Genomic DNA, 144,179 nt, shown 5'->3' with positions numbered 1-144,179 from the left:
TCTGGGTCCTAGAGTGAAAAGTGTAACAATTTCTTTGTGTTAAATGGTATCTGCTAACCATAGCAAAATTAGGACCATTTTGTCATAGGACAGATGGACTATATTGATTAAGTGGTGGACAGAGATTTGTGTTCGTGTACGTGTGTTTGCATTTTGCTTTGTTTTGAATGTACGAAAATGATTGAAGAGTCTTCGACTTTAAATTTTGTGAATACATCTATATCCAAAATACCAATGTTCTCCTTCCCTCCTGTATTACTTTCCTATTCCTGCTGTAGTAAGTTACTACGAACTTAGTGATTTAAAGCAATACAAATTTATTCTCTTACAGTGCAGGGAGTCAGAAATCTGAAATCAAGGTGTCACCAGGGCTGTGTTTCTTCCAAAGTTTTCAGGGGGAGAATCCGTTTCCTTGCCTCCCCCAGCTTCTAGTGGTCACCTGCTTTCCTAGGCTTGCGGTCCCTTCCCTCCACGTTCCAAACACATCACTCCAACCTCTGCTTCTGTTCTCGCTGCTTTTTCTGACTCTGACCCTCTACCCGTCCCCCTTCCAGGCAACCTTGTGATTCCTTTGGGCCTGCCCAAATAATCCAGGGTAATCTCCCATCTCAAGATCCTTAATTTAATCACACCTGCAAAGCCCCCTTTACCATGTAAAGTAGCATATTCCCAAATCCCGGGGATTAGAACACCAGGCATCTTTGAAGGGGCATTATCCAGCCTACCACACCCACTTTCGCAAGTATTTCCAAACCAGGGAGCTGGAAGTCGGGCTTCCAGAAAGATAGCTGAGATGCAGATGAAAAGCTGTTTACACCCCCGGAGCGACACTCCAGGAGATAGCTTTCCTGTCCGCCCTGGACCCAAAGCCTTCTCGGCAACAGGTCATGGCTGCTCTCTGCGGGGTGGCCAAAAAGGCATTGGACTTGGTGGGGCTTTACACAAGACTCTTTAACCTCTCTGAGCGCAGTTTCTTCATGTATCCAAGGGAAATAACAACATACACTTCTCACGGTCTCAAGGGGTGAATGGGGCTGGTGCTAAAAGTGCGTCAGAAACTATAGGACTTTGTAAGCAGTTACTCCAGCAGGACTCATTTTAAGGTATAAATACTATAACCAAGAGGTCGTTAGAGGAAAAAGAGGCTTGAGATCCGGCGTTTCAAACCTTCATGACAGATATGACAGCTGGGGCTCGTGTGGCTTCATCAGTCACACAGCTGGTCACCCAGGCAGCCCTCAACTTTCTCCTTTTAGTGTTAGCATGGTATATATTTTTGCATACTTTTAATTTATTGTATATTTATATTTAAAGCGGGTTTCTTATAGCCAACATCTATAAATAAAAGTTGCCTTTTATTCAGTCTGGTAGTCTCTGACTTTTAATTGCGATGTGTAGGGGTTTTCCTATATTTACATGTCAGACATTTAAAGTAGCTCTTTTGCCTGAAAGAAGGAATACCAATATACCATATATTGAGCAGAAGGGCTGGCCTTAAGTGGTACAAAAAAAATAAAGGGGCACCTGGGTGGCTCAGTTTTTAAGCGTCTGCCTTTGGCTCAGGTCATGATCCCAGGGTCCTGGGATCAGGCCCCACAATGTGCTTCCTGTTCCACGGGAAGCCTGTTCTCCCTCTCCCACTCCCCCTGCTTGTGTTCCCTCTCTCGCTGTGTCTCTCTCTGTCAAAAACAAATAAATAAATAAAATCTTTAAAAAATAAATTTAAAAAAATAAATAAATAAACAAAATGTTTTCAAGAGCCATGTTTCATTCTTGGTGTATTTATTTCCTTGCATTTGTTCTTAAACTTAAATCAATGCAAAAACCACCAGGGTTTTTTTTTTTTTTTTATGATTTTATTTATTTATTTGAGAGAGAGAGAGAGAGGGAGAAGCAGACTCCCTGCTGAGCAAGGAGCCCAACATGAGGCTCGATCCCAGGACCCTGGGATCATGACGTGAGCTGAAGGCAGTCGCTTAACCAACTGAGCCACCCAGGCGCCCCAACCACCAGGTTTTTAAATTTAGGTTCCTGGGCCCCACTCCCAAAGAGTCTGATTTGGGTCTGGGTCTGGTCCTGGAGCCTGTGCTTCATGACTCAAACTGCCCTGCTCTCTCTCTGCCATCGCCACGGTAACACCACCAAAGCAGGCATTGGACTCAGATCACAGCTGGAGGAATACTGTATGGAATTCAGCCAGACTCACTGGATGTACCATTCTTCTTTTTTGGGGGGGGGGATTATCAAAAATAGTGAACGATTGATTATGTTGGGGTTTGCCTTCCCATTCCCAGCTGTGGGAAAGCATGAGACAATTTCCTTTTAACTCAAGCCAATTTCCATTGACATAAGTTGAGCCCTTTAGGGAGGCAAATTAAGGAACCCCTGAGGACAGGGCTAGATCTCCATCCTTTAGCAGAACCTGTGTTACCCAGAAATGAAAGAGAAGAAGGCAGCTACTCAAATGAAATCTGAGTTATATGAAGACAAAAGGTTTTGATGATTTATTTAATTGCAACAATAAGAGCATATATATATCATGGAAGAGTCTCCTGCATTTGCCAGTCATCTATTTTGAAATCTTCTGTTGTTGTTGTTGTTGCTGCTGCTGCTGCTGGTGTTGGTGTTAGAGATTTTTTTGCTCCTGCTGATTTTCCCCTCTGGAGTGTTCCTTCCCACCTCTCCCCTATCATGGCTCACCTGAATCTTGCCCATTCTTCAGGTCCAGACCAAATAAGTCCTTTCCTACAATTCTGCCTCTTAGACTTACTATCAAGCTAGAGCTGATTATGCAGATTGGTCCTTTGGTAAACTGATTTCCAGCCTCTTGGTCTGCTGGGCCCATGACATTACAACAAATCCACTTTGGAAACCAGATGTCAAATGAGGTCCATAAATTAGGGAAAGAAAGCATTGGTTCCCTGGATGCTGGGATGGATCAGAGCAGGTGCGGAGAAGGAGCAACAGGTATGAGGGGAGAGTACCACCGAATGCAGAGCACTAAAGAGTAGAATTTTTTTCCCTGTGCTAGTAAACATGTATGTAAAGAAATTCAATATGCTTTTATCTAACATTCTAGCAGCAAAGAGTCATTTAGCCTCTCCCGTACCAGAAGGTCTCTAACCTAGTCTCCGCCGATTTGGCAGAGGAGTCAGGCACGTGAGCGGACCTTGCTGTGAAAATCTGGGGCACCCAGAGGAGGCTTCTAGGGAAGGTGGCATAGGAGCTGGGTGCCCTCTAAAGGAAGAAGGGGCATTTTGGACGGGGATTTTTGTGGGGATGGATGGAAGCGGCAGAGGAGGTTGCAAAGGTGGGAGGTTGGGTTGGGACCAGACCAAGAAGGTCCTTAGATGTCAGAAGTCTGAGAGTCATAAGAAGCCAGGATCTTTCAGGTTGACAGTGGGACCGCATCAACTCATCCTGGGCCTTAGGGAACGGTCCAGAGACACAGACGCAATCTCTGGTATTGTATAGCAATTACAATTGCAGTTGATTTCTGTTGCTGTTGTTTTAATGCTCGTCGAGGTTCCTAGGCCATCTCGCCAATGATGGGCAGTGATCCGTGCACAAACCGAGCAGCGCAAGAAGATAGATCACCCAGAGGAGGGGCTCTGTTTATCCACAAACACCTTGACAACTCGCCGTGATGGAAAAGGAGACACAGGCAAAATGCCAGGTAGACTAGGCAACAGTCAAATTGGCAAATGCTTCCCTTACCTCTCTCAACTTTGTTCTTTCCCTGGCTGTGTTTCTGCATTCTACCCAAATGATTCCAGTGCAGAGATGTTTTCCAAGTATTGCTTTCTGCATGTGTTTATGTGCTATCGAATATGATCTAGGCCCCAAGTGCCATCTAAAACAACGCCTGAGTCCTTTTCCATCCTCATGTAACTCCTATGTCTTAGAAATAATATAGTTGCTCAATATTCAATAGTAAAGGACTTCTTGTGGTGGTTGTTTGAATCTATGCCTGATGTTAGGATACTTCTCATGAAAATATAAAATAAGAAAGATTATGGAAGAGAAAACTAGCAGAATCGGTGTGTATTTTAAATATTGCACATTTTAAATATTGCTTGCATGTTTTAAACATTGGTTCAGATGATCAGTGAATTGCTTCTGATGATGATGATGATGATGATGATGATGATTTTAAGTAGACTCCACACCAAACATGGAGCTCAAACCCACGACCCTGTGATCAAGAGTTGCGTGCTCTACCAACTGAGCCAGCCAGGCGCCCCTGAATTATTTCTTTCAAAATAAAGTTGATAAATGAAGTATCATAAACTAACACAAGTACAGTATAGAAAACTTAGGAAATACTCAAATGTTGAAAGAAAAGAAATAATACATAGTTCCACCAATCTGATACATCTGTTGTTAACGTTTTCCTGATTTCCTTTCAGACTTTTTTTTTTTACACACAGTTTTGACATCTTTCTTAAATAAGAAAATAAGCTTCTGTCAAAAGTGTCAGGGGAGCCCCTGGAATTTCTGAGAATTACTTTTTATTTTTTTTATTTTTTATTTTTTAAGATTTTATTTATTCATTTGAGACAGAGAGAGCATGAGCAGGGGGAGAGGTAGAGGGAGAGGGAGAAGCAGACTCCCCGCCAAGCAGGAGCCCAATGCGGGACTCGATCCCAGGACCCTGAGATCATGACCCGAGCCGAAGGCAGACACTTAACCGTCTGAGCCACCCAGGTGCCCTGAGAATTACTTTTTAAATGAGAGAAACACCCTTAGCCTGATGTCACCCAACTTCGGGATAGGCCAATAGAAACATTTTGATATTCGAAGGCTTAAGATAAAAATGAATTTAGGCTGTTATTTCCTTAGCCAACACTGAGTCTGCACGGTGTTAGGAGCAAGGTAAGTTAAAAACTACCAAATTCTCCAGCTGTCTGGGTGTAGAAGACAAGAAGGTGTGCTGAGTCAAAGCTCATGAGCGCTGGAATTCAGAAGTGTTAATTAGTTAAAGCCGCTAGTTGACAGAGGATTTGAGTGAGAACAGGGACAATGACCAAATCTGGAAGACAAATGAATATTTTCAACTTAAAAAAAAAAAAAACCGAGTATGTGGTTAATGCTCAAAGATCTAACAGGATTACATGCTGTAAGGACAGGACCAAATTGCCCCTTCAGGTAAACTTCCTTCAGCTTCTGGATAAAGTGAGGGGCAGGAGGATGTCTTAGGGGGGAGCAAACTGCCTTCAGAGGAACTCTGTTGCTTCTCGTGAAGAGGGAACAGTGTGGAGACAACGCAGCCCCATGATATGTCATCAACTTTACTTCTCCCCCCAGCTACCCTGGACACGAATAATATCGCTCGTATTTATTAATGACAGCTGAAGTCCAGAGAGGTCCAGGAACGCCTGCGAGCCCACAGCCCAGAAAAGGTTGAAGCCGGGATTCAAACAGTCCTTTCTACTCTTGAAAAAAAAAAGAAATGCCTCGTCTCTTTGAGTAAAGGGCTTGCACTGTTGGCCGGGCAGGAGAACGTACCAATCACACTATCAGGTTCCCAAAAAAGCCCGTATCTACAAATCAAAGAGCAATATCGCCACGTCTTAGTCAGCTACATCTACAGTGAGTAGCTAATCAGTGTCACCTTCAGATCACAATGGCAAATATTTTATTTCATGATTGCCCAAGATAAGAAACAGAAACCTCGCGTTCTAGAGAGCCAGTGTCTTTGTCTACAGGCACCTGCTTCTGAAGGATACTAGCGACCCCTCTGCTCATTTCCAGGATGTCTGATGTAGAAGATCAGGATAAAAGTACTTTGGGGCTTAGGCAAATTGGGGGAAAGATTCCTAGCATAGTAGCTCTGGTTCCACAGTGGTTTATCTCCGCCCTGGCTGATCACTTTGAAATTAATGGGGCCTCGGGGCCTTGCAGTTGGGGGGTGCCATAAAGATCCACAAAGAGAGAATTTCAAATTTTACTGCATTGCCAATGAATGGTATGAAGTCATAGGAGGGAAACAACAAAAAAAGATAAGAAGCTTTAAGACGAGAAAAATCATTGGAGATCTTTAGGAGCCTTTCCCTGAGCCTCCCAAGTCAGATAAAAAGCCCTCTTTTGCATAACTGTGCTTATCTGTAGGAACTTCAATTTGTGGTAATATTCTTGGAATAAGGGACAAAGGGGCGGGCCGTAATAGAAGGGTTAAACAAAATGCCGTTCCTTTTAATTAATATTATGATCATTATTTTCAATAGTACGGAGACATTGCATTTAGATTCTGGTACCAAAAAATTGAACCACATTTTAAAAAATTCAGAGAAGCCTCCAAAAAACCCCACAACATGCTTCAGAGCGCACAGATCTCATGATATTTCAGAAAGCACTGACTTCATCTTGAGCCTCTTAAAGTCTTGGGAAGAGCAGCTGACAATTCCAGGGCAGGCTCATTAAGGAACACAGAGGGTAGATTTTCAGGAGAGAGGAAGTGAGACGGGATGTCTGGGGAAAAGCAAACACTTCACACTTCAAGGTGGACTGAAATTTCTCTCTTGCCCTACCCCTCTTCTCCCATGACCCTTAAGATGCTTGATGCACCTTAGCTGAAGTACAGATCAAAGGGAGTCGGTGACTCTTGACACAAACTGAAACCATCCAGTTGTTTAATTATCTCTTGATGCAAAAGGCCGGGGCTTGCTTTGCTTGTCCATCAAGGTAGGCAGGTGGTTGGTTAGTACCAAGGCATTTATTTTCCAGGAGAGGTTTATGTTACCTAACAGTACAAAAGTGGGCCAATAATAGAAAATCGTGGATTTAATTATACATTTTGGAACGATTGAATTAATGACTCATTTTGGAACCAACAAAATATTTTTAAGCATATGAAATGTAGGCATTACACTTTTTAAAAAAAAAGATTTTATTTATGTATTGAACAGAGAGAGAGAGCACAAGCAGGGGAGCGGCAAGCAGAGGGAGAGGGAGAAGCAGGCTCCCCGCCGAGCAGAGAGCCTGACATGGGGCTCAATCCCAGGACCCTGGGATCGTGACCTGAGCTAGAGGACCTGAATAGACATTTTTCTAGAGAAGACATGCAGATGGCCAACAGACACATGAAAAAATGCTCAACATCACTCATCATCAGGGAGATGCAAATTAAAACCACAATGAGATATCAGAATGGCTAAAACTAAAAAAGAAAAACAATAAATAACAAGTGTTGGCAAGGATGTGGAGAAAAAGGAACCCTCCTGCACCGTTGGTGGGAATGGGAACTGGCGCAGCCACTCTGGAAAACAGTATGGAGATTGCTCAAAAAATTAAAAATAGAGCTACCATATGATCCAGTCATTCCACTACTGGGTATTTACCCAAAGAAAATGAAAACACTAATTCAAAAAGGTATATGCTCCCCAAGGTTTATTGCAGCATTATTTACAATAGCCAAGATAGGACCAAGTGTCCATCCATAGATGAGTGGATAAAGAAGAGATGGTATATATACAATGGAATATTATGCAGTCATAAAAAGAATGGAATCTTGCCATTTTCAACAACATGGATGGATCTAGAGGGTATGATGCTAAGTGAAAGAAATCAGTCAGAGAAAGACAAACACCATATGATTTCACTCATGTGTGGAATTTAAAAAACAAAACAAATGAACAAAGAAAAAAAGACAAACAAAAAACCAGACTCTTAAATATACAGAACACACTGGTGGTCACCAGAAGGAAGGGTGGGGAATGGTTGAAATAGGTAAAGGGGATGAAGAGTACACTGATTTTTTTTTTTTTTTTAGATTTTATTTATTTATTTGACAGAGAGAGACAGACACAGCGAGAGAGGGAACACAAGCAGGAGGAGTGGGAGAGGGAGAAGCAGGCTTCCCGCCGAGCAGGGAGCCCGATGCAGGGCTCGATCCCAGAACCCCGGGATCATGGCCTGAGCCGAAGGCAGATGCTTAACGACTGAGCCACCCAGGCGCCCCAAGAGTACACTGATCTTGATGAACATTGAGAAATGTATAGAACTGTTGAATCGTTATATTGTGCACTTGAAACTAAATATAACACTATGTTAATTATACTTGAATTAAAAAATTTACTGAGAAAAAAATAGAATCTGAGGCTAACTGAATGTTTAGGCTTAAAAAAAAGGTCTACAATTAAATTGTCAAATTCCTTACTTACTCTAATATGAAACTAGAATATTCTCTGCTAGTTCTGCTTAAGCATCCCCTTTCCCTCTGTCAGCTTCAAGTTTTAGGAACATGAGGAGTTTCAGTATAGGCAGCCCTGTTTAAGGATAAAGTGAACATTTCCACTTGCAAGGGCGGGGAGGGTACTTTATAAACATGGCTCCAGGTCCAAATTGAGGCTAAAAAGGCAATGTGATAGCTGAAAAAGAGCGGACAGGCTACTTTCCAGCTGTGTGATCTTGGGTTTCAGTTTCCTTATCTGTAAAATTGGTGTTCTGATATATTCCGGGATTGTTGTGAGGATTAGTGATAAGACACATGGAGTAGGAAGCACATGATCACTTTCTTTTTTTTTTTTAAGATTTTTATTTATTTATTTGATAGAGAGAGACACAGCGAGAGAGGGAACACAAGCAGGGGGAGTGGGAGAGGGAGAAGCAGGCTTCCCGCCGAGCAGGGAGCCCGATGCGGGGCTCGATCCCAGGACCCCGGGACCATGACCCGAGCTGAAGGCAGACGCCCAATGACTGAGCCACCCAGGTGCCCCACATGATCACTTTCTAAGTGACCTTGGGTAAATATTATAACAATGGTATATTAAAGTAGTGCCATATTATACCATATTATGGTTCACCAATTAGTATCCTAATTTTAAAATGCAAGTCCAGTAAATTAGAGAATCACAAGAGTTATGCTATCACATCAAATTTTGACCCACTAATGAGATATTATGCCAGAAGTGAAGTGTGTATGAAGCACTTTTAAATCCAAAGTCCCCTGCAAATAGTAACCAGAAGAAATGACTGCATTGCCAACAGTTTGTACTTCTCTTAGAAAAATAGGTGTATAACCCCTCCCAACTGCCCCCTCCAGTGGATCTGGTTTTTATAACCCTGGGACTGTAGCAATACTGAAAGTGTACTGCAGGAAATCTGCAAATCAGGTCAAAGGCAAGTTCAGATTGAAAATTAAAGGTCTTTACATTAGCTGCGGCATCGGTTCAGCCAAATGACGCAGCTACAATTTTGTTTATATTTTGTGAGATTGAAGAGTTTGTTATAATAACATTTGTTTGAAACGTAGAATATAAAGAAAAAAAACTGCTCTGTGATTTAAAAAAAAAAAAAAGTTGATGGTGCCAGCTCACGAGACAATATACCGCGATATGTGTGTCTGGAGAGGGAGAGACAGAGAGAGCAGAGAGAGGCCAATAGTTATAAAATGCAAGTCAGAGGAAGAACATGTGCTTCACAAAGGATCCTCCATTTGTAAATCCAAAAAGCAACTTATCACTGGAGTCAGTGGATGGGCCTCCAGGGCTTTGGAAACTCCTAAAAGGTGCAGGTATGAGTTCTTGCATGTAAATATCCACGTTTCTGGAGAAAGTGTCCATGGCTTTCATCTGATTATTAAAAAATAATAATAATAAAGAAATGTGGAGGGTAGGCAGTAACGGTTGTTTTAAATATTGAAACTTTATTTTTTATTTTTTTAAAGATTATAAAGATTTTATTTATTTGACAGAGAGAGAGATAGGGAGAGCAGGAACAGAAGCAGGGGGAGTGGGAGAGGGAGAAGCAGGTTTCCCGCGGAGCAGGGAGCCCGATGGGGGGCTCGATCCCAGGACCCTGGGATCATGACCTGAGCCTAAGGCAGACGCTTAATGACTGAGCCACCCAGGCACCCCTATTTTTTTAAAAGATTAAAAAAAAATTTTTTTTAAGTAATCTCTACACCCAACATGGGGCTTGAACTCACAACCCTGAGATCAAGAGTCACACGCTCTATCAACTGAGCCAGCCAGGCGCCCCTCAATATTGAAATCTTAAAAACATTTGAAGCGAGTTTTGTTACCTATTTATGGGAAAGGTTAAAACTGACTATAAATAGTCCTTGTATTATGGTTCATCAACAAACACCTTAATTTTAAATGCAAGTCAAGGGAATTTGGGGACCATAAGAGTTGTGATTTCATATCAAATTTGACCCACCCATTGGATATAATGCTGTAAGTGAAAAAGAGAAAAATAACAAAAATAATGTAATAATGGTTTCCATTACTGCTGATGATCCATAAGATGCTATATGCAGAACAAACACACTTTTCTCGGGCAGTGATACGGTAAAGTGATCAAGACCTAAAGAGCTGAGATGAAATCCTGCCTCTGTTACCGTTGTGATTCTGGACAGTGACTTGACCTTGCTAGGATAAGGGTTGCTGCTTTTCCTGGGAGAGTACTGTGAGGATTAAATAGGCATGCAGATGGATTCTTAGAACAGTTTCTGGCTCAGAGAAAATACTCACGATGTCTGCTGTGGTCCTGTAAAGCATCAGACAGGAAAAACCTCATGAGGACATCTCCCAGAGAAACAACGGGGCATTTTCCTATTAATATCCCCCATGAGCATCTGGGTCTGTGAAGCTGGGCCTTATTAGTTGTTTTAGGTTGAACAAATAAAATTCACTAAGTGGTATGTAAAATATAAATGTCCCTGCCTGAGTGGGTACCCCCATCAGCAGTCTTGGAAATGTGCCTCTCGGCTGCATTACACCGGCTCCTGACCAACCAGCACAGAGCTGCTTATCGACGGCAGCTAGCAGAACCCCGTAATGGAACTGAATTCCACAGTGGTGTTGGAGGCCACAAAGCAGAGGGAAGTCAACTGAGTTTGACACTCAGTGTGACACTTCATTACCTTTGTAACTTAGGGCAACTTTCTTAACTCTTTGGGCCTCAATGTCCTCATCTGTAGGATGGGCGTGATAATGGGAGCTCTCCCCCTTAGTGCTGTCATGAGGGTGAAAGGAGGTAAGCCTTACAGGGTGTTTTGCACAGCGTCTGGCACCTACTACATAGTGAATATTAAGTTGTGTGCGGTAAAAAGTGCTTACTGCATGTCTGGCCCCATGCTGAATTTTTAAATCTGAATTAGCTCTTGTAAAGTATCTCTGAGGTAGGTGCTAGTAATATCCCTATTTTATAGATGAGGAATCTGGGCATTAAGTGTTTGAAAAAGTTGCCCAAGATCAAGTGGCTAGGGAAGGAGGAAGGCAGATTCGTCTCCAAGGATCCCCACCATACCCACTGCCCTCTCGGGCAGGTCTTTGTTAGATCAGGAATCCTCCGTGCTTGCCACTGGCCTTGAGCTTCCCAGTCCCTCCATGCTCAAGGTGGTGGGAAAGGAGAAGGGGGAGCAAATCCCTTGACCCGGAAAGCTGTCCCTAGATCACTCAGATCCCACAAAATGTACCAAATGGACACAAAACAGTGATGTCTTGGGTTTGTCTAGCATCTTCTATACGCGGGCACATAAAAATCTGTGCATAAGGTCTTTGCGTGTTGGAGGAACCTGGAGGAATGCAATGCTTTAAGCAGTGGTGGTGGGGGCGTGGCTGGAGAGGGGTCTGAGCGCTCAGAGAAAAAGAATCACCTGCAGCCTTTAGGGGCGGGCCTCTCTTCAAGGTATGGTTTGCCTAAGGCAGGGTCTGAAGGAAGTTTTAAAGTTGCCTCATAATTGCAGGATGACTCCCCACCCTGTTCTGCAGCCACAGAGGCTCTGCTTTGTCTTTTTGGCCCAATCAGTGTCCTCGGCGTTAACAGTAGGGGGTGTGGCCTTTGTGACACTCCCCAGCCCAGCGATCCTATCTCTCCGGCCATTAGAGGCGGTATCAGCGTAAATGCCTTCCTTCCAGGGAGCCCTTCCTTGGGCCACCTGCGTGGGCCTTGTCATTTTAATGAGATCGAGGCCCAGGTTGAAACAGCATTCCATTTTAGCTGTTCACAGCTCCCCGTCTTGAGAACTAGAAGAACATATACTTCTGCTGAGGGCGCCTGGCTGGCTCATTTGGTTAAGCGACTGCCTTCGGCTCAGGTCATGATCCTGGAGTCCCTGGATCGAGTCCCGCATCGGGCTCCCTGCTCAGCGGGGAGTCTGCTTCTTCCTCTGGCCCTCCCCCCTCTCATGTGCTTGCTCTCTCTCATTCTCTCTCTCTCAAATAAATAAATAAAAAATCTTTAAAACAAAACAAAACAAAAAAACATATACTTCTGCTGAGATAGATGTTCTGCACACCCACTGATGGCTTGAATCATGTTCAAGTTATTTTTCTGGAAATACGTATGGCAATAAACTTGATATTTCAGACTTCACAAGGGGTCAAAGGAAGCAAAGGGAATAGCAAGCAGAAAGGACATCGGTGCAGCAAGAAGGTGGTAAAGTCTTCTTCAAATATTGGTAATATCGAAGTGTATATAATGGTGTCGTGGCTGTCTCTCCTTCCAGCCTCAGGGAGGGATTGGCTTTAAAGGATGTGAAGAACTGGCTGTATTCAAAAGCTGCCTAAGGTGTTAGAAGGAATTTTAGAAATCTTTGAATTCGAACGTTCACTCGGGCATGTCACGCCATGTTAGACTGACCCTGGCCAATGCATGCTTGGGGAATAAACTAGAAAGAAAGTCAAGGTGGCAATATGCTAAAATCAGGGTATCAAATCAAATCAAGGTATCAGTTACCTCAGTGGGGAGGGATATTTGTGATCAGGAAGAACCTTGGAAGACTGGGTGATTTGCAGGGTTCTATTTCTTGACCTGGGTAGAGGTTATATCCATACAATGTGTTCAAATAATTCATTAGACAGTATGTATATCTCTTAAGCATTTTTCTTTATGTGGACTTTTTTACAATGACCAAAAAAGGAAGATGTGACTCACACAAGCCTAGGCCTCCCTCTAGTCTCTACCATTTCAGTAATCCTTGGCAGCACCATTGAAGATCTAAGACCTGAGCATTATTCTTCACTCGCTTTCCTTGCCTTTCCTTCTACGCCTCCATCCATCCCATCAGCAGCCCAGAAAATTCTCTCCTCGTTCCAGGCCTCAGCACCTCCACTTCTCCCACACTGTCCAACTCCGCCAAGCCTTGCATGGATAGCTGGTCTCTTCTCATCCACTCATCCTCCCCATACAGGCAGTGAACTTATAAAAATACCTTCTATTTGAAATGATTATAGATTTACAGGAAGTTGTGAACACAGTAGAGAGGTCTCATGTGTGTCCGATTGTCCCCAGTATTAACGTCTTCAGTAACTATATTGTACCATTAACACCAGGAAGGTGATATGGGTGTAATCCACGGAGTTTATTTGGATTTTACCAGTCTTTTTTTTTTTTTTTTTTTTAAGATTTTATTTATTTATTTACTTGACAGAGAAAGAGAGAGAGAACACAAGCAGGGGGAGCGGCAGGCAGAGGGAGAAGCAGGCTCCCTGCTAAGCAGGGAGCCCAATGTGGGGCTCGATTCCAGGACCCTGGGATCATGACCTGAGCTGAAGGCAGACGCTTAACAACTGAGCCACCCAGGTGCCCCTGGATTTTACCAGCCTTGCTCTCATCTGTGTGTGGAGTATGCGTGTGTGAGTGGGCAGGTGGGTCTCTGTCCATGTAACTGTATCACGAGTGTAGAATCATGTAACCACACCACAATCAAGATACAGAACTGACCCGTCACCACAGACATCTTCCCCATGCTTTCCCCTAAAGTTCTGCCCAGGCTTCTCCCCTTCACCTAGTGCCTAAGCCGTGGCAACCACGACTCTCTTCTCCATCTCTAGGATTTTGTCATTTTGAGAATGTCGTATGCATGGAATCATGCAGTATGTCACCTTCGAGACTGGCGTTTCTTTTTCACTCCGCATAATGCCCTGGAGATCCATTCGTGTCGCTCTGTGTATCGGTAGCTGGCTCCTTTCCATCGCTGAGTAGTATTCTATGATACGAATGTAGAGTAATTTTTTTAAAAACAAAACCTGTGACTTCTGTGTTCAAATGGGGCCTTCCCATTGCACCGGGGCCAAACTCCACACTCCCTGCCCGGCGGGCCTGCTGCCTTGTCTCTGTCTTCTCTTGCTACCCTGCCCCTGCCCCTCACACACGCTGGCCTTCGGGCCCTCCTAAAACCCATCCAGCTTGTTTCTTCGTGCCCCCCCCTCCTCGGGTGACCTCCCCTACCTTCCTTGTCCTCCTGGTCCCTGCTGTGTGTCACCCCCTCACACAGGCCCTCCCAGCACTATCCTGTATAAATGCTGCCATCCCCACCTTGTCTCGCTTACTTCTTCCTTTGCACTAATTATACCTGGTAACATTTTTTTTCCTTGTCTACTTGTCTAATGTTTGTCACCCTGCTAGGAGAGTGGCCACAGTGTAACAAACACTCACAAGGGAATGAACTGAATCAAGGAGTTGATTGGTCTCTGAAAGACAATGCTGATGATTAGTAATGTACTTGGCCTCAGACCCAATGGGAGTCCTGACAAGGGATACACCCCACGCAGAGAAGACAGCCAGGTGTGAACACTAGGCAGCCAGAGGGGGGAGTTACGCTGCCACAAGGAACATCCAGGGACACCAGAAGGTGGAAGAGTAAAGGAAGGGTTCGCCCCTCGAGCCTTCAGAAGAGGGAGCGTGGCCCTGCAGACATCTTGCTTTTGGACTTCTAGCCTCTGGAACTGTGAGTGAGTACATTTCTGCTGTGTTAAGCCAACAAGTTCGTGGCAATTTGTTCTGGTGGGCTTAGGAAACTGTAAGACAGGGGACTGCCCACTGAAGGGAGTTTTAACTGCTCAGGCAACCGCCACCATATGTAGAAAGCTGGTTATGGCCAGAGGAATAAATTTGGCAGAGAGCTCCGAGAGAGAGGGTGGCCAGCTTAGGGGAGGGACAGAGGGTGACAGCACATGTCATGTATCCACCCATTAATAAGTGAAGCGGGCAGCCTCATTCTGCAAAGCTTATTGGAGAAAAGTAAAATTCTCTATGGAAATCAGGTGACTCGGGGCGTCTGGGTGGCTCAGTCGTTAAGCGTCTGCCTTCGGCTCAGGTCATGGTCCCAGGGTCCTGGGATCGAGCCCTGCATCGGGCTCCCTGCTCGGCGGGAAGCCTGCTTCTCCCTCTCCCACTCCCCCTGCTTGTGTTCCCTCTCTCACTGTGTCTCTCTCTGTCAAATAAATAAAATCTTTAAAAAAAAAAAAAAAGAAATCAGGTGACTCATTACTAAAAATGGACTCAGTGTTTGTGAGGCAGTGGCCTAAGGTGGGCGTCATCAGGGCCTGAAGGAAGCCAGACACGGTTCAGCCCAGGGCAGGTGGAATGGGACCACCCGGCAGAGGTGGGCCCACGCCAGCCGCGGGACTGCTCCCTCACCACACGGTTAAGGTTATCGCTGGGTCCTGCTGTGAGAAGAGAATGACGGACATGTCTTTACTGAGCACCTACTTAGAGGCAGGCTTGGGGGCAGCATGGACTATTGCGGAGACAAATGCTGTTCTCACCATCACAGAGCTGATAATGTATCAGGTAAGATTTCGGTTGCAGATAACAGAAAACTCAACATACATTGATTGAAGCAACAAAAGAGACTAACTCCAGGAACTAGAAAGTCCAGGGATCTGAGGCTTCCAGCCATCATTCAGCCAGGCCTCTACATTATTTCTCTATGATTCTCCCAGGGCCTTCCCGCTTCTGTGTATTACTTCCAGCCTGGGGTTGACTTCTCTTCTGTTCAAAAGAGCACAGTCTTGGGGCACCTGGGTGGCTCAGTCGGTGAAGCAGCCGACTCTGGATTTCGGCTCAGGTCATGATCTTGGAGTTGTGAGATCGAGCCCCATGTTGGGCTCCGTACTGGGCGAGGAGCCTGCTTGGGATTCTCTCTCCCTTTCCTGCCCTTCCCCCACCTCTTAAAAAAAGGAAAAAAAGAGCACAGGCTTGCGTGATTGCAGGATTCCTACCAGTAGTATCTGCGGCCACTGGCTTTACATTCAGGGAGAGAGAGTGCAGCTCTCCCGCACACACTGGACCGTCATAAGCCCGTGTGCCCGACCCTGGTCAGTTATAAGGCAAGGGGAATAAGATACTCTGATTGGCTTAGACCACTGCTTCTCCAAGTGCGGTCTTTGGGCCAGCAGCATGAGGATTTGCCCCAAAATGCAAACCCTTGGGATCAGAATCTGAATTTAAGAACTGTGGGGGTGTGGTCCAGCACTCTGCACATCACAAGCCCTCTGGGTAATCCTGATGCTCGCTGAAGTTCGAGAACTGTGCTTGGAATTATCAGATCACATCTGTGGAGCTGGGGATGGAGGTTAGTCTGTCCATACTGCGTAACTGTTATGCAGTGGCAGGAGGATGGGAGGGGTAATGGGGAGGCAACCCTAGTGGCCCCTACCTCTAGTGGTTACGACAACTATCAAGATAGCCCGCTTTTACTGAATATTCATTATATGCCAGGTCCCTGTGCTGAACACATTACGTGCATGATCTCATTTGATCCTCACCACAACCCCGGAAGGTAGGTCCTATTATTATCTGTGACGGTTGAGGAAACTGAGGCCCTGTGCCAGTGAGTAGGGTTATTTAGGGCTTCACAGCTGAGTATCAGGGCTGGAGTTGGAGGCTGTGTGCTAATAAATTGCCAGCGGCATGATGTGTGGTAAACATCACGACAGAGGAAGTTCAGGTGTGTTAGGAACACAGTGGAGGCACCTAACATGCTCTAGTAGGAGTCACGGAGGGCTTCCTGAAGGAAGTGACAAGCTGGAGAGGAGTTTGCTAGCTGGGTAAAGAGGAGGAGGGAGAGTGTACAGAGACCTGGAGCCCAGAGATGGCTTGCCATGCCCGAGGGACCGGCTTCAGTGCGATGTTGGAGGTGGGAGGCAGGGAGGGGTGACAGAGAGGTGGGCAGAGGCTACACCTAGAAGGACCCTGTGGACCAAGTGAAGAGGTTCAGCTTTATCCTAAGGGTAGTATGGAACACAGGGAGTTCTAATCCCGGGGCAAGGGTATGGAGAAAAATTTGAGGACTTGGTGATTAACTGGGTGGCTGTTGATTGTCTGGCTTGGCTGAAGTGTGACCTTCACAAAGATGAGAAAGAGAAGGTTTTGGGGGAGTGAAGCTCAATTTTTGACCTGATAAATTTAACAAGAATTTCAATTAATTGTATATGTAGGGTTTTTATTATTATTATTCAGTATAATTAACATAGAGTGTTATATTAGTTTCAGGTGCACAATATAATGATTCAACAATTCTATACATTTCTCAGTGTTCATCAAGATCAGTGTACTCTTCATCCCCTTTATCTATTTCACCCATCCCCCACCCACACCCCTCTCTGGCAACCCCCAGTTTGTTCTGTATATTTAAGAGTCTGGTTTTTTGTCTCTTTTTTTTCTTTGTTTGTTCATTTGTTTTGTTTTTTAAATTCCACACAAGTGAAATCATATGGTATTTGTCTTTCTCTGACTGACTGCTTTCACTTAGCATTATACCCTCTAGATCCATCCATGTTGTTGCAAATGGCAAGATTTCATTCCTTTTATGACTGCATAATATTCCATTATACATATATACCATCTCTTCTTTATCCACTCATCTATGGGTGGACACTTGGTCCTATCTTGGCTATTGTAAATAATGCTGCAATAAACCTTGGGGAGCATATACTTTTTTTTTTTTAAGATTTTATTTTATTTATTTGACAGAGAGAGACACAGCAAGAGAAGGAACACAAGCAGGGGGAGTGGGAGAGGGAGAAGCAGGCTTCCCGCGGAGCAGGGAGCCCTATGCGGGGCTCGATCCCAGGATCCCGGGACCATGGCCTGAGTTGAAGGCAGATGCCTAACGACTGAGCCAGCCAGGTGCCCCAGCATATACTTTTTTGAATTAGTGTTTTCATTTTCTTTGGGTAAATACTTGGTAGTGAAATTACTAACATCATATGGTGATTTTATTTTTAATTTTTTGAGGGACGTACACACTTTTCCACAGCGGCTGTGCCAGTTTGCATTCCTACCAACAGTGCAAGAGGGTTCCTTTTTCTCCACATCCTTGCCAGCACTTTTTCTTTATCATGATTTTGATTTTAGCCATTCTGACAGGTGTAAAGTGATATCTCATTGTGGTTTTACTTTGCATCTCCCTGATGATTAGTGATGCTGAACATTTTTTCATGTGTCTGTTGGCCATCTGCAAGTCTTCTTTGGGAAAATGGCTATTGAGGTCCTCTGTCCATTTTTAATCAGATTATTTGTCTTTATATATTTTGGATATTAATCCTGTATCAGATATATCACTTGCAGATACCCTTGGTGAAAAAAATTGTAGATGACACAAACAAATGGAAAGATATTCTATGCTCATGGATTGGAAAAACCAATGTTGTTAAAATGTCCATACTACCCAAAGCAATCTACAGTTGTAATGCAATCTCTATCAAAATACCAACAGCATTTTTTACAGAACCAGAACAAATAATCTTAACATTCAAATGGAACCACAGAAGGCCCTGAATAGCTAAAGCAATCTTGAAAAAGAACAAAGCTGTAGGTATCACAATCCCAGATTTCAAGATATACTATAAAGCTGGTACTGGCACAAAAATACACATATAGATCAATGGAACAGAATAAATAACCCAGAAATAAACCCAGATTACATGGTCAATCAATCTTCTACAAAGGAGGCAAGAATATGCAATGGGAAAAAGTCTCTTCAAAAAATGGTGTTGGGAAAACTGGACAGCAACATGCAAAAGAATGAGACTAGACCACTTTCTTACACCATACACAAAAATAAACTCAAAATGGATTAAAGACCTAAATGTGAGGCATGAAACCATAAAAGTCCTAGAAGAGAACATAGGCAGGAATTTCTTTGATATTGCCATAGAAACATTTTTCTAGATATGTCTCCTCTGGCAAGAGAAACAAAAGCAAAATATGTAGGTTTTTTTTTTAAATTCAATTAGCCAACATATAGTCCATCGTTAACTTCAGATGTAGAGTTCAATAATTCATCAGTTGTGTATAACACCCAGTGCTCATCACATCCTGCTTTCAGGATTTTCTCTTTTTTTTTTTTTTTAAAGATTTTATTTATTTATTTGAGACAGAGAGAATGAGAGAGAGAGCATGAGAGGGGGGAGGGTCAGAGGGAGAAGCAGACTCCCTGCCGAGCAGGGAGCCCGATGCAGGACTCGATCCAGGGACTCCAGGATCATGACCTGAGCCGAAGGCAGTCGCTTAACCAACTGAGCCACCCAGGCGCCCAGGATTTTCTCTTTATCTCTGAAATTTGCAAGCTTCACTATAATATGTCGGGGTGTCATAGCTTTAAAGATATTGATGTATGGTCCCTCCATCCCTACACTGTGGAGAGTTTTAATCAAGAAAGGATGCTGAATTTTGTCACATGCTCTTTCTGCATTAATTGAGAGGATCATATGGTTCTTGTCCTTTCTTTTATTGATGTGATGTATCACATTGATTGATTTGCAAATGTTGAACCACCCTTGCATCCCAGGAATAAATCCCACTTGGTCGTAGTGAATAATCCTTTGAATGTACTGTTGGATCCTACTGGCTAGTATCTTAGTGAGAATTTTGGCATCCATGTTCATCAGGGATATTGGTCTGTAATTCTCCTTTTTGGTGGGGTCTTTGTCTGGTTTTGGGATCAAGGTAATGCTGGCCTCATAGAACGAGTTTGGGAGTTTTCCTTCCCTTTCTATTTTTTGAAACAGCTTCAGAAGAATAGGTATTAGTTCTTTAAATGTTTGGTAGAATTCCCCTGGAAAGCCATCCTAACCCTGGACTCTTGTTTGTTGGAAGATTTTTGATTACTGCTTCAATTTCCTTGCTGGTTATGGGTCTGCTCAGGTTTTCTATTTCTTCCTGTTTCAGTTTTGGTAGTTTACAAGTTTCCAGGAAGGCATCCATTTCTTCCAGATTGCCTAATTTGTTGGAATATAGTTGCTTATAATATGTTCTTAAAATTGTATTTCCTTGGTGTTGGTCATGATCTCTCCTCTTTCATTCATGATTTCATTAATTTGGGTCCTTTCTCTTTTATTTATTTATTTATTTATTTATTTATTTATTTATTTATTTATTTAGATAAATCTGGCTAGGGGCTGATTGATCTTACTAATTCTTTCAAAGAACCAGCTTCTAGTTTCATTGACCTGTTCTACTGTTCTTTTGGTTTCTATTTCATTGGTTTCTGCTCTAATCTTTTTTCTCTTCTCCTGCTTGGTTTAGGCTTTATTTGCTGTTCTTTCTCCAGCTCCTTTAGATGTAAGGTTAGCTTGCCAACTATTGAAAGATATGAATTTAGTGCCATTGAATTACCTGTAAAGTCCCTGTTTCTGTAGATTGTTCTGTTTCTTTCTGGTCTATGTTACTTTTGGGCCTCTCTTCACTTACAGGATCCCCTTTAATATTTCTCCTAGGGCTGGTTTAGTGATAACAAATTCTTTTACTTTTTTTTTGTCCTGGAAGCTCTTTATCTCTCCTTCCATTCTGAATGACAGCCTTGATGGACAAAGTATTCTTGGCTGCATGTTTTTCTCATTTAGTACCCTGAATATATCATGCCAGTCCTTTCTGGCCTGCCAGGTTTCTGTGGATAGGCCTGCTGCCAGTCTAATGTTTCTACCATTGTAGATTAAGGAGCTCTTGCCTTGAGCTGCTTTCAGGATTTTCTCTTTATCTCTGAAATTTGGAAATTTCACTATTATATGTCAGGGTGTTGACCTATTTTTATTGATTTTGGGGGGGTTGTCTCTACCTCTTTCACTTGAATACCTGTTTCCTTCCCCAGATTAGGGCAGTTCTCAGTTATGATTTGCTCCAATATACCTTCTGCCCCTCTCTCTTTCTTCTTCCTCTGGGACCCCAATTATTCTAATACTGATTCACTTTATGGTATCACTGATTTCTCAAAGCCTCCCTTCATGGTCCATTAGTTGTTTTTCTCTCTTTTCCTCGGCTTCTTTCCTTTCCATCATCTTGTCTTCTATGTCACTGACTCTCTCTTCTTCCTCATTTACCCTACCTGTTAGAGCATCCAATTTAGACTGCATCTCAGTTAAGGCATTTTTTTTTTTTTAAGATTTTTTAATTATTTATTTGACAGAGAGAGATACAGTGAGAGAGGGAACACAAGCAGGGGGAGTGGGAGAGGGAGAAGCAGGCTTCCCGCAGAGCAGGGAGCCTGACATGGGGCTCAATCCCAGGACCCTGGGATCATGACCTGAGCCGAAGGCAGACGCTCAACGACTGAGCCACTCAGGCCCCCCTCAGTTAAGGCATTTTTAATTCTGGTCTGATTAGATTTTATTTCTGCATTAAGAGATTCTCTAGTGTCTTTTATGCTTTTTTCAAGCCCAGACAGTAACTTTATAATTGTTATCCTGAATTCCAGCTCTGACATTTCTCTTATATCCAAATTGATTAGATCTGTGGCAGAGAGTATTACCTCTGGTTCTTTCCTTTGTTGTGAATTCCTCCTTCTAGTCATTTTGCCCAGAGAAGAATGGATTAATGAGAGAACAAAATCAAAAATATCAACCACAACCCAAGCAAAATATATACTGGACAAATCCAAAGAGGTCAGGAACCAAAAAAGAAAAGAAAAAGGGAAAAAAGAGAGAATATAATCTCCCAGGTTATAAACAGGGTGATCCACTTGGTCCTGGGTGTATTTTGGTCTGTTTATTAGAAGACACTAAATCCCAAAATTGTAAAGAAAGCAAAACTTATATATATACAAAAAGAATTGATTACAGTGAAAGGAAACCAAAAATGAAGAATACAATATATCTATAAAATGTAAATGTAAAAATGAAAGTTAAAAAAAGGCTTAAAAACAAAGAGTTGATAAAATAAGAAACCAGTTGAAAAAGAAAAAAGAAAAAAAAAGAAAAGGAAAGTTTTAAACTGAAAGATAAAAGAATTGTGAGAAAAAAACCTTGAATTCTATATACTATTTTCCCCTAGTGCTGGAGTTTTGCAGTCCTGTGTGCTCTGTAAACTTGGTGTTTGCCTGTTGTTCCGACTGGCCTGGGGAAGGGGCCTGCTGTGCTGATTCTCAGGTGTCTCTGCCTGGGTGGAGTTGCACCACCCCTTGCTAGGGGGCCAGCTCAGTGTAAGCTGTTTCTGGTTGCTCTGTGTGGCTTTTGTTCCCTGAAGGCTTTCCACACCACTTTAGTGGATGAAAATAAAAATGGCCGCACCCTGATCTCCAGCCCCAGAGCTGAAAGATCACAGCCCCCTCTCTTCAGTAAACCCTCAGAGAAGCACAGTCTTCACTTTTGTGTGTGCCAAACTCTGCAGACTCCTGTGATGCTTACCCATGCCAATCCTCCCAGGGGAAGGCAGAGGGTCACTGTGTTTCTGCCCTTTGCAGGACACCCGCACGGAGAGGGGTCACCTGATTGTGCTGTGGTTCACGATTTATGGCAAACCAAGCTGAAAGCCTACTCTGGAGCTCACTCACTGTAGCCAGTTTCACCACTCCTGGGAACTCTGCTGGCTCAGGCACCCCCAGTGCTTTCTGTGACCCCAGGAATCCTGAGACCACACTGTCCCACCTAGGATTCTGCCCTGCTTTGCCACCTGAGCACCTTTCAGGCAGGGATATCTCTCACTGGAGCAGATTCCTAAAAGTTTCAATTTTGCCCCCCAGGATATATCACTTTCTGGTAGCCGGCTTACAGAGGCTCCCTCCCGCGCTCCCTGTTTATCTTCCCATATATCCCCTCAGATTCACTTCTCCTCACCTTCTACCTTGCAGAAAGTGGTTGCTTTTCTATTTGTAGAATTCCAGCAATTCTTCTCTTACATCTCAGGTTGAATTCATAGGTGTTCAGAATGATTTGATAGTTACGTACCTAAATTCAAGGGACCAGATGAAGTGAGGTCTCCTACTCTTCCACCATCTTGCCTCCCTCAAAAATATGTAGTTTTAAAAAAAAAATACAGGGTTGGAGGTTTTTTTGGGGGGGGATGGCTATCAGTGATTGTACTTTTACTGTGTACCAGGTGCTATATATATATTATATATATAATATATATTTTTTTTCTAATGCATTCAACTACTCTATAAGGCAGGCATTCTTTTTTTAAAATTTTTTATTAAAATTCAATTTAATTAACATGTAGTGTATTATTAGTTTCAGAGGTAGAATTTAGCAATTCATCAGTTGTATATAACACCCAGAGCTCATTACATCAAGTGCCCTCCTTAATGCCCACCACCCAGTAACCCCATCCCCCACCCACCCCCCTTCCAGCAACCCTGTTTGTTTCCTATAGTTAAGAGTCTCTTATGGTTTGTCTCCCTCTCTGTTTTTGTCTTATTTTATTTTTCCTTCCCTTCACCTATGTTCATCTGTTTTATTTCTTAAATTCCACATGTGAGGGAAATCATATGGTATTTGTCTTTCTCTGACTGACTTATTTTATTTAACATAATACCCTCTAGTTCTATCCATGTCATTGCAAATGGCAAGATTTCATTCTTTTTGATGGCTGAGTAATATTCCATTGCGTATATACACCACATCTTCTTCATCCATTCATCTGTCAATGGACATCTGGGCTCTTTTCATAGTTTGGCTCTTGTGGACATTGCTGCTATAAACATTGGGGGGCATGTGCCCCTTTGAATCACTGTTTTTATCCTTTGGATAAATACCTAGTAGAGCGATTGCTGGGTTTAGGGTAGCTCTATTTTTAACTTTTTGAGGAACCTCCATACTGCTTTCCAGAGTGGTTGCACCAGTTAAGGCAGACATTCTTATCTTCATTTTCTGTAAGAGGTTGCAGAGCTAAACAGCCTGCCCAGGAATCACACGCAGAAATGGTGGGGCAGCTGAGTTGAACCTAAATCTTCATTCCGTGCAGGGAGTCATGCTGCTTCCCAAACCACAACCATCACTAGGCCTACTATGAATCAAGTGTGTTCATGAGTTATTTCTAATCATTTCTGTAGTTATACCTATGTGATTAGTTATGTCTATAAAACCCATCCCAGAAAGTAGAAAGGGTAGGGCATGTCCTTTGTTCACTAATACATGCCCAATGCCAGGCATATATCAGGTGCTCAATAAATATTTGTAGAAAGGAAAGAATGAAGAGAGGGAAGGAGGAAATAGTGAAGGTTCCAGGTATTGTTACACATAGGTGGTTAATTGGTTTTAACCAGTGAAACAGTCACATTCAAGGTTTTGGTAGAAAGAGTAGGGAAAAACAAAATTCTACCTGTATGTACTACATGTTACAAATGAATACAAATAGAAAATTTCTGGGAATTGAAGACAGGTTCTCTTTTTTCACCAAGTTTTAAAACTTTTTATTTTTTCGTTACAAATTTTTGTATATTGCTCTGAGCTGTTTAATGTTTGCTAATTAAGTGAATCAGTAAATGGCATGTATCTACACAATATGCCTTGAAGTCTTCTTATTTCTTGTCCTAATGTTGTTGTTTTTGGTGTTATGTCTCATATCACTGGAATATAACAGAGGTGCCCACTTAAATCAAGGTTAATTTATTTTTAATTATTCTCTATACCAGGGGAATGGAATAGATATAGGGTCACTTGACTACTTGCAAAAATGCTTCACACAAAGATATAGTCGGTCATAATGGGATCCCGAAATACTTGCCTATGGGCAAAATATCACTAAGGTCTTCCTCAGTTGTCCCCAAAGTTCAGGGTACAAAAGAATTCCCCGAGAGTGAGTTTCACATGCTGATTCCCATGCCTGACTCTAGTCCCCCATCAAATTCTGATTTGTAAGATAGGCAGTGAGGTCTTGTTCTTAGCAATCACTTCAGGAGGTCCGAGGACCACACTTTAAGATCCACTAACTTATCTAGAAAGTGTTTGTAACCAGACAAGTCTTTCTCAACCTCACAGTGCCAGGTTGCGTCATGAGGTGTGAAGGGGCTGACCTCAGATTGACTGGCCAATCTGTCAGCACGATTCCTAGGAAAGATGCTCCTCTCGGCACTTCATTCCAATGTGATGGCATGAAGGGAGATCCCCTTGCAGATTACGCTGCCAGTGCCAGGTCAGGCAGGGAGGGACAGAGGTGTGACTTACTGGTCACCTTGCCCTTTCAACATCTAAATGGCCCGACCCACCACTGACCCCAGACTCACGGCCCAAAAGGCATTTGAAAGAACTTAGGAAAGTTGACAGAGGTCCTAGGAGACAAAATAAGGGCTGCTAATATGTTGCTGTAACTGCTGGCAGAGTAAGGTCTCTAAAGGACAATATTCTTCTTCTAATTCTTTTGGGCAGAGAATCTTCACCATTACCATCTTCATCTTCATATCATCATCAACGATCACAATAACCAATAGTTACTGAGTACCCTTCTATAGAATGCATCTTAGATTTATGATGGGCAAGAGACCCTGGAGGTTATAAATTTCCATTCCATTTCCAGGCCTTTGGGTAAAAGCATTTTATCCAGCTATCTGCAAGGGTAACAAATCATTCTTTTGTATCTTCACAGAAATGGTTTCTCCTTCTCATGAACGTGGACATCCTTCCATTTCAGCTCATCTGAAGATCTATTTATTTTTCTTTAAAGACGTACTAGTATTTCATAGTGTGGGTGGACCCATATCTATTTAATCAGCTCCTGCTGATATAGATTTAGCTTGTTGCAGGTATTTGTTATTTCAAGCAACGCCATAGTGAACATGTCATGCCTATCTTTGCACACATGAGCGATCATTGATGTAAGGGCAACATCTAAAAGCGTAATTGCCAAAGGTCAAAAGGTACAGCCATTTAAATTTTTGGCAGGTACCTCCAATTGCCTTCAAAAAGATTATGGTAGCTTATACTCATAACAATAGTGAATGAGGAAGTGCCTGTTTTTCTCACACCAGGACTGGAAATTATATTTAAAACTTTTTTTGGCGCTCTGATAGATGGAAATTTCCTATGTTTGTTTGCATTCCTTTTGATTTGATTCCAATGATGTGTTTATTGGTCATTTGTGTGTTTTAATTCTGAGAAATACCTGATCATCTACTAAACATGTGAAAAATTTTAAAATTATTAAATAAGCTAATTTTTTTGAAATATGTCATTTTAAAAATAGTAAGCTTCATTTATTAAGAAAATGTATGATATGAGGCCACTGAGCACCTCATCCCTCACCTATATCACATATTTTGAGCCTTATTGTAATAAAATAGATAGAAGCTGATAATCTGGATGGATTTTTTAAAAAATGTTTTTGAGCACGACTGAAATAACAATACAATAAAACAAATTAAGAATTGTAGTTTGAGCTCTCTCCACCAGTCACCAGGCTAGATGTAGCCTAATGTCTTAGTATTGACTCTTCTTAACAATTCTTTGGTGTTGATAAGATTCTCATCCTCACTTCAATTGAGAATTCATCTCCCTTTCTATGGGAGAGATTAGAGAAACACAAAATGAAGCAGCCAAAGATGAGGACAGTGGCCCTTTCCGGGGCCTGACAAAGATTCTGCTTCTGACTGGGAAATGGCTCGCATGCTGAAACATTGGGATTTCCAGAGAGATGTCAATGACTTCCATCCAAAGACCATCAGGAATCTGCAGGGACTTGAACAAGTTGGGGTTCTGTCCAGTTGCAAAGAGGGAGGAGACACACGACGGGAAGCTGTTAGAAGAATTAGGTGTCAAAAAGTCTTTATTTCTAGGGTATTTGGAACGATTTGATGTTCTCTAGTTGTGTTCAAGGGACAAGACCAGCCTGGGGTCCTCCTACTATGCCGCCATCTTTCCCATATGCTTTCAAAAATTATTTATTAAAGGATTTGGGTTTGTATTTGGTGATTTGAGGGTGGGTTCAAGGAAGCGGGGCTTTGCTGTGGATTGGACATTTTCAGGAAGCAGGTGACTCTGTAATGGGGTATCTTAAGAATTCCTGTCTATCACGCAGGAGGAATAAGTTCAGGCTTCAGAAGCAGTGGAGGCTCATTAGCTGGGATAGGGCAGTGTTTGGTCATTTTTGGGTCTAGGACAATGCTCCTGGTTTGTGTGTGTTCAAACATAATTATTCAGTTGTCTTGCTTTTGTCATGATCCATCGTGATCACAGTGGTCTTGTCCAACATAGGTATTCTGTGAAATTGTTTATGTTCAACCGGAGAACACCGTGTCCTCAGTATGGGCGCCAGCCTCTAGATCCGCTTTTCACTGTCTTAGGGAATTCAGGACATTGTTTGAAATAAAGACCAGCCCCCAAATTCCGGCATATAGCTTGCCCTCTTTAGAACCCCATCTTATTTCTCTCCAGGGGTGCAGAAGCCATATGGCCCAGTGATTGAAAACATGAACTCTGGCCTCAGGCAGCTGGGGCAAAAATCCTGCCTCTGTCACTTAATACCTGTGTGGAACCCTAAGCAAGTCACTAATCCTTTCTGTGCCTCATTTACCAAATGAGGAGAGTAAGGAGGATCTATATGGTAAGGAGGATCTTATGCTGGAGCTGTCGGGACAGAACCCAGCACAGAGGACGTGCTCTGTTGTTAACACTATCCCCAAATGTCCGGTTAATTCTCAAGTGCCTGGCTGGTGGTAGGAGCCTCCCACTGCTGTCATTTCTTCCGTGCCTTCTTCCTCCCTGTCTGTGCTGTGCCCTTCCCCCACACTGGTCTTCTTTAAAAAGTCCCCTTCATCATGTCCTGTTGAGCGACACGCTCCACACTCGCTCTTGTTTATCGAGCGCGTGCCCGGGGCCAGGCGCTGCGCTGAGCAGGGCATTTACAGTATTGTAGTCCATTCTCCTGCCAAGTAGGTGTTTTTAATCCCCATTTTGCCACTTGAGAAGGAAACTGAGAAGATAACATAAGGAACTTGTGCAAGGACACCTGGTTGTAAGTGGCAGAGCTGGGTTCAAATGCAAAATCGTCTGACTCTCAAACCCTTTGCTGTCTATACCCGGCCTCCCCTCTGGAAGTCCACACTCCTTAGCCCTGCATGGAAGGTGTTCGGTGTGCAGCCCGCGCCTGACCTTTAAAAAGCCCCTGAACAACCAAAGAACACTATTGGAGGGTTTAGCATTTATCAGCCTCGTCTGGCAGGCTCAGGAGAGGCCAAAGACAGTTCAAGTCTTTTGGGGAAGTAAAAAATGCATACCTAAATAAAGGCACGGAAATGGCATCAATTAAGTGACAAATCTCTGCCGGAGTGTTATAAATGTTCAGAGAGAAGGGATGTGGGTGAGCATGAGTGGGCAGGAAGTGGTTCCCACCAGAGGTCGAGGGTTGCCTGAACCTTCAGAGATGGGCCAGATTTGGACAAAAGGAGGTTCTTCATTTAAGACTTGATTTCGTCGCATCATCTCTGCCACATGTCTAGTCCCCTCTTACACCAGATGGCCCTCACTTCTGGACCCCCTACCTGTACTTGCTCTCTCTTTGGGCACTTCCTCCCTTCTCCCCCGCACCACTTTGTCAAGTTCTACATGGCAGGAACCTTGTGTTTTCCATCTTTTATTTTCACCCTGACAATGCCCCCTTCCTACTTCTACACCCGGGGACACACACAGCAACAGACGTACGCCTTGCTCACCTAAGGCCGCCAACAGTTGCATGTTGAACAAATGAAGCAGAAGACCCTACGTTCTTATCCCAGGTTAACAATTTCACAGGCTTTTTCGGTATCAGTTCTCGCCTACTGTGCACATCTACCACCCACGTGCGCCCCAGGCCGGGGCCTGATTGGCTCTCTGCACCGGTACAAGTCCGTGGAAGACTCTGGTCCTCACCTCCCTCCTCTATAAAGAGCTAGGGGTGGCCCGGTCATAGTTTCCTTGTAGGTGAGTTTAAGAATCATGATAATTTCCGGTGAAGGTAGATTCTGGGCTTGGCTCCTTCTCCCAGAGTTTCCGACACGGAAGGTTGCAGCAGCAATCTAGGTTTTAATATGTATCCAGGGGACTCTGAGGCACGTGGTCCCTGGGCTGCACGAGGTGACCCAGCTATGGCTATGAATCTAGAATGGAATATGTTGACAGACCCCGTGTTTGGGGCCGACAAAGGCATCTGTGTGAGGACAAACCCCTCTGAAGCACAAACAGGTCTTAATTTTCAGAGTTGTCCACTTGAAAGCTAATGACCCGGTTGTGTGAGTCCCCAGGGGAAATCTAGAAGAGTGAACCTGCGGGACAATCTAGCCTCCGGCCCCCTCTCCAAGATGAGGTCCTTCCGCTGGGCCCTCCTGCGGCCCTGAGCTGTAAGGCAGGGGCTGATTCTGATTAACTCCGAGGATCTGATTTTGTTTGTTTGTTTGTTCTCCACGTGAAGGGGTGTCCATTTCTGCGGCCGGCCCTCCCAACTAAGGCACCCTGTTTGGGAAAGGCGACGTTTGCTAAGCCTTTTGGAGGCTCCTGGCTCCCGGAGAGGGATCGGTATCCCCATTGCTCTGGGAGGAGGCCTTTGTAGTGTCGACTTGCTGTTTGTGTTTCAGGCTCTAAGGGAAGGTTTGCTCCTAATTAAAGGCGTAAATGCTTTAATCCCTGGCCTGAGGGCTTCCCATAGCGCATTAGCCGTATTAGGAAGGAAATGGATTGTAATCCCTTTAATATAAGCCTGGAGGAACTCGAAGGCTTCTGGTTTGGGAAAAGAATTTCCTCCTGTGATTTAACAATGTTAACATGCCGAATTTGCATAGACAGAAACTTGGGGCCCAGCTTTCCCTCCAGAAAGAGCCAAGCCGATTCTCTCACAGAGGAATGAATGTTACAATAATTAAGCTCCTACAGCATACCAGACTCGATGCCAAGGCATTGTACGTATTTTTCTCCTTTAGTTTTGTCATCCAACCCTGTCCATATGTATTTTGTCCATAAGGAAATGAAGGTAGAGAGGTGAATATTCTCACCGGAGGAAGGGGAGGAGGATCTCGGTGAGAGCCGTTGGTGTGCCCTGTGCTTTGTATGGACTGCTTATGGACTGCTCTCCACGCAATGTTTTTCTGTGTGTGCTTTTAAACATTGACTTCACCCTAACCATGCTTTTAGAAACACATTCCTAGCAGTTTCTATTGTGCAATTTCATTTGTCTTACCCTACACAATTTGAACCCAATGCTTGTATTTAGGCTTAAAAAAAAACACACAAAAACCAAACAGGATTTGCTTTCTGGTTTATTTTTCATCCCTGACAAAATGTTGAAAAGATCCCCCTTGCGTGCTGCTAAAGGCAACAGCAAGAACCATGAGAAACTTAGCTGTGCTGCTTCAGAAAAAGAACACGGATCACCACGATAATATAAACGTTGGTACATGATGGTTTTGCCAGGCTTCGGGCTGAGCTTACAAAAGTTCCTGACTATGCCGTAGTGCGGATGGAGGAAGTCTCGACGTTTCAGTTCTCAATGAAGAAACGAGGGCACTGAGGCTCTCGGAGTGGACCTGCCCACGACGTGTGGCCACGGGTGGCCCAGCTGAGGCCCCGCCGGGCTCCTGCAGATTGTGGCACGGACGCTGCTGCATTCGCTCTGAAGCCCAGAGGTTCTGCAGAAACCTGACCGCGGCGAAATCGACAACACCGGAAACCAGAAAGAGGACTGAGTAGGTGGACCCCTTCACCCTTTCCCTCCTGTGGCCTGATTTCCCTTCTGCCCTGGAGCACCCTTTTAGGGAGCCAGCAGAAAGTTCTTCAGGGCAGCCTCGCACTGCGGGGCCATGGGGGAGGGAGGCTGTGCTCCCCAAATACCGCAAATCCTCTCTCTTAGCTTCAAATACCGCCTATATCACCAGCAATTCCAGAGTGTCCAGGGCTTTCTTCCCGGGGCTATAGATTCTCCTACCCAGGTGTGTACCCGCTTGTCCACCCGGAAGCCACACAGATGCCATATGGTGGTCTTACTCCCCAAGCTGGCTCCTCCGCCCGCATTTCCTACCTCACCAAAGAGCGACCGACCCCCAGTGGCTCATCCCAAAAATCTGGGAATCATCTTTGATACCTCTCTCTGTCTTGCCTCTGCCTCTGTCTTGCCCCTGCCGATTCCTGATAATGATTAAATTCTATAGAGTTTACTTCCAAAATGCCTCTTGAATCCACCCATATCTCCATATCGCTGCCATCTCCTCCAACCTGTCCCAGCCACCACCATCAGCCAGTGGCCCAATCGCCGGGATCTTGTCTCATCCTCCCCCCAGGCCATTGTCCACCAGTGATCTTTTTGATATGTTGCTTCATCCTTCTGCTTAAACTCCCCAGTACTTCCCATTGTTTTCAGGATAAAACCCACTGATCCTCCCGTACCCCGCTGGATGAACCACCCCCACCCCCAGCCTCACCTGGAGCCACACGTGCCCCTCTTATTCTGCGCTAGCAGAACAGCCTCTGTCTTCCACACAAGACTGAGCTCCCTTTAGCCCTACAGCAGTCACACAGGCCAGAGCATGCTCCTGCCTCCCTAGGACTGAGGTAAAATGTCACTACTTGACGCAAGTCTTCCTTCCCTCCAAGACCGGATCAGGTCCCTGCACCCCATTTCTCTTCCATGGCATTGTCACAGCTGTAATTGAAGACTCACTTGTATAAGATATTTATCTATCATCACCCTGTAACTTCACGAAGGCAGAGGTTACTGCTGGTTTTCCTCCCTACTCTGATTACGGGCCCTGTACCATGTCTGGCAGAGAGTGGAAACTCAGAAAATGTGGGTGAAGCCTGGCCTGAAGAACACCAACGACCATCACAGACACATCCATTTGACTTTCTACATTCATTTCGGGTGGATATTACATACCCATTTTACAGATGATCACATTGACTTCTATTGAACTTACATGATTTACCCAAGGGCATGAAGATAGCAAGTATCAGGATTTAAAGTCAGGACTCCAAAATCTACTTGGTAATATTTCCCTGAAAATATATCCTTGAGGCACAAAAATCACTTGTTTTAGCCCAGCTGTCCCTCCACTTTCAACTCCGCGGCCACTCTGTTCTTCACCCCATTCTTTGCCATTTCCTTCAGGATTATTATATTCACAAGCACTTCTTAAATCCCTGCATGTAAGTGACCACGCACTGAGCGATAAAAAAGTGACCAAGACCAAGTTCTTTACCTGAAAGATACCACAGTTTGTTAGAAGTAACCACTTTAGTTCTCCAACCTTGAATTTGTTGGAACTGCTTCAGCTGTAAGTTACATAAACTCAACTAAAACTGGCTTCGGCAAGAAAAGAAATATATCGGCTCACATAAACTGCAAAGTCCGGATGTAGTTAAGCTTCAGGCATGGTTGTATCCAGGGGCTTAGTTAGTGTCCTCATGATGCAGTCACTCTCTGTCTTCATCTCTTGGGTCTTCTTTTCTCTACTGATTTTATTCGTGGCCAGGCTCTCTCCACTTGGTGGCAAAAATGGCTTCAGACAGCTCCAGGCTCCCACAGTTCTTAGTGCCTACTATTACAGAAAGACAGAGACTCTGCCAGGAGCTGAGAGTGATGCTTATCAGCCCACTTCTGGTCATGAGCCTCTCCTTGCATCAATCACGGTGGCCTGGGGGATGGACTATTCTAGGGACAACACACTCATTTAGAGCTGGAGTAGGGTCAGTACCACACAAATCACATGATCCCTGTAGGGGAGAGAAATAGTTCTCCAAAGGGAAACTGGCATGCCATTACAGAAAGGCGAAAGTCAGAGATTCCCAACACCCTTGCTCTTGGTTTCTTGCCCGCACCCACTCCTTTCCTGGGCCCCCCTCATTCCCCCTTGTTCCTGTCTTACAGGCTTTGCCCTTGCTGACCTGTGCTGAGAAGCCCTATCTTCCAGATCTTTCCATGACTGGTTCTTACACTTCAGATCTCCACTCTAATGCCACCCTTTTCGAGAGGCCTTCTCGGACCCCCCTGAAGAGCCACTCAGTCATTCTCTCAGACTTCACTTTGTTTATTTGCTGGATCTAATGGAGCAGTTGAGCAATTATTACTTTGTTTACTCTGTGTTTTGCTCTCATCGGAATGTAAACTCTGTGCAATCGGGGGGATTCCCAACTATTTTGTTCACTTGTTGAATCTGCACAGTTCAGAACAGCGCTCAACACGAAATAGTGCTCAATAAATATTGGTTGGATAAATGAAAGGAATCTGTGGTGGCATCTAGTGAGAGACCAAGGAGAGCTTCATGGAAGAGGTGGCCCTTAAAGAAAGTGAATAATTTTTATTGCGGTAAATATATATAACATAAAATTTTTACCATTTTAACCATTCAAAGTATACAATTTAGTGGTTTAAATATGTTTGCAATGTTGTGCAATCATCACCACCCTTATCCTTTTCCAGAAAGTTTTCATCTTCTTAAAATGTTTCCCCTTTCCTCCCAGTCCCCTGGCACGGGGGGACTCTACTTTCTGTCTCTATGAACTTGATGAGCCTAGGTACCTCATGTAAGTGGAATCATACAATCTTTGTCCTTTATGGTCTTGCTTATTTCACTTTGCATGTTTTCAAGGTTCATTCATGTTGTAGCGTGTGCTACAATTTCTTTTTAAAACTGAATAATATTTGAACAAAGGAAAAAAAAAGACAAACCGAAAAAACAGACTCTTGACAATAGAGAACAAACTGCTGGTTACCAGAGGGGAGGCAGGTGGGGGATGGGGGAACTAGGTGATCGGGATTAAGGAGTGTACTTGCCAGTGATGAGCACTGAAAAATGTATAGCATTGTTGAATCACTATATTGTCCACCTGAAGCTAATATAACACAGTACGTTAACCATACTGGAATTAGAAATTTTTTAAACTTTTTACAAAACAGAATCGTATTCCATCATATGTATACATCACATTTTGTGTATTCACTCACCTGTTGACGGATATTGGCGTTGTTTCCATCCCTTGGCCACTGTGAATACTGCTGCTGTGAACATGGCCGTACAAGTTTGTGTTCGAGTCCCTGCTTCCAGGTCTCTGCGGCACACACTCAAAGGAGGAATTGCAGGATCGTACAGCAATTCTGTGGTGATGTGTAATTTTTTGAGGAACCACCGTACTGTCTTCCAGAGCGGCCGCACCAATTTGCATTCCCACCAGCAGCACATGAGGACTCCAGTTTCTCCATATCCTCGTCAGCACTTATTTTATTTTTCATTTTTGGGATCATGGTCAGCCTCAAGGGTGTGAAAGAGGGTGCAATTCTGACAGACAGAGGAAGGACAAGCCAGCCTTTCAGGCAACAGAGGCCTGGAGGGGCTCCGGTGTGCAGTGGATCGAGTCGCCCGCGGTCTGATGTCAAAATCCATGTGGGGTTCTGTTTCCCTCCCTCTCCTGGAAACGACCGATTCTGTAGAGTATTGGCAAGCCCCCGCCTCCCCGGCACCTTCCAATGCCGCTGCCGGGGTTCCTGTTGGCTCAGGTGTTCTGGAAGCCAGCGGCTTGCCGTGAGAGGGTGGGCCAGGGACCTGGGCACTGCCGCACGGGAGGTGAGCCAGTCACCCATCACAATGACCAGGGACTGTGACCAAAGCAGCCTGCATCTCAAGGACAGGTGTGGCAGTGCGACAAAGTGGCGGGACTCTTCACGCAGCGGGGCACCTGGAGTGGGAAGGGCAGGAGCATCGTCATCCTCTTGGCAGAAGGAGGGGTAGGTGCTGTTTGCACTGAAGCTGGGTCCCAGCCCCAGGAGGGGAGCTGTCCATGCACAAAACGGAGGGCACATAGGGACTATTTGAGGTCTGGCAACTGCCGTGCTCGGCCACAGCGCACTGAATGGAGTGAGGCTCAGGGCGGTGTTCCGTGGGAATGGAGTGGAGAACCAGTCAAGAACTGGGAATTCAGATTGCTCCCCAGTGCCCAGCTGTGAGGCTCCCCACTAGGACTTCAGGGCTGGGGAGTGAGGGGCAGGATTTGACGTATCTGCTGCTATTGTTCAGCTGGGAAAGCAGAGCCTCACAACTTTCTTCACCTTGGATACCCCCAACCCCACTAGAAAACATGGTTGGTGCTTCTGAATCAGGGCGCCTCTAAGTCCTAAGCCTGCAGCCTGCTTCTCCAGGGCAGCTCAGAGCCCTGTTCAGTGGGACCCGAGTGTTGGAGTCAGCTCATCCTGGCTCTGGGAGCCCATTCCGTGTACATCTGTGCAACCCCACATTAGTGACATTATGTCGATAGCCTGAAATGGGCCGTGGTGGGAGCATTTATACCCCAGAAACTGGTAAATGCTACCAACCACTGCTTATTTATTTGCCTCATAAAGGTGGTTATTAAAGACTTACCAGCACACTACCTGCCCTGCTTGAGAGGTGAATCTGATGTTCTCATCAGCTCTGATTCCGTCTGGGACCTGCTCCTGCCCCTTTGTCCCAGGACCCCTGTCCACCTGCCCATTGATCCTTGCTGCTGCCATCAACCCCTGGATGACTGAGTAACGTGCAGGGGAGGTCTAAGAGGACTTGCTTGCTTGGCACATGGCTTTGGGGACGACGGCTGTTTCCCCCGGCCCGTGGCAGAAGCAGGGCTAACCAACCTGTCTGTGTCTAGGTTGTCCTACTATGGCAGGTGTGGTGTACCCCAGACAGGTGAGTGTTGTGGGTTTCTGTCGCCTGTGACCACCTCAAGGTTGAGCAGCTTTAGCAGACAGGCCCAGGCACCTTGGGCTCCCTCTGGTTGTCATTCTGGAATGATGTGTGTACGTGTGTGTGTGTGTGTGTGTAATAGGCAGAGGAAAGTAATGATTTATGGTTTTCTGGGGGCTCACTTATTTATTCAGCATGCATTTAATAGGCACCTGTGGTGTGTCAGGCCCTGTGCTGGGCTTCGAGCCTGCAGAGATGCCAAAGATTAGGTCCTAATCTAGTATACTTCATTAAATCAGTTACAATTACCATGGTAAGTGCTGTAATGAGGGATGCAAAATGTGCTGTGAAAGCAGAGGCGAAAGAGTTTAATTTGGGGGAGGTGAATAGAAGGGTGGGATAGATGTTTTGGGGGAGAAATTTAATCTGGGTTTTGGAGGATGTGTAGGAGTTTGTCAGTCCGTAAGGAGTACCACTAGCATTTCCAGCAGGAGATAAGAGCATGCGCATCTGTGAAAAGTGGAGTGTAGTGAGGCTGGAGTGCAGAAGGCATGGAGGGGAGTCAAGCAGGGCAAGATGGCAAAGGTCAGTAGAAGCCAGATCATGGGGGCTCTGAATGCCAGGCCCAAAAGTTGGTCTTGATCCTATGGGCCATGAGAAGCCATCGAATGCCTTTAGGTGGAAGAATGGCAAGATGAGGTCTCTTGTTTTGTAATCTCCCTTGCCCTTCAGGCTCCTGTGGATTTAGACACATACAAAAGCTCTTACATGGTTGACTATCAACACTACGGGAAGCACAAATACTCCAGAGTCACACCACAAGAGGTAAGAAGTTATTCGGTCTTGTCTTCTGTTCAGTCACCCACTGAAATCATCTTTACTTCATCTTTATTATGTGTGGATATTGGGGGCACTTATTTAGAACAATATCTGATGCCGGGAGAGCTAAAGAAGTCTTTTATGTGTGTGCTTTGTGTGTACGTTTTATTTTTTTTAAAAAATTTTATTGTTATGTTAATCACCATACATTACATCATTAGTTTTTGATGTAGTGTTCCATGATTCATTGTTTGCGTATAACACCCAGTGCTCCATGCAGAACATGCCCTCTTTAATACCCATCACCAGGCTAACCCATCCTCCCACCCCCCTCCCCTCTAGAACCCTCAGTTTGTTTTTCAGAGTCCATCGTCTCTCATGGTTCGTCTCCCCCTCCGATTTGCCCCCCCTTCATTCTTCCCCTCCTGCCATCTTCTTTCTTCTTCTTTTTTTTTTTTTAACATAAATTGCATTATTTGTTTCAGAGGTACAGATCTGTGATTCAACAGTCTTGCACAATTCACAGCACTCATCATAGCACATACCCTCCCCAATGTCCATCACCCAGCCACCCCATCCCTCCCACCCCCCACCACCCCAATAACCCTCAGTTTGTTTCCTGAGATTAAGAATTCCTCATATCAGTGAGGTCATATGATACATGTCTTTCTCTGATTGACTTATTTCGCTCAGCATAACACCCTCCAGTTCTATTCACGTTGTTGCAAATGGCAAGATCTCATTCCTTTTGATGGCTGCATAATATTCCATTGTATATATATACCACATCTGCTTTATCCATTCATCTGTCAATGGACATCTTGGCTCTTTCCACAGTTTGGCTATTGTGGACATTGCTGCTATAAACATTGGGGTGCACGTGTGTGTACGTTTTAAAAGGTACATCAGCCCTAAGTCATGCACACAAGAGTGTAAATGATATACATTCACAGTTTAAATAACATTGACAAAACAAACACCAGTGTACCTGTTATCAGCCAGCTGAATGAAAACATAGCACATTAGAAGTACCCTAGAGCCCCCAGGGGACCCCTCCGTGCTCCCACTCCTCCTCCCACCTCCAGAGGTAGCCACTCTTCTGAATTTTGGGTTAATCATTCCCTTGGGCGTCTTTTAAAAAAATAGTTTTACTCTATATGTATCCCTGTAAACTGTTGAGGTTTGCCTTTTTGAGCTCTGTTACACATTGGATCATACTATTTGTACTCTGTGACTTTTACTTTTTGCCAAACATTATGTTATTTATAATATATTATTCATTTTCTGCTGTGTTGTATTACATTGCATGAATACGCCACCATATATTTGTCCCCTCTGCTGTTGGACATCTGGGTTTTTACTTGTCTGCTACTTCTCCTATTGTCCCATGCTGCAATGCGGATTACACAGCCTAAGGCGCAGGAGTCCCCGGCCCAGGGGGGGAATTGCTTGTCCCAGGGAACATCGCTATTGGCCAAAGTGGCTGCGTCACTGGAGCAGGGGACAGTCCGTTCTGTGGCTCTCCAACCTTGCCATCAACTTGTATTGAAAGACTTTCCAATTTTGGCTAATTTGGTGGGTTTGAAAGAATATCTTCCTGTGCTCATAATTTTCAGTTCACTGCTTATTAATGAGATTCAGCATCTTTTCATATGTTTATGGATATTTATTATTCTGTGAGATGGCTGTCATGTCTTTTGCCCGTGTTTTTATTTTTTATTTTTTTAATTTTAATTTTTAGGATTTTATTAATTTATTTGACAGAGAGAGAGAGACAGCGAGAGAGGAAACACAAGCAGGGGGAGTGGGAGAGGGAGAAGCAGGATTCCTGCGGAGCAGGGAGCCCGTTGCAGGGCTCAATCCCAGGACCCTGGGATCATGACCTGAGCCCAAGGCAGACGCCTAAAGACTGAGCCACCCAGGTGCCCCTTGCCCATGTTTTTATTGGGATGCTTGTCTTTTTCTTCTTAATTTGTAGGAGTTCTGTAAATAGACATGTTTCATTTGTCAGTTACAGAAATGGGAACACTCTTCACAGGCTGTGGTCTATCTTTTCACTCCCTTTCAGTGAATAGAAATTTTTACTTTAATATAGTTGGATGTACCAGTCTTTCCCTTTATCATTTGTCTTTTTTAAATCTTGTTCAAGAAATCCTTTCCTATCTCCACGTAGCTCCACTAAAAATAAGAAAATCTGTACAAACAAAGATGGAACAATTTCTGGGATATAGAATTTAACGGAAGCAAAATGCAGAGTGGGATTATAATGTGCATCAGTTGCGTACAGGCCAGGTGGTGTAAAATTCATTATATGTTTATACAAACATAAGCTATATCTAGAAAGATAGAAAAAACGCTTACCTCAGTGGTTGCCTCTGGAGATGGGATCCAAGGGAGGAGGAGGGATGGGAAAGAGACTGACTTTTCACTAGAAACCCTTTTCTACTATTTCAGTATTTCCCTGGGTTGTATATATCACCATTCAAAAACCAATTTAAATTTTTTTTAACTAAAGAGAAGTGTGCTCTGTCTTGGATGAGGCCAAGGAAGCTTGCTTGCTTCGCCTTTCACCTCTCTCAGCCATCCATTCCTGTGTGACTTATTTCCACAGCAAGCGAAGCTGGATGCCCAACTCCGGGACAAAGAATTTTATAGGGTCGTCCCCAGCTCCGAGCCCAGGCTAGAGGATGGATACCCCGCCTTCAGAAAACCCCACATGACCGCCAAAGACCTGGGACAGCCCGGCTTCTTCCCCCCGCGGGATCAGGACCGTGTGGCCGCAGCGGAGGACGAGGGCAGGTTCACCAGTATATGCCCTTCCGTGTACCCCGTTTCCCACGCCCTGTACCTGGCCCAGGGTGTCCCCAACCGGGTCCACCAGAGCGCCGGCTTTCCGTGCCTCCTGGAGCCTGAGCTCCAGCCTGCGCCCGAGGAGGGCAAGGGCTACTTTCTGCTGCCTGGCTGCCTCTGTCCGTATCACCATGAAGTCAAGTTCCCCATCTTGAACCGATGGGGGCCCTTGATGCCATTTTACCAGTAGGAAGGGTGAGAGCGCCTTCAGGGGCGCCACGGACATCCCCCCTCTCCCAAGGAAGTCCGCGCTCGGCACTTGGAGAACGGACAGGAGGACTGAAAATAAAACCCTGGGAAGACGTTCCAGCAGCACTGAGGGTGTTCTACCTTGTTCCCTGGCCTGTCCCGGGACAGCATCTGCACCCGCGCACCACCTGCGAGGGGAGGGGCAGGGACGGCAGGGGGGAAAGAGGGGGGGGGAGGGGCAGGGACGGCAGGGGGGAAAGAGGGGGGGGGGAGGGGCAGGGACGGCAGGGGGGAAAGAGGGGGGGGGAGGGGCAGGGACGGCAGGGGGGAAAGAGGGGGGGGAGGGGCAGGGACGGCAGGGGGGAAAGAGGGGGGGGGAGGGGCAGGGACGGCAGGGGGGAAAGAGGGGGGGGAGGGGCAGGGACGGCAGGGGGGAAAGAGGGGGGGGGAGGGGCAGGGACGGCAGGGGGGAAAGAGGGGGGGGGGAGAAGGGAGGGAGGAAAACTGGTGTGTGTGGAGGCTGGAATGTGTGTGACGTCGCATGACAACGAAGAGTCCTGCTGGAAAGATTCTTGTTCTAGGCATTTACTTACAAAACGGGACAAATCTCGTTTCCCATAGTTGTCTGAACGTTGAGGGTGACTGTAAAATGCTGTTGGGTAACCTTCCCTCAGACGCTTAGTTTGCTCACCACGCCCGCCCCGTAGCCCATTTCCAGGGCATCATTTTATACTTTCCTTCTTGCTCAGTGGAGCTTCTGTAACCATATCCATGTATGAGTGGGTTAGGAAGCAGGTAGAGCTGCCGAACTAGGAACCGAGGTGCAGTGGCTTGAACATCCTAGTTTCTCCCAGTCTAACAGTTCGGAGGTAGGCGGCCGAGGACGGTGGGGCGTCTCTGCTGTGGTTCCCATCTCTGCGTCCAAGGTGGCTGCCATAGACTAAACTGTGTCGCCCCCACCCCCCAGATTCATAGCTTGAAGCCCTAACCCCCAATGTGACTGTATTTGGAGACAGGGACTTTAGGGGGTAATTAAGGTCCAATGAGGTCATAAGGGTGGGAGCCTGTTCTGATAGGATTGGTGGTCTTCTAAATAGAGGAAGAGAAAGAGAGCTCTTTCTCTCCCTCTCTCTCAGCATGTACACACACACACACACACACACACACACACACACACACACACAGGAACAGCCATGTGAGGCCACAGCGGGAAAGGCAGCCACCTGCAAGCAGGGAAGAGAAGCCTCACCAGAGACCAAACTCTGCCAGACCTTGATCGTGGACTTCCAGCCTCCACAACTGTGAGAAAATAAATTTCTGTTGTTGAAGCCCGCCGGCCTGTGGTATTTTGTTATGCTAGTCCAAGCTAAGAGAGTGACTCATTCAGTTATTGACATTTTCCTGGGAGCAGAAAGCAAGAAACGCCCAGAGGAATACAGGTGTATTCCCTTTCAGGGGCACAGACAGATACGATATTCTTCTTCGCTACCAGTCCTGTCCTCTTGGCCAGAGCTCAGCACATGGTCCCACCAAACTACAAGGAAGGCTGGGAAATTCACCTTGGTCCTGGGTGGCCCTGTGCCCAGCAAAAAATGAGAAGTTAGAAGAATAGAAGGAGAGGATTATTTGGATGGATGACTATTTTTGCCACAATACATGAGAAGGCTTTCCTGTTGGAATCATCCTATACACCATGCTTCCCTAGGGGATCTTGTTCAAATGCAGATTCTGAGTTGGTTGGTCTAGGCTGGGGGCAAGATTCTGCATTTCCAATAAGCTCCCAGGTGTGTGGTGCTGCTGGAAGGGAGACTGTACCTGGGTAATGAGGCTCTCTACACAATACTCTGCGTCTTCCTTTTCTCTTCACAAGTCATTACTTATAGGTTTAATTATTTTTAATGGCTGCCTGGTATTCCATTGAATTGATAGATCTTGATTTATTCAACTATTTCCTTATTGGGGGGCAGTCACGCTTTTCCAATTTCCTTCCAACAAATTATGCAGCAATAACAATTCATGAGCATATATCCTTACAAATGATGCTTTTATTTCTGCAAGACAGAGTCTTACGAGTGCTGGCTTTGTGCTGGGTCAAACGGGGTGGATGCTTGGTGCTAATAGATACCACCCGAACAGCCCCCTTCCTCCTTCCCATCTCCTCACCAGCACAGAGATATTATCAATCTTTTTTTGATTTTTGCCAATTTCATGAATAGAAAATGGTATCTCATCTCGGCTTTAATGTGCAATTACTTGGCCACTAGTGAGATACAGGATCTATTTTATCCCATTAGCCATTGGGTTTCTGAGTCGCATCTTTTTTTTTTTTTAAGATTTTATTTATTTATTTGACAGAGAGAGGCACAGCGAGAGAGGGAACACAAGCAGGGGGAGTGGGAGAGGGAGAAGCAGGCTTCCCGCCGAGCAGGGAGCCCGAAGCAGGGCTCGATCCCAGGACCCCGAGATCACAACCCGAGCCGAAGACAGACGCTCAACGACTGAGCCACCCAGGCACCCCTGAGTTGCATCTTTTGCCCTGAATTATCTTTCTTCTTACCAATTTATAGGTTTTTTTTTTTTCACATGGCCATGTTAGCCCTTTATCTAGGACATGTTCCAAACATGTTCTGTCTTAACTTTTAAATATACAATTTAAAATATGTAATCTGAACATATTTTGTTCTAACATAAAATGCATACCTTCAGTAGAAAATGTTGCAAAGTGAAGAAGGTGTGAAGAAGGAAAAGAAATCACCTCAATCCCACTGCTCAGTCAAGAGACAGCTCCTGTTAACACTTTGATGCCCAGGCTGCCAGACAATGGTTAGATCCTTGGGCTGTTGAGCCAGACAAATCCGGGGTTCCACCCATGCCTCAGTTTACATCTTAGCAGCTGAGGGGTATTCTAGAAAGTTATTCCATGTCTCTGAACAGCAATGTCCTCATTAGTAGAAGCACTAATAACGCTCCTACCTTTTGAGTAAACACTGTTCTCATAGCATCTGAGATATATAATCAGTGTTCAGGGAGAACTTTTATAGGCGTTTTTACAGATCTCATACTGAAGATGTAATTTCAAATCCTGCTTGGTCTTTGTGGCATTAACTATAAGCATTGCCACTCAACCTCAAACTTTATAAATATCCTTGCACAAACATACCATAATTACTATTGTTAGACATTCAAGTTGTTTCCAATTATGTATTTTTCTCTTGCAAATTAGGCTACAGAATAAACTTTTTTTCTATAATTAGGGAGAAAAAGAAGCAAAGTTACTGTGTCAAGGTGTATGGATATATTCTCAATGAGTATTACCAACCCACTTTCTAAACAGGCGTGATCTTTAATATTAAGGAATCATTTCTTAGGTGTGATGATGGGATTTTGGTTATGTTAGAGAGACTTCATTTTGAAATACTTACAGGAGAGATGATGTCTGAAATTTACTTTAAAATGCTGTACCAAAGGGCGCCTGGGTGGCTCAGTCGGTTAAGCATCTGCCTTTGGCTCAGGTCATGATCCCGGGGTCCTGGGATCAAGTCCTGCATGGGGTTCCCTGCTCAGTGGGGAGCCTGCTTCTCCCTCTCCCTCTGCTGCTCCCCCTGCTGTGCACTCTCTCTCTCTGCCAAATGAATAAATAAAATCTTTAATAACTAAATAAATAAATAAAATGATGTAGCAAAACAGTGTTATTAGAACAAGGGAATAAGTAAAACAAGATCAGTGACAAAATAAAAGCTGTAGCTGGTGATGGGTGCACGGAGGTCCATTATCCTACTCTCTCCACTTCTGTGTGTGTTTGAAATTTCCCATCATAGACATTAAAACAGGAAGGAAAGGAGGAAGAGAGGGAGGGAAAGGAAGAAAGGAAAGGAGGAAAAAAGAAAGATGCACCCCTTTAGACTACTGCTAGCCATTTATAAGCATGTCTAATTCACACTATCCTTGTCATCCTTCCTACTCTCAGTAAGAAAGAAAAAGAGAAAAGAAAGGAAGGAAGAAAGGAAAGAAGGAAGGAAGGAGGGAAGGAAGGAAAGGGAGGGAGGGAAGGAGGAAGGAAGGGGGAAGGAAGGAGGGAGGAGAGAAGGAGGGAGGGATGAAGGGAGGGAGGAGAGAGAAAGAGAAAGTCTGTTAGTTGGATAGTATAGTCTCTGGTCCCTGGTGAAGTTAAATAATTTCACAAATGATCCTTATCTCTTCATCGCTTGTCAAATGCTTTCTTACCAGTGTGCAGTCCCTTCTCCCTTACCTGTTACAATCCTTAGTGAATCTGTTTTATCCATAACACCTTCTACGATGTGTGTAAAAGAGTGTCTATGAGTGAAAGTTTACTACTTTTAAATAACATTTTTTCCAGTGCTGGGTCATGTGGATCAGCTGACAGTTTTGTTTTGTTTTTTAAAAGATTTTATTTATTTATTTATTTGAGAGAGAGAGAGACAACGAGAGAGGGAACACAAGCAGGGGGAGTGGGAGAGGGAGAAGCAGGCTCCCCGCAGAGCAGGGAGCCCGATGCGGGGCTCGATCCCAGGACCCTGGGATCATGACCCGAGCGGAAGGCAGATGCTTAACAACTGAGCCACCCAGGGGCCCCTCAGCTGACAGATTTAACACATAGTTACTTCCACAAAATGATATAGTTGAGGTGAAAACATTCCTAACAATAGCTACCCTTTATAGAGCACTCATCCTATGCCAGGCTCTGTGCTGCACACATCACATGCATTATTTTGTTCTCACACACCGATGAAGAAACAGAGGGTCAGGGAAGTTAAGTGCCCTCCCAAAGCCACACGCGGCAAAGCCAGAATGTGAATCCCAGATTTATCTGATTTTAACCCCAATGGTTCAGTCATTTTTAGAATGTTGCATGTCTTTTTTATTCTACATAAATGATGGAAAGCCCTTTAATATGATAGCTGTCTTGCTCCCTAATGTCCAAGTTTCCTGGATTAACCACCCCTTTGGGGGGAACAATGGGCCAACCAAGAAGATGGGCGGATTCAGAGCTCCCTCTGGATTCTGAATCCGAGGTGTTCAGGAAGTCATAACCCCCATCACAGACTCACAAAGGCTGCGACTCGCTGTGCTTAAGATCTGAAATGGGTCACAGAGACAAGTCTGGACGGCTCCATGGGAGCCAAGGGACACAGCAGGAAGGCTAGCTGGGGCCTGGGCCCCTTGCAGCAGAGCACAGGGAGGGACTGGCTCCAGCCATGAGGATGAGTGGAGACACCCAACACGCTGCACTTGAGACGCTGGCCACCCAGTCCCACAGAGAGGCCTCAAGGTCCTGAGCTGGGTCTGGGCAAGAGCCACTGAAGTCCAGAGAGCCCGCCTCAGAAATCTCTCTGTCCGACTGGGCCCTCCATCAGTCCCCGCCTTGGCCAGCTTGCTCTGTCGGCATCCAGGAGCACCCCCTGCAGGCCCTCCCCATATCCCCCCCCACCCTCCCCACCCCCCACCCCAGGGATCAGAACGCAGGTGTGATTATTCCTCATCTCCTGCATAACCTGGCTCTCTGGCCCTCCATGTGAGCACGACCCTTCCGACCCGGGCTCCCCACGCCTTCCCCATTGCCCACCTCTGGGCCTGTGCACTTGCCGTTTCTTTCTGTCCGCTAGAAAACCCTTTCGTCTGCTTTCCCCCAGCTGAATTACTGTCTTCTTGGAAAAGCCTGTCTGGACCATCCCCTGTCCCTAAGTTTGCCATTCCTGCGAGTTCCCAAGTCCTGTCATTCCTACATCTCTCCGAGGGGTGCTATAAGGATTACCGGACCCAACACCTCGGGCCTGGCAGAGAAGCTCAATACTTCCTAGAACTTTTTCATTTTAATTTTTATTGTCTTTAAAATTGTTACGGTTGTATTTGTGTCAGAGAGTCTTTTATTTCTCTTTGTTGCTCCTGGAAGCTGGCGTAGAGTAGAGGCTCAATAAATATTGAAGGAATGAAGGGGGTAGGGCTTTCTAAGGGGAAGCACAGCAATGAGGTGGGCCAGGCCTGACCTCCAGGCATTTTCTATGGCAGCTCTCCTAGCTCTTACCCCGGCAGCTTCGGGCTCCCTGCAGGGTTGTGTGTCCACCTGGGGAAGCTCTCAGTACCCGGTGATGTCAGGTTACCTGAGTGACCTTCCTGAGGATGGCCCACAGCTTTGCCAACTGAATTCTACTCTTAACCAGATGGAGTCATCTTTGGGAAGACTGCCCGTCTGTGGGAACTCCAAATTGGGTTTGGGCCACCCCCGTACGTTTCTAGTCTCAACTCTGGCCTAGTGCAATAACTGTATTTATTTATTTATTTTTAAATATATTTTTAAAGGATTTTATTTATTTATTTGAGAGAGAGGGAGAGAGAGCAGGAGCAGAGGGGAGGGGCAGAGGGAGAAGCAGGCTCCCTGCAGGGAGCCCGATGCGGGACTCGATCCCAGGACACTGGGGTCATAACCTGAGCTGAAGGCAGATGCTTAACAGACTGAACCACCCAGGCACCCCAGTATAACTGTGTTTAATCAGTAGATTCAGGAGAAGCCTGTTTTGGTCAGTGGACATTGTAATATTCTCAGAAGAAGATTCCTAGCTTCTTGTCCAGTTTATTCCTGGGGCGGAACATGGCTGCATGCCAGCAGCCACCCCATCTATCTTCACTCCTCTTGCATTTTTTAAGGCCCCCTGAAACACCTCAACATGAGGGAGAAAGCACAGACTTTGGAGCAAGTGCCGTGGAGTGGACCCCTGGTGCCACCGGGCGTGCCAGCCCTTGTCGGGCTCAGCACAGACCTTATCTTATTAAAAACCTACCGTAAACGTGGAGTTAATACAGCTGCAACCCCATTTTATAGCTGAGGAAACCGAGGGCTCAGGCGATTTGGCCAAATGTCACAGGATTTGGAGCTAGGCTTCTTCCTTCCGTGAAATCTCACTTCCATAAAAACCTTCAGTTTTATCATCTGTAAAAAGAGGGTAATTATGCTCATCTCACAAGGTACAAACAAGAATGTGCACAAGTGAACTTAAAAAAAAATTTTTTTTAAGGTTAATAAAGTGCACCTTTCAATTAGTAACGTAAAAGACAAGGAGTTGACACCTGTTTTGTGGCACTTGCTTGTAGATTTGCCCCGGCCCAGCACCGTGCCCCACCCCAGCGTGAAGTCATCCTGAAGGGTTGTTTTTGTCATTCCTTGGCCTGGGGAGGAGCCCTGATTCTGAGGCTGCAGAAACAGGATTGGGAGGCTCCAAGATAATGGTAGCAGCCCTTACATGTGTATATTCTTCAGAGTTTACAAAACACAGCCAGAGATGGTATCTCCCTTCAATCTCATTTCATCTCCTGACACAGGAAATCTTACCCCCATTTCACAGAGGGGACAAGTAGCTAAGGCTGAGTGGGGGTGCAGACCCCAGACTTGTACTGCCGTGTGCCTTTCCCAGATCAAGCAGCCATTCACCATTGATCCCTAGCTCTGAAAGAGTGCCTTGCATCTGAGCACCTTGGTAAAATGCTGATTCCTCAGCTCCACCAAGTCTGGATGGAGGGTCACTAGGTGTGGAGCCAACTCCAAAAATCTATATTTTTATCCAGTTCATGTGGAGGTTGAGTTGCTGGTGCTCTGTGGATCACACTTTGAGAAGTGGCAGAAGAGGATGCGGAATTCTTGGAAGTCTCCGGGCAGACACCAGTAAATCGCTGCTGGCGATAAAGATAACTGGGAGTGGGTGTGGGAGGGGTGGACATGTGGGCTGGGGGTAGGTCAGAGTAGGTGCGCATGTTGAAATATCTCAAGAATGTTTGGGCCAAGTACCATGCCAGAATGTGTTCATTAATTTCCAAACATTGAAAAAATATATATATTCCACTTACGTGAAGTACCTAAAGTATTCAAACCCACGGAGAGAGAGTAGAAGGGTGGTTGCCCACGGCTGGAGAGGGGATGGGAGGCACAAAGTGAATGTACTTACTGCTACTGAACTATACACTTAAAAATGGGTGGAATAGGGATGCCTGGGTGGCTCAGTCAGTTAAACATCTGCCTTCAACTCAGGTCATGATCCCACGGTCCTGGATCGAGCCCCGCACCAGTTTCCTGCTCAGAGGGGAGCCTGCTTTCCCTCTCCATCTGCCTGACGCGTGCGCTCTCTCTTTCTCTGTCAAATAAATAAATAAAATCTTTTAAAAATGGGTGAAATAGTAAATTTTATGTTATGTGTATATTTTATCACAATACATACATACATACATACATACATACATACACATATGAAAGGGAGCTTCTCTAAGTATGACCTAAAACCTGGGAACTATCAATTTAAAAAAAAACTAATGCATTGCCTACATAATAATCAAAATTTCTGCATGGAAAAATTACCATACACAAAATCGAAAGGCAAAGAACAAACTGGGAAAATATTTGCAATACAAATGACAAAAGCATCTGAGTCCCTTATATGCCAAGAAGAAAAAGACCAACGATGCAGGGGGAAAAAAAATTCACTTTTTAATTCAATCATTTGCTCTTTTGGCAAATATTTGTTTAACACATATGTGCCCGACACCATTCTAAGTGCCGGGAATGTAGCAAAAAATAAATAAATAAGCATAATATTAAGATGAGGAGAATCAATACCAGTTGGGGGAAATGACAATAAACTAAACCAGGAAAGTATATAATATGCTGGAAAGTAACGAGTGATATGGAGAAAAGGAGGGCGGGCCTGGAGGGCAAGACAGCTGTCCCGAGGGGCACAGGTTAAGTGGTTCTCGGAGCAGGGCTCACTGTGAAGGTGATATTTGAGCAAAGCCCCGAGGGGGAGAGAGATCTTCTCACGGTGATGAGTGGGGCCAAATGACCAGGAGAGACCCCAAAGCGTCAGGCCTGGGAGGCCGTGAGGGCAACAGAATGAGGTCAGGGAAGTCACAGGGTGCTGCACAATTGTCTACAGACGGGTGAGCAGGTGCAAAGGCTCTTAGTCTTCTTTTACAGGAGATGGGACCGCTGGAAGGGAATGAGCAAAGGGACTACATAACCCAATTTTTAGGGTTTTTTTTTTTAAAGGTTTTTATTTATTCATTTGAATGGGTGTGAGCGAGTGAGAGAGAGAATGCGGGGGGCGGTGGGGAGGTTCAGAGAGAGAGGGAGAAGCAGACTCCCCGCTTTCCCACATGGGGCTCGATCCCAGGACCCTGGGATCACGACCTGAGCCGAAGGCAGATGCTTAACTGACTGAACTACCCAGGCGCCCCCCGATTTTTAGGTTTAAAGACAGACTTTGGCCACTGGATTATGAAAAGACTGAGAGGGACAAAGGCAGAGGCGAAGAAGTGGATTAGGATAATCCAGGCAGGAGGTGCTGGTCATTGGGGCCAGAGCATCAGCTGGGGAGATAGTAAGTGGTTGGCTTTGGGAGGCCTTTGAAGGGACAGCCAGTGGAATTTATTAACAGATTGGCTGGGGGGCACATGAGAGAAAGAGAGGCGTCAAGATGACTCCGTGTTTTGGGCTTATGCAAAGTGGAAAGGTGAGCTGCTTTTCTTTGAATGGGGAGATGATGATAGTTGAAATGGGTTTTGGGGGAAGATCAATTTGGATCCGGCAGCATTAAGTTAGAAACGCCTCTAGGACATCCAAGTGCAGATTTGCGGAGGCAGCGGGCTACACAGGAGAGGTCAGGACCAGCTGGAGATAGAAACTGGGCAGTTAAGAGCCTATGGGTGGTATTGAAAACCAGGAGACCCGACACCATTGCCAAGGTGTGGAAGTGGTCCAAGGACTGAGGTCTGGGGCCGGTCAAGGTTGAGAAGTCAGGGAGATGGGGAGGAGCTGCGACGTGGGAGGAAAATCAGGTGGAAACCAGGTGAGGAGAGGTATCAGGGTGGGGGAGCCATCACAGGATCGGTGGGGTCAGCTGCTGCTGTAGGGTCAGGAGGCAAGAGCCCTGAGGATTCCTGCTGGATGCAGCAAGGGTATTGATGACCTGGCAAGGAGCCTCGGTGGGGGAAGAAGGCTGGCAAGAGAGAATGAGACAGAAGAAATGAAAGCACTGACTATAGAGAACTGTTGAAAAGCTTTGTGGTAAAGGGTGGTGGGGGGGAGGGGAGCAGAAAAATGGGCAAGGACATGGAAAGTTCACAGAAAAAGAAATACGTGTGGCTTCTAAACATAGGGAAAGATGCTGTACTTCATAATCAAATAAACCAAATCAAATAAACCGAGATGTCATTTTATACCTATTAGATTAGGAGAAGTTAAAAAGTTTATACTATATTGTTGGAAGGGCAGAGAAGCCAACCATCATCCCTTGTTTTAGGACTTCAAATTAGCACAGCCTTTCTGGTTGACAAAAATGTACTTACGCTTCCACCCAGCAATTCTACTCCTTGGGATGTCCCAGTGCATAAAGTCACACAGATATTCAATGACTATGTACAGGTATATTCACATTATTATTTATAACATCTATAATAAAACCCTGGAAGAAATCCAGATGTCCATCACCGAGCCCCACTGTGCAGCATTCATTAATGGAACACGAGCAGCTGTATGTAGATGCGGCAGGATCGTTCTGGACCAGTAAACAAGGAAAGCAAGGGTATATGATCTCCCATTTGTGACGAAAGGGGATACCCACATACACGCCTGTGCAAGTCAGGGAGACTTCTAGGAACATACACAAGAAAACAGGGATGACCCTGGAAGGGCGGACCAGGGTTCAAAGGTGGAGACATATCTTACTTCCTATACTTTTGCACTGTTTGAAATTTTGCCCACGAACATGTACTGTGTTAAGAATTCACTTTAAAATAAAAACTTCTACAATGGGGTCATACCATGTAGAGTCGGAGGGGACTTTCAGGTGATCTAGCCTGGTGGTTCCCATAGCCCAAGTCCACGGTCAGGCTGTGTTGGAATCACCTGGGGGCTGTGAAGACGCAGAGCTAATGTGCGGAGTCGCATCTCATGGTCCCGTCTGGTGACGTGGATAATAGCTCCCGAGGCCATTGTGAAACACAGGCAGGAGAATGCGGTGGGCACCATGCTCACCACAGGGTACAGTTCCCTGGAGACACTGAGGGCCTTACAAGTGTCAAACCCTGCTCTGGGGGCTGGTTATCAGTAAGAAGAGACCGTTGACAAAACAATATAACAGCTTGCATTAACCGTTTTACAGAAGATAACTAAAGCCCTTAAAAGCCCTAGGAGGGCAGGCACTATTCCTGTCCCCATTTTATAGATGAGAAAACAGAGGCATAGAAAAGTCACAAGCTAATGAGTGCCTAAGCCAGCAGTCTAGCTCTTAAGATTATAAACGTAATGAAAAGAGAAAAGAAAAGGATTCAGACAGAGTGGAAGAGCACGTCTGGTACGGTGGTCCGAGCAGACCTCCCCGCGACCTGCTAGACAGGAGAAGCTCTGCGGGCTGAGAGACTCGTGGCAAACACGAGGCCATCTGATGAAGATGGCTGGGTGCACTCACGGGACAGGAAGAAGGCCAGTGTGACTGGCTGTGCCGATTGTCAAGGACAGACTGAGGGAATATCTGATCACCTTAAAGCAGCCTTTCTCTCCTGGTATGATTACTTCTTTAGGTGGCAGTCCTGTTCTTTAGGAAATTCTTCCTTGGGCTGAGCTTTACTGATTTCTCCCAATAGCCATTTTCTCTTCTGTATCAAGAGAACCTCTATTTAAATTAAAAAAGAGAGAGAGAGAGAGAGAGAACTCCTAAGTTTTTTAGTTGGGCCATGGCCACCTAGGCGAAAGACTACATTTCCCAGCTTCCCTTGCATAAAAATGAGGCCATCTAAGTTTCAGCCAAGGGGCCATCAGCAGAAGTGATGTGTGCATCTTCCCTTCCTCCAACCTGTAGCTTAGACAGATTGTGAGCCACAGAGGAGCCCTGTGGGTGGGAAGACCAGAGAAAAGGAGGCTGGATGCCTGAGTGGTACACGGCAGTCATATCAGCTCTGGAATGTCTCATGAGAGAAAAACAAACCACCGGTGGTTCTCGACCTTGACTGAACATATATTCACTGGGGCGCCTGGGTGGCTCAGTTGTTAAGCGTCAGCCTTCGGCTCAAGTCATGATCTCAGGGTCCTGGGATCGAGCCCCGCATTGGGCTCCCTGCTTGACAGGAGGTCTGCGTCTCCCTCTCCCACTTCCTCTGCTTGTGTTCCCTCTCTTGCTGTGTCTCCTTCTCTCAAATAAATAAATAAAATCTTTTAAAAAAAATATTTATTGCCTGTCCCCTCCTCCTCCATTTCTGATTTAATCGGTCTGAGGTATAGCTTGAGCATTAGATATTTTTAGAAGCTCCCAGCCACAGTTGAGAACCAATGGTTTATGGCATTGTTGATTTGGGTTGGTAAACCTGTATCCTAACTAGTCCTAGCTAGGATGGATTTTGGCTCTTAAAAAGCTGTGCCCAGGGGACAGTCACATTGCTCTTGCTGGACAGTTCTTCAAATCTGAAGTTAGATGACACTCCTCTTCCTAATGTCATTTTGTTCTGCCCTTCATTGGGCTGAGGGCTGATCAGGAGGAGAGTCAGAGACTGTAATCCTGAGATCTAATCTAGGAAGCAGGGGTTTTGGAGGAGGGGAGGGTTTGTGTGCACAGAGGGAGGAGAGAAGAGGTGACAAGCAGAGAAGCTGAGAACTAGGCAGCTTGAGGGAAGGCCAGGGGTCCGGTCATTATTCCTGAGCAGGGTGAGCACAGGGTGGTTATTCAGAGTTAAGGCTTGGCTGGTCAGCTGGTGGAGGGCCTCGTATGCCAAGCTCATGAATTTGACTTTTAAACTAAGGATGACCAGGAACCTTCAGAGGAGAGTAAGCAGGGAATAAATCGCATGGCCAGATTTGTGCTATAAAACATTTTGTCCTATCAGTGTGAAAATCGGAGGTGGGGTGGGCAGTTTTGAGGTGCAGGGAAAGGTGATATATAGATGAATGCAACCTACTTGAGCCTGAAGTTTTACTAGATGCTGCACGTTGTCGATTGACTTTAAGCTTTAATTGTCCTAGAGTTCTGACTGAATGCCCTGGTACTGTTTCTAGGCTGGTTCTCTCCCAACCTGCACTGGTCCAGATTTTAGGGATCTGGAGGAGGGTTATAGGTCCCTCTAGAACAGCCCCTTCCCCTCAGGAATTGCCCCGGAGATACTAGCAGAATGACTCATGGCCCTACTGCTTTTTGTCTTGTTGGTGCCACCCAGAGTTCCAGCATGTTCTCTCAGCAATCTGGCTTGGGCTAGGCTACAGGAGAAGGTTGAAGCATAGCTAAGACCTCGCACACACTTCACCGCAAGTATTAATGTGCATATGGATCACTTGGGGCTCCTGCTGAAATGTGGATTCTGACCCAGCAAGTCTGGGGTGGAACCTGAGATTCTGCATTTCTGCTGATGTTCCCAGTCCAGCAGCCGCACAAGGCCCCACACAAAGCCTGCTCTTCTCAACCTTAACTGCACCTGGGAATCACCTGGGAGCTTTAACAACTCCCAATACGTGGGCCCCACACCCAGTGGTTATGAGTTATAGGGCTGGAGTGTAGCCTAGCTAATGGCATTTTTTTTAGAGGACCCAGGTTTTTAAAACTTCTGTCAAGATCGAGAAGAGGTGCTTTAGAATCACCTAGGGAGCTTTTTTAAATGTAGGTTCTAGGGTAACCATTATAGTTCAGTAAGCGCGGCTGGAGATACCGCGGCAGGTGAATGATACACTTGGAAGCTTCCCCCTAGGAAGATGCCTGAGGGCAGGGATTCCGGAAAAAAGGTTGTGGGGGGGAGGGGGCTGATTCTCAGAATTAGCAAGTGCCCCATTGGACCCCAGCCTTCTACAGCAGCAGGGCAACAAGGAGTAAATCACTTTTAAAGAAATAATCCCTTTACTTGCCTTTCCCACTAAGGTTAATATATCGGTGTGATTATTTCTGTAGAACAGACCCCAGAAGTAAAATTGCTGCATGAAGAAGAATTAGCTTTCAGATTAAGACAGACACCGACCAAAAAAGTCATTGAAATGCATCCCAGGTAAATCTTTTTGCCATCTAGTATTGGAGAAACGAGATCCCGTTGTGGCTTTCATTGGTATTTCGCTGACGAGTAGCGAGGTTGAGTTCTTTTCATTCATTCATTCATTTAAACATATTTACGACTCACCTCTGATTTGCCTGATTATACCCATCGGGGGTAAATCTTTACACTTAGTAACCCCCAGTTTCCTCCTCTATAAAATGGGGGCGGTCACATCTCCCAAGGTCGTTGTGAGGCTTAGGTGCGATTTCATGAATGTGCAGTGCGGGCTACAGGACTGGCTACGCAGCAGGCGGCCCAGAGCCCCGGGCGCAGCCGCTCAGCTGGGGGGCGGCGGCGGGCAGCCGTCACCGACCGGCGGAGGACCCGCGGCTGCCGCCACCACCTCGGGCTCCCGCGCAGCCTCTCTCCCGCCGCACGCCTCCCCTCCCCACCGCGCTCGTGCCCAGCCCGCGCTCCCGCAGCGGCCCCACGAAGGGACCCCAAACCCGGAGCTCTCGCGGGGGGACGAGGAGCCCCAGCCTTCCCTCGGTGTCTCGTCGCCCCCACGTGGCCAGTGTGAGCGCCTCCTCCTCCTCCCGGGGCCGGTTCCGCCCCGACCTTTCCAGGCGCCGCTCCCGGCTGCGCGCGAGCCAGACGCCGGGCCCCAGCCTGAGAATCCCGGGCGCATCCACATAGCTTTGATCTCCAAACCCTCTGGCCACACTGCGCCCCGGCTCCCCGCGGAGGCAATCGAGGGTAGACTCGCAGGCTGCCCTGTTGACCGGCAGCTTGGGGTCAAAGTCCTGGAAGAAAGCAGGAATTAGCAAACACTGGCCCCTCGCCTGGCCCCACAGGCAGCCCCAAACTCCTCAGGATAACAAAGGACGCTCCTTGGTTGCTTTAATAATAACCCCACGTTCACATCTGCATCACACGTTATCCCCACGTGATCAAATGCCAGCCTCTCTAGTCCTTGTCACATGCATATTCAGTATCTACATTTCTGTGCAATGGTTTATCTTTCCTTCTTCACCTCCTGTTTCCTTCTTTTCTGCTCCTTGAGTACCCAACAGTAATAGCCAGCGGTTCTTTCTGTATCTTTCCCTCGGGGCTTATCATCATAGAATTGCATATATGCACATATTTGTGTGACTCTAACCCATACTTCTGTCATTTGGTCCTCGCAATAAGTCTGGCCCAAATATGCCCATTTTGCAGTTTAGGAAACTGTGGTCATGATCATTTACCTATTTACTGAGTGCTTATTACTTGCCAGGTTTTTTTTTTTTTTTAAGATTTTATTTATTTATTTGATAGAGAGAGACACAGCGAGAGAGGGAACACAAGCAGGGGGAGGGGGAGAGGGAGAAACAGGCTTCCCGAGGAGCAGGGAGCCTGATGCAAGGTCCAGGATCCGGGATCACTACCCCAGCCGAAGGCAGATGCTTAACGACTGAGCCACCCAGGTGCCCCTACTTACCAGGTTCTGTGATAAACATTTTATCTTTTACCTGAATCTTCACCACCTGTTATTTGCAGTTGAGGAAACTGAGAGCGCAAGGAAAATTGTAAACAAGTAAATAGTAATGTGGCCAACAGTGATGCCAAAGCCGGGTGAGGTCTTGTCACCTGTCACTCCTCCAAATGCCCTCTGGATTGAAGGGAACTCAGCGAGGTGGAATTGTTATGCTAAGAAGGTGGTGGGATGATGAGGGCATTATTACAAGCTCCCTCCTGTGTTACTCTAGTTATTTTGATAATTGTGTTCCTTCCTTACATGCAAAACAGCAATGAGAAGATCTGAGTTGCAGAGGTCCTGGTAGAATTAGAGACCACGTTAAATCCTTCTAGACTATAGACCGGGATACAAAGATGAGATGAATGAACATACTGTAAATGCTGTTTATTGGTTTCCTTTTTCTTGTCTCGTTAATTTAATATTATTAATCCCTAAAATAGTGCATCCGATGGAAGAAGTCAAATACTGAAATGAAGTGAATTGAGGTGAATAATCTCCCCCACCCCCCTCCCGCAACTCCAGTCTCCTGAAGTTAACCAGCATGGCATTGGGTAGGGTGTGGGTACTTCTACACTTTCTGCCTTCAGAAGTACTTCATTTAGACAGATAGAGAGGTTGTTGCATTTGGTAGCAGTTGTACTGTTCACACCCCTCTGCCACTTGCAGATTTGTCATTTATCTGCTTAATAGACAGTTTATGATTCCACTTATGCTGCTGACTTGTCTGCATAATACCCATAGTATGACTCTATCCTTACTTACGTAGCCATGACCCTGAGTGTTTCTTCAAATAGAGACAGAACATCCTTCCCCTGCATTGCTTCTCAGTATCAGACCCTCTCCCTGCCTCTGGGCAGGTGTGTGACCTTTCTGGAGAGTGAACATCTTCCCAGGGTCCTCCTGGAGGCCCCCAAGCTCTGTGCCAGCAAACGACACGGTCCTTTCTCCTCTTCCCACCCACACTCTTGCTGCTAGCAGGACAGGAACGGATCCCAAAGTTGCCGTCACCCTGACAATGTTCTCTGGGTGCTCTTTAAAAGCTCGTGTTATTTCATACAGAGGCAGATAGGGAGCCATGCACTGAAGCATCCCCTTTGGAGAAATCCTTCACGACGCAACATTACAGCGCAGTGGCCCAGGGTCCTCCTCTGGGCTGTTGGGCCAGCACCACGGTAATGGCGTCTTTCAGCTCCCACTGACCTGGCCCGGGGCCTCTTACTCTCCCTGGATAAAGGCCTCCTGCCTGGTTCTCTGTCTCCAGCTAATTCCCCCTCCAGTCAACCCTGTTCCTCACTTGCCACAGTGATGTGGGTGATCTTTGAATAGCCTGATGTCCTTTTTCAGCTCAGCCACTTTCAGTGGCTTCCCATTTCCTCCAGGATAAAGCCCCAGCTTTCTACCACAGAGTCCTGGGAAACTCGTCATTTTTCAAAGGGCACCTCTGTCCCCAAACCACATCCTCGTTCTTCTGGATTCTATCCAAGTTCTGGCATCCAAAATCGGGGAGCCAGCTTCTCCTTCACCTATGTTCAGTCAATTCTAGGGTCCTGGCCTTTCTGCCTCAAAAATGATCCTCAAATTCATCTATTCTCCCCACTCCCACTACTGAGAACTCTCTTCCTCATTCCTCCCCTTCCCCACAAGCCTTCCCCTGGACTGTTCTTGCTGCCTTCCCATCTTTTTAGTGCGCCCCAGCATGCAGAGGACCAGAGCAGGAAGCCACTCTGCTGCTCAGAAGAGGGGGTGTTCAAGGGAGGGCTTAGGGATGCCAAGACTGTTGGGAGCAGTCGGGCACATACTGCCCCGTGTTGTTTTAAGTCACTGTCCACTTGAATTTGAAAGCAACCTATGACAAAAGCATTATGAGACGTAGTGGGGTTGAATTTGATCATATCTGGTATGTTCTTGTCAGTCACATGTGGATACACGCTTTGTTGTTCTCATAATGTGTTGTCTGTTTGGAGGAGGGGAATACCTTTACAGGTGAAAGAATGTGGTTTTTTTTATCCCAGACCTCAACTATTTCTTGAGGGGGGAAAAGGTGAAAACGAGCCCCCTGGTGGCAGCTTCTGCAGTTGCATGGGTAGAATCTGGAGAGGGAAGTCTGACGCCCGGCCTCCTAAATCTAGTTATGGAAAGAGCAAATGTCCCCAGAGGTGGACCAGAAAACATCCAGCGTTTCTGCTTAGCCCTTGACTTTTCCAGGAGTAGGACCGAGTCACTCTACGGCCCGTGGTTAGGTTGGAAACTTGTTCTGTCTCCCACTTTCTTGTAGAAATAGAATTGCTTTGGGTGCAAATGCATCCAGAGAAAAGTTATCTGTGAGAAACAATATGGAAAAAAGAAAACCATCCCCAACATCATAAATGTCTGCTTTTCAGTCTACTACTGGGAGGCAGAGGGCAGAATAGATAGCTGGTTTTCGAGGTTCTCACGGTCCTCCTGACCTCAGGACCAGCACTCCCTTCAGTACTGGCGGAGCCTGGAACCTGGAAGATGTGCGTGTGCTTCCTCCTGGCACCGTGTCAGTAGGTGTGCGTGGCTCTCCCACCGCAATCTGTTCCCTGCAGGCCCTGTTGGAGGTGGTGGACGCCTCGCCCTCCAGGGACAGCTGGGGAAGGAGCTAAAGGGGGCCCCATGGTGCCAAGTGTCCCAGCCTGTTGCTCCTCTCATTTAAATGGAAGCATAAGGCCCCCTTCCTTTAGGAAACTTCTAGGATGTGAGACTTCCGGTTTTCGCATTAGGATTGTTCAACCATCTTTTCCCCATTTTTGCCAAACAGTTATTGAAGTCATGGGGACATTTCCTTCCCTTCTCATTTGGCCACCTCCTGAGGGCTGCAGCTGTGCCAGCCACAGCGTACATTCTCCGAATTCAACTCCACGGCCTTGTCATCAAGCACCAAGCTTTAGGCTAGATGTTGTTGGGATGACGAGGTGTGCCCCTACCCTCTGGGGCCTTGGCTATTAAGAAGGCTGATGTGCACCGGAGGACTGGCTCATCTGCAGCCTGACAATGCTAAGTGCTGGAGGGAGAAGCAAGTGTGGGGGTAGGGGGCTCAGAAAAGTGCCATAAAAGCAACAGCTTGAAGGGAGAGGTAGGGTGTGGCGTCAGGAGAAAGGGTTCTGGGTGAGGATGCAGCAGACGCTGTCCTGGCGATGCTGAGGACTTGCTGGGTCCCACTGGCCCAGCCCCTACACTTCCCAGGCCTGCTCTCCTACAGCTAGCCAACAAAGGCACACGCAGAATTCAAATGACAGAAGGCCTGGGGCGCCTGGGTGGCTCAGTCGGTGAAGGTTAAGTGGCTGACTCTTGGTTTCAGCTCAGGTGGTGATCTCAGGAGTTGTGGGATCGAGTCCTGCATTGGGCTCCAGCCTCAGTGGGGAGTCTGCTTGAGATTCTCTCTCTCCTTCTCCCTCTGCCCACCCCCGCTCACATTCTCTCTAAAATAAAATAAATAAATCTTAAAAAAAAAGGTCCAATTTTGTCATAAAAGAAATGTGCAAATCCTTAGACAGCTTGGTACAAGGGAGTAGGCAAAACCCTGACTGGAAACTGGAATACCTGCATTTGGGTCCCAGTTCCGCTCTGGCTTTGTGGTCCTGGGCACATCGTAGCATCCTTTCTGGGACCCGAGTTTCACCAGAAGGAGAAGGGCAATAATGACGCCTGCCATGGCCAGCTCTCGGCGTTGTGACGGAAAGGGTCTGCAGCTGGGACTGAGTGGCGTGCTGGGAAGAGATCAATAGGATGCCTTCCCAGGGTGAAGAGGAAAGGGTGGGTAAGGGGACCACGAGGCCGACCAAGAGATGAAGAAGAGAGAGGGAGATGGGCTGGCCGGGAACCAAGCGGAACCCCGGAAGGAAGACCACGTCCAAGCTGCACTGTGCAGTAGAGAGCACAATACCTGTGACGTGCTTTTCCAGCTTACACACTGCTCATAACTTCGGGGGCAGACATTACTTGTGTGTAAAATGGAAGTAATCACGCATTTTCTGCTCCGACAGGTTGTGTCGGGTTGGTGAGTGCCTCGTCCGCCCAGCGGGCCCCGCGCCTCCCCAGGGGACGTGCCAGACACACTGGGACCAGCACAGCCGGCATGGCCCCAGCCCTGGGCTCTGCAAGGTCTCCCTTCAGGGCAGGGTCCTCCTTCTGTCCCCAGCCCCCGGCACGGAGTAGGCATCGGGCGAACGCCACCTGGTTATGAGTCCGGTGACTTTTGAAAAAGACTTGGTTTTGTCACGTCTTTGGGAAAGAACAGAGAAGACACACCTGCCTGGAATAGGTTAGCAAAAGTTTTCTTGCAAGTAGGGTTATGACCCTTCCTAGACCCGTGATCCCATTTTATAAATTTGAAAAACTACCATTTGGGGCTAATTCCCCAAAATAAGAGTCAACTATAAATAATTTTTTGAAGTTTTATTAAATCACTTAGACTTGAAAGAAGTCACAATACTTAACACACTTAAGTGCGTTCTGTACACCACCAACCCAAATGGATTGAGTTCAGAATTTTTATAAATAAAAAATAAACATATTTACAGTGAAAAATAAAAACATGTTAGCAAGTTAGATGATGAAACTGTTATCTAGAATCAGTTTTGGGGAAGTACCAACCTATAGGATTACACATAAAACATTTAAGATTTCATTATGTTTAAAAAGTCCATAATTGAAGAAGTTAGTTGTAATATATGATTCGTGTCTTACTACGGCTTTTTACTTCCCCAAACCAGAACTTTTGGCCAATTTACACAAAAAGCTTCATTTTCCCTTTATTGGAGGTAAAAGTACAAAAAAGCTCTTAAACTCTCCCTAGAACCATCTAAGGAATAAAGCTATTTAATGCTACAAATATCACTATAACACTAGCTATGGACATAAACCATTATACAATTTGTGCTACTCGTCCTCCAAAATAGTGTGGATTCTTTCTTCATTTACACACCAGGACAAAAATGGAGTCAGCTTTTTTTGGAAATTAGTTTCAAAATCATCATCTTGTCTCTAGAAAGCATATTTCTAGAATACAGTTACCACACTGTAGGAACTCTCTTCTGTACTATAAAAATATTTCCCTTTTAATTCTCTCTTTATATTTTAGGGATTGTTTCTACCTCCCCAGGCAAAGGTGAGGGCTATCAAGCTTGGCCAGCCAGTTTCAAGAGACCACTGAAGAAAAAGGACCACACATGATTTATGGATAGCCCTCTCCTGGAGTTTAGCAGTATAGAGTTGGCTCAAATTAGGTTATGTCCCCAAATCCAGTTTAAATATGACTTACAAAAAGTAGTCCCAAATAAAATTGAGCAAAGAAAAAAATTTTCAAGTTCACAATTTTGGAGAGCCACATTCCTAAAAGGCTATTCTGTGTCACCTGTTAGGCGTGCAAATGTAAGTGAAGGCTAATTGCTTGGCAAAGGGCTCCCGGAGTTGCTGGAATGTCTTGAATGTTTTGTTCCCGATGAACTCATGGAGCGAGACCTCTGTCTGAGTACTGTTTTTCCTGGAAGCTCCAAGTCTTCAAATACAGCATTTTCAATGATGGTGGTAGCTTCAGGCCGTTCCATGGGGGATGGAGAGAGCATGTCTTGAACCATCACATACTGAAATATAATAATCATTTTGAAATGAAGGGCCAGGTTTAGACCATGAAACAGTCCACTAAATCAGGAGTCAGAAAAGTTTTTCTGTAAATATATTAAGTTTGCGGGCCAGTTTCTGATGCAACTTCTCAACTTTGCCATTAAAGTACAAAAGCAGCCATAGACAGTAAGTAAATAAATGGGTACGGCTGTGTCCCGATAAAACTTTATTACAAAATTAGACAGCAGGCTGCATTTGGCCTATGGGACATAATTTGCCAACCCCTGTCCATTTTGTGGTAATTGGTTCTTTTCTAACATATAATAAAGGGTCTTAAGTCATATCCTTGAAACACAGACATCATCTGACTTTAAAAATGATTCCATTTCATAATTGCATGTGAATGTACAATTATCTCAATAAAAATTTCAATTAAAAATAATCATGCCAGAAATCAGTACCTAACCCCTTTTCTTGATTTTTTTTTGAGCCCTTCTTAATGTAACATATATTCTTATAAGCCACCCTGGAAACTGATTCATCAGTTTTGCAAAATATATAACAAAGTAATTTTTAGTAAAACGTTATTGCATTTTAGCTTAATGTATCTCTATATTATAAAGTACTTTTTAAAAAAAATTTTATTTTAATTAGGCTCCACACCCAATGTGGGGCTTGAATTCACAACCCTAAGATCAAGAGTCGCACACTCTATCGACTGAGCCAGCCTATAAAGTTCATTTTTTAATGCAGCCCTTCATTATAACTTACAATACTGACAGGTAAATTTAGACTTTTCCCAATTTGATAATTAAAAGACAGTCTAACTTACTTCAATTTAATTATTTAAGAAAATTCAAGATGTATCCATGTGTAAATTTTAAAATGATGTGTTTGTGGACCAAACATATTATGGAATAAAAATGACAAAAGTAACAAAAACAAACTTCCAAGGCTCATTACACACAACTTTTATCATCAGGACCAGCTAAGTTTTTCCTTCCTACTCTTCTGAGCAATTTTACTGTGTCACTCACTCTGAGTGCTTTAACTCCAATCAATGGAAATTAGTGACATCCTGCCCCCTTTTTAAAGAAAGAAGCCAGTTTTTAAGATCCCTCCCCAATTCACTAAAATAAAGAAATTAGTGGCACAGTCACAGCAGTAGCTCTATTGCCCTGAGTGTGCCAGGAGTTCAGCCTTTCTGAAGGGGAAGGAGGCTAGCACGTACAACCGGAAGTCACCCGGCGGGGACCACAGAACACCCGGCCAAAGATCCCACCCAGGACCCCGGCCCGAGTTCCCTCCCGTCTGTGATTTTAACAAGTTGTGTGCTCTTGGGATCAGGTCCCTTTCCTCTCTACACCTCTGGCTTCCTCATCTGTAAAATGGGAAACTGGTGAATTAACTGTGAAGGACCCTTTAAGTTCTAAATTTGATTCTCAAGAAAATAAAAGATCAGAATTATACAAACCTCACGAGGATATTTCTGAGTAAACAGTGGTGGAAATTTGAGATTTCTTACATCAGTTAAGATCTAAAAAGAAAGAAAAGTGTTACTTGCTTTTAAATGTTTTGATATATGGATCCATTTATTTAAATGTATTTTTTTGATACTCTAATGAAGTGACGAAGAAGAAAGGTTGAATATTAAACAGATGGAAAACTTACCAACAGCTTTTCCTGACCTGATAATCTACACTGAAGTGCTTCATGAGCACAGATCTACATGCCATCAAATTATCAAAATCTAGAAAACAATTCAGATATAATTATGCTTTTATTGTACATATTATACTGACACCTGGATTTTAACTGAGAATGGATTGATTTGTGTAAAAAATAACTCATTCATGAGTATACATTTGTGCCCTTAAGTGGGCAACTTTTTCTATTAGTATCTAGCCTCTTTGTATTTGATATGAAAGAGTATATTCTTTCTTCCTCTCTCTCTCTCCCTCTCTTTTTTTAATAATCTCTATGCCCAACCTGGGGCTCAAACTCATGATCCCAAGATTAAGAGTCACATGCTCTTCTGACTGAACCAGCCAGGCACCCCTCTTCTTCTTCTTTTTCTTCTTTTTTGAGTGGGGAAAAAAAAAAAAAACCAACAAAACAAAACCAAAAAAACCACTCAAGTCAATTGTGCTAATTACTGAGTATATAACTAAGCTTTTGAAAGTTCATTAGGAAATTTTCATACATATTATCACTCTCTTTATGTTCCAGAAGAAAGAGACAATAGTTAAAGCATATAAATACATGAGATTCTCAGAGATAAAATACTGAATCCTAAAAAGAATGAAATGTTATAAAAAGGAACAATCTTGGACATTAAAAACTGGATTGTCAAAATACAAAATTAGGAAATTGGAATAACAAATTAAGGAAGTCTTGCAAAAAACAATACACAAAGAGACAAACCAATGGGAAGTAGGAGAAAAAAAGATTAGGCATTTATAGGATTAAGTCAGGAGGTTCAGAAAAAGAAAACAGAGAAAGTGGAGAAGAATTTATCAAAAACTAACACAAGAAATTTGCTAGAAATGAGAGTCACATCTTCTAACTGAAGGGACCTACCAGTTTAAGTACAATAAATGGGGGTGGGGAGGATCAATGAAAGGACTAAATGTCATAATAGCACTGATAATGGGAGAGCCCTAAGAGCTTCCAAAAAGGAAAATAAAACAGTTCCAAAGATCTCATGTCAAAGAATGAGGCACCAGCATTTCAGCAGCCTGAGTTGGGAGAGGAGCAGAGGGAGAGGGAGCAGCAGACTCCCTGCTGAGCAGGGAGCCCCATGCAGGACTTGATCCCAGAACCCTGGGATCATGACCTGAGCCAAAGGCAGATGCTTAACCAACTGAGCCACCCAGGCGCCCCTCTATGTTTGATTTTCTGAGTAACAGTCGAACTGTTTCCACAGTGGCTGCACCATTTTACATTCCTACCAGCAATGCACGGGGCTTCCAATTTTCTACATCCTTGCCAACACTTGTTATTTTCTGTTTTGTTTTCTTTATTACAGCTGTCCTAAACGCTATGAAGTAGTATCTCACTGTGGTTTTGATGTGTATTTCCCTAATGAATAATGATGTTGTGCTTACTGGCCATTTGTGTATCTTCTTTGGAGAAATGTCTATTCAAGTCCTTTGCTCATTTTTTAATTGGGTTGTCTTTTTGTTGAGTCATAATAGTTCTTTGTATGTTCTGGATTACTAGAGCTTTATCAGATATATGGTTCACAAATATTTTCTCCCATTCTGTAGGTTCTATTTTTACTTTCTTGATAGGGTTCTTTGATGTAACTATATAAATTTTGATGCCATATGATTCTGATTCTTTACATATATTGGACCTGTTTCATATCCTTCTAGAAGCTTTTAGAATGTTCTGCTAGTCATTCAGGTTTTTAAATTTTCTTCCTTTTTTCCCATTTATTGTACAGAGTACTTGGTACGTCCTTTTGGTTAGGAACATCTGAGCCTTTTGGTTCGATGTGAGAACTACATCCTCTTCTACTATGGACAGAAGTCAACAGATAAGAAGTAAAACTGATATAGAAATGGCATGATAAGGGCATAAACTTTGGAAATATGGAGGTATGTACCTGGGACAACGGTTAGAAATGTTGAGGGTGACAACCTATGAACGATGGGGAAAAATGTGACTGGCCTCCTTTTAGAAGACTTTCAGTAGTCTTCCTTAAAAGCCATGGTCATGGTTTATTTTGAGAGGAAAAAAACACTAACTATGCTTATTTGCCAGTTTTTAAGTGTATGAGTGTATGGTCACTTGCCCTCTAGAAAATTCTTTTCTGACCAACTAACCAACCGTGTCACTCCCTCTCCATCCCCATTACCCTGCCGTCCCCATCGCTTTGCACGTATTACAAATTTACTGAGTGCAGGATATTGTTATGATATTGTTACAACAACAAGGAACATACAAGAAATTTTTGAAGACTGAGCTTGAGATGGAAGCAAATAGTCTACAAATCCTCCCTGTAATGCTCACGTGAACTTTTCTATTTGCAGTGAACTGCTCTGCTGGCATTAAGGGTAACTTATTCTTCTTTTAAAATGCTTTCTTATGTAAATTTAAGAGTATTTTCTTTTTCCACCTTTTTCGAGTAGGGGGGGAACTTACCCTGACTCTCTCCATCTGAGTGCCGAATGGGTACAGCAATTCAAACAGAATGAGGCCTAGAGAAAAGATGTCCACTTTATGAGAGTAGTTGTTTCCATGAATCTGAAATACCAATATAAAGAAGAAATCTTAGAAAAAAATTAACAGAGATCATAAAACTGGTAACCCGGCATTAGTGAATCCCAAAATTAACCTAGTCACTTCCTGGTCTAGAGGTAACTGTCCGGGTAAAAACGTTAGCAAAGAGTTAATGATCTCTGCAGCCTCTTTTCTTTAACTCACTACAGAAGAGTAATTAAACTACTCAGCATTACAGAAGGAAAGCCCAGGTACTGCTCGGAGATATGCATCAGTAAAAAAGGCCCCGCAGAAACCTGGAGCCTTGCAATGCTAAAAAAGTTTGTGGGAGCCAGTCAAAGCACCTCAACTACCCCCGAGGTGAAGATTTTCAAAGCCAACACTATCTAAAGCAGATCTCTCATTTCTAATCATCTTAGACCTCACCCATTTTTATGAGAAAATCTTCATTACTCCAAACCACTAATCAACTGCGGTTAGCCCTCATTAACGCACTTAATTATGGACTGCTTTGCATTCTTAGTTGTATTTTACATGTGTCTATTTCTTATTGTTCACCACTAGATTATAAAGTCCTGGAGGGAAGGAACTGCCTCTTTGGTGTTCCCATCATCCGGCACTGGGCTAAGTATAGAGAAGGCCCTCAATAAAAACTTATTTGTTCAAATGAACAGAGGAATTGCAGCCCAACTACTCTATTAAACAAAGCCTCATTCAAATTAAAAGTGACCTCCTGGGACTTAGCAGAACCCTTTTATTTGTGAAAATTACCCTAGGCACATATTTGGCAAATGTTAGAGAAGGGCATCACTTTGAAACCGCTCCATAGAGGCATTTTTTTTTTCCTTTAAGATTTTATTTATTTATTTGACAGAGAGAGACACAGCGCGAGAGAGGGAACACAAGCAGGGGGAGTGGGAGAGGGAGAAGCAGGCCTCCCGCAGAGCAGGGAGCCCGATGCGGGGCTCGATCCCAGGACCCTGGGATCATGACCTGAGCGGAAGGCAGTGGAAGGCAGACACTTAACCAACTGAGCCACCCAGGTGTCCCAAAATATATTTTAAAACAATGTCTTAGTACAGCTTCTAAAGCTCGGGTAAGACAATTCATACAAAGTATTCTGAGAGACTTTTAAAGGGACATTTTATAAAGTGACAATTTCTATATTCTTATATATATATAAGAATGTAGAAAAATACAGAAGAATAACAAGCAAATTATTAAGAGAATTATGGCTGTCCATTTTTAACTACCATATTTTCACTACTGTGCGCTGTCAAGGGCAAAATTTCTCCAGCTATCCTTGATTTCCAGTATCTTCAACAACAACAAACATAGTATCACTTATGAACAAACATAGTTATCACTTATCACAGATCTCTCCCTTTCTCAGATGGCAACCCTTTCCTCCAACAAACACACACCCACGTGTGTGCACGTGCGCGCACACACGTCAGCCGCAAGCCGTGATACAGTGAACACAGCAGTGTGTGGGCTGGCCAAGACCACCTAGTGTTTAGGTTTTCGCTGACATTCACATTCACTCATCCACCAAACGTTTCTGCACATCTGCTGAATTCTAGCACCATTGCAGGTGTTGGGGATAAAGCAAAACAAGAGAAAAGCTAGGTCTCTCTTCTGATAGCTTATATTTTAGAGGGGAGGAAAAAACAATTTCAGAGAGTTAAAAATGCTGTGAAAAAAAATAAACAGTATAATGGGATCGATCCGGACTGGGAGTGGAGGGAGAGTCCTCTATTTCAAAGGGTGTTTGGGGCGGGGTGTGGGGGGCTGGGGGGAGGGGCTCCCCACCTTCTCTCCTAAGCACCCAGATAGGAGTCCTTTTATTTAGTCATTCCCATTTTGTTTTCATAATACTTAAAAGTGTGAAGGTATACTCCCAGCCTCTTGAATAATTCTGAAAAAATAAAATAATGCTAAAAGCATTTTAGCATTAATTCTGATACATGTCTATGTAGAAAAATTGGAAAATACAAAAAAGTCCAAAATATCTTTCAAAGCCCTCCACACAGAAGCAGTGGCTGCTGACATTTTCTGGCTCTTCCTTCTGATCTTTTTTCCTATGGATATGAGCATGTATTTACAGTATTTTCATATTTCATACAGTTTTAATTTCCCCTCTCACCAAGTCCTGGCCACATTGTTTGACTGGAATGATTGAATTACTCAGGCCAATGGATTTCTTTTCCTCCTTAAGCCAGTTTGGATACCTTTGGTTGTGAATGATCAACTATGTATAAATAGTCTCTTATAAATTAAAATCTCTGCTACATGTATCCTTGCTAATTTCTAAAGTTATTTGTGGTTTTTCCCTTTAAATAGATTTGCTAGAGAGATTATCTTTTTTATTTAAAACTCTAAAAATCTACCATCATGTTGTGACTTTATTGTTCCACTGTTATCAGTTCTGGTATCAGTTCTTATTCGTGTTCAACTTGTAGCTCCTTGGCCTTGTGCAGAATATTGAATCATTTACACAGTAATGTGCTCATATAATGAAGGGCGTTCAAATAAAATAGAAGTTTGATAACTTCCTATGAATTTCCCTATTTTTCATTTCTTTCATTGTTTTCTTAATGCTTTGCATGAGCAGTTTTACCTTATTACCCACCGAAACATTATTTAGGGAGGGTGTTTTAAATTTCCAGCTATCCAAAACACAAGCAAAACAAATAAAAACCCAAAATCAAATCACTATCATCTTTTTTTACTGCCTTGTGTTCACAGAAAGACATTTACAAGATCTGTTTTCAAATACACTCATGTTTCCTTGTGGTCTTAGAAGTTTGAAATCAAAGTATATCTTATTTTAATTAGTTCATCAATAAATGTTCAAAGGCCAACTATATCTAAGGGCTAATATATATTTCATTTAGCTTCCCCCCCTTTTTTAAAAGATTTTATTTATTTATTTGACAGAGAGAGAGACAGTGAGAGAGGGAACACAAGCAGGTGGAGTGGGAGAGGGAGAAGCAGGCTTCCTGCGGAGCAGGGAGCCGGCCACAGGGCTCGATCCCAGAACCCTGGGATCATGACCTGAGCCGAAGGCAGCCACTTAACGACTGAGCCATCCAGGCGCCCCAGGGCAAATAACTTTTAAGAAACTATCACTTACTGAGTTTTGATGCACTAACAAAGACGAATATGCACAATTACCTGAGGATGCTATTAAATATTCTTCCCTTTCCAACTATCTGTGCAAGGTCAGAATTTCTTCACTTACTTTAGCCAAAATAACAGATCAACAGATTAAATGCAAAGGCAGATATGAGAATCTGACTCTTTTTGTTGTTTTAAGTAGGCTCCATGCCCAGCGTGGAGCCCAATGTGGGGCCTGAACTCATGACCCTGAGATCAAGACCTGAGCTGAGATCAGAGTCAGATGCTTACCTGACTGAGCCAACCAGGCCCCCAGAGAATCCAGCTCTTTAAAATAAGATATTAAAGAGATTTGCAAAAATGTAAACAAATGTCACTCGTCTTGCTAATTTGTTTTTATTCTGCAGAATATTTATTTTTCATAAAAATACCTTTAAGATGTGATAGGTTTAATATTGCTATTTTTAATATATAAAATTTTGGGGCGCCTGGGTGGCTCAGTCGTTAAGTGTCTGCCTCGGCTCACGTCATGATCTCAGGGTCCTGGGATCAGGTTATGATCTCAGGGTCCTGGGATCGAGCCCCAGATCGGGCTCCCTGCTCCGTGGGAAGCCTGCTTCTCCCTCCCCCACTCCCCCCGCTTGTGTTCCCTCTCTCGCTGTCTCTCTTTCTGTCAATAAATAAGTAAAATCTTTAAAATAAATAAATAAATAAAATTTTTATAAATTTCTCTATTTTATCCTCTAATACAGCAAATATTGATAGATAAAATCCCATAAGAAAAACTCTTGGGTTCTCAATCATGTTTACAAGTATAAACAGGTATTGAGACCAAAAAGTTTGAGAACCACTGATGTAGAAGCATATATAAGCTTGTGAGTATCATTAGCTGGGCTGGGCATGCTTCTCTGATGCTCCCAGGATGCCCTGTTCCAATCACTCTTTCAGGCTGTCCTGTTCACAGTGCTTTTCCTTTGGAGACCGAGTATCCCCACAAGGCAACATATTCCAGACCATCTACCTCTCTTTCCTGCCATGGTACATTCTAGAAGTTGCTTGTGAATTACTGGAATGAGCAGCTCAGTAAAGGACCTCTGGCTCTAGCTGGCTCTGAAACAAGTTTTTACATAGTGTACAAAAGAAGGACTAGAGTTAAATTTGGGAGAGAGGCATTCAAAGTCTTCTTCTAAATTTCTGGTTGCTGTCAGGTTCTGGCTCAGGGGTGAGTGCATGCTTTATGCACCATGTTTTTCTTAATCCATCCCCAATTCAGGTTGTAGAAATTGTACCCCGGCTGTGTTGCCTGTGAACACTACTACCAGTTTTCATAATTTTCAGATTTTCTTATTCTAAGAAGAATGTGGATGGAGATTCATGGGGCATATCTAGCTTGCAGCCATGCTAACTAAAAAATCCATTGTTAATTCAGAAGGAAAAGAAAAAACTTGCCTGCTCTGGGCTCATATACAGCTTGGTCCCCACTTGTCCTGTGTGTCTGGCATATGCTGGCATTGGGGTCAGAACCATCTGCTCTTCCTCATCCTGGTCCATTTCAGTCACTAATCCAAAGTCTCCAACCTTGACCACATCGTCCACTGTAAAGAATATGTTGGAAGGCTGCAAAAAATAAGACAGACAAAAGCATAATAGGTGTGCATGGAGAAGGAGAGAAAGTGAAGAAAATGATTTAAATAACTACAGAAGAGAAGTACAAGAAACTAGATATTCTCAAGCATTAAACAGACTAATAAGAAAATAAAAGCAATCCTTCAAAGCTAAGCAAGTACTGTTAGAGTAAGGAAAAGGGAAGGGTAGCAAAGGGAGTGAGCATTTATTGAACATCTATTTAAACTCTTAGAGAATCACATTCTCTAGGGCCCAGTCCTCAATCTCAGTATTCTATATACTCTCCTTTGGCAAGCTTTTTATGTTTATGACTGAAGCCATGATAATAATAGTAGTAATAACAGGAAATGCATATAGAGCACTGGCAATGTGCCAGGAGTTGTTCTAAGCAGTTTACTACTATTAACTCATGTAATACTTACAACCCTATTAGTCCTCTTAGACCCTCATTTTATAGATGTGAAAACTGAGGCCCAGAGAAGTTAAGTGCCCAAGGGTATCCGCCTAGCAAGTGGTAGAGCTGGATTCAAACCCAAGCGGTCTGGCTCCATAAGAAAAAGACTTCTGGTTCACGGCCACGGGACCAGCATTCAGGACAGTCCTTGCCCAAGGGTAGCTCATCACTTCTATTTGATGAATGAATGAAATAGGCTTGCCTTTCGTTTGTGTCTGAGAGGGGGAAGTAGGCTACCAAGGAGAATAAGAGCTCTTCACTACAACTTTGTGCTGCTCTTCTAATACCCGGACGCTCGCATATACTCCTAGACCTCTGTCCCCAGTTCTAACCTCTCATATGTAACTGTTTATAGGACACATCCAACCAGATGTCTCATGGGCTCCTCAAACTTGCCTGTGTGAATTATATCATCTTTCCTTCAGCACCTACTCTAACCGTGGCTAACATAACCACCATTCGGAGCCCTTAAAATAAGGAAAAAGGAAGCCATTTAGCTCATGAAACTGAATTTCATCAGGTTTCAAATACTGCCAGACATAAAGCATTTTATTCCCGAACTCCAAAATACTATTCTACAATGCTGACTTTGAAGCAATTAAGTTATTGTATATAACCAAAGTCTATAGTAATAACCTCCTGCTCTCCCACAGATGACCTTATGTGAGAGACAACAGACCGCGATGCCTTAAATTTCACATCTCCTCCTCTCCCCTACCTTCTGGTGTCAGCTGTTATTTACTAAACACCATAAGAGATTTTTTGGGGGGCAGGGGGTTCTCCAGCATCTATCCCCTGTGCTTCCATCAGAAATACCTTGACTTGACTTTGGGGACTCCCTTTTTCCCAACTGTGCAGCAACCCCGTGGTTCAGGTGGATGTTGTCCTGAGGTTACATCCAGAGGTTGTAGAAGTCAATCAGCACGATTCCATCCCCTGGCCAGGAGACTGATTTAGGGACGGATTGGTGTCCTTGGCTTAGCAATTAGAAGGAAACCCAGGACTCCTTATCAGTATTGGGAGAAAGAGATAGTTTTCTCCCATGCTCTTTTCTCCCCATGCCTATCTATCCAACCACCTCTAAAGACTTATAACCTGTAGCCCTGAGAATTGCTGGCAGCTATCCTGGGACAGTGAGGGAGAGCATGCCTGAAAATGGAAACAAGAAATGGCGATGGGGCAGGGGGCAAATTCTGGGTACATCACTTGATCCTAGATAAAGCTTTCCCTGAATCTTGGACACTTCAGTTACATGGGCCAATAAATTTCCTTTGGGCTGCAAACAAAAGACTATTCAAAATAAAATGATAGGAGCATATAGAATGTGTCAAGCATTGTGCTAAGGAAATAACAGGTGAATAAAACAGGCAGGGAAACCAGAGGATAAATAATACAAGTGTGATGAGAATTCAAATGAGAAATACCAGGCTCTGTGAGGACCCGATGTATTTAAGGAACTGCAAAAAGCCCAGCGTGAAGCCCAGCTAGAGGGAAGAGAAGAGACTGGAAGGAAGTCTGGAGAATCGGGGGCTGGAAAGTGCCAATGACAAAAACTGAGTAAGGAATAAAAGGGAGGAGGGTGGCCAGAAGGTTTAACATGAAGCTCAGAGACTTGGGTCAGAATGAACAGAATGCAGAGCTGTTTAAACTGGGAATAGAAATCTTGGGAGGTAATTTTTCTGGCATCCTAGAAATCTTTAAAAACAATATATCCTTATAAAGGAATCAAACTTTTTGATTTCTAGAAAAACTTAGGGGAAATTAATTTTCTTCCTGGAATTTTTTTGGTACATAGACGAACACATAAAAAAACCTTTAGACAATACTGTAGCATCTAACAAATATTCACTAATATCTCATTAACATTATAAAATTAGAAGGATACTCACTATTAATGAAAACATAATTACATTGCCTTTCAACTTGGCATTTTGTGTGTATAGTAAGAGCTAAGTACAAAAAGAATGTGTATATCAGTTAATTGCTTCTCACCAAATGATAAAGGTTTACTATATTCAAATAGCCAGCACCCTCTCAAGTTAGTATCTGGCTTCTCCTTTCCAACCAAAAGAAATCATCTCTGAACTTTTCCTTCAGTGCAGAATAATTCCTGGGAGTCAGTTTGGGCCCACATCAAAATCACTGAAGCACAGTGATTATATATAATTCAATAACAATTAACTTTAGAAAATAGGAACTAATTCTAATTCTTATCCCCCTTATTCCAAACTCTTACAATATATTCAAGGACTAAAACATGTACTGCTGATATGAGAAGAAAATAACTTGTCCAAGTAGTTACTTTGGTGCCTGAAACAAAAGTTTTTGGCTACACAAAAACAAAACTGAAAATACTTCAAATCAATAATTTAAGCCACGTCCGTCAGAAAAGTACTTATATATTCACTATACATTTACTGATGATCACTATGAGCATATGAAATACAGCAGAAATTAGTCAAGTAAGAGTTCCATATACTTATTTCAGAAACACATACGTAGGATATATTGAGTATTTTAGTAAGAATCTTATATAATTTAGCATATCACATTGCCACAATATTCAATATTGTACATACTGAAAACAGAATCAAAGGCTTTAAAGCTGCAAACAATAACCTGGCTAACTATTTGCTTTCTTTCTCCATCCAGCTTCTCACGCCCTTCCCCAGAGCCTAAATCGTTCAGGAATCAATTCAGAGCTGGCTAATGAAGCAAACTATGTGTCTCCTTCCACTTGGGTCCCTTTCACCATGCTACTTGGGGCCCTCGAGAACTTATGTCAGGGTTACCCAAAGCCATAGGAAAAACAGGGTATATCTGCTCATGGTGGATTTGTCTTTTTAGCCAGAGGACCGGGAATACTTTTTATAGTAAAATGAACATAAACACATCACAGAAGAGAAGACTTGCTCTGCCTGAAGTTTTCAAACCACGAGACTTCTTTCTGTAGCAGGTTCCTCGGGCTACTTCCCCAAGCCTCTGCTCCCCTCTCTGATTGATACCTTTCCTCTCCTTTGCTCTTCAGGGCACTTCAGTTAAAATCTGACAAATACCGAAAGTACTGCTCTCAATCACAGCAGGTCAGACTGAAACCCTTGGGTGAGGTTCCACGAATACAGACCTTGAGGTCCCTGTGCATGAGCCCTTTACTGTGCAGAAACTCTACGGCCTCTGCGATCTGCAGGAAGATGTGCAGACACACACTCCTCTCTCTCTCCTCTATGGTGCATCGGCTGTTCATCCAGTCTTTGAGGTTTTCCTTTCTGCAGAGCTGCATCTGAATGTAAAGATATACCTTTGGGGAACTGGGCTGGAGTTTTTCTGCAGTGTTTTTAGTGAGATCTAAACTTAAAGTGGTCGGTCTTGGAGGAGAAACAGAGAAAGTAGGTTTAGAAGAAGATTTGCTACTGGAATGCTTGAAAGCAGTTAGTTTATTAGCACAATGGTTGCCAATATGCAGTCGCTTCGTTTTGAGCTCTTCTTTACTGGACGCGTTATCACAGCCAGAATCTTCAAATACTATAGAAGAGGATGTTCTCTCCCTTGACCTTTCATAAAGAGAAGCTCCAGAAGGACACAGTTCAAAGCAGTGCCCGTCCTCATTGCCATCCATAGTACCATCTTCCACGTCGCATTCCGTGAGACAACTGTCTTGGAGGTGGCGTGCTGCATCCATGGACTCACTGGTGTCTCCATGGTCCGTTCCTGAAAATTCCAGCGGAGAGAACTGACTCTCAGATGAACTCATCTGGCCACAGGAAATCCCTACTGAAAAAGACCTCCTTTGTGAAGAAGGAGCTATGATTTCAATATGTTCCTTTGTAGAGAAAGGATCCATTCTGCGTATTTTAACCGACGGTGCATCCATTGGACTAGGAGAGCTGAGTGGCCAGTCTGTGCTAGAAGTGGGAGAGATACAAAGGAAAGAGGGGGAATATGTGCTGATTAAATGATCTGAAGCACAGTCTTTATTTTAAAAGCTTCGTCTATAAGAAAGCAGGTACCGAATGACAAACAACACACAGATGAAATAAAAACAGGCTATATGAGACAAAGAACGTTATATTCCATCCATTTCTTCTAAAAAATTTCAATTGGGAAGCTTAATTTTAGACTTGAAACAGTTACCTGGGACTGTCATGCCAGAGCAGCCAGGGCCTTTATGCAAAACACAAAGCGCTGAGGGGCCGCCACGGACAAGGCTGCTGAGTGGCCATGGTTCATGAGCCCTTGTCCAAATTAGGGCAGCAGCTCACAGGGCCCTGCGCCATGGGGCCACCTCACTTGGTCCTTCTGTGGTTTGGCTACTGACTGTGTCTATAAGTGTCATCTTAACATGTTACTTCATGTGGATCTAGGGCTGTGTTTGGTACTTTTAGGTAGGAATTTTACTGGTAAATGGTCTATATGTAGCCTGCTTCCTCTTTGTTCTCATTTACTCATTTTTAAAAGAGCCTTCCTTCCTGTAGCAGAGCATACTTAATATGGGAATTATCTTCAGGTTGCCCAAGTTTAAGTATTTTTAACTGCAAATAGCTTTAAACTAGTTTAATAGTTTTAGAGGAACTGTAAACTGTTAACTACCGAGAAACTGAAAATCTAAAATAAAAAAGTGGTAATGAAAGCAGACAAAACCTCTTAAAAAGAAAAGCCACCGTAAATCCCTTAGCAATTTACAATTCATACAGCCCTATCTACAAATAATTTTTAAAATTCATATTCTAAAAAATAAACTTGTCTTTCTTTTTTTAAATAAACTTTTCAATAAGTGGCTAGAGAATGTTCCAAAACATGATGACAGAGAACAGCATTTTTTTCCTAAAATAAACAAGCAAAACTCATCTCTAGTTATAGAAATGATATTTTATTCACATAAGCAAAAAACCAGCCTAAAAGTACTAGATTTTAAGTCTATGTCTAACCAAGTTACCTTTCATCTTTCAGCCAAATTTCATCCATTTTTTCTTGCCACTTCTCTGGTGGTGCTTCCAACCAAGCATTGAAATATCTAACAATCCCTGGATGGTCAAGCTTGGCTAAGGCTTTAACTTCTCGCATTACCTTTTCCCGAGCCAACTCCCTAAAATACAGAGACAAAGACAATACTGAAGGTTGCTTTTACCTGAAAAAGTAATCACATCTCTAGTGAGAAATAAGAAAATAAAATTCTCTCTTGAATCTAAAATTAGAAACAGATGAGTTAGCCCTAGTGGTACAATTCTAAAAAGCCACACAGTAGGTTTTGTAGTTTAAAAAATACATGTATTTAGGGGTCTTTTTTTCCTTCTAAATATAAGTGCTACGAACACATTGCCTCATTCAAACAAAGCTTTCTTGGACGACTAAAAATGAATGACTACAGATCGTTACAGTTATAAAGACTGCATAATGTTAAATCAATAAGAGGATGAATAGGTGTAAGTGAAGTATTTGGAAAACAGCTCAGGATGGCAGCTCAGAAGGATGGAGAATGACCCTACTGGTACATATGTAATTGGCACATATTACCATCCCAAAAACCTGTATTAGCATGTTTGTTTGTTTAAAGCAAGCCTCAAATACTGACTATCACAGGCAATGAAGTTTAATTAGAAAAGGATCTGGATTTGATTTTCTGCTTTGACAGCTTTTCTGGTAGATCTAATCTCACATTTCTAGGGATCCCACTAACTATTCTCTATACCACCTCCAAGTGCTTTTCCTTGAGCCTTTGTCAGGCTGTTTTGTGTAGCTGGCCATCCCCCCCCACACATGTCTACTGAGCGACAGGCTACTCTTGAATACCCAGCACAAATGTCACCACCTCCAAAAAGCTTGCCTTCCTTGATTTCAGTTACATCTGCACTTTTTCATGAGAAGCTATTTACTAATCTAAGCCACCAGGTCACAACCTTCCTTGCATTGTAGTTATTTGAGTATATATGCAAAAGCCTCAAAGAGTTATTGGTTCTTGGGGGCAGAAGCTTTGCTTAATTTCATATCCTATGTGGTGCCTTGCACATATATTTAAACTACTCAAAAATTATATACCAAGGAAAAGAATTAGTCCCAAGGAAAAGAATTAGTACACAAATCCATCCCAATCTTGTGTCCCTAACTGTTGGACAGAATGTTTAAGCATTTACAAGGACAACAGAGCAATTTGTACACATTTAATCAAGACTAAATAGGAGCTTACAGGCGCCTCGGTGGCTCAGTCAGTTAAGCGTCTGCCTTCGGCTCAGGTCACGATCAGGGTCCTGAGATCGAGTCCCGCATTGGGCTCCCTGCTTAGTGGGGAGTCTGCTTCTCTCTCTCCCTCTGCCCCTCCCCGCTGCTCCTGCATGCTCTCTCTCTCTCAAATAAATAAATAAAAAGTTTCAAAAATAAAAGAATCAACAGGAGCTTGAGTCATGATCCCAGGGTCCTGGGATCGAGTCCCATATCGGGCTCCTTGCTCAGGGGGAGCCTGCTTCTCCTTCTGCCTGCCACTTCCCCTGCATGTGCTTTCTCTCTCTCTGACAAGTAAATAAATAAAATATTAAAAAAAAATAAAATAGATGGAAAAGAAGGCATTACTCAAAGCCCATCATCTCAAGCATGACACTGTTCTGAGTTAGAAATGCTATTTCTGGGAATCTATCCTATGGAAACAGATGTGGTCAAAAATTTATATAAAAGATGGACACTGCAAAGTTGTTTTTAACTGCAACAAATATGAAACCCAAATGTTTAACAATAAGAAACAGTTAAACAAAATATTTCACATGTATCAACTGGACTAATACCCGGCCATAAAATACTTCATTTATTTTAGCATTTATCCTCTTAATAACATGGAAAATGCCAAGGATACAATAAAGGAAGCAACAGATTAAACTGTATTGTATTGGTAACTATGCTACTAACTAGGTAAATTTATGATCAGAAAAAAAATCAAAGGAAATACCCAAAAATGGTAATAGTGAGCATTATTGGGAAGAGAAGACACAGATGATTTTTGTTTTACTACTTTTCCCTGTTTTCCACAATATATAGATTATTTTTAAATGGTGCTATGTAGTAAATATGATTGTCACCATAATCCACTGTGGAAAAGTCCTGAGTGTTTAAGAATCAAAAACAGGGGCAGATTTTTTTTTTTTTAATGTTTTTTATTTATTTATTCATGAAAGTCAGAGAGAGAGAGAGAGAGGCAGAGGCAGAGGGAGAAGCAGGTTCCCCACCTAGCAGGGAGCCCGATGCGGGACTCGATCCCAGAACCCTGGGATCATGACCTGAGCCGAAGGCAGACGCTTAACCATCTGAGCCACCCAGGCACCCCTAGGGGCAGATTTTTTTAAGTTGAGGCAAAGCAATCTAAATAGATCACCCCTTTTCGACGGGTGGTTATCTGGTGGCACTTAGAAGCTAAGATTCAGAAGGTCAGAAACTCTTTTCTATAGGATGGACGGAGTATAGCAAGAAGGACATATTGCCTATGAGATGAGCAATATGGCGCTAGTTGCAAGCCCACTAACAATGCCCTCCCTTACCTGTTGGGGAGGCGAATTCTCTTGATAGCATAATTGCAGTCATCTACTTTGTTTCTGGCTTCAAAGACGACTCCAAACCCGCCACGACCCATGCACTGAACTGGTTCAAAATCTGTTAGATAGCTTAAAAAAAAAAAAAAAAGTAAATTTAATAAGGCAATAGTTCAATCTTACTTTATGATGTATAAAAAGTACATAAACTCAGTGAGTCTCAGAGAACTTATTTTAATAGAGATTATAGTTTAAATTTGACTACTAGTATTCTTTGTTCTAATTTTTTCCTAGGAAATTTATAAAAAATAAAAAAGTTTCTGTTCAATTGGGAATCGCTTGTTAATCACTTGTTCTTACAGCAACTGTACTACTGATCTAACCTGTCCAGAACTTTCCATCACCTACCAAAATATTCTATCCTTCGTTCTCTAAACTTTTGCCTCCTGTGGCATTCTGCACTCAGTTAGAAAAACATAGCTTAGGGGCATCTGGGTGGCTCAGCCAGTTAAGCATCCTGCTCTTGGCTTTGGCTCAGGTCCTGATCTCAGGGTCCTGGGATCAAGCCCAAGTCAGGCTCCACATTCAGTGGGGAGTCTGCTTGAGGATTCTCTCTCTCCTTTTCCCTCTGCCCATTCCCCCCGCCCTCCACCACGTGCACTCTTTCTCTTTCTCAAATAAATAAATCTTAAAAAAAAAAAAAAAGAAAAGAAAAAAAATAGCTTAATCTTATATCAGTGCCTGTAAATTTTATGGAAAAAAATGTAATCAATCCTATTAAGTATTTTTTTTTTTTTTTAGCCAGAAATCTTTCTAGGAGCCAAAGTTGTGTGAAATTGGCTGGGTTGCCTCATGAGTCAGTATGCTCATCACCAGAGGAATTCAGACAGAAGCTGACCCCGCATCTGTGACTTCCAGGCTGACCTGCACATTGTAGCCTCGTCTCCCTTACGCGCCTGACTTCTTCGCTCTGCACTCTAGATTTCAGTTGACTTGCACCAGGCTCTCTCGCAACTTTGGGGCTTTTGCTTCTGCTATTTACTCTACTGAGACGGCCTACTTCTTTGTACTTAATGAAACTCTGTTTTCCCTTCATTCTGCTCATCTCGCCACCACTGTGGAGCCTTCCTAGACCCCTGTCTTAAGTTCTCATAGCACTTTGCACATAGCTTTTTGGACTACTTAAACATAATCTCAATATTTCGCGGGTATCTGTATGCAGCTCACTCTCCCCACTGCCACTGCATTGTGGGGGCCTTGAATGCAGGAAAGCATTCTTGCTTCTTTTTGTATTTCCAGAGCTTGCGCTTACCTGGCAAATAGAAGGTCTAACAAATCTCCATCAAATAATATATGAAAAAATAAATGAATGCATGCATGCTATGGAAGTTGTTCTTTCAGCCATATGGGGGAGAGTTGAATTCGATTATCTTTACTGTCTCTCATAAGGCTAAGTTTATTACTTTATGATTTGCACACTCATATTAATTTAGTAGTTGGCTTAGCTGGGTAGAGCACTGGAGTTGAGGAGAGGCAATCGATCCCAATCCTTCATGGCCCAATTACCTTCACAGAGAATGAAGAACAATAATCTGTATCCCTAAAAATAGCCAGTCAAGGCACTTTGGTACAGATCCATCTCCCCAACTACAAAGCTCATGACATTCACATCCTACTCCTGCAGGGCCAAATGCATTATTGTCCTATATTAAAGAAAGTGAATATGTCGTCTGAAGAGACATCTTATATATGATTATAAACTCTGTAAAATTTAAGAATCATCTTGCCTAAGGTCCCAAATGACAAATGACAAAGTTGAGACTTGAATTCATGACTGAACCCAGGGCTCAGGTTCTTCACAATGCCTACAATATAGTAGGCATTCAATAAACATTAGGTATTATTATAGAGCCTCCCGGATTTGAAAAACAATCAGCTGTACTCGCCATATTGAATAAAGTGAAAGGAAAATTAAATCTAATTCAGTTTCAGAGTATCTTATTCCAGTTCTCTTCACAACAGCCTTATAGATGTATGTTTATTCACTCTACCCTACTCTTCCCTGTCTTTACCTAACTCTTCCTTACTCACAATTTAAGGTTCAATGAAAATGTGACCTCATTTATGATGCCCTCTTGAATCATCACAACCAGTGACTGAGTCACTTATAGTTCATGGCTTTTTCCTTAGCTGTTTGTTTTGCCCAGTATTAACTTCCCTCATAGACTTTAAGCCCCTCCAGAATAGGCCCAGTCTTTTTATTTCTCCCAAAGCCAGAAATACTGTCCTGTGCTCGGTTGTTCAGAGTAAATGTTGAATGAACCATGAATGGCTTTGGTGGTGGATTACCTCGTGAGATTTGTCAGATCTCTAGTTCTCTCCCTTTCTCTGCCTGCTCCCATATTAGTCAGCATCTTTATCAGAAGGGTACTAAAGCCTTTGCCATTTCTTACTCACCTAGTAAATTCGGCTTTGGGAAACTTGTAGCTAAAACAAACTGATTACAGTCAATTCTCAATCTGTGATAATACAGTATGAATGCAGCTTAGATAAATTAGGTCTACACATCATCCAAGTATCACACATTTTTGCTGTAATTTTCAATCTTTTCTGTCATAAAACCATTACCCTAGATATTAAGCAGTAAGGTTCTGTATCTCTTCCTTGTCCCCATATCACCAAGTGCTAAGTACGATACCAAAACAAATGGAAAATGTAGCAATAAATCATGTAATATGAAAAATGAACCACAGAACCACTTCCTGTACCACAGAGCATAAAAACCTGTACGCCTGACAGATGCTAACAGATTCTCTACTTTTATTTTACCTTCAAATTATTTGAATTGCCTACTTTTTAGGTGACTCACCTCCCTCTTCTACTTTTAAAATTACCTACTGGTGTATTTCCCCTCATTTTTCTACTTCTTATTCCAGACAGAATAAAGATGAAATAAATAATTGAAGATTAAGTTAATATATAGAGATTAATATCATACTCTAATAACACAATAATAATTCGGTACTGGTAATGCCAAGCCCAGGACACAGTAGACCCTCAATAACAAAGTTGTCTGAATAAGAACTTCTTTTTTTTAAGATTTTATTTATTTATTTGACAGAGAGAGACACAGCGAGAGAGGGAACACAAGCAGGGGGAATGGGAGAGGGAGAAGCAGGCTCCCCGCGGAGCAGGGAGCCCGATGCGGGGCTTGATCCCAGGACTCTGGGATCATGACCTGAGCCGAAGGCTGACGCTTAACGACTGAGCCACCCAGGCGTCCCTGAATAAGAACTTAATTTTGAACTTCTATAACACTATCTTTATCCTTTTTAGGGCACATACCACTTTGAATAAATTTAAGTTACCTGAGGGTTAAGTCTATATTTTATTTCCCTGGATATCGATACATTAAAGAAAAAATTAAACAAGATCTTAGTTTAGAGGTCATTTCTTCCTTGATTCAAACAGTTGCCACCAGAAGCTGCGGCACACACATACATACTTTATATGACAAGACTCTTACCGTGATACATATCCAGAATTTATAATGTCATTCCAGCTACTGTCCTTAGCTTCTCCACTGACAGAATCATATTTACTTTCAGTTTGACACTGAGTTTCAGATTCCTTCCTTTGCTGATAAGGTGGGGGGAAGAAAAATCACTGTCAAAGCTGAACTGAAGTTAGCTAACAATTTTAAGCTATAAAATAACATTTAAAAAATAAGTAATATGGACAAAAAGAAAAGTATTCTAAGAACACAGAATACAGCATTTCCCTTGTCATGGGAAGTGAAATGGAAGGCCAGATGGGAACAAGTTGAGGAGTGAAGGGGTGGTAAGTCAGGAGAGACGAGGATGGGTAACAATGACTTCATGGTGAAACTTAAGTAAATGTCCCCTTAGCCCCCACCACACACACACTTTCTCCCAACATTCTGAAATACATTAGATTCTAAAAAATGTCTTACTCTGTGAGGATGAGGATGGAAAAGTCTACGCACAATAAAAGTTGTTGCTATGATACAAAACAGAATAGTTCCAACTATTTCTTTCCACCAGTGTAAGAGGAGAACAGGATCCTTTTTGCGAATGTTCTTGTTGTAACTTGGGTTCTCGAGAAATCGGACTGTGATCTGTGTGCTCCGTTTGCTCCTCTCCCTCTTGTAGTATGGTAGATAATAACCATTATCTTCAAAAACAGACATTAAAAGATTTTTTTTTTAAAGATAAACCAATCAGGTCTACTTTTAATTGTTAAAAATTATCTATTTTCCTATCACTTCTATAACTCCTTTTATTATTATATTATTTTATTATAATATTATTTTATTATAATTCCTTTTATTAAAGTTTCATCTCTTCTTTAACACTTTTCAATACCCTCATTATCCTATTTTTTCTTTTTTCCTACACAAACATATTTTCCTTTATTCCATAAACATCACAGATTTTCTTTTTACTGAATAATAAGACTAGAAAAAAACCTTAAGGGCCACCCTATTTATTACCTCTTTATTTTTTTTTTTAAAGATTTTATTTATTTATTTGACAGAGAGAGACACAGCGAGAGAGGGAACACAAGCAGGGGGAGTGGGAGAGGGAGAAGCAGGCTTCCCGCCGAGCAGGGACCCCGATGCGGGGCTCGATCCCAGGACCCTGGGATCATGACCTGAGCCGAAGGCAGACGCTTAACGACTGAGCCACCCAGGCGCCCCTTATTACCTCTTTAATAATCCAATTCTTTAAATGCAAGAAAGAATTAGATAGTACTCAATCTTCCTTCAAAGTTTTTAAGCTTTACTCTCATTTGGCATCAATAAAATACAAATTTTACCATAAATTATTCTTGGCAAACTCAGAAGAAAACATCTCCAACAGTCTCCTTGGTTCATTTCAAGCTGTCAAAATGAGGTTGTCCCAGAAAGCAGCCTGCTTGTTTGGCTTCTATTTTGTACCATGTGGACCGACTACACAATTCTCTCTTACCTTGTATTTTGATCAGAATCAGATAAAGACTGTTGCTTCTAGGTTAGAGCCCTCTGTTTTTGTCAATTTAAATTTTACAATAACTTCCCAGTGCTAGCATCTAGGGTGAATGGTGAGGAGTCTGTTTTTGTCTCATGCAGATTTGACAATTTTTTTTATATCTAACTATTCAAAGTCCTTTCATATCTGAATACATCCTAACTTTAAATACCCAGGCATGTATTTCCTGTCAAATTTCACCTACTCTTGACTTTTGCACTAATTTCCCTTGTTGGAGGACAAAATTAAAATCCCCTCATTCTATAGCATTTTCATAACCTATTTTCTTCATTATATAGGCTGATATTATATAGATTTTATTAAATAGGCTGATAACTAAATGAAAGCTAATCACAAGAATTAATGCTTACTGAACACTTACTATTTGCCAGACACAGTGCTAGTTAAGACTGTATGTGCATTATCTCATTTAGACCTCATAACAACCCAATAAATAAATATCAGGATTACTATCCTTGCTTTACAGATGAAGGAACCAAGACGCAGTTAAATTAGGTGTGCCCAACCTAGTATGTGGCAAAACTGAGATTTGAACCCTGGCAATCTAACTTTGGAACTTGCACCTTTGGCCACCATTCATACTATTCCTCCGAAGATATTTTCTACCTTCCAAAAACTACCTTTCATTTGAATTCTACTAATTAATTTCAAATTAATAAATAAACTAAAAGGAAAAATAAAACAGTATTTTCAATACAAGCTTCTTCACACTTACCATATGGGTATTGCAAGATGGAAAGGGCGCCATTACTGTACTCTTCATGAGAAAACTTATCATTACTAAGACATTTGTCAAATTCATCAGACCCTACCAAGACAGGAGTTCTGGAAGGAGAATCTAAAAGAAAATGGTAAAATCTTAACTGTTGAGACTTTAGTGAAAATGCATGTACCTCATTAATTCAAAAAATAGATATTCAACCACAGTTCTGTTTAAATATGTTAAGTAAATGGCTTAAGGTTCTTCCCCCTTGAAAAGCAGTCTTGTAAAGAAGATGAGTCATTTAAACAAGTAATTAAAATAGGATGTAACATACGTGATAAAAAACACATACAAGCCATGGAAAGATAACTGAAGGAAGTAGGTGGCCTACTATTTGAATTCAACTCATTTATTTATTTATTTTTTTTAAGATTTTATTTATTTATTTGAGAGAGAGAGAATGAGAGAGAGAAAGCACATGAGAGGGGGGAGGGTCAGAGGGAGAAGCAGACTCCCCGCCGAGCAGGGAGCTTGATGTGGGACTCGATCCAGGGACTCCAGGATCATGACCTGAGCTGAAGGCAGTTGCTTAACCAACTGAGCCACCCAGGCGCCCCTGAATTCAACTCATTTAAATGTCTCAAAGAATATGATGTAATAACCAGATAATGTTTCATAAATATTCTTAAAAAAAAATTTTTTTTATTAGAGAATAATAGAGAGAGAGAGAGAGAGAGCACATGAGCAAGCACAGGGGGGATGGGCAGAGGGAGAGGGAGAGAGAGAATCTCAGGCAGGCTCCATGTCCAGCAAAAAGCTCAACGTGGGGCTCGATCCCACGACCCTGAGATCATGACCCAAGCCGAAATCAAGAGTTGGCCGTTCAATCAACTGAGCCACACAGGTGCCCCTGTTTCATAAATATTCTTAATATGTTAAGAGCTAAATGATACTTAGGTATAGTCAGTGAATGGTAAAGAGTGTATCTAGGTTGTCTAGAGAAATATTTTATTAACACTGATTTCTGTAGGAGCAGCTGCTGTTTCAACGAAATCATGCTGTAAATGATAATTAAAATTCACTGACGTCTGAAATACCTTCCTAGTTTGTCAGAAAATAAAGAGTACATAACAGCTATAATCTCTGTGGTATTCAATACTAGGACAAAGACAGAATAAGGCCTCTGAACACCTCAATAATAGTACAAAAGTTCATGATTCACTTACGAATTAAGGGTTTCCATTTGATTGTTGGCAAAGGCATAATTGCATGCTCATTATTGACAGATTCCAAGGCCTTGGGACTTGTAGGAAACTTTTCTGAAATTCTGACTGATGACTGCAGATACAGCTGACCTCTGTACATTCCTGAGTCAACGAGAACACTGTCAATTAGGTTTAGAATCAAGTACCAATGATTTTTTTCAAAAAGGTTCATTTTGATTTAATACAATTAGATTTATTTGTTATTTCTTCACGTGCTACATAACTCTTTCCAAAGAAGAATCAAGCCTGAAGTACCTGAATGCAACCTAAAGGTTATTTCACAAAAACAGGAAAGGAAAGTTATACACGAGTTAAGCTGTTTCTCACTGAACAATAATTGTCAGTAATTACTGGAACACTTCCAGTAGGAAAGTTCAAAGAAAAGAAATCACTGCACACTTATAAAACTGACAGCTTAGAAGAAGTAACTTTCTTTTTAAGGAAACCAAAGCACCTGTAATTCCAGAGATACTGCTAACACGCCAGTTAAATACTATCATAATACATGTGTGACATGTTATTCTTCCAAATTCTTGCATTTCATTGAGATTGAAGGGTGGGTGGCACAGTGATAGAGCTTAAAGAATTTTATGAGTATTTGACCACCAACACTAGTGCAAATAATGAGACTCAAAAGTTTGCAAATTTTATTTTGTAAAGGCCTCCAATTGCCCAGAAACACACAAGAATTTTGTTACTATTTTTCAGGTAAGTTGTAAAGATACATAGAAAAAAATAAACATAAACTTTAAGAGGGGGGGCAAATTGACATAGATGCAAATACAAATGTAGAAAGTTTTAGAATCTGAGGATAATTTACAGCATGCTGTATGATGGCAACATTTCTAAGCCTTTCTAATAGGGTCTCAGAGGAAAAGAATATGCCATAGTAATTGAAAGTTTCAGAATTGGATAAATGGAAAAAAACAGCAGGAATGGAAACCAAAGTATAAATCTTAAGGGCAATCTAAGGCAGGGAATGTTTTTAGGAATTAAAACCGCTATAGGCATACCAGAGGTAGAAAGGAACAACGTAGGAATAAAACTTAAATGTCCATATGTCCTATCACTAGATACGAGACATCTACTCACCTAGGTAAACGCTATTTTCCGTGGCTCCTCGAGCAGCTTCTACAATGTCTTCTTCATCTTCTAACACTTCATTGTTAGATGCATAACTTGTATCATCAAAAAGACTGATGGGAATGACTTTTCCATCCTTAACCAACCAAGCAGATGCAATGGGAGTACAAAACTAAACAAAAATAGAAAAGAAATTTTACATAATTTCAAGCAGTATTTATGTAAATCAACTCCTAAAATGACATTTAAAAATCACAAATTAAAAAATTTTTTCCAGCTTTACAAGTATAATTGACAAATAAAAATGTATATATTTACAGTGTACAACGCCATATTTTGACACATATATACATTATGAAATGATTAGCACAATCAAGCACCTGGATGGCTCAGTCAGTTAAGCGTCTGCCTTTGGATAAGGTCACGATCCCAGCGTCCTGGGATCGAGCCCCGCATCAGGCTCCCTGCTCAGTGGGGAGTCTGCTTCTCCCTCTCCCTCTGCCCCTCCCCCTGCTTGTGCTCCCTTGCTCGCTCTCTCTGTCAAATAAATAAATAAAATCTTAAAAAAAAAAGATCTACCCTCCTCATTTCATGTGTATGCATATCAATTATCATGCTGTACACCTCAAATATATATAGTTTTTATTTATCAATTATACCTCAACAGACAAGAAAAAAATTTTTTTTTAAAGATCTACCCTTGGGGCACCTAGGTGGCTCAGTCGGTTAAGTGTCTATCTGACTCTTCATCTCAGCTTAGGTCTTGATCTCAGGGTTGTGAGTTCAAGCCCTGCATTGAGATCTACTCTCAGCAAATTTCAAGTATACAATATAGTATTATTAACTATAGTCACCACATTGTACATTACATTTCCAGAACTTATTCACCCTGCATAACTGAAATCTTGTACCCTTTGACCAACATCTCTCCATTTCTCCTACTCCCCAGCCCCTGGCAACAACCATTGCACTCTCTGTTCTGTGAGTTCAACTTTTTAAAATTCCACATGTAAGTAAGACCATGCACTTTTTATCTTTCTGTGCCTGGCTTATTTCATTTAGCATAATGTCCTCCAGGTTCATCCATGTTTTAGCAAATGACAGCATTTCCCTCATTAAGGCTGGATAATATTCCACTGCGTACATATACACACCCCATTTTCTTTATCCATTCATTTACTGATGGACACTTAGGCTCCTTCTATCTCTTGGCTACTGTGAATAACGATGCACTGAACATGGCAGTGCAGATATCTCCTCGAGATACTGATTTCACTTCCTTTGACTGTCTTCCCAGAAACAGGATGGCTGGATCATAGGGTAGTTCTCTTTTTAATTTTTCGAAAGCACCTCCATACTGTTTTCCACAGTGGCGGCACCACTTCACATCCCCACCAGCAGGGCACAAAGAATCAAACATCCACACCAGCACCTGTTTTCTGTAGGCTTTTTCAGAAGAGCCACTCTAGCAGGTGTGGGGCCACACATATATTAAAGCATAGAGAACAGGCTGAGAATCCAAAATGACAGTTATTTCCCTCAACCCAATAAGTCTGGTCAAACTGGGAAAGGAAAAAACGTATTTATAAACGCTCAGTGGTTTCAGGTACCTGGTATTCCCATTCCAGATGTCCTCCCTTCTTGCTAAACGCCAGAACCTTCCAGTCAGCAACTGAGACCTTTATCACTGTGTCCATCATAGCAGCTTCCTGTTCTTCCACATCTGAAATAATTTTAGACCCTTCTTTGCTCCCACTGGGCTTTAAGTTGCTTTCAATAAATCCGGCTCTAGTTTCCATGTCTGGAATATACCGAAGTTCAAAGTGGCCAACACTGAAATTCCACCTTAAATTTACAAAGGTTTGTTTTAGAAATTTACACTTAAGTAAAGGGACCAAATAATAAAAAACCATTCTAGATTCAAGAAGCAAACACTAAAATTTTGTGATGAGAAAAAGAACTCAACATAATTTTCTGGAAGTGCTCCACTGGTTTATGCCACAAGAGGGCATCACTTTGTTCTGGTCCTTTAGAAACAATGGTTCTACCTTGTAAACCAACAATGGCTATGGGACAGATTTTCCCTCAAAAATTAACAAATGTTCACATTTCCAAATCAGAACGATTTTCTCCAGACATATCAAAGTTACCTTAAAATAAGGGTAGCAGCAGTCTGCTTTCTTTATTAAAGTCTGGGCACATTTCATTCAAGTGCAGATAAATTAATACATCCCAGTAAACCAATGGTACACAGCAAGTTGAATGCATCAATTTTATATTTATATGAAAACATAGCCCTGAAAGGCAATGTGACCCAGCGTACCAAGGCTGAAGGCCATACCACCTCAGCTCCAATCTGAGATCTCTCCTGAGATCTGGCAAGTCATCGAACCTTTCCTGAGTTTCAGTGTCCTCATCCATAAAGTGGCAATAATAATGTTTCCTCTATAATCAATATATAGAAAAATCACTTAACTATTGACAGTATAATGACTTGTCACTTAGATAAAAAGTGGCTTAATAATTCTGATGTCTATTAAAAAAATATACTTAAGGAACATGGATCTTGGACCCCAGACTCTTCCTATTCCGGTAACTCAAAATTCTGTTAAGTTGGACATCTGTTCCTATTTGTGGCTGGACACCCAGCAGACACTCAAATACTTAAGGAGACAAAATCCCATCAGGATAAAGAAGGTCAGGTTGCCAGCAGATGCAAAGCCCTATTCATAGTCCAGTGAACACAGAAATATTTTCTTAACTGAGTTTGAGAAAACAGGAAAGGAAACTGAATTATATTGCATCAGATTAGACAAAATCTGAAAGTCTGGTTCATTTTCAAAAGATAAAGATGAGATCTCCAATGATTTTTACTACAGGCAAGTTAAAATTTAAAAAAGGTTTAAAAAAAAACCAAGCATGTGATTTAGGATCAGCACATGTCATCTCATCATCTTACTTTTTAATCACATATTTAAATGTAAAAATTACATAAAGAATTCTTTATTTGAAAAGGGAAGCAAAAAGGCATTTGACAAAATAAATTATACTTTAACACTTTAAGAAAATAGACTAAAACATATTTTAAAATTGGGGTTGTCAAACACACTGTGAAATTACTTACTAGAGAGAACTACAGAGTCAGAGATGCAAGTTGAAATAAAGCACATTAACTTTGTCTTAAGAGTGCTCTGCATTCAAAGAAATTCGATCAGTGAGGTTTGCTATAGTCATTGTATGGGCCTTTTCCCAGTTACCACCTCCAGAGCCTATGGTGGGAGTTTTCAATTTGGGATTTGTTGATAATCATGAGACCATTTTTAATTTAGGGCCTAAGTTTCTCTTAAAAGAGTTGTATGTTTTTAGGACAAGAAAATAGTTCAGGAAATCTCCATAAAGAAAAATCTGATAAATTTGGGTTTTGCTGAACCTGTAATTATCAACAGCAGCATTCTCTGAATACATACTTCTCGTTGCCACTGCGAGGTCCGACAGCTCTAACAGTTTTCTGCGAGCGTTGCAGAAGCAGGATGTCTTCTTGTTCCATATCATCATTATCCCATTGGCGACAACCCAAAGCTGAACAGATGTACCTCACCTGAAAAGACAGATATAAATTTTGTGAAGAATACAGGTTATAGGAGATCAGAGACATTAAAAGAATCAATATAATTTATAAAAAATTGAGATCTCTAAGTATTAAGAAGCATCAGTTAAACTATCAACTCCTAAAATGAGTTACTTAGAACCATAAAGGAAACAATAAATATTTCGTTCAGGGAATGATTTTAAGGATTTAGGAAATTTTAGTTTTATTTGGGGGGTTTCCATGGAATACACGAAAAGAAACAGATAACCAGTTGTGACCTCCTAGCAATAATATCATTAATAAAATTCCAGGTGAATTAAAAAAAAACTAGCCTCAGAGTTTCCATTTGATGGAAGTATTAGGTTTTTAAAGACTTAAACCTTTCCTAACAGCTATAGTATTTAAAATTGCCTCCTTCAAAGAGCCAAGATGTCCATCAACAGATGAATGGATAAAGAAGATGTGGTATATATATACAATGGAATATTATGCAGCCATCAAAAAATGAAATCTTGCCATTTGCAGCAACGTGGATGGAACTAGAGGGTATTATGCTAAGCTAAATAAGTCAATCAGAGAAAGACAAGTATCATATGATCTCACTGATATGAGGAATTCTTAATCTCAGGAAACAAACTGAGGGTTGCTGGAGTGGTGGCGGGGGGAGGGATGGGGTGGCTGGGTGATGGACATTGGGGACGGTATGTGCTATGGTGAGCACTGTGAATTGTGTAAGACTGATGAATCACAGACCTGTACCTCTGAAACAAATAATACATTATATGTCAAAAAAAAAAAAAAAGTAGTAGGAAGGGAAAAATGAAGGGGGGGAAATCGGAGGGGGAGATGAACCATGAGAGACTATGGACTCTGAGAAACAAACTGAGGGTTCTAGAGGGGAGGGGGGTGGGAGGATGGGTTAGCTCAGTGATGGGTATTAAGGAGGGCACGTATTGCATGGAGCACTGGGTGTTATATGCAAACAATGAATCATGGATCACTACATCAAAAACTAATGATGTAATGTATGGTGATTAACATAACATAACAAAATAAAATTTTTAAAAAAAGTGCCTCCTTCAAATCTTCATTAGAAAGAAAAAGGACTCAGCATGGTCTGAACTAAAATCCTCACAGAGAGTAGCACACCTGCTAGAATACCAGAATTTTGTAGCAGCACATCAAATCAGAGAACCGGACGATTGGGTTCAATCTCACTGTTTTACAGATGAGAATACTGAAGGCAACTGAGGATCTATCTCCCTGCCTCCTCAGTACAATGTGGATGCGGGCAGTGGGGAAGGCAGAGAAACACCCACAAGAGCAAGACGGGGCTATGGGCCTAACACTCAGATAAGGAATTATTAACGTTTGAAAAACTCAAGGGTCAAAAGATCATTTTTCTACTCTTCCTTGTTTTATTCTTAACTCTATATATAAAATATTCATATATCAAGGTTAAGGGATTAAAATAAAAGATTTTTTAATCGTTTATTTTATTTATTTTATTGTTTTTATTTTAAAAAGATTTTTTTTAAATTTTATTATGTTATGTTAATCACCATACATTACATCATTAGTTTTTGATGTAGTGATCCATGATTCATTGTTTGCATATAACACCCAGTGCTTCATTCAGTATGTGCCCTCCTTAATACCCATCACCAGGCTAACCCATCCCCCCACCCCCCTCCCCTCTAGAACCCTCAGTTTGTTTCTCAGAGTTCATAGTCTCTCATGGTTCGTCTCCCCCTCTGATTCCCCCCCTTCATTTTTCCCTTCCTACTATCTTCTTCTTCTTCTTCTTTTTTTTTTTTAACATATAATGTATTATTTGTTTCAGAGGTACAGATCTGTGATTCATCAGTCTTACACAATTCACAGCGCTCACCATAGCACATACCTTCCCCAATATCCATCACCCAGCCACCCCATTCCTCCCACCCCCCACCACTCCAGCAATCCTCAGTTTGTTTCCTGAGATTAAGAATTCCTCATATCGGGGCGCCTGGGTGGCTCAGTCGTTAAGCGTCTGCCTTTGGCTCAGGTCATGATCCCGGGGTCCTGGGATCAAGCCCCGCTTCGGGCTCCCTGCTCGGGGGAAGCCTGCTTCTCTCTCTCCCACCCCCTCTGCTTGTGTTCCCTTTCTCGCTGTGTCTCTCTCTGTCAAATAAATAAATAAAATCTTAAAAAAAAAAAAGAATTCCTCAAATTAGGGGCACCTGGGTGGCTCAGTCGCTAAGCATCTGCCTTCGGCTCAGGTCATGGTCCCAGGGTCCTGGAATCGAGCCCCACATTGGGTTCCCTGCTCGGCAGGAAGCCTGCTTCTCCCTCTCCCACTCCCCCCACTTGTGTTCCTGCTGTCGCTATCTCTCTCTGTGTCAAATAAATAAATAAAATCTTTAAAAAAAAAAAAGAATTCCTCATATCAGTGAGATCATATGATACATGTCTTCCTCATTTCGCTTAGCATAATACCCTCTAGTTGCAAATGACAAGATTTCGGTTTTTTTGATGGCTATAAAGAACTTATCAAACTCAACACCCAAAGAACAAATAATCCAATCAAGAAATGGGCAAAAGACATGAAGAAACATTTTTCCAAAGAAGACATCCAAATGGCCAACAGACACACAAAAAAGTGCTCAACATCACTTGGCAGGGTAATCCAAATCAAAACCTCAATGAGATACCACCTCACACCAGTCAGAATGGCTAAAATTAACAAGTCAGGAAACGACAGATGTTGGCGAGGATGCAGAGAAAGGGGAACCCTCCTACACTGTTGGTGGGAATGCAAGCTGGTGCAGCCACTCTGGAAAACTGTATGGAGGTTCCTCAAAAAGTTGAAAATAGAGCTACCGTACCGACCCAGCAATTGCACTACTGGGTATTTACCCCAAAGATACAAATGTAGTGATCCAAAGGGATACGTGCACCCCAATGTTTATAGCAGCAATGTCCACAATAGCCAAACTATGGAAAGAGCCACGATGTCCATCATCAGATGAATGGATAAAATAAAAGATTTTTACCTTTCTACAAAGGATGTTTTTAATTAATTATTCCTAATAAGAGATTTACAGTATAAGACCCAATCTTAGGAGCACATTATGATTATATCCTAAAAACTAACATTAGAGAAAATCTAGGTCTTAATAGTATAACTTTACCATCAGACGGACCTAAGTCAAATCTAACCTCAGACGTTTCTGAACTTTTTAAAGTCTCAGTTTTCTCATCTGTAAAATGAGTACAACTTTCCTCTTGGATTACAGGATCAAACTAGATAAATAAATTAGTAGCAATTATTCTTATTGGGATTATTATTAATATTTGGAGGAGTCCTCATCTGTCCAAATGGAAACAAAAATGTGTGACCTTTAGGAATACTGTGACGATTTCAAAATAATGTATGTAAAACGCAACTGACACACACTAGACCTTATTTATTAATTCTCTTCCTCCTGCTATTCCTGGCTCTGCTGTTCATTCTGTTGTCTTGGATACATTTAGTTTTCTTAATAATATTTTGCCCTTTCGACTTCATAGTTCTTTTATTAAAACAAACGATATCCTTGAGGGACAAATAATAATAAACTTCAACCAGTAATACTATAACTTAATAAATTATTTCTTCCATCCCTATTTATTCTGATTTCTCCCCAAATAATTCAACATTTTCACTCACCTTTCCACTGTATGCACTGAGTCCATATGTCGTGAGAGACTTTCCTCCAACCAAAACAACATCATCTCCAAATTTATAAGAAGATTCGAGAAGTGATTCAACTGTAAAAGGAACTGTTTCCATGCTCTCACGGTCCCGGTCCCACTGGAAGAGGTCTCCATCCAGAGAAGGGATGATCATCTTATTCCCAAATACCTAAAACAAAAGCTAACTTTTAAAGGGATAATCACTTTAGTATCTAAGAGCTGGAGTCTTGAGCCTGACATTCTCCAGCCTCCTTCTGAACAGTATGTGAAATGGTGCAGTTCATCAACCAAAAAACAATTTAAAACAACTGCCAGTCTCTCCTGGGGCCTACATATAATATTCTAGTATGGTTTTTCTCAAACTCTGTCTGCTATGGGTGTCCCATAATGATAAGTGAGCTGCCAAAAGAAAGTTTTGTGATCAAGTCAGTTCAAGAAGAGGTTATTACAGTTGTTCTTATGGCAGTTACTATGCTAATGTACAGGGGCACTAGGTGGCTCAGTCGGTTAAGTGTCTGACTCTTGATTTCAGCTCAGGCCATGATCTCAGGGTTGTGAGATGAAGCCTCACATCAGGCTCTGCTCTGGGCATGGATTCCGCTGAAGATTTTCTCTCTCCCTCTCCTTCTGCCCCTCCCTTCCCAGCCTCCCCCGTGCTCTATTAAAAAAAACGCTAATGTGCAATATGATTTTCTAGTAAAGGGACAGTATATGCAGTATCTTCCAGACCTATTTTATCCAGGGCAATTACTGTCACAGGCTCAGATCCATGGAAGACAGGTTGATTCAAGCAGTATCCCATCCTTTACTTACTTTCTCAAATCTGCTATGCACCACAAGCCTGGGAACAACGTTTACTGATTTTAGGCTCCAAGTTGTCCTTCCTTCTTTTATCAATGTGTATTGAGGGCCTACTATGTGCGGGCATGAGTATGCTGCTTGGGAGGGACCAGTGAGCAGAGCAAAACCAAACCAAACCAAACCAAAATAACTGCCCTGTGGAGTTCAAACTCTGGTGTCGGGAGACAAACAACATAATGAATAATCAGAGAGTATGTGAAGTGATAAATACCACAGGGAAAAAAGGAACACGATAAAGTGGGACTAGAAAACGTGCATATGGGAGGGGAGGGGACTGCCAACAGGGAGCTCAGGGTAGGCCCTGCTGAGAAAGTAACATCTGAGCAAAACCTGAACTTGGGGGAGTTAACCATGCTTATATCTGGGGAACAGCCTTTGCAAAGACCTTAAGGTGCAAGAATGCCCTTCACGTTGGAGGAAGCACAGGAACACGAACAAGCTATAGAGGCAAGGGGGGAGGCATTCTCCATGCAAGAGATGATGATGGCTCCAATTAGGCTGACAGCACTGGAGGTGTTGTAGGCAATCAGATTTGGGATATAACAGGAAGGCAAAGCCAACAGGATTTCATGGAGGACTCCCTGTGTAGTATAAGCAAAAGAAAAGAGTTCAGGGTAACTCTAAAGTTTTTGGCCACGAACATCTTGTTTCTTGAGGAAGAGTTATTAGTGCATGGCTTTATGATGCTGACCTTTTGGTATTTAAAAATATATACATCTTGACTTACTTCAGCTAATAACACAACTATTTTCCTGACCAGGCTCAAAACTTTGGAAAAAGGGAACATAAAGAAGTATGAGTTTAATAAACAAAAAAACAAGGGGTGCCTGGGTGGCTCAGTCAAAGTCTGACTCTTGATTTTGGCTCAGGTCATGATCTCAGGGTTGTGAGATCGAGCCCCATGTCCGGCTCCGGCTCCGGCTCCGGCTCCGGGCTCAGCAGGGAGTCTGCTTGAGATTCTCTCCCTCACCCTCTGCCCCCTTCCTGCCCCTATCAAAATAAATAAATAAATCTTTTTTTTTTTTTTTTAAGATTTTTTATTTATTTTTTTGACAGAGACACAGTGAGAGAGGGAACACAAGCAGGGGGAGTGGGAGAGGGAGAAGCAGGCTCTCCGCTGAGCGGGGAGCCCGATGCGGGGCTCGATCCCAGGACACTGGGATCATGACCTGAGCCGAAGGCAGACGCTTAACGACTGAGCCACCCAGGCGCCCCTAAATAAATAAATCTTAAAAAAAAAAAGTCCAAACAAATGTTGATCTTAACTTTTTTTTTTTAAAGATTTTATTTATTTATTTGACAGAGAGAGACACAGCGAGAGAGGGAACACAAGCAGGGGGAGCGGGAGAGGGAGAAGCTGGCTTCCCACAGAGCAGGGAGCCTGATGCGGGGCTCGATCCCAGGACCCTGGGATCATGACCTGAGCCAAAGGCAGATGCTTAACGACTGAGCGACCCACGCGCCCTGATCTTAACTTTTTTTTATAGCAAAATTTCTCTATGTACTTCTTTGTTCCTCAAGTAGAATCCTTTCTTTAAAGGGATATTTACCTGAAAACGCCCACGTAGTCACTACAAGCGCTCACCCAATCCTCCCTTCCCTCTAGCTTGGCCCCTATACCTTGGAATTCTCAAGGGCTGGTAGAAAACCATTCTTCTCATCCACTTCTTTCATGTTCTAGTTCAAATCCCTATATCTCCTGCCTGAACTATTATAACAGCCTCTTTACAGTTCTAAACTGGCAATTTCCTCAATCTAAACTCTACGTATCTTCTAGATTAATCTCTGAGTCAGAGTTAAGCTTGTTATGACATTATTCAAAAATCTTCAACAGTTCTCGATTATCTTCTTATTAAAGACGCCAAATCCTAAATCTGACATTCAAAGTCCTCTACACGTGACCTCAAACAACCTTTTCTTCCTTGTCTTCCACTTTTGGGCAGAAATCGGGCATCACCACTTACGCGTGATATTTAACGTTACTGTTATTGTTCAGTGATGTCATTGTCAATGTCACTTCTTCTCCCTGAAACACCCTCCAGTACCAACACTGCCCACTGAAATCCCATCTGGCCTTCAAGTGGGCCTCACTTATGCTTTTGCTTTCAAGTCCAAGAAAATTTTAGCAGTGTAAGATTGCTGACAAAGATCTTCCCATTCCTTAACACTGTACTTTACCTTTTGCTGTAACTATAAACTGAGATAGCATTACATTCTCAAAAACTGTTTACTGTACCTCTAAGAAATATTTACCACATACACTAACATTTCTACATTTCTGTTTCTACAATGTTTATACAGTGGCTGTAAAAGCAATGCACCCAAACCTAGTGCCCAGGTTTTGTTTTCCAACTCTACTGCCCACTGAAGGAATCAAAGCTCCTCAGAGAAATGTCTAATTCCAGAGCTGGAGCAAGGGAGGGACAGGATGAGACTTTAACATCTTATTATTCTAGAGAGTAAGGACGTGCACAGAAAAGATAGAAGTACACCACTGAGCAAATCTGGAACAACTTAAGTACCAAAATAATTAAGAACTGAAGGGAAAAAAAAAAAGAATTAATGAGTCCATACTGATAATAAATAGATAAATAATACATGGGGGAGAAGGGAAGGCTCTTACTGCAATAAAATGCCAAGTGTCTACTAGTAAATATGAAGGGAGGGGTGAGGTTGGAAAAATTAAAATTTTGCAACCATCATAGTAAAAACTACATCAAGCAAAAACCAGCAATGGTGTTAAATCGAGGAAGGTGGAAATTTTGACAAGGAGTAGGATATTTGCACAGTCTTAAAGGGTCTACCCATGGACTGCTTATTAGTTACAAGAAACTAAAAACAGAAACAAACAAAAAAACCCAGTAATTACATAGTGGAGAATTTAGATAATACCTTGACCAGATGATCAAAATTAACATCACCAATGAGGGACAGATGTGACACCCTGAGAGAGGGCATTTCCCCTGTGCAGGATTCTAAGCCAAGAATGAACAACCTAGATCTAATCACCAGGAAACACTGGACAAGCACACAGTGTAACTTCTTTTTTCTTTTTCTTTTTCTTTTTTTTGAGAGAGAGCAGGTGCACACGGGAATGTGTGCACACATGTGGGGGGGTGGGGGGGTGGAATGGGCAGAGGGAGAGGGAGAGAGAGAATCTTAAGCAGACTCCACACCCAGCACTGAGCTTGTTGCAGGGCTCGAACTCACGACCCTGATACCACGACCTGAGCTGAAAGCAAGAGTTGGACACTTATCCCACTGAGTCACCCAGGTTCCCTGAAGTGAAGAAATTTCTATTTTTTTAAATAAAAGGGCAGAGAGACCATATTCTTCTGAATGTCGGCATCATAAAAGACATAGTCTGTGGGAAAATCTAGATTAAAAGAGTCTAACAAGACAAATAAATGTACTACCTGACCCTAAACCAGAGGGTGTACTGGAGGTAAAGGACACTATAAAAGATAGCACGGCATCCTTTGCGGATATTGTGGGTTTGGTTCCAGACCACCTCAATAAAACAAGGCAAATTAATTTTTGGTTTCTCAGTGCCTGTAAAAGTTACGTTTATGCTATATTGTAGTCTGTTAAATGTGCACTAGCATTTGTCTACATTCTATTTGTATTTGTAGCATTCTGTCTACAAAATAATGTACATACCTGAATTAAAAAATATTTTATTGCTAAAAAAAATGCTAACCATCATCTGAGCTTTCAGCTAGTCACAATCACTGATCACAGATCACCTTAACAAATACAATGAAGAAGTCTGAAATATTGTGAGAATTACCAGTGGTGACACAGAGACGTGAAGTGAGCAAATGCTGTTGGAAAAATGGTGCCGACAGACTTGCTCGATGCAGGGTTGTCACAAACCCTCAATTTCTAAAAATGCAGTATCTGCAAAACATAGTAAAACGAGGTACGCCTGTACGAGATCAACTGATAAAACTGCAATATGGATGGCAGATTAAAGTATCAATATAAACTTATGAAGTTGGTAACTATGTAGTGATTATGTAACAGAATATCTCTATTAGGAATACACACTGAAGCATTTGGGAGTACAGGGCCACGATGGATGGATAGCTGATTTATCTCCAAATGTTTTAGGAAAAAAAAATGTGTAGGAGAGGTTGGGGGAAAGAAAAAGAGAGACAACTCAAATGATAAAGCAAACAAGGTTTGGGGTAGGTTAATCTTGGTATATAAAGATTGGTCTTTTTTTTTTTTTTATATCATTTCTATTTGTGCAACCTTGTGTAGTTTGAAATTATTTCCAAATAAGAGGTTGAAAAGAAAAGAAAAAGGCTCAAGAGCCTTACAGGAGCTCTGTAATTAAACTCAGAAGGCCAAAGCATTAAAACAAAAGTTTGTCATAATTTTGGGAATTATTTATTTTTTTATTATGTTCTATTAGTCACCACACAGTACATGATTAGTTTCTGATGTAGTGTTCCATGATTCATTGTTTGTGTATAACACCCAGTGCTCCATTCAATACGTGCCCTCCTTAATACCAATCACCGGGCTAACCCATCCCCTCACCCCGCTCCCCTCTAAAACCCTCTGTTTCCTGGAGTCCATAGTCTCTCATGGTTCATCTTCCCCTCCGATTTCCCCCCCTTCATTTTTCCCTTCCTTCTCCTAATGTCCTCCATGCTATGCCTTATGTTCCACAAATAAGTGAAACCATATGATAATTGACTTTTTCTAATTCTGGGTATTTAAAGATCACTATTATTCTTTATTGAAAAAACATTTGGGGGTTTTTAATAAACTCTCAAATGGCATCAGTATACCCCCTCTTATTACCTTAGTTTTCACATCACTCTTATTCTTTGCTTTCTTATTTTATTTTTTTTAAATTAAAACTTTTCTTTTTATCTTTTGTAGAATGTCCAACTTGAAGCTGTCATTAAGAAAAGAGTTAGGTCATTAGTAAACATACCCTAGGAAAACAATATGTAGCCAATATGATCTCCCATTTTGAGTTACATATCAGTTAGAAAATCAAGTATTTACTGCTTTCTACCTTTCATATTATGTTAGGTGTTCTTTATTATTATTATTTTTAAAGATTTTATTTATTTATTTGACAGAGAGAGAGATAGCGAGAGAGGGAACACAAGCAGGGGGAGTGGGAGAGGGAGAAGCAGGCCTCCCGCTGAGCAGGGAGCCCAATGTGGGACTCGATCCCAGGACCCTGGGATCATGACCCGAGCTGAAGGCAGACGCTTAACGACTGAGCCACCCAGGCGCCCAGGTATTCTTTATTTTATTCACTAAAACAGTAAATTCAAATTATGATAGAGTTAAAAAAACAGGTATTTCAGTCGTCTGGTCATATCAGCAGTAGTACTAGTTAAGTACAAACAAGGAAAGCAGGTGTGATCACTAAAAGAAAGAGGAAGAGGGGTTAGAGGGTCTGTAGTAAACAGATAACATTTATTTTGACTTGTTTCCTCTTCCATTAACCACCTCTTTTCTCCTAAAGTAGTAACAGATCCTTAAGAAACACAATGACTCCTAAGTGCTGCAAAAAAACCCCAAAAACTAAAAAACAAAATACTGTCAAACTAATATGGACTGAAATTCATCTCTGCTTTAAAATTAATCTATATGCCTCCAAATGTAAAAGAAAACAAACTTTTCCACAATAAACATAAGCTTTAGTGCTTGCTTCAGCAGCACATACACTAAAAAAAAATTATACACGTACATACATACATATATGTGGTTTAAACAACCAAGAAGATTTGACATGATGGACCATATTGAGAAAAGCTGCCTTGTTTTAAAAGTGAAATCTTCAACAGCATGAACTCAGTGAGAAAAGTGCAAAACCCGAAACAACAAAAAAGCATTATGATTCAATACTTAATCATCATGTCGTATTTCTGCATTCTGATTTTAAAAGCTCACTTTGAAATAGCTGCTCTTCGCTAATTGGCTGCTTATGAGTCATCCCCTCGGCTGCTAACCTTGCACCAATCTTTGTGAAGTCTTTCAGGCAGCGTATGTGAAAGCAGATGGTGCTTTTCCTTGAGAACCACAAGAAATGCTATATGCATGCAGTTCAGGTAGTGAGATGACATCAGCCCTCACCAGAGCATTACCTCACCCGCCCAGCACAGGAATGAGTCACTCGGAGAGTCAGCTGCAAATCTCTTGGTAGAAAAAATGTAAGGTTACGGTGATGCGATGCATTTTCACATTCCACTGATTCGTCTCTGTGAGCAGCTGTTTGTTCTGATTCGCTGCTCTGCCTCTCAGACTAATTGCGTGACTTGCTTCCTCTATCAGTCATTTTTTTAAAAATATAAATTGTTATTTTATGCGGTTTTTTTTTCCTCCTCCATTTGTTTTTTTCCTGTTCATAATTTTAAAATAAAAGGTTTTCACATTGGTTGGCAAACTCAGGGCCAAAGAGCCAATCAAGATCTTTATCCATGCAATCACAAAGCAGTCTGGTAAAATAATTCAATTTCTATTTCTGAACAAAACCTAAATTGCATAATGAATACCAGTGGCACATGTAATCAGGGAGCGCTATTTGAAATTAGAATGTGAATATAAGAATTCTATTGCCAAGTGACAGAAGGAACTTCAACTGAGAAAATGTAGGATGTGCTACTACTAAAATGAATATAACCAGCAATAAAAACAAAAATTCTTCTAACTGTATAAAATATATTTTTTAAATTTGGTTCTTCCTTCTTTTTCTATGTACCCCCACCCCCACCATTGACACGTATACTTTTTGGGGTATATTCAACTTTATTTTAACTTATTCTGAACATTTTGAAACATATAAAGTATAAAGAGACTAAGAAAACCTCATGAATCTATCATTCAGTTTCAACAATTATTAAATTTTGCTAATTGTTTCATCTGTCCTCCATCCACCCACGACATATATTTGTTTACTAGAATGTTTTAAAGTAAATCCCAGACACCATGCCATTTCACCTATAAATACTTCAGTATTCATTGCTGAAAAGTAACTACCATGCTAATATCACATCTAACAGAATTGAGAGTAATTCCTTAAAATCATCTAATATTTAAACTTCCCTGGGGCGCCTGGGTGGCTCAGTTGGTTAAGCGACTGCCTTCAGCTCAGGTCATGATCCCAGGGTCCTGGGATCGAGCCCCGCATCGGGCTCCCTGCTCGGCCGGAAGCCTGCTTCTCCCTCTCCCACTCCCCCTGCTTGAGTCCCTCTCACGCTGTCTCTCTCTCTCTCTGTGTCAATTAAATAAATAAATAAAATCTTAAAAATAAAATAAAATAAACTTCCCTGATTGTCTCAAAGATATACAATTGGTTTGCTCCAACAAGGAATTCAAACTCCACATACTACATTTGATTCTTTTTTCCCCCATAGGAGCCCCTTTATTTCCTTTTTCACGCACTGATTTGCTTGAGAAACCAGATTATTATTTATCCTATAGAATGTCCCACAATCTGTTTTGCATGTCATTTAACTTGTTCCTTTATCCCCTGTGTTTTCTGAAAAGTGTGTGATTAAACCTGGAGCTTTGATCTGATGCAGGTTTGGTTTTCTTATAAGACTACTTCATAGGTGGCGCTACATACTTCCTATTACATTGAAGGCCAGTAAGCTACAGTTTACAAGCCAAACCTGACCCACTGCCTGTTTTTCTTTTTTTTTTTTTTTGAGACTGTTGAATCACAGACCTGTACCCATTGCCTGTTTTTATAGGTAAAGGCTTCTAGGGCCACAGTCACACCCATTTATTTATGTATTGTCTATGACTGCTTTTCCCCACAACTACATAGACCATCTGGCCCACAAAGCCCAAGATATTTACTGTCTAGCCCTTTACAGAAAAAGTTTGCCAACCCCTGTGCTATGTCATATTTGTTACTATTAATTAGTAGATTTGGGGGAGTCAGCCTGATCTCTCCATTTTAAAGTGTTCCATCAACTTTTCATAACTGATGACCTATTATTTCAATAAAGGGAATAAAACAATGACTCTAATTCTATATTCTTCCTGCATTTATCAGTGAGAGTTTTTCTATAAATAAGAACTTTCCCTCCTGTAGCTTTGGAAGCTAGATTTGCATACACTGTTATTTTCTCAAGTAGTGACTTAAGACATTAAACCCTTTCAAATCCAAAGAGTTGCATCCAACCAGGAAAGAGGGAAAAAGAACACGCTGGCCCTGAGAACTACAAAAGCCAAGTCCCAAGTACAAGCTAAGAAGCAATAAAGTTAAAAGGAGGGCAGGGAAGGGACTTATAAAAAGCGTGTGGTAAGACTCAGACTTGTCAATAGTACAGATAAGGAAGAATGAACACAGACTATAAGGGAAAGGACAGAAAAAAACTATTCTAGAATATTCACTAAAGAGGCATACAATCTCTGTCCCACCTCAAGAACTCCAAGCATTTCTAGAATAACACAACAGTTGATGCTTCCAACGATGATCTCAAAGAATAAAAAGATAAAATTCACGAACACTGGGAAGATGTAAAATACAAGAAAAACATTCCATTGGAAGTGTTAAATTGTTGGCTTTTTTATTATGTGGAAATCCCCTTTTCCCTGAACAATTACTTTCCTGGCCACGCTAGCTGTTTTGCTAACATGGGGAAACAGCAGGCATCCAACGTATGAAATGGAGCCGTGTGCACAGGGTGATGAGCGCACCTCATCCTGCCTCATTCCTGGGTCCCTGACTCTGCATGCCACTTGCTATGTGACCTTGGACAAAAACTAACATTACAGCGTTCTACAAAACTCCCCACATTAACTTACTGTACTTGATCCTCAAATTCAGTCTCCATGGCTATTTTTTTTTAAAAGATTTTATTTATTTATTTGAGAGAGACAGAAAGAGAGCTAGCACAAGTGGAGAGAAGGGGCAGAGGGAGAGGGAGAAGCAGACTCCCCGCTGAGTGTGGAGCCCAACACGGGGCTCAATCCCAGGACCCTGAGATCATGACCTGAGCCAAAGTCAGACGCTTAACTGACTGAGACACCCAGGCGCCCCTCCACGGCTATTTTAAAAGGTGTGTCTTTTGGTCCCCAGACTACTGATGTTTCTACCACTCTGGGGATCCATAGGCCTCCTGCTTTTCTCCACTCCTATACCTATTGCCCCAGCTCTTCCACAGTCAAAACAGAAAGGGATTTTGACATTCTCTGGAATTAAACTAAGACCAAAGGAGGATTTAGGAGTGACTTAGGAACAGGTACAGAGAGGAAGAACAGGAGTGTGTTTACATATGATGAGTTCCGAGTGACTGAGAGCTCTCCAGGCAGAGATGTTAAGGAGGCCTTTGCCTGTACAGGTCTGCTGCTCAGAGGAGAGGTCTGGGCGGAAGAGAAAAATTAGAATTACTGCTGTCATAGGAACAGAGACACAATCCCCTTGAAAGAGAATAGGGTGAGAAGGCGACCTACACCCAAACTTCTAGAACTCTAACATTTAAAAATTCCAGGAAAGTTGGTAAGTCAGAGAAAAAAGTGCTTCAAGAGATTGGTTTTAGTAGAATTTTAGGAATTTTCCTATTTTCTTCCAGGTTTCCCCAATTGGCTAGTTGGTGTTTATAAATATAAATACTTCCACAGTTAGCGATAACTGGCTTGTAATACAAATGCCTCACTGAGACAACGATTTGCTTTATCAGAGTCTCATGGAAAGTCTCAAAGCAAAAAAGAATGTCAAGAAACCCTTTCCATTTTGACTGTGGAGGAATCTCTCCCACTTAAAATCCTTCATTGGTTTCCGATGGCTTAGGATAAAATCCAAAATGCTCAACACAGCTTGCTAGGCCCTGTATCAGCTGGCCCCGGCCTCCCTCAGTAGCCTCATCTCTCCTGCTATCCCCCAGCCCTCACTCTTATTGCCATACTCCGATAATTCCCACCGCAAGGCCTCCACACAGACCATCTCCTCTCCCAGAGCAGTCTTTCCCTGCGGCTCTACCCGTCTCTTGCCTGGGCAGCTCCTTCTCCTCATGGGATCTCAGTTGTAAACATCGTCTCTTCTGAGAAGGCTTCTCTGGCCTCCTATCTAGGTGGGTCAGGCCTCCTTGCTAAATCTCTTAGTTCAACCCTTCCATGTGGCCGTTTCCACAACTCAACTACATTATTTACACTGTAATTATTCTATATCTGTGTTCCCAGCTGGCTCCACATGATGCCACATGAGTTCCACGAGGGCAAGGATCTCATGTATCTTGGGCACTGCTGTACCCCAGTGCACAGTCCTGCCAGACTCCCACCCCATTAAAGAGGAGTTCCGTTTGGGATGTGTTCAGTTCAGGTACCTCTGACTCTCCCACTAGGGATGTTTAAGAGGCATTAAATGCTCACAATATGCTGAGCAGCAAGCTAAGTCTGCTCTATACATGATGTCTTTCAGCAATTATTCTGGATAAAGCACATTAAGAATTATAATTACTATTATAGAAAACACAAATACATGGGTAAGTACTGATGTATTTCAAAAAGCATGAAGCACTGTTGTTTAAGATACTGAATGAAGCTACTCTGGCCAGAACACAGGAGAGAGGAGGAGAGAGGATGAGGGACAGGCCCAGAGCTCAAAGCCTGGCCAGCTCTTGTAAGACCCAGCAGGGAATGGTAAGCAAGTTGAACCTTATTTTACACGTAATAGGGAACCATTGGAGGGCTTTAGGCAGAGGAGGAACAGGTTGACGTATTCTTTTAACATCATTCAGATGGCAGCATGGACAGTGATGACAGCAGACAATAGATGAAACAGGGGAGCAATTGGGAGGCCTGTGCAGTGGTCCAAGGGAGGTGGTAGGAGCTTGCATCACGAGGAGCAATGGTGCTGGAGAGAGTAAATGGATTAATGGTATGTTTTGGAGGAAGAGCAAAGGGACTTGTTAATGGAGCAGCCTGGAAGACAAGGATATGAAAGGAACTCAAGGATGACTTGTAGGTTTCAGCTAAGCCACAGGGAAGACTGAGGTTGAGGTGGCAGATACTAATTTGATGTGACTTTTAGACCTTCCTCTATGTATAGATGTGAAGCCAGCCTTCAGGTCTACCGGCACAGATGTATATTTGGGGTGTCAACAGTGCACAGGTTCTGTTTAAATCCAAGAGCCCAGAGATCATAATTTATTAACCAGCAACCTTTTTAGGAACATAAAGGTTGTTTCTAAATTTTAAAATTATGAATAACACTATGATGACATCTTTTGTATTTCAGATTCTTTCTTTATGAAAGACTGTCGGAAAAGGAACTCTTGGGAATTTTCCCCCAATGTATGGATTTTTTTAAAATTGTAATTTGAAATAATTTTAGGCTGACAGAAAAGTGGCAAAAATAGTGCAAATAGTTTCTATAAACCTTTCATCTAGCTTCCCCTAATGTTACCATCTTGAAATTTAGAAATTGGAAGAATGCCATTAACTAAATTACAGACTGTATTCGAATTTCCCAAGTATTTTCATTAATGTCCTTTTTCTAGTCAGGATCCAGTCTAGGGTTACATATTGTATTATCATATTTTTCTGTTTCCTTCAATCTGTGACAGTTCCTCAGTCTTGCTTTGTTGTTCAAAGCCTTAGACCTTAAGGCTTTTGAAGAGCACTAGTCAGGTATTTTGTAGAATGTCCCTAAATGTGATTTTGCCCAGTGGTTTTTCGTGATTAGATTGAGGTTATACATTTTTGGCAAGAAAACCACAGGAGTGATGTTGTGCCCTCCTCAGTGCATTATATCTGATAAGTCTTATTTTTGTTGATGTTAACCTTGATCACTTGGTTAAGGAGATGTCTGGGGTCTGCCAAGTTTCCCCACTGTACAATAACTATTTTTCCCTTGTAATGAATAAATACTTGGATGATGGGAGATTTTTTAAGACTATGCAAAAACAAAACAACAACAAAAAAAGCATGAAGCATCAGAAAGAGGGCAAGGGCTAAGTCCAAAGATCTAGGGTTGAGTCTTGGCTTTATTACATCAGACAGATCTCTGACACATTTTGAGCCCCAATTTTGTCATCTGAAAAACAGGGGCTAATAAGAATATTTATTTTACGGGGCACCTGGGTGGCTCAGTAGGTTAAGTGTCTGACTCTTGATTTCGGCTCAGGTTACGATCTCAGAGTCTGGAGATCAAGCCTTGAGTTGGGCTCCAGGCTGGGCGTGGAACTTGCTTAGGATCCCCACCCCCCACTCACGTGCACTCTCTCTCTAAAACAAACAAAAAACATTAAAACATTTAAAAAGAATATTTTACAAGGTTATGTAAGGATTAAATAAGAATGGGTTTGGTATCACTTTACACACTATAAAGTACTAATCAAACAAAAGTTGTTATGTATATGTAATGCTACTTTGAACCTCTAATGAAATTCATGTGTATATGCATATATATGCATATTTATTAAAGAAAAATGTTTAAAACAAAAATATAAACTCTTCATCTGAGTAGTTATAAATTCATCATGAACCTTCCTTTATTCTCAATAAGGTAACTTCAGAAAGTAACTATGGTTCATGAACACCAAATTTCAAAAATTGCAAAAAAGCTTTTAGAATTTAAATAGCTTCTCCAAAAGTAAATTCAAGGAGAAAGCAGAAAGCTTAACTATGCCATATCAATTATTTCTTTCCCAACCTGGATTTATAACACCCATTTAAAAACAAAGCCTCAAAGCCAAATAAAGATGAATTCAATGTAAGAATTAAATACATCAAACTGTTACCAGTCTTGATTTACCAGAAATCTCTATCAACCCTAAAATTCTCCTTTATCATATAGAAGTTCTGTACTTTATTGATCACAAAGATGAACAATATTAAAGTTAACAGGCATAGTTTTGTATATTTTATTTCTTTAAAAATGATACACTGTGTATGGGACATAAAATGGTAACCTAAACAAAAACCAGTAAGTGACTAGATGACAAGATGCCAGAATTGACTATTGGTGATGTGAAGAGAAAAAAAATGTTCCAGCACTGTGCTAAGGAAAAACTTTATTTCCCTGAAAACCCTGAAATTACCATGATGGGGAGAATAAAGAAAGCTTTTTCCTGAAAATAAAGTGTTCCTAGGAATCATACCTCACAGACTAAGGAAGGGGGCCTGGTTAACAACTCCTTAGATCTAACATGAGGGATTATAAGATCTTTCAGTAGATCTGGCTATTAGAGAAGGCATCCCATGTGACCTGCTTAACAGGAAATGTAGACTTTTTTTTTTAGTTTTTTATTTTTTATAAAGGAAATGCTGAAGAAAAAACAAATCCTGAAGCAATTTGGTTATTTATTGTCATCAAAGATTGTGAATTAACACCCGAGAACAGTGAGATGCCAAGGAGATAGTAACTATTTCATTCTTTCTTTCCTCAACCTATCATCAACCTATAGAACAAAATACCTCAAGGAAAACTATCAGACTAACTTTTAAGCATACTTTTCACATTCAGGATGAAAACACAGATTTTAGTAACTTCTCTCCCTTCATTTAGATCATTATACATTCATGAAGTAGATAATATGCATGCGAAGTCAATTTCCTAAAAAATAAGGTCAAATCAATTTCTCACTTGGCAACATGCATGCTAGAGTAAACTGGTTTAGTTCACAGCAACGCTTTCAGCCATGCTAAGGAATTAATAGAACAAAATGAAATCAAAGCACTGTTTCATTTCTTATAATTAAAAGAAAAGCAATTAACCTAAGCAATTATTTACATATTGCCTTGCTACGTGACTCAAATGACAGTGACTTTTCCAAATAAATCGCAATATTCAATGACAGATCCAGGCTTAAAATGTGCTGGTTTATGTACAAATGAAAAAAATGCAAAATGACCAGACATCTTTCAGTGTAAATTAGAGAATCTTTAAGAGAGATTATGGATCTTCTCTTAATAAAAACACTACACTGAGGGTCTACTGATGAACTCTTTGTGAACAAATCACGTTAACCATTAAGAGTATACCCTTTTCAAAGGATCCCCCCACCTATGAAGGCCCTTCTCAATGAATGGAGTCTGATGAGGGGTGAGGAGGAGGCTGGAAAGCTCTAGCATCATAGTTGTCTGTTTCTGCACCTGTCTGAAACAGAAAGGCGGTGTCCCTTGGGGAGAAACATGCCGAAAATAAAACAAAACCCCAAACTCTAACTATAGTCTTATAATAGAGTTGTTTGTTCTTTTTAAGAGGGGGGAGAAAAAGGCATTTTAACAGAAAACTGAAACAAAAAACAGATATGGTATCTCTAAATAAAGAAAAGGTACAGGTATTATCTAAGGACAAACTAGTTATATGTATACAATTATAACATGCATTCTAAATAAAGATAAGGAAGGTCTCTGTGTGTTTATGAATGTGCTCCAAAACACAAAAAGGTAGATAGTTCAAGGATATTATATCTACTTAGATTTGAAGTGTGATCCAAATGTCACCCAGAGACCCCAAAGAAAAACTATGCTAATATGTTACAAAACAAAATTTTAAGACAACCAATGAGAGATGCCTGGGTGGCTCATTCGGTTAAACGTCTGCCTTTGGCTCAGGTCATGATTCTGGGGTCCTGGTGAGCCCAAAGTCAGGCTCCTTGCTCAGCGGGGAGTCTGCTTTTCCCTCTGCCCCTCCTCCTGTTGGTGCGTGCACTCTAGCTCTCTCTCTCAAATAAATAAATAAAATCTTAAAAAAAAAAAACAAGACAACCAATGAAGAACCACAGCCAAATCTCCTCAGTGCTTTTCAAGGTTTAATCTGCATATAAATTACCAGAGGAAAGCAAATCAGATTTCACCTCAGGTGGTCTTTTCGAAAATTAAAAACAAAATTCTTAGCTACTACTATGTAAGTATTAGGCTTAGAACCTAGGGCACACTTACACTCATACACACACACACACACACACACACACACACACACACACACACACAGGGTTTTAGCTTGGTTTATCACTATTCTTTTGAGGAAGTTTGTAACTACCTAGTCAAGAGGAAAGAGTGGCAAATCAGATCTGTGTCCCAAGACACCTCAACCTCCCTACAGCATACCAGTCTAAATATAATGTAAAACGCTTGTTTAATGGAACCGTCAGTCTCTCTTATCCTCTAGGAATTTATTTTTTCATTGACATAATCAAAACACCACTAAAGCAACATAATATACTATTTTATATGCCTTTTGGACCAGAGAAGGTTAAGGATGATATCAGAGCAGGCCCGGAGGCAATAACATATGCACCTAATAGTAATTTCTAATGAATCTGTGCTTTATTTTTTAAAGAATCTTTAAATGCAGTTAAAAAAAAAAAGTGGGGGGGGGGAATTGAAAACTCTAGATAATTTATTTATGTGTTTCATGTATCTGACGGTACCTGATTCCTGAAGTTACAACAATCTTTAAGATTTAGTGCAATCCCATAATTTTACAGAGAAGGAAATTAAAGCTCTATTCAACTGAAGAATTTAGCCAGGCCATCTAGTCAGTTAATGGAAGAATCCTGACTAGAACTCAAGTCCCTGAATCCCAGCCCCTCCTCCACAATCCCACACATTGTAAGAAGTTCCTGTGATTCATCACCAATTGCTCTATCATTAATAACTTAAATTTTTTTTTAAGATTTTATTTATTTGAGAGAGAAAGAGAGAGAGAGAGAGAGCACGAGCAGGGGTGGGGGAGAGGGAGAAGCAGGCTCCCCGCTGAACCCAGGACTGGATTCCAGGACCCAGAGATCATGACCTGAGCTGAAGGCAGACGCCCAATCGACTAGCCACCCAGGCGCCCCAGTAACTTAAAAAATTTTATATAGTCAGGGTGCCTGGCTGGATCCTTTGGTAGAGTACGCAACTCTCGATCTCCAGGTCATGAGTTCAGCCCCATCGGGGGGTAGAGATTACTTAATAAATAAAAGTTTAAAAAAATTATTACACAGTCTATCAAATCCTCTTCATTAGATTAGTAAGTAGCTTTACTAATTGCTCCACAGGAAATACATCTTCCCTGGCCTTCTAGGTTTTATCTATTTCATCTTCATACCACTCCTGATGAAAATGTGGAGAAAGCAACATTCTAATACAGGATCCCCACAGGGACCCATGGATCTACCTACCGTCACTGGGTGGCTTCGGCTTTACCTCTGCACCAAACGCTGGGCTTCAGACAGAGAAAATTAACTATTTCTCACAAAAAGTTAGGTACCTTCATAAAATACTGTATCAGATGCATTTAAAAAGGTATTATAAGTCTATGCATCATATTCAGGGCATTTCAAATAGCAGTTTTTGATCCTCTTTCTGTGTTTTGTTTTGTTTTTTAAGATTTTATTTATTTATGTGAGAGAGAGAGAACTAGCAGGGAGGAGGCACAGAGGGAGAGAGAGAAGCAGACTCCCTGCTGAGAAAGGAACCCAACGCGGGGCTCGATCCCAGCACCCTGGGATCATGACCTGAGCCGAAGGCAGACACTTAACCGGCTGAGCCACCCACATGTCCTTTCTGTGGCATTTTGTCCAACTTCTGAACACAACTTATAGATGTTGAGCAACGCACACCTTGCGGAGGAACAGATGACTCAAGCTCACAATACATTCCTTTGTATCTTACAAATATTCTTATATTTCTATCACATACTAGATCAGCAATTCTCAAACTGTGGTCTGTAGATGCTTTTAGAGGTGCAGAGAGTCAAAAAGTTTTGCCACTAAGGTGTTATTTGCTTTCTTACTGTGGTGATATTTGCACTGAGGGTATAAAAGCAATGGTGACTAGGGGCGCCTGGGTGGCTCAGGTGGTTAAGCATCTGACTCCTGACCTCAGCTCAGGTCTTGATCTCAGGTCTTGAGTTCAAGCCTGGGAACTGGGCTCCATGCTCTACTTAAAAAAAAGAAAAGAAAAGAAAAGAAAAAGCAATGGTGACTAAAACTGCTAGTGCCTTAGCACGAAAATTAAGAGAATCAAGCACCAAACGAGCAGTCATTGTATTCTTCACTGGCACACACTCACAGCAAGAAGAAAAAGAAAAAAAGAAAAGAGGAAAAGAGAAAAGCTTCACTCAAGAATGTTCTGATGCAGCAATAGAAAGCATTAATTTCATTCTTTTTGGGACCTGAGTACACATCTTTTTACTCTTCTAGCGTAACTACGGAGGAAGTACACACCAGCACCTCTGCCACACACCGAATGAAACACGTCTTGAGGAAAAGCACTTGTGATCGAGTTGTGAACTGTCTGTTCACAGAGCTCTGTTTCTACTTAAAAAACTGAGGGGAAAAAGATGCTTATGAGACTTGGGTATCTGTCAGACATTTTCTCAAAAATACACAAAGTGAACCTCTCACCTCAAAGAAAACAACTGATCATATTTGTGGTAAAATTCAAGTTTTCAAGTGAAAATCAGATTTTGGAAAATCTCTCTCTACCAATGGGAGCTCAACAGTTTCCCAATACTTAAAGACTTTTCTGATGAGATCAGTGGCGATAATAGCAAATTTGATTTTTAAAATAATCTATCAAGGGGCGCCTGGGTGGCTCAGTCGTTAAGCGTCTGCCTTCGGCTCAGATCATGATCCCAGGGTCCTGGGATCGAGCCCCGCATCGGGCTCCCTGCTCTGCGGGAAGCCTGCTTCTCCCTCTCCCACTCCCCCTGCTTGTGTTCCCTCTCTCGCTGTGTCTCTCTCTGTCAAATAAATAAATAAAATCTTTAAAAAAATAAAAAAATAAAAATAAAAAAAATAAAATAATCTATCAAGAAATAGGTGAACACCTGGAAGATCTGTATAACTCATTGAATCAACATTTGTCAAATGATGTTAGAACATCATGCATGAGTAAAAGGCAAGACAGACATATGGATGTTGATGTAACAGAGTACAAAATGTTCACTGATATGGTTTCAGATTCTACAGTGCAACTAACCTTTAAGAAACTTCCACTTGTTTTGGTATAGTATCAAAAAAGAATGACCCAATCATCTGAAAAGTCTTCTAAAATACATCTCCCTTTTCTAACTACGTATGTGTATGTGTCTGGATTTTCTTCTTCATATAGCTCAACCAAAACAACAATGCAACTCACTGAATGCAGAAGCAGATAGGAAAACTGTTTTCTCTATTAAACCAGAAATTAAAGAGATTTATAAAAATACAAAACAATGCCACCCCTCTTCTCACTAAAATATTTTTAAACTAGAAAATATTCTTCATAAAAATATGTTTTTATGCTATCATCAATGGGTTCATTTTTTAAATGATTTAATAACAAGTCTTTAAAATTTCTTTTTTAATTTCTAACATGGTTTAAGTCTAGATAGACATAACCCATGAAAAAGTTCTTTGGAACTCTCCACAATTTTTAAGAATGTGAAGGGTCATGGGACAATACAGTTTGAGACCTGCTATAGTAGATAAGCAGTCTGAGTTTGTAATGAGGAGGTACACCCACGATGGGGTGATGGCCCCAGAGCAGGCAGAATGGAGTACAGTCAGGCAAGCCTGGGTTCAATCCCAGCTTTATCATCTAGCTGGTCTATAATCTCAAGCAGGTAACTTCTCAGAGCTTCAGTTTCCTCTTCTATAAAATGACACCAACACATCAACCTCAGGAAGATCTTTATGAGGCTTACACTGTGTGTAAAGTACATAAGGTGTATATTACAACCCCGGAAACAGTGTTGTTTCAAGAAATGGTCTCAAGAACCTGGGGCAGCCGTAAAGTCTAGTAAATCTGTCACATTATCTCAGATGGTCAATATCTTTAGATTTTCTATTTTTTTCCATAAAATAGAAAATGAAAATCTAGATAATGCGAAGAGGCTTCAGGATTCTTCTCCTGCAATGGAAGGTGGCCAGTGAGCTTGTCATTTATTGTGTAAGAGTGACACAATGAAACTTTGCGAATATACTTGAGATTCAACATTTCACAAGTATTCTATCCAAAGGATAGACAATGAGAAAGTTGAACTGTACTTAAAAAAACGGCTAACATAATTTAAACACACTCAATAGCACTCGGATATTACAACTATTTGCATCTACTTTGTCATAACATGCAATTTATCTTTCGTTCAGGTGTCTATTTTATTGCAAACACACACCTGCTTTGTACCACCACGACACACCATATTATTACCTCAGATGTAAACAGCTCACAATCTTCTGATTTTGCTGATCATCTTTTTATGTCTAGTTTAAAAAATAAAGCAAAACATGCATACCCAAGCATAATCCCAGCAGAACACAAATCAATGAATGTTTAGCTTGAGTAGTAATTCATTTGAATAGTATACCTGATTCAAATTTATTAATGTAATTTACAATAAAATTGCTATTTATATTAATAATTCCAAAAAACAGAAGTTCAGTATTCTTGACAGATATAACAGCAAACTGTACTGTTTGATAAATAGTATGCACTGTGAAAGCTTAGTCAGGGCTTAGCCCACACAAATGTGGAGACCGGGCAGTGCTATTTCCCTAAGCACCTCCCTGGGTGCTTCAGGAAAGCGTCCAGGCTGGGTTTATAGAAGAGCAGATAGGGCACTGGTTGCAGTATCCCCATCAGAAAATTCCATCACCACAAATAAGGTCATTCTTAAGCCCCTCATGTTAGGTTTTGTCTTTTTCAAGTTTGATACCAGCTGGAAAGCTTTTTGTTTTGTTTTGTTTTTAAGTAGGCTCTACACCCAGCGTGGGGCTTGAACTCATGACCCTGCGATCAAGATCTGAGCTGAGATCAAGAGTCGGGACACTTCACTGACTGAGCCACCCAGGCGCCCCTAGAAAGCTTTCTGAAAGGGAACAATTGATGATGAAAGAAAAAAAAAGAGCACCTGGAGAGATTGTCCCAGAGGAACAGACTGGTTAGATAGAAGGCTGAGGGTATTCTGGAAAACAGAGGTGATAGCTTCCATGTCAGCAGTCATAACTCAAAAGAGGGCCTTACTTTAAATGACTTAAACTAGAGAATAAAGCTCTAGAATAGGACAGAAACTTCATCTATCAGAGTCAAGACAAAAGGCGAGAAAAATTAACTTCTCTCATTTAACCTGCCCCCAACCTCAACAAAGTAGGCAGTGTCCTTACTTATTGATGAGGACACTAAAGCTCTGAGGAGCTAAGTTGCTGCCCAAGTCTTGGAGTCATGTGTCACAGGAGTTTTTAGAAGTACCATTTCTCTTTTTGTTTTTGCAAATAATCAAATTTGTCTAAAAATTACATTCTAAGAAAATTTCATGTTTACAATTAGGATGTATGCTTGAGGGAAAATGCAGGGAATAATTTATAGGATTTTGCAGTATATATTTCAAACTATTAAGTTACTTATATTTGTTTTTTTATTCCTAGGCACCTTGTGATAATAATGAGGGGGAAGAAATGATGATCATGTTATAGCTCAGATAATGAGCTATATTGTATTGATACAGCAGACAGTATTCTCAGTTACTCATGTATACGATGAACTCATTTAATGTTCAAAACAATCCTAAGAAGTAGGTGACATTAGCCACTCGTTTTAAAGGAGGGGAACTGAGGAACAGAAAAGTTAAGTAGTTGCTGGAAGGGGACATAGTTCGTAAAAGGCAGACAGGCCTCACACCTAGGCCATCGGGTAGCCCCAGCTCTATAAGCAAATACATACTACTAGTATCAGCAATTGTTCATTATAGCTGTTTCCAATCAACATTTAATAGAAAATTCTTACCTCTGGTTTGCTGAGGCTGGATGAAACCAACGAACCGGATCCCACGTCCAAATCCCACTGTTTTTTACCATGATTCTCAGGATCCAAGGCAGCAATTCGCCCATCTAAAGTGCTGATAATCACTAAGGATCTATAAATTTAAAAATTAATAAGACAAAGTTTAAAAAGTATTTATAATATCGGGCACTTACTGCATACACTGGAAAGAAAACCAGGCCATCCCCAGACCTCTGTCTGCTGGGGGAGGAGGGCCCACCTCCTCATAAGACTTGCAGTCTTGCTATCTCTATCTGGCTAAAGCCTACCAAGACCATTGCAATTTGCCTTTTATCTGTTTATGTCATTTATGAAAAGCCCCAGACTCCTAGGTCACCCCTCATTCTCACACTGTAATCCCCACATGGAATTCAACATTCCCAGTGCTGTCCTCTTCTTCCCTTCCCAAATCCCTGAAAGCCTTAACCCTGAAACACAGTTTTCCCTGAATGTCTACTGGCCTTCTTGCTTGAGTAGAAACCTGGCTCTTCCTGAGACCATCACTTCTGAAGCAAAGAGAATTCTTTGCTCCAAAACCCTTAACCACTGGGCCCCGTAACAGGGTGGGGGTGCTCCTTGCACCTCATTGCCATTTCCTGACTACTTTCTTTCTCTCCTCTCTAAAAATCCTCAGGATCAGATTGCTCCACCCACTACCCCTCCTAGTAATTGGCTACTGACCCTTGGGTCACTAGCCTCACTCCTTGAGGATTTCAGCTCCTGGTTTAACTGTCACTATTAACACGATCTTTGGGTTTTCATTATCTGTTTACCCTGCCTCATCCACTGCCATGGTGAGATCCTAGCCCTTGGCATTACCAATCACCACAACTCCCCGCCCCACTGAAATTTCAAGCATTCCAGCCCCTGCCACCAACCCCTTTCTGGCTCATTTCCTTTGCTTCCCTCACTCCCACTAATCTATGACCCCACCTGAGCATACAAGCCTATGATCCTGTCACTTTTACCCTAAGCTTCACCAACATTAGGCCCTCATTTTTTTCTTACTGAGTTTAAATCCCATAATCCTTCATTTTGAGTACTTCCTGGACCCTCACACATCACAAGTGCCTAGCAGAACTCCAACCCTAGTTAAATCCAATGCTCTGCATTTTCTCACTCTCGCTTCTGTGCAGTTGAATGTGGCCAAAGAAAAACATAATCATGCTGACTGGACTCACTTTAATCATGACCAATGTGAAAAAAGCTATTAATGATGCTCCACCATCACGGCATACTTCCCTGGTCTATCTACTCACTCACTGGCCTAGGTTAAACTATGTTATTTCTCCTTTCTCCTCAACTTCCAACACAAGCTCCTCCAAGCTCATTCATCTCAGGGATAATCAAAAGAAATCCCACCATCACGCCTCTCTTTATCACCACCTGGACCCGTGAATTCTACCTTCCCTCCTATTACTGCAGGTGAATTGTTCATGGTCCCATGCACTACCAACACTTCTGCTTAGACAACAGATCCCTATCTGCCAGTCCTCACATTTCTCCTCTTGCTCTCACATCAATTATTCCCCCTCTACCAGAGCATTCCTCTCACCGTTCACACCTGCTATTATTTCCCCCAACCTAAAAACCAAACCAGTTAAACAAAATGAGCCATTCTACCCCCTCTAAGCTTCCAATCCACTCTGTGCCTGCCTCTGGATCAAAACTCCTTGAAAGAGTTCTTATACATTCTGTCTCCAAATCCTTTCCCCTTCTTCTGTCTTCAACTATTTCTAATCAAGATGTTGTCTCTGCCACTTCACTTGAAAGGTTCTTGTTGGGGTCATCAACGACCTTCATATTGAAAAATCCCATGGTCAGGTCCCAGTTCACTTGACCTTCTAGCAGCACCTGACCAGTGACATCTCCTGCCCTTCATGAGACACACTCTTCATGTGGCTTCCAGGACACATGAATTTTTTTTTTTCCTTAGTTGTAGGCTACTCTTTCTCAGTTTCATTTTCTGGTTCTTCCTCATCTCTTCTATCTCTCAAAGTGTTCTCTACTTACATGTACTTTTTTTTGATGGTCTCATCCAGTCTCATAGCTTAAAATACCATCTATATGCTGGCAACTCTCAAATTTGTATCTCTCCCTGAACTCTGGACTTATATACCTAACTGCCTACTAGACTTATATGGCAGAATGACTTCTCCAATTATTCAAACACATCATGATTTTCCCTCAGGGCCTCTGCAGCTACTGTTCCTTCTGCCTGGAACATATCCTCCCAAATATATAACAGGCCCTCAATAAATATTTCTTGAATGAAAGAATGTGTTATACAGTTGTTCTATGAATTTGTTAGGTATATATTGGTCTGCTTCAAAGACCATGCAAATTCCAATTACACATATTTATGTTCCACTTTGAGATTATAAAATACAACTTTTATCTTTTCCATTTCATTTGAAGTACAAGGTATACAAATTCATAGTGAAGCTGTAAGTTGACCAAGACAAAGCAGTTCGATAAACTCATTTGAAACCTTTCAAAGAACTTAATTGTTTATCAAATGAATAAATTTATCAAGTGAATAAATACAATTGTTAATTTAGTTCCCAAACTATACACTAATTCTAATTTTGAATTTTTCAAATGGTAACTCTTAGTCTAATTTGTGAAAATAAAGATTTTTGACACATAACAAACTCTAGTAATTTTAGATAACTAACCAAAAGAAAAGGAACAACTCAACTCCCCTCCCCACACATTACCCTGCTTTCTTTTTTTTTTTTTAATCATTGCCAAGACCAATGTTTTTTTTTTAAGATTTTATTTATTTATTTGACAGAGAGAGACACAGCGAGAGAGGGAACACAAGCAGGGGGGAGAGGGAGAGGGAGAAGCAGGTTTCCCGCCGAGCAGGGAGCCCGATGCGGGGCTCGATCCCAGAACCCTGGGATCATGACCTGAGCCGAAGGCAGATGCTTAACGACTGAGCCGCCCAGGTGCCCCTGCCCTGCTTTCTAAAGAGATGTATCAGGAATTAGGGGAGAAGACGGATACTGTGTGGAAGGAAGTTATTTTATAATGAAGGGTATAAAAAATTCGTATCTTAGATGTGCCAATTTACAAATAAAAGCAACAGAATCTAATTAAGTTAATGATCGAAGGTTCAGAGCCAAGTTAACTCTTTCCTAGTACCATTATAGAAATGTCTAATTATTCTGTTCGGTAATCATTAACCACAAATAAATGGCTAAATGAAAATTACTCTAATTGGAACAAAACTTAGTATAAGCAAGCAGTGTTAACCCATGAAAAATTAAGTAGACCCCTGCAACACTTGAGATACTATTTTTTGTTTTTAATTCAGAATGAACATTGTTTTTCACCCTAGACGTTCTACTTATAAAAAAAAAACAACCTGTAATTTTTTGAGTATGTAGGTATTTGGGCTAGAGGTATGCAGAGAATGGTAAAACTCTAGGTCTCATCTTCAAAACAAAGAAAAACCCAACAATAAAACATGCATATGTGTCTTATGTGTATATAAAAACATATTTTAATAAGTCACTTGGAGTTTAATGTTTAACTATTCTTTCACTGACAACTTATCATATAGGGTGCATTTAACTGAGTCAAGGATTCTGTTTTTTTAAACAAGATAGTTTCAGATTTTGTACAATATCTAGAGAATAAGTGTAAATTTGAGTAATAATTAAAAGAAATACAAACATGTGGGCAGGAACAATTAAGTATATTATTCTCTTAACTGCTTTTGATACTTAATGTAATCTGGTTTTTAGATTTGAATGGGGTACCCTTAATTATTTTAACCCTCTTAATGGGAAAAACAGTAAATCCCCTATAACTCTGTCAGGCATTTAAAAAAAACAAAACAAAACCAAACAAAAAAAACCCTTCACTTTCTCGTCTGCTACAAGCTAGCCATAATATTCACTGTGAGCTCCTTCCCAAGCATGTTTCTGGAAGGAAGTACCCCTTCTGCTGTGGCTGAAATTGAGCAGCACTACAGGGCATAAAAGAGATGCTACAATTTAGACTATTATGTCTAATCACATTCTAAGAGAGAGATGCTCATGGACATATTATTGATTGAGAAAAGCATCAAGCAGATACATAATGCTAAATGCAGGGATAAACAGAGGACAGCAATAAGTGTTTAGAACAAACACCAATCAGAGATGAAAAATGAATCCCCCCTCCCCAAATAGGGAGAATATAAGGCCATTTTATCTCCCCACAATCCATTCGCTCTATTTTCAGGTTTCTATGAACAAGATGAAAAGCCTTTTACTTATTCAAGAATTGAAGGGACTGCAGAGGCAGCATTTCCAGTGGAAAGAACTGGAGCATTTTTTTTTTCTTTTTAAGAACTGGAGCTCTGAAGTCAGACCTGTGTTCACATCCCCATGACTCTGCACTTGTTCTGCTCACAGCTTCATTCCACTTGCTTTCTCACAGGTAAGACATGACTACTTCCCTGGGTCAGCATAACTCAAACTTGCCTGATCATAAAAATTATCTGGGGTGCTTGTTAAAAGCCAGTAAACATTCATGGGTCCCATCCCCAGAAGGGGCTTGGGAGCTAGAGCTTGACAATACCCCAGTTGAGTCTTGCAATAAGACCAGGTTGGCAAATACTGACTTAGCTCAAAGGGCTGTTTCCTTAGAGTAGAAAAATAATCTATTACCTGGATGAAGAAGGCCTATTGGCCAACTCTGCCAATAAACTCTTTAGAAACTCCTATCTCTCACTTACACCTTGCTCTAGTTTACAAAGGCATTTGTTTGGATGATTCAACAGCAAGCGCTGTTCTCTTACGCATGACCCAATTCTTCGAAGCTGTTCTCAAGAAGGTTTTCAACAATCTCCTCCTGCCAGATCTATTCTCCTCATCAAGTCTGTCCCGTAGCAGCGCTGAAAAAGTGGCCGGCTCCTCATTCTGGACCTTCTCCTTTCCCCGGCTTCTACAAGGCCACTTCCCTTCACCCCATAATTCCTAGTGCTCTCAATCTCCAGGAAGCAGGCCATGGAGTTCTGGCTTCAGCCAATGCCCACAGCTTTGACTTTACCTGTAACATGACAGCTCCCAAACCTATTCGGTGTTTACAGTCCACTGTCTCTCTCCCCGCTCTAGTTCTGCATTTTCAGCAGGGCATGCTTGTTACCCCCATAGTGTGTTCAGATAAATCTCCTCTCCCACATCCTTTTCCATCTACCCTGTCACTTAACATTTGCATCAGACAACAAGTCTACCTTCTCCTTCACGCTCTACATTTAGACAACAGTCAGTTACTATTGATTCTATTTCTGAAGCTTTTGAATCTTTTCCTTCTTCTTCATTACCACTGCCCTTGTCCTAGAACCAATTCTCACTTCTCATCAGAACACCTTCAAAAGCCTTTCTGACATATTTTCCTGCCTCACGTCTCTGTCCCCTCTGCAGTTCCAACAGTTTTGTTTCTATAATAGAGATCTGATAAACTTCTGAAGCTTACTGTGCTCACAGAATAAAGGCCACACTGCTTCGTATAGCACACAGAGCCTTTCATAATCAGGCATAATCCCCCACCCCACTGCCACACACACACACACACACACACACACACACACACACACGTTTCTTAACTTTTCAACAAAGTTCCATTTAATTTATTCTTTATCTCACATCTTAAATTATTTCATTTGCCCCATAAACATTATTTCTAATGAACTCCCCCATTTTTAGAGGAAATATTTAATACCAATCAAAATACTGAAGATTTCTGAAAAGATATAGCTAAGATTACTATATTAAGTTTGATACAATTCTAGTTCAAAGTCAGGAAACTTGACTGTTTAATTAGCCTTCCCCTCACTGGATATCCAATTCCATTCAGTTATTTAAAAATACTGACAATCTCATGGATCCCCATTTTTACCTTTGCAGATCCATAGATGTCCCGGAGCCCTGGCTTGGGAATCACTGCTCCGGGCTCTGCAGCCTAGACCCGCCTTGACACCTGACATTCAAGGACTCGCTCACTTGATACTTCCATGGTCTTTACTCTCAAACTACTCCTATGTCACTCACTATCCATTCTAGTGTAGTTAATTCTTTAACACAATGATCTCCCTGTCAGACTTGGGGCTCAAGGGCTAGCTCAGCTGCCCATTTATCTACTCGTGAAATGCAATAAATGTTTTTTGAATGAAACACCTTAGTAGGGCAGACACTATGGTACATATAAAACAAAAACAAAACAGAAGCTGAGAAAGATGTGAAAATATGTGACTTGCCTCAGTCATGCACTAAGTAAGAGGTTTTGGACAGAAGCATGAATTTAGGTTTTTAAACTCAATCATTCTGTTAACAGTACGTTTTCATTAAGTAGCAACTACTATATTACTATAATGTGCAGCTTTTATTCATTCCAGAAATCTCATCAAGATGCCATTTATCCTGTTACTGCTCTGATTTGCCCTCAACTGAGCAGAAATAACCTTATGCCAATGAAGATCCTATTTTAAAAAACTGCTCTCAAAGGAAAAAAAAAAAAAAGAAGAAGAATGTAGCAGGAGGGGAAGAATGAAGGGGGGGAAATCGGAGGGGTAGACGAACCATGAGAGACGATGGACTCTGAAAAACAAACTGAGGGTTCTAGAGGGGAGGGGGGTGGGAGGATGGGTTAGCCTGGTGATGGGTACTGAGGAGGGCACGTTCTGCATGGAGCACTGGGTGTTATGCACAAACAATGAATCATGGAACACTATATCTAAAACTAATGATGTAATGTATGGGGATTAACATAACAATAAAAAAATTTAAAAAAAAATCTGTTTGCTCTCACTTAAGTCACCCAGAATACCTGCCTATTTACAATTAAGTTTATCAGAGTCTGAGAAGTAGATGCTGAATTCTTTCATACAATAATTCTAAAGGAGGCTTACCACCTGTAGAAATTTCCCATGTGAAAGAGAAGCAGGTGACAGGAGAACACTGTATCGAATGAACAGTTTCTACATTAACAACTGCTTATTTTTAAATTGCACATTTTCTTTCTTTGGGGAGAGGGGAGGAGAGGAAAAAACTCTACAAAATTAAAAATGTGATTTGGTTAAATCTGTGTTTTTTTTTTAAAGATTTTTTATTTATTTATTTGACAGAGAGAGACACAGAGAGAGAGGGAACACAAGCAGGGGGAGTGGGAGAGGGAGAAGCAGGCTTCCCGCGGAGCAGGGAGCCCGATGCGGGCTCGATCCCAGGACGCTGGGATCATGACCTGAGCCGAAAGGCAGACGCCTAACGACTGAGCCACCCAGGTGCCCCTTAAATCTGCTTTTTGATGTAGCCAAGAATCCTCCACCTAAACACATACTCTTATTCAAGAAAGCATATGTTCTTGTTCAAAACCAAACTAGTACTAATTAGACTATACTTCTTAGTCCTCACCTACTAAGTAAATCTTCAAATCAAACTTCCTTTATTTAAACATATCACAAGACTAGCCCTGCCCCAAATCAAAACAAACATGTCAAAAATTACCAACTATATTTTATAACTTTGACATATCAGCTACACCTTAAAGAAATACCATTTAAGTTTTCAATGTTATAGACATGAGTGACATATACCCTTTATCAGATTAAAACATTTTTGGACACACTTTTTCTACTTTGTTCTAGGAAACATTTTTAATCAAAATGGTCATTTACAAACAGAACAGGGTGAAAAAATAAAAAATAAAATTAATTTCCCCCCTCACATTTAGTTCTGTAACTTACAAGTTCTCCTCTTTGTATTTTAAAATATTTTGTAGTAAAAATGTTCAGGAACTTCTCTCTTACAAACAGAGGAAAAAATCAGATGGAGTTCTCAGGCAGTATTTAGGAAATGAAGAGGCATGTTGGAGCTACAGCTCACAGCAGCTGATGAAGACCCAGTCCCTTTCGGCAAAATGCCTAGGTGTGTAAAGGCTTCGGAGTTCAAATAAAGAACAGTTTCCTCAATCCTCTCACATATCATATCTAGAGCCCAGGTGTCAACTAAACTAAAAAGACAATTGTAGACAGGAAGGATAATTCATTACTTGCTTAAAGTATGTTTATTTTGGCTTACAACTGCCTTGAAAGTTATGCATAAATTCTTCTTTAAATATGATTTCTAGTTAACTTTAAAAGTCTGGTGTCGGGCGCCTGGGTGGCTCAGTTGGTTAAGCGACTGCCTTCGGCTCAGGTCATGATCCTGGAGTCCCTGGATCGAGCTCCCTGCTCGGCAGGGAGTCTGCTTCTCCCTCTGACCCTCCCCCTCTCATGTGCTCTCTCTCATTCTCTCTCTCTCAAATAAATAAATAAAATCTTTAAAAAAAAAAAAAAGTCTGGTGTCAGAAAAGTGAGCAGTGTTGGGACCAGATGACTGAGTTCCCTTTCAACACTGTATGCTGAGATTCTATTATTCAATAGGTGTATTAGCGGGGGAAAAAAAAAAAGCTTAATTATGAATCTGAAAATCTGAGGATGACCAGAATCTGTACCACGATTCACATCCAATCAGTTTGTGAAAGGATAGACAGGAGAGAGAAATAAAAAATGAAATCATCTCACATTTGCAAAATATTTTCATGTTATCTCATTAAATACAAAGAATTCAGTTTACAGGTGACAAATTAAAGAAGCACCACAGATTAACATCAAACTTAGTAATACTGTTGTTAGCGGGGAATTAGAGGCAGGGGAGGAAGGCAGAAATATGCTACAAATTAGTGTGACAGTTAAGATAAAATTAGTTCTTTACAACTCTTGAGGTCATTAGAGGCTGTCACTATGAAGATGCCCATCCCATCCCCAAAACCCCAAGTAACACTTAGCAATTTGCCCATTTGTGCTGGAGTCAGGAAACTGGTAACTCATAACTATGCCAATGTGCACAAAATCTAGCAATGAGGCGAGATTGCAACTTTCTTCCCAGCTTTCCTTAGCGAGCATCCCATTTAAATTTCAACTAAATGTAATGTTTAACAGAAGCACTAACAAGGCTGCTATCAGAAAAACAAGTTTATTTTAGCTACTTTTTAAAGACAAAAAGTTTATTCACTCATTCACATGTTCTTGAGATGTAGAGTAAGCAGTTAGGATAAAACCAATGAAAACTCCATCAAGGGAAGAAAAATGAACCAGAGTCTCATATTGCTTCCTGGGCATCAAAAGACAACATGAAAAAATAGCGACCTTAATTTCCCATCTCCCTCTTTTTAAAAGTTTTGCAAGTACCATAGCTCTTCACAGCTGTTTGTGATAAACGCTTGGTTAATTCAAATCTGTTCCCCTAATCCTCCTCCTTTAAACAAACAGGATATTGGTCTGTTATTATGGAACACTGATATTCTCTGGTTTTTCACTTTTTTAAAGAGCACTTAGGAAGAAGTTTTATAAACGTTGCATACTGATCTTCTGTTGACTCAATCAATTTACTTATCCAAGGCTTCTCAAACTTTCCACACTATCTCAAGCTACCTGGCACACCCCTAAACACGGTCTATCTCTTCCTAGAGAATTCTGTTAGCCGGAGATCACTTACTCTCTGCCAGGCCCAACTCTTCTATTTTCACTCTCCTTGTTTCTGAGAAGGAAGTGGTCCTCCTGTTTGCCAAGGAGATCCTCTTCAACTACCTCCACTCCCTCCTCTATTCCTTTCTTTTTCAACCTGTCTATACAGGCTCCTTCCTCTGAATGTATAAACTTGCCTGCTGTCAGGAGTTAGTCCGAAGAGTGCCGGAAGGAGGGAGTGGGGCTTTAAAAGGATGAATCCTTACCGTCTTGCAATCTGAGCACTCTCTGCTGCTTGACTTAAATTCTTTACATGCGCTCACCACCAAATCCCTCCTCATTGTTCTCAGCCCTCACCCTACACCTCCATCCCAGCCAGCTGGATTTCTGTTTCCTCTGCTGCCTCATCTTCTCAAAAATATAAGGCATTTGTTGAGGTCTTCTTCTGAGCCTCCTCTCTCTCACACCTTCACCTCTTTACCCTGATCTCTCTCTAACTACAGTCAATCATTTCTACCTGCCTCCCAAATCTCTCCCTCTGGATGGACTGCCTGCACCTCCAAGTCACCATGTCCAACAACAAGCCCTTTACCTTTTCTTCCCTGCTCTCCTCAATTTCCCCACTTTCCCATGTGTGTTCCCATCTTCTGACCATCCCATCTCAATCTGTGGACAGGGGTACCACAGGAGGAGGAATCAATTCATTTGCCAGGAACCAAGATTCTGCCTCAAATCTCTCAAATCTCTCCCCTCTGTACTATACCCACTTAACAACAAACTGTAATCAGACCTGGCTTTCAAGATACCCTACACAACACTTCTGAAACAATAACTCTCAAACTGTCACGTGCATGGGAATCATCTGGTAATCCTGTCAAAATGCATATACTCCTTCAGTGGATCTGGGTGGTGCCAGATTCTGATTTCTAACACGTCCCAGGTGATGAAGATGCTACTAGTGTTAGACTCGACATATACAATCTGGTCCCACCCTATTGTTCTAGCCTCATCTTCCACAACTCCCTGCCCAGCACACATGTGCATGTCTGTATCTCCCTCGTACACACAGACAGACAGACAGACACACACACACACACACACACACAGGTATACAAACAAAAATGTTCCCTAAACATACTTTCCAGCTTCTGTGCCTCTTGCTGTTTCCTCAAGTCCAGTATCTGCTCATCATGATCCTACTCACATTTCACAAACCAACTCATTCTGCCACAGCCTTCTCTTACCTTTTTACCTACTTCACCCCCATACCCCCACCCACTGAACACCACAAAAACCTTGGGACAGTCAGGGCACTTCATTTGCACTGCTTCTGCTCTGTAATATCATTATGGGTCTCTTCATTCAATCCTCACTGCTAGGCAACACCCTCCTCCTGGAAGACAGGGACTATCTGCCTAACCTTTGTTAACCCCAGGGCATCCTGTGGGTTGTAAGTGCCAATAAATACCTGTGGTGGTGGATCTGTACCCTAAGAAAAATGAAACATCTCACTTTACTTCAAGTAACTTACTTTGAGCAGGTGCTTCAGAAACTTAAGATAAACAAAAACACTCTTCCAGGAAAATTAATCCATCAGCAAAATCTATGAAAATATTGTCAAATATGTGCTACTTAAAGGAAAAAAAAATCTATACATAAACATTCATATAGTGCCTAGAAAATTTTAGTACTTATCCAGTTTTAGTAGTCTGCAAGTATATAGATCAAGGTGTTGATATTTAGCTGAAAATTAAATCTAACTTGTTAGGATCTAGTAATTGCTACATTATAAGCTTACAATACTTTCTAATCCAGATTCTAGCCCTCTCTGGTTTAATTGCCTAATGCTCCTTCTATCACTCCATTTGTTAGATGAGACATCACTTTCTCCCCAGTTGTGCGGAGATCAGCTGCCTGCAAAATACTTTACCATTAAAATACCTTACATTTGTGTCCAGGTTTTGAAAAGTATTTAAAAACCTGTACCTTGCAGTAACATTTTTAAGGAGGCTAAGCAAATCAACCAAGACAACCCTATTTTAAATGTTTACGGATCGTAAGCCCTCTAAATATCAAAGAACTGCCAAAATGCAAGACCTACCCGCAGCTCTTAAACTTTAGTGTGTTCAAGACCTGCCTGGAGTGCTTGTTAAACCTGCAGATTCCAGGTTCTTGCCCCAAGAAAGTCTAATTCAGTACAACTGGGGTAGGGCCTAAAAACTGTACAGTTAACCAGCATCCCCAGGTGATTCTGATGCAGATGTTCTGCAGGTCTCAGTTCGAGAAATACTGACCTCACCCCTGGTCCAGGGGCCACTACAGGGTTGTGTTGAAAGGGAAATGTAGAAATGTCATTGTAAAGTTCTTTTCCCAAACAGCTGTCAACCCAGCAGGGATATGGGATGACTCATGGAAGAAAAAGGGGAGGGAGTCCTTGCAGCGCGAATAAAGTTCGAAAACAAAAAAAGAGGGAAAGCGACGTTTCTTTCCCACCTTTGCGCTCCATTCTCTGAGCATCCCCCAGACACCTTCGAGGATGCTGCTTTTGCCTGCGAACAAGGACCGGAGAAAAGGCCCGTCGCTGGCCCGGGGGATGGGAGCACGGCCCCGCGCTCGCTCCCGGGTCACCAGTTCTCCATCCTCTGAGAGAGACCACAGCCGAGGGGGAACCCCGGACCTCCGATCCTCCGCGGCACACGTGCCGTAAACAAGTGGCCTCCGGGGTCGCCGGCCCCGGCGCTCAGCCTGCGCCCCTCACCTGCCGCGTGGCCGTAGCTCGGCCTCGTCGTCGGGTTCCGGGTCCCGCGGCTCCTGCTCCGTAGCGGCCGCCGGCACAGCCTCGGCGTCCTCCACGGTCACTTCGGCCGTAGCCACGGCCCCCGCCGCCGGCACCCGCGCTGCAGAAGTGGGAGCGGCCGCTGCGCCCAGGCCGAACACCGCCTCCGCCTTCGGCGCGGGGAGGTCCGGGGCTCGCTCCGCGGCCACCGTGCCCGCCGCCAGTCCCAGCAGCAGCAGCAGCAGCAGCAGCGCCCGCGCTAGCGGCCCCGGGCGGGTGGCGCGCTCCATCAGCGTCCTGCCCCGCGTGCGGGCATGGAGGTGCAGACGCCGGCGCCTGCCTCTCCCGCTGCTGGAAGCGCCCGACCAGGACGAGGACGCGCTAGGCACCCAGCCGCCGCCCCGACGGTCTGGACAGCCGAGCGGAGCTCCACCGGCCACGTCTTAGCCCGGCCTCCGCCACCGCACCTGAGTGACAGCCTCCCTCAGTCATCGCCCATTGAACAAACTTTCCGCGCGTCTCCCCCCTGATTGGCTGCGGCCACCGTCACTCAGGAGACCCAGGCTGGTCCTCTTGGAGAAGGTGGGCTTTCGGATGTCAACATCACGCCTGCCAATCAAATCGTATTGCCCTCTCCCGAGGCCCGGCCCTCTTCCGGAAGCGGTTACCAATGAAAATCGCCCCTCTCCGCAATCCTCTCACCTGATTGGTAGGCACCGCAGTACCGGAATACATTTTCCCGGAGCAGATTGGCCATCGCTGCGATTGGCCTCGCCCCTCAAAAAAATGAGGCGCTAGAGAAGAGTTGGAAGATCATTGGTAGAAGTGGATGCCCCTCCAAAGGTCTGAGGTAACTTCTTCTTGATTGGTTGGAAGCGGCACTTAATACGTGGCCGATTCTGACTGTGGAAGTGGATGGTCCCAAGTGAAAGCAAGAGTGGGAGGCGAGTCCCTGGTGGCGGGGAGGCGGCCGACCTTAAAGGAGCTGCCACTGTGGTTCTTCTAAAGCCTGCTGTCTTTGGAAAGGCAAAAGCGAAGCAGGAAAAATAAGTGACGGTACAGGAGGTGTGGTCCCCCGAAGTGGAAGGGACAGGGCGGGCTCAGGAGAGTATCCTGCTTGTGGCCACGCTGGTGCTGAAACTACAGCCCGCTAGAGATGCCGGTGACCTCCAGAGGATCCAGTCTACCCGACACGCTCCCTTCCTCGTTATAAAGGAGAAGGAGCCCAGGCCCAGTGCATTGCCCTCACTTGTCTAAAGTCACACACCTAGCCCTTACGGCTCCGTGACTTTATCCAAGCCTTCCGACCCTGGTCTGGCATGCTTTGTACCTCACTATAGGGCTATGACGAAAAAAGATAAAACTGCAAAAGGCCAAACTGCAGAAAATTTGAATGTTCAACTAAGGCATACAGTTAGAGACCCTGAAAATTCTTGAGCAAGTGAATGAAACGGTAAAATGCGTCCATCGGCTGTGTATTCAAAAGAATAACACCAAAGATGAGGAAGCTAGCTGGGAGGCTATTGCCTCATCAAAACTGAAGGTTTTTTTCTAATTTCTTCCGTCCAAAAGCAAAACAAACAAAAAGCCCCACTTCCTCCTCCACCTCCTGACCACATTTCCCTGCTCTTCAGTACAGCAAAACTCTCCGGTGTTCTAAACTCCTTGTCTTCAATTCCTCTTCTCTCCCTCTCAAACACACTACAGTCGGGCTTTCAAGCTCACAATTCCACCAAAACTGCTCTCACTGAGGCCGCCATTGCTAAAAAGACAATTCTGTCTTCATCTGATCAGCTATATTTAACCCAGTAACTCAGTCTTCCCTGCCAAAACACTTTTCACTGGTTTTCCTGCCCCATAGGCCAGGTCATAACCCTCATTAGGTGTCATTTTAACTGAATCACCTTAAAGGCCTTATCTCCAAATACAGTTACAGTCAGAGGTACTCAGGGGGTAAGGACTTCATAGGAATTTGGAAATGGGGGAGGGTACACAATTCAGCCCCTAACACCCAGATATCTTCACTTCTTTCAAGGCTCTGTTACCTTCCCAGTGAAGCCTCTCCTGACCACCCTTTTTAAAATTGAAACATCTCCCACAGATCACTTCCTAAACTACTCCCCTGCTTTATTTCTCTCCTTAGACTTTAAAATACTGTAATATATATATCTGTTTTGTTTATTGTCTGTCCCCTTCTACTCCTATATAAGTTCTAATGAGGATTTGCTCATCAATATATTCCTAAATAGAGCCTAAAACAAAGCAAGGTGTTTAGTATTTGATAAATATTTGTTGAATGAATGAATGAATTCATTCAACAGGACAGAATGGAAAGAGACAAATGGAAAGGGAGATTGTAGTTGCTGTAGATCCAAGGGGTTGATTAAGGAAGCAAGATCCCAGAGTATCCAGGAAAGCAGAGGCATGCCGTCCATGTTGAAAGTTGAAGAAGTACCCCTAAAGAATAACTTACTTTGAAAGAAAAAATAGGTGAGGGAGTTCAAACTAGCTGATCATGATTTACTCAATAAAACAGAAAATAAGATTTCCTGCCAAAGTGATATTTAGTACATAATATAAGAAAGGTGTCAAAAAAATTAACAGGAGCTGAAAAATGATTGTTGACTATTTGTAATGGCCCATTTGAAATTAGCTAGTGTGTATAGGTTAGTGAACCTAGTCTTCATGTTTTTTTTAACTTTTTCAAAAAATGATCATGGCATGAACTGTAATCTGAGCTAATGAATTAGGAGTCTGCTTGCCACCTACAATTGATGTGGAAGTTTTGTTTATTCATTTATTCATTACCATTTAGCAAGTACTATGGGAATAAGGTTGTGAACAAAACAGGCATGGTCCCTGCCCTTCTGAAGCTTAACATTTCTCTAGTTAAGGAGACCGACACTACTTTAATAATCACACATATACTTATATTATGAAAACAAAGTAAATGCCATGAGGAAAAGGCACAGACAGAAGAGCTCAGTGGTGGAAAATGCCAGTAAGGACAGTCACAGTTTATACTCAGAAAAAAACATGTGAATATTTCCATTTTGGAAAAAGAAGAGTCATAATCATGAGTCAGGGTCAGCTGACTAGGAAAAGAACTTGAAGGGGTGAAGAGAGAACCTGCCAGTTTGGGGACAGCATGGAGAGTCATGGTGGCTGCATGGGAACCCTGGACTATGAGTGTGAGTTCCTCAGGGAAGTGTAAGAGTAGCTGGAACCAGGCAGGATAGCTGATCAATGAACCTGAGCCAGGAGAAGAAGCTGATGCTTAGGTATCTGAGCCAGGGTTGCCAAGTTTAGAATTCAAATTCTAAAACTGAGCATGGTCTAGAAGGTGAGCAAAAGAGGTCAGTGATTTCGAATCATAGGCTCAGTCTATTAGCAGAGAAAGTCTGTACCTGGTGCTGCCTGAATTTGCCCTCTGTCAAGAGCTTTCCTTAAAGCCCCAGTAAGGGACTTCTGCTTACCTTTCACAGGCCAAGAACATGTCAAATAGTCATCCAGAGCTAAAAAGGAAGCATACTGCCACTCTGAATAAAACTAGGGTTCTGCTGGTGAGGATGAAGGAGAGAATTTGTAATCCACACTATTGCAGTTTAATACGTGTACCTATAGAAAGTGCCTGCTTGGATAAGTTTCAACAGATGTATACACCAGCCAAGGTAACAGAACATTCCCGCCATGCCTGAGAGCTTCCTTGTATCTCCTCATAGGTCCTTCTTCCACCCCAGGGCCCGGGTAATCACTGATCTGTCTTCTGTCACAATAGATTTTCTAGAATTTTTAATGTAATTGTACAGTATATACTCTTTGTGTCTGGTTTCTTTCACTAATATAATGTTTTAAAATTCATCCATGTTCTCACATGTAGCAACACTTTCTTCATTTTTATTGCTGAGTCGAATTCCATTGCCTGTTGGTATACATTGAGATACTTCTAATTTGGGGCTATTGAAGATAAAGCTGCTATGAACCTGCATATACAAGTCTCTATGTAAGTGTAGGTTTTTATTTCTCTTGAGTAAACCCTAGAAGTGGAATTATTGGCTCATGTGGTTGATGTATGTTAAATTTATATGAATCTGCCAAATAGTATTTGTGCTCTGCCTAGATCAGTCAATCCCCACGTGAAGGGTGTGAGGGTGTGGGGATGGTTTCTTACATGGCATTATTATGGCGATAGTCAACTGATACAGCACTGTATATTTCACTGTGTGGCAAACTCTGTTGGGTGCCCACCCATATAAATTCTTCCCTTTGTAAATGCTTTGACTTGCAATATCACTAAAAAAGACATAAATGTCCAATAAGCCAAACCATGTTCCAAAGTGGTTTCATTTTATACCCCTACCAGTGGCATATGAGAGTTCTAGTTCTTTCATATCGTCAACAACATTTGATATTGTTAGTCTTTTAATTTTTGTTTTTCTAGTGAGTATGTGGTGGTATTTCTTTGTGGTTTTGGTTTGCAATTCCGTGATGACTAATGATTTTGAGATTCCTTTGATGTGCTTGTGTAACATTTATACATATATGGAACTCATACCCTTCACCTGGGGGGTTGGTCTAGCAAGAACACGTCTTTTTTTTTTTTTTTTTTGAGAGAGAGAGAGAGGAGGGGCAAAGGGAGAGAGAAAAGAGACAATCTTTTTTTTTTTTTAAGATTTTATTCATTCATTCATTCATTCATTCATTTAAAGAGAGAGCAAGCAGGAGGAGGGGAGAGAAAGAGGGCGAGAGAGTCTCAAGCAGGCTGTACACTCAGCACAGAGCCTGACGTGGGGCTCAATCCCATGATCCTGAGATCAGGACCTGAGCCAAAAGCAAGAATTGGACACTTAACCAACTGAGCCACCCAGGCGCCCGCGGAACACATCTTCCTTAAGGCAATGGCAGAAACAGAAGAAAGATGAGTGGAAATTTACAGGGCCTATTAAAACCTGGAGTCAGAACGGCAGCGCTGTCACTTCCATTCACATTCCGTTGGCTAAGTGAGCGTTTGACCAGGCCCAACATCAACGAAGCAGGAAAATATGCCTTGCCACTAGTGAGAGAAACTTCAAAGTCACATGACTAAGGATGTGGGCATAGGATTTCAGAGAGCAAAAATCCAATCTAGCACAAGTGCTATGAGAGTAATCAATTATATCTGTGCCTGAGTCTAGCACGAACAATTTGCCTCAAAGCAGTACACACAATGAGATCGCTCCATGTCTATTGGAACAGCTCTTTGAAAAAAAAAAGGAGCAAGTGCTGTTGAGGATGTAGAGCAGTTGGAACTCTCATACATTGTTGGTCCAAATGCAAAATGGTAAAACTATTTTGGAAACATTTTGGCCACTTTTTATACAATTAGACATACACTCACCATATGACCTCACAATCCCATTCCTAGGGTTTTACCCAAGAGAAATGAAAACATATGTTCCCACAAAGACCTATATGTGAATGTTTATAGCAGCTTCTCTCATAATTGCCCAAACTGGAAACACTGATGTCTATCAACTAGTGAATGAATAAACAAATGGATGTATAGCCACGTGATGGAATACTACTTAGCGATAAAGAATTGCACCACACATACATGTTTCAAACCCCTGCTTTTATATGTCTGCTAACATCCCTGTGGCCAAAGTACGCCACACAACCAAGTCCAAAGTGAAAGGGCAGGGAAGTGGAGCCATCACAGCAAGAGGCCATGGCTATAGTGGGGATGTGTATTGCTACCACAGGGGAGAGAAGATTTGTGACCAGGCTTTAGTCCACCACACCCATGGTGAGTATTTGTTCCCTTATCCGAGTGACTGAGTCTAAAGAAATGCCTTGAGGCTTCACCAGGGTAGTAACTGATAATTATCAACTTCTGAATTTACATAGTTGGGTCTAGTCCTGGACAGATACAGATGATCCTTTCTGGTCCCCTTGGAGATCTCTCTAACAGTGGGATCTGCAGGCATGTATGCATAAATGCATGAACAAATCCCTACGTACATACCCACACACGTGCTATGTGTGTGTGTGTGTACGTGTCCAGTTATATGTGGTCTTCCTCCAAAAGAAGTTGAGTCTCAGAGATTTTCAGAGGCCAAACTCTTAAGTAGAAAAAGGATTTTTCCTAACTGCTCTATAAATTGCAAAGAACCCTATTTCATAATGATATCAAGATTTTACATCATGCTGAGAGATATCAGTGCCTTTTCTTCAATCTTACCTTTTCATGATCAAACCCCTGTGGGCCTGCCAAGAACAGGAAAGCAGCGAGCATTCCCTTAAATGCATGAAGACCCTTGCACTGGAAAATTCTTACTCAAGGGCTTCATTGCTTTTATTTTCTATCTGAAGGAAAGGGAGGGGGTAGTTTTATATGTAATTCTTCCAATTTAAGGCAAAATAGAGACATTAATCAGCACTAATTTTGGAATGCCAAGTGTGCTCTGGGACAATCTGTGTGCTCATGTGGTTGATGTATGTTAAATTTATATTTAGTAATATAATATTAGTGTGCTCTGGGACAATCTGCTTCTTCCTGAATCTCACAGTGTCTGCTGTGGTCATTTGTCCCAGACACCCTTCTGTCACTTGCACCAGGGACTTTCTTGGGTCACTTACACCAGGGGCTCTCTTTGGTAGCTTGGTTCTATTTTTCTATAATGTTATGCCTCTTTTTTCCAAAGAGAATATTTATACAAATTTACATATAAAAAAAAAATCTAGGGACACCCGGGTAGCTCAGTCGGTTAAACGTCTGCCTTTGGCTCAGGTCACGATCCCGGGATCCCGGGATCGAGCCCCACGTTGGGCTCCCTGCTGAATGGGGTGCCTGCTTCTCCCTCTTCCTCTGCCGCTCCCCCTGCTTGTGCTCTCTCTCTGTCTCTCTCTCAAATAAATAAAAAATCTTTAAAAAAATCTAAGCAACCAGGTAGCAATGAGTAAACACAAATGCAAAGTATCACTTTATATCACTAATCATAGATGAAATCATTTCTCTCCTGGGGCCACCAATATATTCTTTATGGTCAGCAAGTACAGAATAAAATATTTTTAATTTTGTGTTTTTATTTGGATGATAATTTTTTTTAAGATTTATTTTATTTATTTTAGAGAGAGGGGAGGGACAGAGGGAGACAGGCGGTCTCACGACCCTGAGATCATGACCTGAGCCGAAACCAAAAGTTGTATGCTTAACTGACCACGCCACCCAGGTGCCCCTGGATGATAATTTTTTTAATAAAAATTAAATATAATTATTGGCTCATCTGGCTAAACTTCTTAGACACTCAGGCTTAAGCTTGCATTTGTGTTTATTGAATTAGCACCAAGTAATACTATTTTGATTTTCATAAACAACAGAGAAAAAATAAGCTGCATATTTATATATGAAAGATTCATTCCTGTCAAAAACAAAAGACATGGTGTCCTCTGAGAGCGAGTGTTCTACATGGTTCAAATAAAGAAAAGTGGTGGGAGAATCAAATCCTCACACCACACATAATTTTATAAGGGGGCCAGACTGAAGACTGTATCTTAGCTGTCAATATTTGAACAACTGCTTCCAGCTCTGATGTAAGAGCTGGTTTTAGACCAAATATCTCACTGAGAATGACGGTAAATTAGATTTTTTTAAAAAACAAAACTTCGAAGGTATCAGCAACCAAGGCATCTAGGATTCAAAGGGCTAAGAATAAGAAAGAAAGAAAATATAATGAGATCAGGGTAACATTCTCCATCATTCCCTGCCTGAGACATTTGCTGAATTATAAGCAAAAAAGTGCAGGGACTAGAACCCAAGCAGAGAAGTACCTCTCAGGGAGCTTTGAGGAGTCTCAGGGCTACCAGAACAAAATGTGGAGTTCAAGGCTAGAAAGAGAGCCAGGATTGGAAGGGCTCGTATCCCAGAGAAAAGAGAATTATTGAAAAGTGAGCTGATATTCCAACTCCTTTTCCCACCAAGGCATTTGCTGATTCCTTAGCCATGCACCATGCAGGTAAGAGATCAGAAGCCCAAGCAGAAAGAGGCAGATATCAGGCTGACGAGTGAAACAGTCTCATTGGGCTGGAGAGTCAAAAAGTGGAAGTGAAGGCCCAGCAAGGAGTTGGAGCTCTGAAAAACACCTCCAGTTGAGACTCTAGACACACAACAAAGGGAAATAAGGACAAAGTGGAAATAAATTTGCCTTAAAAAAAGTGTCAAAATATTGTATTCCCTAATTGGATTAGGGTGACCTGCCCCTACTCTTTCTGCCAGAAGAAAGTTAAATTATCTCTGGAGAAGGAAAGCATTATATAGAGCTTCTACAATTATTCATACACAGTGTTTAGCATTTAAACAAAAATCTACAAATTATGTCAACAAATAGAACCAAGTGACAGAAAATCATAAGAAAAACACAGAAATAGATCAGATCCACAGGAAATTGAGATATTGAAGATATCAGACACAGGCTGTAAAATAATTATGATTAATATCCTAAGTGCATTTGCTTCCTCCATGTCATTTCATGGTTTGATAGATAGTTCATTTCTTTTTTAGCACTGAGTAATATTCCATTGTCTGGATGGACCCCAGTTTATTTATCCGTTCACCCACGGCAGGACATCTTGGTAGCTTCCCGGTTTTGGCAATCATGAATACAGCTGCTATTAACACCCATGTGCAAGTTCTTGTGTGGACATAAGTTTTGAATTCCATTGGGTAAAAGGTAAGAGTTTATTTAGTTTTGTAAGAAACCAGCAAACCGTCTTCCTAAGAGCCTATACCATTTGCATTCCCAACAGCAATGATCTAGAGTTTCTGTTGTTCCACATCCTTGCCAGAATTTGGTCTTGTCAGTGTTTTGGACTTTAGCTGCTGTAATAGATGTGTAGTGGTATCTTGTTTTAATTTGCATTTCCCTAATGACACATAATTTGAGCATGTTTTTATATGCTTATTTGCTCTCTCTATATAGCAAATAGGTGTTTGTTCAGGTCTTTTGCCTATTTTTTTTATTGAATTGTTCTTTATTTTAATTGTTGAGTTTTAGGAGTCCTTTGTATATTTTGGATAATAGTCCTTTATCAGATACATCTTTTGCAAATATTTTCTCCCAGTCGGTGGTAAAGTCAACTTTAAGGTAAGAAAGATTACTAGAAATACAGGGGGACATTTTATAATCATAAATGGGTCAGTCGCTCTCTCTCTCTCCCAACATGGCAGCCCCAGCAAAAAAGAAGAATAAGAAGGGGGAGACTATCTTCCTAACAGACTTTCTGGTTGAGAATGGGATACTGGTAGAGGAAGCACCTAAGTCCCTGAACCAGTCATCTGGGCTGATGAAACAGATAACCTGGAAGGAGATGTTTCAGCCACTTGGCACAGTACTGATGACCATGTGTATAGGACTCCTCCAGTTGACCATTCTATCCTGCCTCTGCTCCATGGGCTGCTCAGGAACCCAATATCGAGCAGACCTATCTTCCCAAATTGCCACCCTCACTGCTTTTCTAGGGAACGTGCCCTGTGCTGTGACAGAAGACTCTGTTAAGGAATTCTTTGGACAATTAAATATCAGTGCAGGGGCGCCTGGGTGGCTCAGTCGTTAAGCGTCTGCCTTCGGCTCAGGTCATGATCCCAGGGTCCTGGGATCGAGCCCCGCATCGGGCTGCCTGCTCAGCGGGAAGCCTGCTTCTCCTTCTCCCACTCCCCCTGCTTGTGTTCCCTCTCTCACTGTGTCTCTCTCTGTCAAATAAATAAATAAAATCTTTAAAAAAAAAAAAATCAGTGCAGTACATTTACCACGTGAACCCAGCAACCCAGAGAGGATGAAAGATTTGGGTAATGCTAAGTTTGAGGACCTGAGTTGGAATTCCTTGCTCAGTGTCCTGAGCCTCAAATGAGGAGTCTCTAGGCAGCAGGAGAATCTGAGCGGACCTTGCTGCTCAAACACAGGATAAAAGCAGAAATGATCATTTTTCTGGTGGAGATAAAAATCAGGATTCTGACAAAACAGATGCACACTGGAGGGCCCATCTTGACACAGACAGCTTTGATGACTACCTGCCTAGAAAAGGCAATGATAGCTTTGGAGACAAGTGCGAGATTGTTATGATTCTGGCCAATATCATAATGGGCATTGGGATGTGGTACCATGATGGCCCACAACAGGATATGGATTGATACGGCGGCTGGGATCACTGTGATGACTGAAGCAGCAGAGACTATGACAGAGGTTATGATTCTAGGATAGGCAGTGGCAGAAGAGCATTTGGTAGTGGGTACCATTGGGATGATGTCTATAGAGGAGGAAGGGACCACTATGAAGACAGATATGACAGAAGAGATGATTGGTCATGGAGCTCTAGAGATGATTACTCTCAGGATGATTAGAAGCATGATGATAGAGGTGCCCCCAACAAACTGAGTCTAAAGCCTTGGAATACTTCCAAGGAGGATGGTTCCTCTGCTAGCACATCACAGCCCATTCGAGCAGCCTGTCTATGGAAAGGCAAAGCCTGATGACACAGGTGCTAGAGAAGGAGAAGTAGAAGAGTAGCTACAGAAGGGACAGGGGAAAGAAGGAACAGAAGAGTGTTAGCTGGATGAAGCAAAACTAGAATGTCAGCCTCGGGAGAGATTCTAAGCTGGCAAAATAAAGAAACTCAAGAAACAGAACAGTTGAAGACGGGAAGTGAGTCATCACAGGCTGGGACCTCAGCCCCACCGGGCAGAAGTGCACCAAGGAGAGAGCATGAGAAGTCTCTAGAAAATGAAACACTCAATTAAGAGGAAGACTGTCACTCTCCAACTTCTAAACCTCCCAAACCTGAACAGTGTCTAAAGGTAATGCCAGCTCCTCTACCAAAGCAGAATGCTTGGGTGCAGCGAAGTTCTAGCCCTCCTGTTGGATCTCAGAGCTCAGACACAGAGCAGCATCCCCCTACAAGGGGTGGGGTAGTTCCTGCTCAACCGTCTGAGAAAGGACCAGCAGGGAAAGATGAAAATTCAGTGTGTGGGATGAATGCCCAAAAGGTCAAAGTGGGAACTCCAGCTGTAGTTCAGGAGATGAGGGAAGAAAGACCACTGGAAGGAGTCACATAGGAAAGATGGCAAAAGAGGTCAAGTCCCCTGATCTGAACCCGAGACAAAGAACCTGAAGAAGACCTGGCCTCCAAGTTCAATTCCCAGTTTGGTTCTGCAAGTAGGCATGCTGCTGTCTCCGTTGATAGTGGAGATGGCACTGAGGGAGAAGATTACACGGAATAGATCTCTACATCCTGTGCTTCCTCCTGGTCTCACCACCCTGGAACATTCAAGAGCAAATCAAAACTCTATCCAGAAAAGATAAATTAAAACTCACCGTCTCCTGGGGAGAAAAAAAAAAAAAGAAAGGAGATCAATCTACTAGGATGATTTAATAGTTCTGGGACTGGGGATTTTCTGGAACTTGTTTTAAAACAGAAAGTCCTATGCACACTGGGGTATGTTTGTCACCTTTTACAGTGGCAAAAGACCAGGGAGCCTGGATGTCAAACTAAGCGAAGTCTTCCTTGCAGTCTCTGGTTTGCTGCATCTCCTACCCTTCCACCAACACAGCTTCAGCTCTGCTCACTGGCACAGCAGGTGCCTGCCCGCCCCTCCCCTCTGCAGCCACATGGCCACTACATCTACCATCCCGGTAGTCAGACTCCATCTTTCTCAAGGATTTTGTATTCAGAAGAAGGAGAAAGTACAGCCTTTTACTGCTCAACAAAACAAAACAAAACAAAACAAAAACCAAAAAGTGTGAAGGAAACAAATATATAGATACATATTTCTGTATCTCTGTCTCTATATCTCTGGAAGAAGAAAACTGGTCACAGGGTTGCCTCTGGGAAAAGAAACAGAGTGGCCAAGGCATAAGGGTGAGAGGATAGGAGGGAGAATTTTTCCTTTTTTAGCTTATTTATTTATTTATTCACATACCATTCACCTGTTTAAAGTGTACAATTCAGTGGTTTCTAATATATTGACAGATTTGTGCAACCAGGAGTGAGACTTTTAAATATAAAAAAGTCTTTTGTATCTTTTGGATCAGGAACCATGATAGTATATCAATAACTACAATTGAAATTAGTTAATTAATTTAAAAAAACAAAAAAAGTTGCTATTACCCTTGTGGTCTGTCACATAATCTGTAAGGAGCACATAAACTGACTTCAGTGTTTTCTCCTTGTTTCATACATTTATTCAATTTTCTTTTTTTTTTTAAGATTTTATTTATTTATTTGAGAGAGAGGGAGGAAGAGAAAGCACCAGCAGGGGTGGAGGGAGAGGGAGAAGCAGACTCCCCACCGAGCAGGGAACCTGATGTGGGACTCCGTCCCAGAACCCCAGTATCATGACCAGAGCCGAAGGCAGACTCTTAACCGAGTGAGCCACCTAGGCACCCCATTCATTCAATTTTCAACACGTATTTTAAATTCCTAGGCTGTGGCCAACCCCATAGGCACTGAGATTGCATACTCAGAAAGAAATCTTGTCCTCAGGAGCATATAATGTTCATTTATATGTTCCTAGCAAAATTGGTATCCCTATGGAGGAGCAGCTGATCTATATCTCCTTTTGCATTCTGCACCCCTCAGTAGTTGGGGACACACATTTGGTGCTTATGGGATACATGCAATGAAAAATAAAATAGGGTGCAAAGCATACCTCAAACAAAAGGACTCCTCAATGTTTTAATGAAAACATTGGTTGGGTAACTTTTGTTGCCAGCAATTAGAGAATGGAGGGAAGCTCCTCTAAAGACTGGGTTCCAGGTTTACCCCCTCTTACCTCTCCAGGGACCTGCCTCTTACAGAGCATTGATTTCAGAATAGCACTCAGTCAGCATTTTCAGGTACTTGTCACCAAGCATGGATAGCACCATATACAGTGAGTGATCATACATTTGGTCTCATAACTCCCTCCAACTTGGCACAAGTTAGAGCATTTTCAAAAAGGTATTTATGTTCATCTTCAATGTTCTTTCTTAATTCACTCTAATTTGCTACGGTGAATCTATGTTACCTGTGGGGTTTTTTGTTGTTGTTTGTTTTTGTTTTTGTTTTTCTAGAGAGAGAGGCCGGGTGGAGGGCAGAGGGAAAGGAAGAGAGAGAGAGAGAATCTCAAGTAGGCTCCACCCCCAGCACAGAGCCCAACTTGGGGCTTGATCTCACAACCCTGAGATCATGACCTGAGCCGAAATTAAGTATCAGACACTTAACCAACTGAGCCACCCAGGCGCCCCTACCTGTGTATTTTTTAAGTTAAAAATAAGTTAAAACTTAAGGCCTCTACAAGAACCTTCCTTGACTCCTCCTTCACCTCCCCATGGTAGTTTTGGTGCCTTAAAACCTATACTCACCTCTAGCACAGCACTTACTATAAGGCATTTTAATCACCTGTTTAATTATCTAGGTCCCCTTTAGACTGTGATTTCCTCAGGGCAGGTGCTGTGCCTTTCATAAGTGGATCTCTGGGGTTTTGCATGGAGACTAGTGCACAGAGGCTTTCATCTTTCTACCTCCCCTAACCGTCCTGCTTTTCACACCCAACCCAGTCAACAACTAACACCACACCTAGTCTCAAAGAGCCCAAAGAAGACTTCTTCTCTTCAATTGGCTGACATGTCTAAGCCCTGAGAACCCATGTGCAATGAATATGAGAAAATGAGGATTCCAGACAGACTTGATGGGCACACCCATCTCAGGAATGCTAGAAGTTAAGGCAGCAACTCAGGCATGTGATTTAGGTGAGAGCTATATTCATTCATACGTTCATACCTATGGAATGAAAGGTAAAGAAAGGGAAGGGGATGGTGAGTTACGGACTGGAACTAGGTCTTGAGACAAGATATAAATTTGGAGCTGGAAAGGCCAGGAAGGCATGAATCTCTGCTTTGGAAGGCAAATTGATGGAGGACAGGCAGAGCATCATACAAACACTGAACTTAGACAAAATTCAATTAGGTATACTTGGCAGAAAGGGAGGAAGAGAGAAAGTACAAAAGGGGGAAGGGTGGAAAAAAAGATACAAGAGAAATAATCATTTAAATAACACAGGTTCTTTAAAAATTTATTTGAGAGAGAGAGAGAGAGAGAGTGCCGGGGGGTGGGGGGAGTGGGGGCAGAGGGAGAGGGAGAGAAATCCTAAAGCAGATTCCCCACTGAGCACAGAGCCCAACACAAGGCTCCATCCCAGGACCCTGGAGATCATGACCTGAGCCAAAATCAAGAGTCGGACACTTAACCAACTGAGCCACCCAAGTGCCCCAATAATACAGGTTTTTAATTTTTTTAATGTACAGGTGATCCTACACAACATTTCACACAGTGTTGTTCCTGAAGAGTTTGAGAAGGAAGAAATGACATCTACTTTACCTTTAGTGTGCAGGGATTCAGTTTTGACCACTTGGATTACCAGGAGAGCTTAAAAAAAAAAAAATACAGATGCCTGGATCCTACCCTCAGAAAAGTCTGATGTAATTAATTGGTCAGAGGTACAGCCTGGGCTTCAGGTTAAGAGCTCCCAAGTGATTTTTTTTTTCCAATTTTAAAAATTGTGGTAAAATACACATAAAATTTACCATCTTAACCATTTTTAAGGCTATAGTTCAGTGGTATTAAATATATTCATAATGTTGTGCAACCATCACCACCATCCATCTCCAGAACTCTTTTCATCTGTAAAACTAAAACTCTATACCCATGAAACAACAACTCCCACCCTTCACCCCAGCCCCAGGAAACCATCCTTGTATTTTCTGTCTCTATGATTTTTTTCTAAGTACCTCATATAAGTGGAATCATATAGTACTTGCCTTTTTTTGTCTGGCTTATTTCAATTAACATAATATCCTCAAGGTTCATCCATGTTGTTAGCATGTGTCAGAATCCCCTTTCTTCTTAAGGCTGAATAATGCTCCATTGTATGTATATAACATATTTTGCTTATCTGTTCATCTGTCATTGGACACTTGGGTTGCTTTCACATTTTAGCTATTGTGAATAATGCTTCTATGAACATGGGTGCACAAATATCTCTTTGAGACCCTGCTTTCAGTTCTTTTGTATATATAGCCAGAAGTGGAATTGCTGGATCATATGGTAATTCTACTTTAATTTTTGGAGGAAACTCTATACTGTTTTCCATAAAGGCTGCAGCAATTTACATTTCCCTTAATAGTACATAAGGTTCTAATTTCTCCCCATCCTTGTCAACACTTGTTATTTTTTGGGTTTTTGGTAGTAGCCATACTAATGGGCATGAGGTGATATCCCATTGTAGTTTTGGTTTGCATTTCTCTAATGATAGTCATGTCAAGCATCTTTTGATGTGCTTATTGGGTATTCATATATTGTTTTAGGAAAAATATCTATTCAAGTCCTTTGTTCATTTTTGAATTCAGTTGTTTGTTTATTGGCTGTTGAATCTTAGAAGGCCGCTATATATTCTGGATATTAATCCTTTATCAGATAGGGGATTTACCCATATTTTCTCCCATCCTGTGGGTTGTCTTTTTATTCTATTGGTGGTATTTTTTGATGCATAAATTTAAAAAAATTTTTCATGAAGTCCAATTTGTTTATCTTTTCTTTAGTTGCCTGCACCTTTGAGGTCCTATCCAAGAAATCATTGCTAAATTGAACATCATGAAGCTTCTGCCGTATGTTTTCTTCTAAGAGTTCTATAGTTTTAGGTCTTACATCTAGGTCTTTGATCCATTTTGAGTTAAATGTTGTAGGTGGTGTTAGGTAAGGGTCCAACTTCATTCTTTTGCATGTGGATATCCAGTTTTCCCAGCACCATTTGCTGAAAAGGCTGTCCTTTCCCTATTGAGTGGTCCTGGCACTCTTGCCAGAAACCATTTAACCATATATGTGAGAGCTTATTTCTGGGCTGCCTATTCTATTCCATTGGTCTATATGTCTGTCTTTAGTCTAGTACCACATTGTTTTTGATTACTGTAGCATTGTAGTAAGTTTTGAAATCAAGAAGTATGAGTAATCCAGCTGTGGACTTCTTTTTCAAGATTGTTTTGGCCCTTCACGGTTGCTTGAGATTCCATATGAATTTTAGGATGGGTCTTTCTACTTCTGCACAAAATGTCACTGGAATTTTGATAGAGATTACATTGAATTTGTGGATCACTTTGGGTAGTATTGACATCTTAACATTTTAAGTCTTCCAACCCATGAACATGGATGTGTTTCTATCTGTGTCTTCTTTACTTTCTTTCGGTAATGTTTTATAGTTTTTTATACAACTTTTTAACCTCCTTACTTAATTCCTAAATATTGTATTCTTTTTATGCTATTGTAAGTGGAACTTTTTTTTTTAAGATTTTATTTATTGGGGTGCCTGGGTGGCTCTGTTGGTTGAACGCCTGCCTTCACAGGAGGCCTGCTTCTCCCTCCCCCACTCCCCCTGCTTGTGTTCCCTCTCTCGCTGTGTCTCTCTCTGTCAAATAAATAAATAAAATCTTTTTTATTTATCTAGAGGGAAAGAGAGCACAAGCAGGGGGAATGGCAGGCAGAAGGAGAAGGAGAAGCAGACTCCCGCTGAACAGGGAGCCTGAAGCGGGGCTCCATCCCAGGACCCCGGGCTCATGACCAAATGCAGGCTTTCAACCAACTGAGCCACCCAGGTGCCCCGTAAGTGGAACTTTTTTATTAATTTTCTTTTCAGATTGTTTATTGTGAGTATATAGAAATGTAACAGATTTTTGTGTGTTGACTTTTTATCTTGCTACTTTGATTCATTTAGTTCTAACAAGTGTGTGTATAATCTTAAGGGTTTTCTACATATAAGATCATATCATCTGCAAACAGAGATCATTTTACTTCCTCCTCAAGTGATTTTACTGTACAGCCAGGGTTGAGAATCTCTGTGGTTGGTCTTGATTCCTAATCACTGCTCTTAGTTGGGACTTCATGCTGTGTTGAGTGTGATTCTAGTATTTAAAGATGTATTTGTCACTCAAAATGAACCCCCCCCATTCAAGCCTATAATCTTATCTGGTGTTTGCCAGAGGAAAAGTAACCTGTTACAGTGTTGACTATGTCTGACTTATTAAGAGTTTATACATCTGTATTCTCTTCTTTGTGGTATTTAAAGGGTTTTTTAAAAAGCTGCCCATTTACCCCCTCCTCTAACCCCTCAAAGGTACCACTTTTATTATTTCCTTATGAAATCTTCTGAGCTTTGTTATGCAAATTCAGCTAACGCAAATGTTTAATATTTTCCCACTTTTAAAACATACCATGCTCTCTCTATTTTGCACATTTAAAAAAATATTTTATTTATTTATTTTAGAGAGAGAGAGAGAGCACAAGCAGGGGCAGAGGGAGAGGGAGAAGCAGACTCCCTGCTGAGCCGGGAACCTGATGAGCTTGATCCAAGCACCCTGGAATCATGACCTGAGCCGAGGGCAGACACTTAACTGAATGA

At 42.3% G+C, this 144,179-nt stretch overlaps 2 protein-coding genes and 1 pseudogene across 2 annotated transcripts; 2 read left to right on the top strand and 1 right to left on the bottom strand.

Annotated features, from left to right (window-relative positions):
• The first annotated feature begins 35,530 nt into the window (after positions 1-35,530).
• SPMIP9 (sperm microtubule inner protein 9) lies at positions 35,531-39,413 on the top strand. Its single transcript, XM_036076149.2, has 3 exons — positions 35,531-35,557; positions 36,287-36,379; positions 38,985-39,413. Exons 1-3 carry the CDS (start codon positions 35,531-35,533, stop codon positions 39,411-39,413), a joined length of 549 nt encoding a protein of 182 aa, XP_035932042.2.
• A 19,926-nt stretch (positions 39,414-59,339) lies between these two features.
• EIF2AK3 (eukaryotic translation initiation factor 2 alpha kinase 3) lies at positions 59,340-127,230 on the bottom strand. Its single transcript, XM_078056322.1, has 17 exons — positions 126,704-127,230; positions 114,411-114,540; positions 92,839-93,033; positions 89,026-89,156; positions 87,169-87,403; positions 85,568-85,730; positions 84,437-84,577; positions 83,223-83,345; positions 81,430-81,650; positions 80,983-81,095; positions 77,466-77,588; positions 74,882-75,031; positions 73,073-73,850; positions 69,318-69,485; positions 64,671-64,772; positions 61,996-62,058; positions 59,340-60,541 (listed from the first exon to the last, which is right to left on the bottom strand). The coding sequence occupies exons 1-17, from the start codon at positions 127,009-127,011 to the stop codon at positions 60,341-60,343; spliced, it is 3,345 nt and encodes a 1,114-aa protein (XP_077912448.1). The 5' UTR covers positions 127,012-127,230; the 3' UTR covers positions 59,340-60,340.
• An 8,645-nt stretch (positions 127,231-135,875) lies between these two features.
• Positions 135,876-137,972, top strand: LOC118535268 (eukaryotic translation initiation factor 4B-like; annotated as a pseudogene).
• Positions 137,973-144,179: the final 6,207 nt, after the last annotated feature.

This window comes from Halichoerus grypus, chromosome 10 (assembly GCF_964656455.1).
Source record: "Halichoerus grypus chromosome 10, mHalGry1.hap1.1, whole genome shotgun sequence".
In the NCBI taxonomy this organism is placed as follows: Eukaryota; Metazoa; Chordata; class Mammalia; order Carnivora; family Phocidae; genus Halichoerus; species Halichoerus grypus.
This window is presented reverse-complemented; position numbering and strand designations above follow the sequence as displayed.

What these genes read in the sequence shown, in the direction of transcription:
- EIF2AK3 (XM_078056322.1), bottom strand. Translation starts at nt 127,011, where the DNA reads ATGGAGCGCGCCACCCGCCCGGGGCCGCTAGCGCGGGCGCTGCTGCTG. An exon ending in GAGCTACGGCCACGCGGCAG is followed by an intron (nt 114,541 to 126,703) that starts GTGAGGGGCGCA and finishes TTAAATTTATAG; the next exon opens with ATCCTTAGTGATTATCAGCA. An exon ending in ATTTGGCTGAAAGATGAAAG is followed by an intron (nt 73,851 to 74,881) that starts GTAACTTGGTTA and finishes TCCCACTTCTAG; the next exon opens with CACAGACTGGCCACTCAGCT.
- SPMIP9 (XM_036076149.2), top strand. Translation starts at nt 35,531, where the DNA reads ATGGCAGGTGTGGTGTACCCCAGACAG. An exon ending in GTGTGGTGTACCCCAGACAG is followed by an intron (nt 35,558 to 36,286) that starts GTGAGTGTTGTG and finishes CTTGCCCTTCAG; the next exon opens with GCTCCTGTGGATTTAGACAC. An exon ending in CCAGAGTCACACCACAAGAG is followed by an intron (nt 36,380 to 38,984) that starts GTAAGAAGTTAT and finishes TTATTTCCACAG; the next exon opens with CAAGCGAAGCTGGATGCCCA.